Below are 144,179 nucleotides of genomic sequence, written 5' to 3' on the forward strand. Positions count from 1 at the left end.
GCATTGGAATTAAACGGCTTTGAAACAAATTAAATCGGGCAAATGTCCAGGCCCGGATGGCCTGTCCCTGCAGTATTATAAATCTTTTCTTGACCCTCTGTCTCCTAGACTCTTTGACATTTTTAATGCCCTTTCGGACCCCCACATCAAGCCAGATGGGATGCTAGCGGTGCATATTGTGGTGATTCCTAAAGAGGGCAAGGACCCCTCTTTGGTGGTTAATTATAGACCGATTTCCCTTTTTAAATGTGGACATCAAGATATACTCGAAGAGTTTAGCTAACAGGCTGCTTCCCCTGGAAGCTGGATGACATCTTTCAAACTACAGGGTTTTTTCCTTTCGCTCGATGCTGAGAAGGCGTTTGACAGAGTGGCCTGGGACTACATGCGTGAGGTTCTTTTGGCTATTGGCCTGGGAGCCACCATGATATCACATATTATGGCATTATACTCTGGCCCCTCTGCAGCAGTGAAAGTCAATGGCCACCTGTCGGACGCCTTCCCCATCAGTAATGGTACACGCCAGGGCTGCCCACTCTCACCCCTGATTTACATCCTGTCCCTGGAACCCTTTCTTAATAGGCTGAGAAGCAATCCAAACATACAGGGGGTCTCCGTGAAGGGGAGAGAATTTAAGGTTGCGGCGTTTGCGGACAACATTCTGCTTTCCTTAAAGTCGCCTCGTATTTCCCTGCCTAGTCTCCTCAAAGATATTGAATTCTTTGGCACCTTATCGAACCTCAAAATCAACCAATCAAAATCACAGGCACTGAATGTCTCCCTTCCTTCTCAGGATGTGACTCATTGCCAAAAGTCATTCCCGTTTCGTTGGGAAACGGTCTCACTGTCCTATCTGGGCATTCAAATTCCCACTCGCCTGTCGGACTTCTATCTGAAAAAACGTTCAGCCTGCCTTGCTTGGGGTTCACAAGACCCTCAGGGACTGGAGAGGTTTGAATGTTTCCTGGTTTGGCCACTCGGCCCTGATTAAAATGATGAATAATTTTGCCCCGCTTGCTTTATCTAATGCAATATATCCCTATTGCTTTACCACCAGGGTTCTTCACTTCTTATCGAAAGGCCTGTTCCGACTCTACCCCTTAAATTAAATATACCCGTCTTACATTACCTAAATCTAGAGGGGGAATCGGGCTACCGGACCTCCAAAAGTACCACAGTGCCTGTCCCCTTACAAGGATAGTAGACTGGAACATCCATGCCTTCCAAAAAACCTTGGTTTTCCTCGAGAAAGCCTTCTCGACTGGACCCTTACACCTCATCCTGTGTCTGCCTCCAAAACATTTGCCTCAGACCCTACTGTCCCACCCACTCATCGCCCCCTCTCTTCTGACATTTAGGAAGGCCTCTCTGCATGGGAAGATCACATCCCTCCCAAGCCCTCTAACTACCTTAAGAGGGAATCCTGATTTCCCTCCAGGGTAACTCTGAGGCCTTTTTGAGTCTGGGATGGCCTTTCGAGGATGTTCTGGCTCTTCAGTTCTACTCCAAAGAGAGACCCCTATCTTATGAACAACTGGGATCCATTTCCAAGACGTCCTCCCTATCTTTTTGGACCTATAGACCAATTAGGCATTTCCTTTCGACTCACGCCCAACAGTCATCCTGGACAAGGCATCTCACTCCCTTTGAATCACTGTGCTGATTCACATTTCATAGGACAGGATCCACAAATTTTCAAAAACGTGGGCCTGTCGGACCTATTTTATAACCACTGCCAGATATCTTCAGTTCGTCTCTTAGGGCTGTTGTTCGACTGTGGCATTGCTTTTGCTGCTGTGCTCGGTTTTGTGTTTTTTTTTCTCTTCCCTTGCCTTTACCCCCTCCCTAGGAACTTCCTTATTTCCCTCCCCCTTTTTTTTTTTATTTTTTATTTCTTCTCTTCTTTTCTCTTTTTCTTTCTCTTCTTCTTTCTACCCTTCTCGCTCTCTGAGGGTGCCCTTCCTCGGTTTCAGGTTTCATGCTATGTTATGATACGTTGCATATTGGATTCTGACCACAAGCGTTCTGATGCGGGACACGGGGAGGGCGGGGCGAATAGAGAGTGATCCCATGCCCTGTTATGCTACTTTTGTACCTCACATTCCGATTGTGGTCTCTTACTGTAAGGCCTAGTACACACGAGAGGATTTATCCGCGGAAACGGTCCTCCGGACCGTTTCCGCGGATAAATCCTCTGGCGGATTTTAATCTCATGGTTGTACTAACCATGAGATCAAAATCCCCGCGGAATTCCGTCCGCGGTGACGCGTCGCCGCGATGAAGACGCAGCGACGTGCGCGACTCTGTCATATAAGGACTTCCACGCATGCGTCGAATCATTACGACGCATGCGGGGGATGGATTCGGACGGATTGATCCAGTGAGTCTGTACAGACCAGCGGATCAATCCGTTGGAATGGATTCCAGCGGATCGATTTCTTGGCATGTTAAGAGATTTTGATCCGCTGGAAATCCATCCCCGGGGGAAAAAATCCGCGGAAAAATATCCGCTGGATTGTACACACCAGGGGATCTATCCGCTGAAACCGGTCGGCGGATCAATTTCAGCGGATCGATCCTCTCGTGTGTACGGGGCCTAAGTCTAAAATCTTATGTCGTATCCTAGTTTTGGTACCTGTCATGTTCCTTTATTTGTACACGATCTTATGTCGTTTCTTTGACATGTATGTTTTGCTGTTCTATTCTGAATAAAAAATGTATGAAAAAAAATAGAACATGTTTTAAATTTTTCCTATGGATAAACTTTTTTTCCTATGGAAAAATCCGATTGCTTTTGAACTCCATTGGCCAAAAATCCATTCATGCTCAGAATCAAGTCGACGCATGCTCGGAAGCATTGAACTTCATTATTTTCTGCTCATTGTAGTGTTGTACGTCACTGCATTTTGGCACAATCGGATTTTTGACTGATGGTGTGTAGGCAAGACTGATGAAAGTCAGCTTCATCGGATATCCAATGAAAAAATCCACCGTATTAGATTCCATCAGATATCCGATCGTGTGTACGCGGCTTTAGAGTTCTCAGCAATAATAAATATCCCCAAACATGTTTTTAAAAAACACATTTCTTCATCAATTTAGGCCAATATATGTATATATATATATATATATATATATATATATATATATATATATATATATAATACATACACAGTATGGCCCGGATTCACATACATTGGTGCATATTTATGCCGGCGTAGCGTATCGAATATACGCTACGCCGACGCAGCGCAGAGAGGCAAGCACAGTATTCAGGAAGCCAGTGCTCCCACTCGCTCTCAAATCTACTCTGGGTTTCCTCGGCGCAAGCCAGCGTAGGTGGAAGTGGGCGTGAGCCATGCTAATGAGGCGTGACCCCATGCAAATGATGGGCCAAGCGCCATAGAAGTACTTAAAACGAACGGCGCATGCGCCGTCCTATTGTCGCATCCCAGTGCGCATGCTCAGAATCACGTCGAAACATCAGCCGAAGATACGTCGAATCACTGCCTACGATGTGAACGTAACCTACGCCTAGCCACATTCATGTACTACGTAAACAACGTAAAATACGACGGCTCTGTTCCCTGGTCCATACCTTTGCATGAGTTGCGCCTCCTATATGGGGAATAACTTTACGCCGGACGTACGACTTACGCAAACCGCGTATATTATGCGCTGGGCGCAACTACGTTCGTGAATCGGCGTATCTCCCTCATTTGCATATGTGCATAGAAAATTAATGGGAGCGGAAAATGAGCCCATCGTAAATATGTGCCCACGATACGACGGCGTAGGCAAGTTACATCGGTCGTAGGAAGCCTATTTTACCAAATCTGCCTAGTAACAGCCAGATAGAAGTGAGTAAAACATTTTTTTTTTTTTATTCTTTTTTTTACATTAAAGGCAAGCTGTTAAGAGAAAGTTCATTTTTATTATAATGTAATAACAATACAATATAACTCATTGCTAATATAATTACTCATAATTAATAAGGCTTGTTTTGTAAAAGGAACTAGGAACAAATATCCAGCCAAGAATCTTTGGATTTTTCTGAAGAATTTTACTAAAGAAAGTTGGTGAGAATAACAGCCAGACAATTAGCATTTTAAATAACATATCTGTTCCAATAGAAAAAATTCCATTTCATAATTTTGTAAAGTTCTCAAAACTTTTTTTTAATTACTTAGGATATATGTATGCAGCACTTGCTGCATCGACTTTCATCTTCTATTATCTACCCTTTTTAAATGATTACCTAATTATTCACTCTCCTTAAGTATCAGCCGCCATAATTATACTGGGGCAGGTTGCCCCTCCTGGTAGAACTGCTGTAGGCGTACGTCGGGAGCTTTAAGAGCGATAGGGGGCACAAACGCGCCCGCAGCGCAACGCCGGACCCGATGCGCATGGCTGGTGGCCGTGTTTTCCACTGGCCACCCGCATTCGCGACTCAGTGAGCTAGAACGGGGATCTGTCAATGTAAACAGACAGATCCCTGTTCTGACAGGGGTGGAGAGACAGATCTGCTGTTCCTAGTAGGAACAGCGATCTCTCTCCTCCTCCAGTCAGTCCCATCTTGCCACAGTTGGAAACACCTCCCAGGGAAGACATTTAACCCTTTGATAGCCCCCTAGTGTTAACCCTTTCCCTGCCGGTGACATTTTCACAGTAATCAGTGCATTTTTATAAATGTCAATGGTCCCAAAAATGTGTCAAAAGTGTCCGATCTGTACGCCACAATGTCTGTCACGCTAAAAATCGCAGATCACTGCAATTACTAGTAAATAATAAAAATGCCATAAATCTATACCCTATTTTGTAGACGCTATAACTTTTGTGCAAACCAATCAATATACGCTTATTGTGATTTTTTTTTTTTTTCAAAATATATGTCGAAGAATACATATTGGCCTAAACTGATAAGGATTTTTTTTTTTTATTATTGGGATAATTATTATAACAAAGTAAAAAATATTGTTGTTTTTTTTTCAAAATTTTCGCTCTTTTTTTATAATCAAAAAACGCAGAGGTGATCAAATACCACCAAAAGAAAGCTCTATTTGTGGGGAAAAAAGGACATCAATTTTGTTTTAGTTACAATGTTGCATGACCACGCAATTGTCAGTTAAAGTGATGCAGTGCTGTATCTCAACAAATGGCCTAAGGGGGCAAATCCTTCCGGTCCTTAAATAGTTAAAAATACCTTACTGGACCTCATATAAATGTTTAGTAATATTACACCTTGTTTTACTGTTTCAACTATTTCATATACTCTCCACAAGATGTCGCCATTTCAACATACAGTTGAATTAAAAAAAAAATCTTTCCTTTATATGAATTTAGGATGAGCTCAGTGCCGACTTCCTAGCGGGCTCTGCACGTGGGATTTGCGAATACGCCTGAGCTCATCCTTAACAATGCATTCAATGTTGTGTGACTATATTTTATGCTTGTTTAGGAATAAACACCTAGGGGTTTATTTACTAAAGGCAAATCCACTTTGCACTACAACAGGGCTGTCTTAATGAGGGCACACCTGGGCACTGCCCAGGGGCCCAAGCTGCTTGGGGGGCCCCTGCACTTTCCTTAAAGCTACTGGTCCTTGAGCCCACACTGCCCGGAAATTGGGGGCCCCATGATGGCTCTGAGAGTGATAGATACACAGGGGAGGCAGTCTGCCTCCTACCTACTTGATGTCTGTTTACCTGCACTGTCATCATTGTAGGGGCCCCAGAGCATTACTTTGCCCAGGGGCCCATGATTCTATTAAGAAGGCCCTTCACTGCAAGTGTACTTGGAAGTGAAGTCCCTGTAGATATGAGGGGGACATGCAAGTTATATAAAAAAACAGCATTTTTGCTTGCACGTGATTGGATTATAGAAATCAGCAGAGCTTCCCCTCACTTTTTATTCCCCTCAGGTCTACAGCGACTGCACTTCCAAGTACTTCCACCTGTAAAGCACCTGAAAGAAGCCTCATCTGCAATCCCAATGTGAAAGCCTGAGTGCTTTCAGAGCCTTTCACACTGCCAGCGCCCGAAAAACACTGTAAAGCTCCGCTAAAACCCCTTTCACGCTGGGGCGTTTTTTTTAGGCGCTTTGGCATTAAAAAAGCGCATCATTGGGAAGGGACACTTTAGTAAATAAACCCATAATCTCTCAAATTGCATTGAGAAGGTGTGCATATCAGTCTAGACATTTCAAGCAAGATCTCTGCAGCAATATTCTAAATCTATATAATTCAACAAAATGTAATACTGATGTTTTTCTTTTTCTTTATATGATGTAATTGACCTATATATATATATATATATATATATATATATATATATATATATATATATATATATATATATATATATGTCATTCTCAAAAAATTAGCATATTGTGATAAAGTTCATTATTTTCTGTAATGTACTGATAAACATTAGACTTTCATATATTTTAGATTCATTACACACAACTGAAGTAGTTCAAGCCTTTTTATTGTTTTAATATTGATGATTTTGGCATACAGCTCATGAAAACCCAAAATTCCTATCTCAAAAAATTAGCATATCATGAAAAGGTTCTCTAAACGAGCTCTTAACCTAATCATCTGAATCAACTAATTAACTCTAAAACACCTGCAAAAGATTCCTGAGGCTTTTAAAAACTCCCAGCCTGGTTCATTACTCCAAACCGCAATCATGGGTAAGACTGCCGACCTGACTGCTGTCCAGAAGGCCATCATTGACACCCTCAAGCAAGAGGGTAAGACACAGAAAGAAATTTCTGAACGAATAGGCTGTTCCCAGAGTGTTGTATCAAGGCACCTCAGTGGGAAGTCTGTGGGAAGGAAAAAGTGTGGCAGAAAACGCTGCACAACGAGAAGAGGTGACCGGACCCTGAGGAAGATTGTGGAGAAGGACCGATTCCAGACCTTGGGGGACCTGCGGAAGCAGTGGACTGAGTCTGGAGTAGAAACATCCAGAGCCACCGTGTACAGGCGTGTGCAGGAAATGGGCTACAGGTGCCGCATTCACCAGGTCAAGCCACTTTTGAACCAGAAACAGCGGCAGAGAAGCAACCTGGGCTACAGAGAAGCAACACTGGACTGTTGCTCAGTGGTCCAAAGTACTTTTTTCGGATGAAAGCTAATTTTGCATGTCATTCGGTAATCAAGGTGCCAGAGTCTGGAGGGAAATGTCAAAATGCCTGAAGTCCAGTGTCAAGTACCCACAGTCAGTGATGGTCTGGGGTGCCATGTCAGCCGCTGGTGTTGGTCCACTGTGTTTTATCAAGGGCAGGGTGAATGCAGCTAGCTATCAGGAGATTTTGGAGCACTTCATGATTCCATCTGCTGAAAAGCTTTATGGAGATGATTTCATTTTTCAGCATGACCTGGTACCTGCTCACAGTGCCAAAACCACTGGTAAATGGTTTACTGACCATGGTATTACTGTGCTCAATTGGCCTGCCAACTCTCCTGACCTGAACCCCATAGAGAATCTGTGGGATATTGGGAAGAGAAAGTTGAGAGACGCAAGACCCAACACTCTGGATGAGCTTAAGGCCACTACCGAAGCATCCTGGGCCTCCATAACACCTCAGCAGTGCCACAGGCTGATTGCCTCCATGCCACTCCGCATTGAAGCAGTCATTTCTGCAAAAGGATTCCCGACCAAGTATTGAGTGCATAACTGAACATAATTATTTGAAGGTTGACTTTTTTTTATTAAAAACACTTTTCTTTTATTGGTCGGATGAAATATGCTAATTTTTTGAGATAGGAATTTGGGGTTTTCATGAGCTGTATGCCAAAATCATCAATATTAAAACAATAAAAAGGCTTGAACTACTTCAGTTGTGTGTAATGAATCTAAAATATATGAAAGTCTAATGTTTATCAGTACATTACAGAAAATAATGAACTTTATCACAATATGCTAATTTTTTGAGAATGACCTGTATATATATAATATTATTTATTTTTTACAAAGACAGGCACATACAGATTATAACATTTTGTACTGCTTCATAATTTTCCCTAAAATACAAAGTTTAAAGCCTTCCAAGCATGCCACCAGTGACGCCAATATTTTCCCCATTGATGTAGGAAGCATCTTCAGAGCATAAAAATGAGGCAATCCCTGCACACTCTTCTGGTTCTCCAAGCCTGAAAAACAAATTATGAAAACACATAATACAGATAACCAGTTAAAAGTAATCTGTCACCAAAAAAATATACCAGTTTTGAAAATTGCGATTTAATATAATTGTTGGGCTGTGCATAATTTGTAAGGCACTGACCCCTCTCACTTCCTTGTCCTGGAGCTTTGGGGTTCATGAATAGTAAATACTGGGGGGAATGCAATAAAGCGCGTGTAGCTATTTTCTTTGCTGGCCCTGCTTTAAATTTAGGGGTTAGTCAGAGGATTAGTTACCTATTTTGTTTTCAAATTTTGACCTCTATCCCAGCCGTGGCTGCACTGCAGGTGATCACTATTGTTGTCTGGGGTGTCGGTTCCACCCCAGGCCAAGGGTGGCAGCAGTCAGATCCAGGTGTGTTGGGTGTTCTTTCTCAGAAGCCAATTAGTGGGGGTTGATAGCCTCGCTGTGCATGCTAGGGAGGGGTATTTAAGGGACAGACGTCACAGGTTCTGGGTTGTCGTCGTCCGCCCTGGGCAGTTGTCCCACCACCCCTGTGTGTGGCCCTCCTGGCCGGGGGTGTGTGTTCAGAGTTTCCTGGTTTCGGGACCACGTTGGTTTGGAGTCATGCCCTGCTGAGCAGGCCCAGTAGTCAGACTGGGTCTGCATTGCTAAAGTGGTCCTGTGCTATCTGTCCTAGAGGGAGGAAGCCGTCGAATGAAGTACCTGTCTGGAAAGCACCCAGCACAAGGCTGGTACACTCAGGGGAGGCATGAACTTCATTGAAGGACCTATCGTTACTGAAAGGCTGAGCAGTGATCGCCCTTCAGTTGCCTGATTTCACAAGTTACTACTTTGAGAAGAGATCTGGGTGCGTAATCCTAATGTGAGAGGATTCTGGACCGATCGTATTTCCACCGTCGGGAAGGTCAGTGGCAGAGACTGTACCAAGGTTCTGTGTGACGCCCTGGCTGCTAGGACTAGTCATATGATTGAGCAATTGACCTTCAACCTGGTGCCATACCCCCTCGTGGCCGGATTTATCCTTTGTTAGTCTCAGAGGATAAGGCCATGGAGTAGTATGTTGCAGATGCACTTTCTCGAGGATTAATCCTTCAAATCCTCGTCTCCTGCTGGTGCTGGTTTCTTCTTTGTGAAGAAGAGTGGTGAACTGAGACCGTGTATTGATTATAGGGATCTCAATCGTTTCACCCTCAAGAATGCTTATCCAATTCCGTTGATTACAGAGTTATTTTTACAGCCTCAAGGGAGCAATGGTTTTAATAAATCTTGATATGAGAGGGGCAAATCTCATGGGGATTAAGGAGGGCGATGAATGAAAAACTGTGTTTAATACCACAACAGGCCATTATGAGTACCTCCCAATGCCATTTGCCCTTTGCCATGCCCCAGCAGTTTTCAAAGAATTTATCAATGATGTCCTCCGAGATTTGTTGCAGCTGCGTGTGGTGGTTTATCTCGACAATATCCTCATATTTTTCTAATCCCTAGAGAGCCACCACACAGACGTCTGACGTGTGCTTCAGAGTTCTGCAGTCCTCCAGTTGCCCTGACCAGTGGGTATACGTCCTCTGCAACGTTTTCTTGACTTTGCCAATTTTTATCTGAAGTTTATTGGTAAATTCTCATTCCTGGTAAAACCCCTGACTGATATGATCAGAAAGGATGGTTACTCACAGATAGGGATGAGCTACGAGTTTGAGTAGAACTCGGCGAACAACGAACAATTAGGGGTGTTCGCGGAAAATTCGAAAATCCGCGGAACACCCTGTTAAAGTCTATGGGAGAAATCTAAAGTGCTAATTTTAAAGGCTAATATGCAATTTATTGTCCTAAAAAGTGTTTGGGGACCTGGGTCCTGTCCCAGGGGACATGTATCAATGCAAATAAAAGCGGAAGTTTTTTTGGGAGCAGTGAATTTAAAGCGGAGGTTCACCCATAGAGAACACATTTTCCCCTTAGATGAATGCTTGTTTTGTCTAGGGGAATCGGCTAGTTGTTTTAAAATATGACCTGTACTTACCGTTTACGAGATGCATCTTCTCCGCCGCTTTCGGGTATGGGCTGCGGGACTGGGCGTTCCTTCTTGATTGACAGTCTTCCGAGAGGCTTCCGACGGTCGCATCCATCGTGTCACGATTTTCCAAAAGAAGCCGAACGTCGGTGCGCAGGCGCAGTATAGAGCAGCACCGACGTTCGGCTTCTTTCGGCTACGAGTGACGCGATGGATGCAACCGTCGGAAGCCTCTCGGAAGACTGTCAATCAAGAAGGAACGCCCGCTCCCGAAGACCCATACCCGGAAGCCGACGGAGAAGATGCATCTCGAAAATGGTAAGTACGGCTCATATTTTAAAACAAATAGCCGATTCCCCTAGACAAAACGAGCATGAAGCTAAGGGGAAAAGAGAAAACAAAACTAATTGGGTGAACTCCCGCTTTAATAATGCTAAAAGTGAAACAATAAAAGTGAAATATTACTTTAAATTTCGTACCTGGGGGGGGGGTGTAAAGTTGGCATGTCTAAAAGGAAAAAAAGTATTTTAAAACCGGACTTGCGGCTATATTGAATTGTCGGCTCTGGCAATTCAGAGAGAATTCATTCATAAAAAAAAAAAAAAAATAGTATGGGGGTACCCCCCCAAATTCCATTACCAGGCCCTTCAGGTCTGGAATGGATATTAAGGGGAACCCCGCCGTCAATTTAAAAAAAAATTACGTGGGGTTCCCCCCAAATATCCATTCCAGACCCTTCAGGTCTGGTGTGGATTTTAAGGGGAACTCCACCCCAATTTTTTAAAAAAATGGCGTGGAGTTCCCCCAAAAATTCACACCAGACCCCTTATCCGAGCACGTTAACCTGGCTGGCCGCAGAAAAGAGGGGGGGACAGAGTGCGCCCCCCCCTCTCCTGAACCATACCAGGCCACATGCCCTCATCATGGGGAGGATGTCCCCATGTTGATGAGGACAAGGACCTCATCCCCACAACCCTTGCCTGGTGGTTGTGGGGGTCTGCAGGCGGGGGGCTTATAAGAATCTGGAATACCCCTTTAACAAAGGGGACCCCCAGATCCTCCCCCCTATGTGAATTGGTAATGGGGTACATTGTACCCCTACCATTTCGCAAAGGAAGTGTAAATAGTTGGAAAAAACACACACACCATAGAAAAAAGTCCTTTATTAATAAAAAAAAAGAAAAAAATCCAGCGATGGTAACCTACTCGGTCCCAGCTCCCTGCTCCAACGTTGTCTGTATCCAGCGACGGGTGATCTCCGGTCCAGCGATGAAAGATCCATCCATCCAGAGCGCAGCCACGCCGACCTCCTCTCTCCGCTGGACACAGTCCAGCGAATGACGCGGCTGAAGCTGTAACATTTCTTATATAGGGGAGGCAGGGCCACCCGTCGCGTGACCCCGCCCCCTCTGACACAAGGGGGAAGACTGGGCTTCCCCAGTGACGTAGCAGAGGGTCCGTCAGAGGGGGGGGGTCACGTGACAGGTGGCCCCGCCTCCCCTGTATAAGAAATGTCACAGCTTCAGCCACGTCATTCGCTGGGCTGTGTCCAGCGGAGAGAGGTCGGCATGGCTGCACTCTGGATGGATGGATCTTATCGCTGGACCGGAGATCACCCGTCGCTGGATACAGACAACGTTGGAGCAGGGAGCTGGGACCGAGTAGATTACCACCGCTGGATTTTTTTTCTTTTTTTTTTTATTAATAAAGGACTTTTTTCCACGGTGTGTGTGTGTGTGTTTTTTCCAACTATTTACACTTCCTTCATGAAATGGTAGGGGTACAATTTACCCCATTACCAATTCACATAGGGGGGGGCAGAATCTGGGGTCCCCTTTGTTAAAGGGGTCTTCCAGATTCTGATAATCCCCCCGCCCGCAGACCCCCACAACCACCGGGCAAGGGTTGTGGGGATGAGGCCCTTGTCCCCATCAACATGGGGACATCCTCCCCATGTTGAGGGCATGTGGCCTGGTACGGTTCAGGAGAGGGGGGGGCCGCACTCTGTCCCCCCTCTTTTCTGCGGCCAGCCAGGTTAACGTGCTCGGATAAGGGGTCTGGTGTGAATTTTGGGGGGGAACTCCACGCCATTTTTTTTTTAAATTTGGGGTGAAGTTCCCCTTAAAATCCCCACCAGACCTGAAGGGTCTGGAATGGATATTTGGGGGGAACCCCCACGTCAATTTTTTTTTAAATTGGCGGCGGGGTTCCCCTTAATATCATTCCAGACCTGAAGGGCCTGGTAATGGAATTTGGGGGGACCCCCACGCTATTTATTTTTTTGGAATAAATTCTCTCTGAATTGCCAGAGCCGACAATTCATTATAGCCGCAAGTCCGGTTTTAAAATACTTTTTTTTCCTTTCAGAAATGACACTTTGTGCAGGGACAGTTCTATGTACTGGAAACATGCGCTATTTCACATGCTAACTTTACACCCCCCTAGGTACGAAATTTAAAGAAATGTTTCACTTTTATTGTTTCACTTTTAGCATTATTAAATTAACTGCTCCCGAAAAAACGGCCGTTTTTAAAACTTATTTTTGCATTGATACCCAGGTCCCCAAACACTTTTTAGGACAGTAAATTGCATATTGGCCTTCAAAATTAGCACTTTAGATTTCAAATGTTCGAGTCCCATAGACTTTAATAGGGTTCTAAAGTTCACACGAACATTTGGTGTGTTCGCAAGTTCTGGTGCGAACCGAACAGGGGGGTGTTCGGCTCATCCATACTCACAGAGTTGGTCAAATTTCATCCAGTATAAATGGAGTTAATTGTACATATGGATAATTCTAGTTTGGCTAGAGGAGTGTTACATGCAGGGCCGGACTTACCATTGGCCTTGACTGGGCTCAAGCCCAGGGGCCCCACCCAATAGGGGGCCCCCTTTAAAAAAAAAAAAAAAAAAAAAAAAATTTTATTTTTTTTTTTTTTTTTTTTTTAGGGGTCCGGAGGTCCCCAGGGCCCCGGACGGCAACCCCCCTTTTTTTTATTTATTTTTTGTAAAAAAATGTTTTTTTATATATATATATATATATATATATATATATATATATATATATATATATATATATATATATATATTATTATTATTATTATTAAAGGGCCCAGGGGTCTCCAGGGCCCCCGGATGGCAACCCACCTTTTTTATTTTTTTATAAAAAAAATTACATTTTTTATATATATATATATATATATATATATATATATATATATATATTTTTTTTTTTATTAAAGGGCTCAGAGGTCCCCAGGGCCCCATGTGGCAACCCCCCCCCCCTTTTTATTTTTTTTATAAATGTTTATTTTTTTATTTTTGTTTATTTTTTTATTAAAAGGCCCAGAGGTTCCCAGGGGCCCAGAGGTCCCCAGGGCCCCCGGGTTTGGCAACCTCCCTTTTTTTATGTATTTTTTATAAATGTTTTTTTTTTATTATTAAAGGGCCCAGAGGTTTATTTTTTCTTTTTATTAAAAGGCCCAGAGGTCCCCAGGGCCCCGGATGGCTACATATATTTATATATATTTGTTTTCTTCTTTATTTCTTCTTTTTTTTGTAAAGGCCCCCCCGCTTCTCAATTTGCGGCAGCCCCCACGCTTCTCAATTTCAGGCGGCAGCACCCCCACCCCCCCTAGGTTCTCTGCTTCAGGGGGCCCATGCCTTAAGCTGTGCAAGGGGCCCCAAAATTCCTGATGGCGGCCCTGCGCATACCTCCCAACACGCACGGATTCTGTGGGACTTTCCCGCACAGACAGTTTCTTCCCGCAGGGTTAATTTTCCCCGACTGCAAGAGGAGGCAGCACGGAAGCAGGAGGAACCGGAGTGGTATGTGGAGGACTGTGGCTGCTGAAGGGAAGAAAGCCGACAGCCGGGCTAATGACAGTCTGTGGCCCCGGCTGTTGGCACAGGTGAGAGGCACTCCCCCCCCTCAACAACTGCAAAATCCCCCCCCGCTCAACAACTTTAATGCGCTCCCCCCCGCTCAACAACTTCAATTCGCCCCCCCCCCCCCGCTCAACAACTTCGATCCCCCCCAATTCTCGGCTCCAGGGGGCCCCTTCAACACTCAAGCCCAGGGGCCCCCACCACCCTAAGTCCTGCCCTGGTTACATGCACACTAGGATATCTAAACTATTTGGTCCCATCACAGTGACTGTGGGTGTGGAGTGTATATGTTGATTGCCCTGAAGGGGGTGGAGCAGGATATTTAAGCTCAGTTGCTGTGCCATGCAGCTATCCCCTCTTATCAATTTGGAAGTAACTAAACAAGTTAAGGGCGTGGCTACACAGCAACTGAAATTAATCTAGACGCTGAGAGTGTTATCTGTGAGTGCGAGTGAGGAGGGGTTGGAGACGCAGCACACAGGCACCCGGCATGTAACTAACATATACCAAAGCCAATTTGTGTTATTTTGTGATGTAAGCGCATTACTTTTTAATAAAAATTGTTACCCAAGAGGTGTTTACACTATTGGAGGCTTTGTGTTGATTTTATCCCTACATGTGGAGAGAGCTGTCATCCATTTCACTCTGAGGAGATTGGGTTGATCATCTGCATAAAGCTTAAATTGATGTAATCACACATGCAACTGAAATCTACAATCTGGTGGGCCTCATTCTATAAGAGGTGTGGATTACCACTTGTGCACTTTGGTGAAGGATCTACGGTGTAAGATGGCACTATATTAGACAAGTGATTATAAAAGTTCCTAATTTGTTTGCTTTCTGGTAGCTGGAGGGTGGCTGGTTCCACCTCCGGTATCCGGACAACATTTAGTTTTTTTTATTTTAAAGGGGTTGTAAAGGTAATTTTTTTCCCCCCTAAATAGCTTCCTTTACCTTAGTGCAGTCCTCCTTCACTTACCTCATCCTTCGATTTTGCTTTTAAATGTCCTTATTTCTTCTGAGAAATCCTCACTTCCTGTTCTTCTGTCTGTAACTACACACAGTAATGCAAGGCTTTCTCCCTGGTGTGGAAAAAGCCTCTTGAGGGGGGAGGGGGCGAGCAGGAGTTTCAGGACACTCTCTACTTTGCAGATAGAGAAAGGAGTTGTGTGTTAGTGGGCGTCCTGACACTCCTGCTCGCCCCCTCCCCCCTCAAGTGAAGGAGGACTGCACTAAGCTAAAGGAAGCTATTTAGGGATTTTTTTTTACCTTTACAACCCCTTTAATACAGCTGTATATGTTCTGTTTGGCTTGGTCCTGGCTTGTTCAGCTTCTGGTTGTTGGAGCGCATCGGTTGTTATTACTGATGCCTCTTCCATTTTCAGTGTGTGGAATGCAGGCCAATATGCGGTTTCTCTAGTATTCATAGCATGCTACCATCCTTTTACCCCACCCCTGATGATGGCATCTTGTGATAAAAAGCGTTGGGCGGGACTTGTGACGTATAACGTCAGCATGCTGGATGCCGCTGCCATCTTGTGGGTTTGATACTAGCACTTTTTTAATTTGCTGTACATGCGAATGTTACTAAATAAAGTATGCATTTTTAAATAATTTTCTACACTGTAGGAGCTTTTCTACTTGAGCTTTCATGAGGAATAGTCTGATACACCTGCGTTAGTATTCTGATTGGTTGTGAGGATGATATATAGAGCCCATGGTGATTTAGTTTAAAGGCACAGCTTTCCTGACTCATGTCCATAATCACTGGAATCTGAGTTGTCAGAAAGTTTAATTGTCACAATCGGGGCTGGGGGTCAGGCTCAAAGGCCAGTTTTTATAGCAGTAGCTGGAGTACCACCAACCAGCCGGATCGGAACATAGGCTGTCACCCTGAGGGATTGCGCGGGCTCCCCTGAAATGCAAAGTCTAAGGTCGCGTACACACGATGGTCCGATGGGCCATTTCCATCGGTTCACCGCTGAAGTGGCCTGATGTGCGTACACACCATCGTTCCAAAAAACGATCGGGTCAGAACGTGGTGACGTCAAACACACGACGTGCTAAATAAAACTAAGTTCAATGCTTCCAAACATGCGTCGACTTGATTCTGAGCATGCGCGGGTATTGAACCGATGCTTTCTGTACTAACCATCGGTTTGGACTGATCGTTCAGCGGTCCATCGGTTCGATTTTGAAGCATGTTTTAAAATTTTGGACCAAAGGAAAACAGAACGATGGGCTATACACACGGTCGGTTTGGACCGATGAAACTGAACCTTGGTCCATTCTCATCGGTTTTGTCCAACCGGTGTTCACCAAAGCTCCTGATGGTGGAGATGAATTTACTGTGTTATTACCAGGTTGCGGTCCTCAGGATTGTCCCACCATTAGGTGAGAAAGCCGGGGTCCAGTAATGAATATAGCAGGTAAGAATCAAACAGAAGTGTAGTCAGTAACAACCAAGAGTCAGTCACAAGAAGTTTCAGATTGGGATCAGGCAGAAGCATTGTCAAAGCAAAGCCAAGGGTCGATAATGAGTGGTGGCAAATATGGATGGCAGCAGGGAAGACAAGAGTGAGATACTGGCTGAAGAGAGCACAAACATCTAGCAAACAGGAAGTGCAGAGACAATGCTTAAATTGGGAAGTTCATAAGAGGAGCAAAACATTCAAGGTTCAAGACAAACAAGGTTCAAGTCAGGATCATCCAAGGAATTGTTCAGAGACCTGTCTAGCATTCCAGGTGGCTCAACAAGAAGAGACATTGCCTGACACAGCTGAGATCCTGAGTTCAAATCCAGTCCCAAATTACTGGTGGAATGAATGGAAGTCAACTATAAGTCACCTTGTGACCACTCTATAATTTGAGGGTCTACCTTGTCTGGTAAGCTGACTGTATTCACTTTCACACTGAACCTGGTGTTAGGACTTCTTTTCTATTAGACATTATTTAATTATATACAAATTATACATACCTGTGAACACCAAGAGGAATCAGTTTTGACTTTAATTCTGGAGTCTTTAGTATCTGTAAATGTTAAGCAGCTGTTTAGTTAAAGTAACCCGTTCACGTGTTGCTTGTATAAAAGGTAACTATCATTAGATATTATTAACCACTTAAGGACCAGGCATTTTTCTGAAAGTAGTGAGTGTACAGCTTGTATATCAGTGTACATTTTCTGTCCCCTCAAAATAACACAACACGCAACCATTAATGTCTACACCACTGGCAACAAAAGTGAATACACCCCCTAGTGAAAATGTCCAAAGTGGGCTCAATTAGCCATTTTCCCTTCCCTGGTGTCAGGTGACTTGTTAGTGTTACAAGATCTCAGGTGTGACTGGGGAGCAGGTGTGTTAAATTTGGTGTTATCGCCTTCACTCTCACTCTGGAAGTTCAACACGGCACCTCATGGCAAAAAACTGAGGATCTGAAAAAAAGAATTGTTGCTCTACATAAAGATGGCCTAGGCTATAATAAGATTGCCAATACCCTGAAACTGAGCTGCAGCATGGTGACAGGGACAGGTTCCACTCAGAACAGGCCTCGCTATGGTCGACCAAAGAAGTTCAGTGCACGTGCTCAGCATCACATCCAATGGCTGCTGCAGCAGGGCTGAGCTATGTCTCACACCAGCGCTGACATCCCCTTCTCTCTCTGTACACACGAAAGGAGAGAGAGCTCCTCCTCCTTCTGAGTCTGCTCCGCTCACACTCCCTGGGCATGTGTGGGCACTGGTGCGCTACAAATAATGAGGCAAAAATTGCAAACAAAAAAGTTCATATATATATCCCAAACATATGTGCAAACAAAGAGTCCTATCAGGAAAAATCAAGGTGAGGATTCGTGTATGGTCTCCTTAGCACCGAAAAGAGGGATATCAATGTCAAGAAGCTGACAACATTCTGGTAAGCGGCCATTCATTTCCTTACATGAGTGAAGTGCTAATTGCTGATCAGCTTCTTGCCATTGATATCCCTCTTTTCGGTGCTAAGGAGACCATACACGAATCCTCACCTGGATTTTTCCTGATAGGACTCTGTGTTTGCACATATGTTTGGGATATATATATGAACTTTTTTGTTTGCAATTTTTGCCTCATTATTTGTAGAGCACCTGTTTCCAATTCTATGCATTTGTTTGGAGCTCTATATTAGCTTCTTTGTATTTGGGTGCAGCACTGTCATTATATTAAACATTTTTTATCACTTGTATATTTGTTCACCAACCTAGGGGGTAGCGCGGATTGACCTTGCCTTTCATGTGTGGGCACTAGGGTGACCACATCTCCAAACTGCCATTCAGGGACACCCCCCCCCCCAAAAAAAAAGGTGATTTTTGGAGAAAAAAATTACCCTTTTGGGGCAGGGGCGTATGAAATCAGTGGGCCCGTGTGGAAGATCAAAAGTGGGCCCTAGGCATCAAGAAGAACAATATGTTGCACAAAACGTGTTGTGGGGAACAGCGGACAGGTCTTAAATTGCGCTTAAAGGGGGTGTTATTAAAGAGAGTCTGGGATGACTTATATAGTGCAGAATGTGGTAATGTTAAATAGGGAATGCAGAGTGTATGGTGGGGGTAATATGTACATAGTGGGGTGGAAAGGGGAACAGTGTGACAGTGGGATGGATAAAGGGACAGTTAGTGTAGACGGAGGGACAGTGGGGTGGACGGAGGGACAGTGGGGTGGACGGAGGGACAGTGGGGTGGACGGAGGGACAGTGGGGTGGACGGAGGGATAGAAGCACAGTGGGGTGAACAGAGGGACAGTGGGGTGGACAGAGGGACAGTGGGGTGGACAGAGGGATAGAAGAACAGAGGGACAGTGGGGTGGACGGAGGGACAGTGGGGTGGACGGAGGGACAGTGGGGTGGACGGAGGGACAGTGGGGTGGATGGAGGGACAGTGGGGTGGATGTGGGGATAGAAGCACAGTGGGGTGGACAGAGGGACAGTGGGGTGGACAGAGGGATAGAAGGACAGTGGGGTGGACAGAGGGACATTGGGGTGGACAGAGGGACAGTGGGGTGAATAGAGGGACCGTGGGGTGAATGGAGGGACCGTGGAGTGAATGGAGGGACCGTGGGGTGGATGGAGGGACAGTGGGGTGGACGGAGGGACAGTGGGGTGGATGTAGGGATAGAAGCACAGTGGGGTGGACAGAGGGACAGTGGGGTGGACAGAGGGACAGTGGGGTGGACAGAGGGATAGAAGGACAGTGGGGTGGACAGAGGGACAGTGGGGTGGATGGAGGGACAGTGGGGTGGACGGAGGGACAGTGGGGTGGACGGAGGGACAGTGGAGTGGACGGAGGGACCGTGGGGTGGACGGAGGGACCGTGGGGTGGATGGAGGGATAGAAGGACAGTGGGGTGGATAGAGGGACAGTGGGGTGGATGGAGGGACAGGGGGACAGTGGGATGGAGGGACAGGGGGACAGTGGGATGGATAGAGAGACAGAGGGATAAAGGGACAGTGGGGTGGATGGAGGGACAGTGGGGTGGATGGAGGGACAGTGGGGTGAATGGAGGGACCGTGGGGTGGATGGAGGGACCGTGGGGTGGATAGAGGGACCGTGGGGTGGATAGAGGGACAGTGGGGTGGATAGAGGGACCGTGGGGTGGATAGAGGGACCGTGGGGTGGATAGAGGGACAGTGGGGTGGATAGAGGGACAGTGAGGTGGATAGAGGGACAGTGGGGTGGATAGAGGGACAGTGGGGTGGATAGAGGGACAGTGGGGTGGATGGGGGGCAGTGGGTTGGATGGAGGGACAGTGGGATGGATGGAGGGACAGTGGGTGGATAGAGAGACAGTGGGGTGGATGGAGGGACAGTGGGGTGGATGGAGGGACCGTGGGGTGGATGGAGGGACCGTGGGGTGGATGGAGGGACCGTGGGGTGGATGGAGGGGACAGTGGGGTGGATGGAGGGACAGTGGGGTGGATGGAGTTCATATATATATCCCAAACATATGTGCAAACAAAGAGTCCTATCAGGAAAAATCAAGGTGAGGATTCGTGTATGGTCTCCTTAGCACCGAAAAGAGGGATATCAATGTCAAGAAGCTGACAACATTCTGGTAAGCGGCCATTCATTTCCTTACATGAGTGAAGTGCTAATTGCTGATCAGCTTCTTGCCATTGATATCCCTCTTTTCGGTGCTAAGGAGACCATACACGAATCCTCACCTGGATTTTTCCTGATAGGACTCTGTGTTTGCACATATGTTTGGGATATATATATGAACTTTTTTGTTTGCAATTTTTGCCTCATTATTTGTAGAGCACCTGTTTCCAATTCTATGCATTTGTTTGGAGCTCTATATTAGCTTCTTTGTATTTGGGTGCAGCACTGTCATTATATTAAACATTTTTTATCACTTGTATATTTGTTCACCAACCTAGGGGGTAGCGCGGATTGACCTTGCCTTTCATGTGTGGGCACTAGGGTGACCACATCTCCAAACTGCCATTCAGGGACACCCCCCCCCCCCCAAAAAAAAAGGTGATTTTTGGAGAAAAAAATTACCCTTTTGGGGCAGGGGCGTATGAAATCAGTGGGCCCGTGTGGAAGATCAAAAGTGGGCCCTAGGCATCAAGAAGAACAATATGTTGCACAAAACGTGTTGTGGGGAACAGCGGACAGGTCTTAAATTGCGCTTAAAGGGGGTGTTATTAAAGAGAGTCTGGGATGACTTATATAGTGCAGAATGTGGTAATGTTAAATAGGGAATGCAGAGTGTATGGTGGGGGTAATATGTACATAGTGGGGTGGAAAGGGGAACAGTGTGACAGTGGGATGGATAAAGGGACAGTTAGTGTAGACGGAGGGACAGTGGGGTGGACGGAGGGACAGTGGGGTGGACGGAGGGACAGTGGGGTGGACGGAGGGACAGTGGGGTGGACGGAGGGATAGAAGCACAGTGGGGTGGACAGAGGGACAGTGGGGTGGACAGAGGGACAGTGGGGTGGACAGAGGGATAGAAGAACAGAGGGACAGTGGGGTGGACGGAGGGACAGTGGGGTGGACGGAGGGACAGTGGGGTGGACGGAGGGACAGTGGGGTGGATGGAGGGACAGTGGGGTGGATGTGGGGACAGAGGGACAGTGGGGTGGACAGAGGGACAGTGGGGTGGACAGAGGGATAGAAGGACAGTGGGGTGGACAGAGGGACATTGGGGTGGACAGAGGGACAGTGGGGTGAATAGAGGGACCGTGGGGTGAATGGAGGGACCGTGGAGTGAATGGAGGGACCGTGGGGTGGATGGAGGGACAGTGGGGTGGACGGAGGGACAGTGGGGTGGATGTAGGGATAGAAGCACAGTGGGGTGGACAGAGGGACAGTGGGGTGGACAGAGGGACAGTGGGGTGGACAGAGGGATAGAAGGACAGTGGGGTGGACAGAGGGACAGTGGGGTGGATGGAGGGACAGTGGGGTGGACGGAGGGACAGTGGGGTGGACGGAGGGACAGTGGAGTGGACGGAGGGACCGTGGGGTGGATGGAGGGATAGAAGGACAGTGGGGTGGATAGAGGGACAGTGGGGTGGATGGAGGGACAGGGGGACAGTGGGATGGAGGGACAGGGGGACAGTGGGATGGATAGAGAGACAGAGGGATAAAGGGACAGTGGGGTGGATGGAGGGACAGTGGGGTGGATGGAGGGACAGTGGGGTGAATGGAGGGACAGTGGGGTGAATGGAGGGACCGTGGGGTGGATAGAGGGACCGTGGGGTGGATAGAGGGACAGTGGGGTGGATAGAGGGACCGTGGGGTGAATAGAGGGACAGTGGGGTGGATAGAGGGACAGTGAGGTGGATAGAAGGACAGTGGGGTGGATAGAGGGACAGTGGGGTGGATAGAGGGACAGTGGGGTGGATGGGGGGCAGTGGGTTGGATGGAGGGACAGTGGGATGGATGGAGGGACAGTGGGTGGATAGAGAGACAGTGGGGTGGATGGAGGGACAGTGGGGTGGATGGAGGGACCGTGGGGTGGATGGAGGGACCGTGGGGTGGATGGAGGGACCGTGGGGTGGATGGAGGGGACAGTGGGGTGGATGGAGGGACAGTGGGGTGGATGGAGGGACCGTGGGGTGGATGGAGGGACAGTGGGGTGGATGGAGGGACCGTGGGGTGGATGGGTGGATGGAGGGACAGTGGGGTGGATGGAGGGACCGTGGGGTGGATGGAGGGACCGTGGGGTGGATCGAGGGACAGTGGGGTGGATCGAGGGACAGTGGGGTGGATCGAGGGACCGTGGGGTGGATCGAGGGACCGTGGGGTGGATCGAGGGACCGTGGGGTGGATCGAGGCACCGTGGGGTGGATCGAGGGACCGTGGGGTGGATCGAGGGACCGTGGGGTGGATGGAGGGACCGTGGGGTGGATCGAAGGACCGTGGGGTGGATCGAGGGACCGTGGGGTGGATGGAGGGACCGTGGGGTGGATGGAGGGACAGTGGGGTGGATGGAGGGACAGTGGGGTGGATGGAGGGACCGTGGGGTGGATCGAGGGACCGTGGGGTGGATCGAGGGACCGTGGGGTGGATCGAGGGACAGTGAGGTGGATCGAGGGACCGTGGGGTGGATCGAGGGACCGTGGGGTGGATCGAGGGACCGTGGGGTGGATCGAGGGACCGTGGGGTGGATCGAGGGACAGTGGTGCTCAGTGATAGGATGTACACATACCTCTCTCCTGCTGTGGGTTGTACTATAGCAGGAGTGGCAGTATAATAGGAGGGATGGCAGTGGAGGGCAGAGAGTATGTTGGGAGGGGGTAGTAGTGAAGGGCAGTATGATGGGAGGGGTAGTAGTGAAGGACAGTATGTTGGGAGGGGGTAGTAGTGAAGGACAGTATGATGGGAGGGAGGGCAGTATGATGGGAGGGGTAGTAGTGAAGGACAGTATGATGGGAGGGGTAGTAGTGAAGGACAGTATGTTGGGAGGGGGTAGTAGTGAAGGACAGTATGATGGGAGGGAGGGCAGTATGATGGGAGGGGTAGTAGTGAAGGACAGTATGATGGGAGGGGTAGTAGTGAAGGACAGTATGTTGGGAGGGGTAGTAGTGAAGGACAGTATGATGGGAGGGAGGGCAGTATGATGGGAGGGGTAGTAGTGAAGGACAGTATGATGGGAGGGGTAGTAGTGAAGGACAGTATGATGGGAGGGGTAGTAGTGAAGGACAGTATGTTGGGAGGGGGTAGTAGTGAAGGACAGTATGATGGGAGGGAGGGCAGTATGATGGGAGGGGTAGTAGTGAAGGACAGTATGATGGGAGGGAGGGCAGTATGATGGGAGGGGTAGTAGTGAAGGACAGTACAGCATGACTGGAGGGGTGCAGTGTATGGGACAGAGCAGAGTGACCATGAGTCAGTCAGGGCAGTGCAGGGAGCATTTCACTTACCTTTCTTCCAGCGCAGGAACAGCCATCAGGGAAGAGGCGGAGTCGGGGGCGGAGCTTAGGCGCGAGGCGGAATCCTCCACCGACTCGCTCGGAATGCTGGGGCTCCACCCTCCTCCTCATCGTGACGTCACTGGTTGTTAGACGCCAATCGGGCTATGCCTAGCAACCAGTTGTTTTGGCAGTGAGCCAGGTAGCGTCTGAGGGGAAAACCAAGTGGTCTCGCCGGACAGAACTAGCACAGCGGGCAGTGAGGGACAGCGGCAATTTTTAGGGGGCATCAGATGGCCAAGGGGGAAATTCCGGGACACTGTATTGTCCCGGAATGAAGGTGGCCGGGACCAGGGACAAATATATCAATTACGGGACAATCCCGGGCAGTCCGGGACACGTGGTCACCCTAGTGGGCACTGGGCAGGAAGTTTGAACCCAGAAAAGTGGCAGACAGCCTATGCCTTCAGCCTCCATCCTGGTAAGCTCACCCTCTCTCCTGTCTGCCTCTCCCAATGTATAAAAAGTGGTGCTGTGTGGACTCTGTTGTAAGAGGGGGGCCGCTGTGTGGACTCTGTTGTAAGAGGGGGGCCGCTGTGTGGACTCTGATGTAAGAGGGGGCCGCTGTGTGGACTCTGATGGTAAGGGGGGCCTCTGTTCGGACTCTGATGGAAGGGGGGGGGGGGTTGCAGACTCTGATATAAGGGGGGGCTCTGTGCAGACTCGGATGTAAAGGGGGGCTCTGTGCAGACTCTGATGTAAGGGCTCTGTGCAGGCTCTGATGTAAGGTGGACCTATGTGGACCTCTGGACTCTGATGCTTACATAATAATGTACAGGGTGCAGGGGTCAGGAGTGTGTAATGTACAGGGGTGAGGGTCATGGTACAAGAAGGGGGTCCCATGAGGACCAGAGTGAATGAAGGTGTTCACTGTACATTCTGTTAGAAAGAGCCCCCCTCCAGGTTCCATTATACTACATTGTAGTCTCTAATTAATCCTGGAGGAGAAGCTTTCTAACAGACTCTCTGTTGTACTTTGTACGGAATGTGGAGGAGAGGCCAGGGGTGGGTCATGGACAGGCATAGCTCCCAACTGTCCCTGATTTGGAGGGACTGTTCCTGATTTGTCCCTCTGTCCCTCATTCCTCCTCATTTGTTCCTCATTTTGGTCTGATCTCTATAGTTGTAAATAAAATGCACTTTTTATCGTTCAAAAAGTGTTTCGCAGTGCTAAACCTTTCATCTGATTTCTAAATTGCTGCATTTGTACATTTTTAATGCCAATATAAAGGAATAGTAGTGGTAAAAAAAAGCCCTTGTGAATTTAATTAACCTTTTTTTTGGTTAATTCTTCTTTAAGGGGGTGTGGCAGGGTGTGTGTCCTATGCCTACATACATTTGCTAGTAGGTGTCCCTCATTCCCATCTACAAATGTTGGGAGGTGTGCACAGGGCAGGGGTGGGTCCCGGGTGGGGCCTGACAGGGGGGCCCTTACTTTATTTGTTCCAGGGGCCCTGAGTGTTGTCAGTCTGCCACTGCCGGCAAGTGAACCATAATGCTCTCCCTGTCAGGGATCTCCACCCGACAGGATCATCCTAGTTCCTGCCCGGGTGCAAGCTCTACCCAGAAGCACTGATCACGCACCCAAAAAAGGCCACCGCATCACCACTTTACTCACTGACAGTACTTGTCCTGGCCGGCCGAGGCCCGTTTTACCTCCTTCCAATGCTGGCCCTGCAGTGATTGGACACAGGAGGCGGGATTTATGATTTCTCCAATCACAAGCAGGGGGCGGAGATTGTGCCTCTCCAGACATTCCCAGCCAGGACAAGTACTGCCAGTGAATAAAGTGGCAATGTGGTGGCCTGTTTTGGAGGGCATCAGATCGAGGAGGGTGGCTGTGTCAGTTTCATTCTGGGACATTATATTGTTCTGGAATGAAGGTGCCTGGGACCTGGGACAGACCTGCAAAATGCGAGACTGTCCCGGACAATCCTTTGGGATGCTAAGGAATGTCCTGTGCTCAGCCAGTCCCAGCAGGAGGGAGGGGCTGGACCTATTTCTCCACATCGTGGTGGACCTGGGCTATAAATACGGGGGGTTCTCATTTTATGATTACCACTGTTCATTCTCAGCCAAAGCGGCAGCCAGGCTCACACAGTTCCAAACAGGCACTGATTGGAGCCTCATGGATATAGAGTTGTTCTTCTGCCACTTTGCCGGTCTACGCTCACCACTCTGCGTCATCTGCCAATCCTCCCCCCCTACACCGATACCTGGTACGCCAATGTAGCAGTTTGACGCCCCCTCGATCTTTCCTCCACCTCCGGTACACTTCAGGGCTTGTCAGCCCCAGTTCAGACGCCCCAGCTGGACAAGATCGGACGTCCGTCTGGTCAGTAGGGGGAGCATCCATCTACAATAACTTTAATTTTGGATTGTGCAACTACAGCCAATGCAGGCTGCTCCATGTCTATCATATGACATAGAGTACATCCTAAAACCCTATGCCAGGTCAAGTAGCAGAAAACATCCTGACTAGGCTGAGTGGACATCCAATGGCTGGGGTTTTACCTCACCTCACACCCCACTCCCTCACTAGCCATCTTCCTTATCCAAGGATTTACAGTAGGATTCCATACCGGCCTCATCACACTGCCCCACACGACTCACGAGTGCAGGAACCTCCGTTCAGAGGCCACCGACGAACAGGCCATAGACCAGCTGTTTCAGGCTGAACTTGACTGAGGCTGGAAAATCGATCACAGATAGTGAAACTAGGTTCTTTCACTTCTGAAAAATGCACCGTGTCATGCGGAGTCCCTCAGGGGTCACCCTTGTCACTAGTACTATTCAATATCTATCTCTGCCCTCTCCTCGAAATCATCAGCAACCAGCATTTACTCTACCATTCTTACGCGGATGACACCCAACTCTACTTTCGCATCAACAATAAAAAGGATCATTATCTCGGACTAGAGAAATGCCTCACTTTGAAAGAAGATTGGATGACGGAGAGTAACCTTAAACTCATTGGCTCAAAAACAGAACTTCTTCTGCTTCACGACAACCGAAAGAGTCTTGCCATGACAACATGGACACCCCCGCCCATTTTGGGACAAACCATCACCCCTAGCAACAAAGTCAAAAGTCTCTGAGTCACTTTTGACTCCCACATAACAATGGATGCACAAATACGCTCAGTAGTCAGCGGATCCCACCATCTGCTGCGTCTGCTACGTAGACTCATTCCCTTCATCCCAAGAGAAGACACAGCAGTCATGGTGGGAACAATAATCAACTCCAGACTCGACTATGCAAACGCCCTTTACCTCGGACTACCAAAGTATCAAATTGCTTGTCTACAAGTCGTCCAGAATACGGCGGCACGACTGGTAACAGGAAAAAAAACCTGGGAATCAATTTCCCCCTCCCATAGATCCCTTTATTGGTTGCCCGTAAAAGGCAGAAGCACAAATGTGTTCAAGGAAGTGCGCCCCAATATCTATGTGAAAAATTAAAATGTCACAACCCCAATCGCGCTCTTCGTTCACCCAACCAAAATTTACTCCAGATACCCAAGGCCAGATACAAGTCCAAAGGAGAACGAAGATTTGCAGTCCAAGGACCTAGACTGTGGAACGCTTTACCAACCAGCATCCGAATGGAAGTGAATCACCAGGCCTTCAGAAAAAAACTCAAAACCCATCTATTGTGAAGGCAAAATATAATAGGAAACGGATACCAAGTGCCCTGAGGCGATTCAGTTTTGCATGTGTTGCTATCAGGGACTTACCCCTCGGTCCCGGCGTGCGCGCATGCGCACGCACACCATCACTCAGCAGAGACAGCAGCTTTTGCCTGTAATTGCGCACCGTCGCGCGTCTAATGCGCGCGCGCGCATGCGCCAACAGCACACGCGTATCGGGAGCGTGTACATGCATGTTAATTGGGGTTGGCGCCAAATCCCCTTTAAAAACCTGCTGGCTCCACCAGCACATTGCTGTCTGATCTGCAGCTTCTGTGTAGTATCCTGCACCTGAACCTGATGCCTGTTATCCTTACCGACCCGGCTTGTCTGACCATCCGAATCGCTCCGACCTCTGACCCTTGGCTTACTATTGACCCTGCTCCTCTGATTGCTCAACCGTTGCCAGGCCCTCCTGCCTGTACCTGTGACTACGTTCCAGCCTTCCGTATCTGCTACCCGATTACCCGGCTTGTCTGACTCCGCTATTACCTGTTGCCCTTTAACAAGCTTACCTCACCAGCTTGCTGCCGCAGTACCTGCATCACCAGCTAGGGTCACTGACCCTCTTCCTCCGCTTCAGTGGTCTCCAGTCCCACTGCTCCAGAAGGGATCAGCATCCAGCACCTACTACTACGCTACTCCGGCACTCCTACCTCACTGCGCTCCTGAGCCCGCTGTTCCCATCCCAGCGGCTCGCGAGCCAGGGCTGTAAGAGAGGCCTTCTCCTGCGTCTAGGCTCTGGCTACCAGTTACGTCGTACATAACAGTTGCGCTATACAAGTTTCTCACTCACTCGCTTCATCATCGGCCCCTTCGCTCAGCCCCCTTTCAACATCTGGAGAGTTAGCCCTATTGGGCTTGTCAAGGGCAAGTTTTCTAATAAAATTTGATTGGTGTACGATCTGTCTGCACCTCATTCTTCCCACATCCTGAGTTTGAATTCCCTAATTCCTTCAGAGGAATTCTCCCTGAAATATGCTTTAGTAGACATCACAATTCAGGCCATTATCAAAGTAGGCACGGGTGCCTGCCTCTCTAAAGACGACATATCAGGCGCTTTTAAGTCCGTGGCTCTTTGACACCTTTGCACAGTCCCTCACCTGGATCCTGTTGCACCAAGCCCAGTGCCAGAGGGTCATCCATTACCTTGATGATTTCTTGCTAATCAAACAGCCCAGCGTGCCCACTTACATTAGGGTGTGCACCCTAAAGCGAAAACACCTGAAGTTGGCTCCTGGGTGGAGGCGCCGGCATCTTCGGTAAGGTTCCCTACTGCGCATGCGTGAGTCGCACTGCGTGTCCTCACTGGTCCCTGCTGTCTTCTGGGACCTGTGTGTCTCCCAGAGGACAGCGGGGGGGACAGAGGAGGGGCCAGACATGGCGTAGATCGCTGGGGAATCTGCGGCGATCTATCGCCAGAAGTGGGAGCAAATACCTCTATTAGACAGGTATCTGCTCCCCCCTCCCCCCTGAAAGGTGCCAAATGTGACACCGGAGGGGGGGAGGAATCCGAAAAGCGAAAGTTCAATTTTTGGGTTGAGCTCCGCTTTAATAAACACTTATCAAAATAATAATAAAAAAATATATATATATATATATATATATATATATATAATTTTTTTTTTTTTTAAATGTATTAAAACATTTAATTGTTCACACTAGTGGTTGAGGTGCAGTAAAATCCTACTGTTGAGCTGTGTTTTTACTGCCCCTTAACCACTACCATTTTTTTAGCTTTAGAGGCAGCTGCTGGGCATGTTCACATGCCGCGGCTGCAATTATACCCCCTGTTGCTTTCAGCAGGTGTAGCACCCACTGACGGTGATCCATTCAAGTGAAAGACGGCACTCTGCAAGCAGCCCACAACTGCGTGCAGCATGGAGTTCAAGGGGTTAAAGCAAGTTGGGTGGAGCCGCTCCAGCCACTAATACAGCCAGAGCCCGCAAACCCGGAAGGAATGCCAGGGGAGGAGGAAAGCCCTGTTAGAGTGCCTCCTTCTAAGGCAAGCAGGCAGGACATTGTGCAATTGTCTTCCATGGGATTTTTTTTTTTTTTAACTGCTGTGGTTTACAACCGCTTTAAGTTGGTACATGTGCACATGTTTTTTTATTCAGTTTGCTAGCTGACAGGTTCTTGCATCTACACAAGCGATGTGGATGCAAAGACTGACAGCAGAGACTCTGCACCGTTAGTATCAGGGGAGGACTGGCAGGAGGGGCAGGGTGGAAATCTCCCCCCAGGCTGGTGACACTATGCACAGCCACCGGCCGCCACTACCAAATGCTGTTTTTGCAGAGCAGGAATATGCCTGCTGGAGCTCTGTTAACACAGGTCACGGCCGCTGCTCACCTCCCACTGTGCAGCTGTGCCTGTGTCAGCTCCGAGGTAGATGGCTGCAGAGCAGAGCTATGTCTCGTCTCACACATAGCTCAGCCTCAGCGCACACCAGCACTGACATCCCCTTCTCTCTCTGCACAGACACGAGGAGAGAAAGAGCTCATCTGCTCCTCCTCCTTCTGAGTCTGCCCTGCCCACACTCCCTGGGCATGTGTGGGCACTGGACAGGAAGTCTGAACCCAAAAAAGCATCAGACAGCCTGCCTGCGCCTCAGCCTCCATCCTGGTAAGCTCACCCTCTCTAGTCTCTCCTGTCTCCCAGTGTATAAAAAGGGGTGCTCTGTGGACTTGGTTAAAGGGGAGGGGGTGCAGGCTTTGGTGAGCAGAGATCCTCTTTACACAATAGTCCGCAGCATGCACCCTTAAATCAAGTTTCCAGAACACCCCTTACATCAGATCTGATGTATATGGGGTCTGCGCTGACTCTGATGTATATGGGGTCTGTGTGGACTCTGATGTAAGGGGGGCCTCTGATGTAAGGGGGGGCTCTGTGCGGACTCTGATGTAAGGGGGGCCTCTGTGCAGACTCTGATGTAAGGGGAGACTATGTGCGGACTCTGATGTAAGGGGGGGCCTCTGATGTAAGGGGAGACTCTGTGTGGATTCTTGTGATCATGAAAAATCTTAGACTGTTTTCCTCGATCCATCACTTTTCTACGCTCTATGGGCCACTTGACTGGACTTGCCCCTCAGGCCTAAGGCTGCCAGCCCTCCCCTGGTTAGTATACACTGATTAGTGCTACAGCTGATTTGTTGCAAGCTGCTGATTGAACAATGTTTCAAAGCCCCTTTCACACTGAGGCTGTTTTGAGGCACTTTAGCACTAGAAATAGCATCTATAAAGTGCCTGAAAACCTCCTCTCATTCATTTCAGTGTGACTTTTCACACTGGGCGGTGCTCTTGTGGGACTTTAGGAAAAGTCCTGCAAGCAGCATCTTAGAGGCTGTTTGGGAGTCCTGCTGTATACACCGCTCAAAAACGCCCTGCCCATTAAAATGAATGGGCAGCGCTTCGGAAGCATTTTTTAATAAGCATTTTTCAGGCGCCCATTCATTTCAATGGGCAGGGCATTTTGGGAGTGGTGTATACAGCAGCACTTCCAAACAGCCTCTAAGATGCTGCTTGCAGGACTTTTCCTAACACAGGGGCTTTTTATCTCCTTCTTAGGCCCCAAAAAAACACCAGCTGCAATTGTTGGGCTGTATTATAAAATCACATTCCTTGTGGTTCATGCTAACATTTTTTGATAGGTTAGGAATTACTTGGACTTCTGGAGGTGCTACATAGAGATGTATTCCATATATATACACTATGGGGCTGATTTACCAAGCCTTTACTCCATGACTCATGGAGTAAAAGCAGGAGTAGCAGCCGTTTTGACATTTACTAGAGAAATACGCTGCTAGTGCAGTGTATTTCCCTAGTTACTAATGTGCTCCGTGCGCCCAGGAGAGGGTGCATTGTGCACCAGTACAGACCTGGCGCACGGCACATTGAAATGTAAATTGCGGGGGTTTGGGCGGGAGTTTATTAGGGGGGAGGTGGGGGGATGCAGGGGAAGTGAAGTGACATGTGTTTGAATGTGTTTGGCGGGCCGAATTGAAAGGGAAAGTGTTTTTTGAAAACAGATCCCCGTACGCTTGCACAGTGCGCCTGAACCTCGGGAGGTTCATTTGCGTGACGCGGCGCACGGGAATCTCCAAGCTGTTTTCAGCCATGAAGGGGAACTCCGCGCCAAATTTCAAACTTGAAATCGGCGCGGGTCCCCCTCCAGGGCTACATTAGGCTCTTAGGCTTGGTCCGGAACGTGAGGGGTTAAACCCGCGCCGATTCGGCGCGGGGTTCCCCCCCCCCAGATCCAAACCAAGCCCTCATCCCAAGCACGCAGTCTGGCCCGGACAGGAATGGGGGTGGGGACGAGCGAGCGCCCCCCCCTCCTGAGCCGTACCAGACAGCATGCCCTCAACATGGGGGAGTGTGTGCTGTGGGGGAGGGGGGCACTGCCCCCCCACCCCACAGCACTCTTGTCCCCATGTCGATAGGGACAAGAGCCTCTTCCTGACAACCCTTGCCTTTGGTTGTCGGGGTATGCGGGCGGGGCTAATCAGAATCTGCAAGCTCCCTTTGATAAGGGGGCCCCCAGATGCCGACCCCCCACCCTATGTGAATGAGTATGGGGTACATCGTACCTCTACCCATTCACATGGGGGAAAGTGTAAAGTAAAATAAAACACCACACAATAAAATATTTTATTAATCTGCTCCGGAGCCCCCCCTTTCTTCTTTAGCTCTCTTACAAGGGGGGGTTTCTTCTCTCCCGATCTTCTGCCGGGACCCTGGGCTTCGGTGATTTCTGCCGGGGGAGGGCGCCATCCCTCGGTCTTCTCCGGAGCCTTCGGCTGGATGCCCCCACCCCATTTAAGCTCTTTTACATTAGGGGGGGGCATCCGGACTTCGGGGTCTTCTGCCGGGGGATGGCGCCTATCCCCCGGTCTTTCCGGTGCCTTCCGCCAGGGTTACGATCTTCCTGGTCTTCGGCCGGGGGTGTGCCAACTCCCAGGTCTTTTCTCTTCTGTCTTCTCTGCTCCCTCTTCTGCCTGGCTCCCCCGCGGAGCCAGGGCTTTCTTCCGTCATCTTTCTTCTCTCTTCCTTCTTCTGCCTGTCTCCTCCGGGAGCACAGGGCTTGTCTGCGCTGTCCTCTCCCTTCTCTTCCATTGGATGTTGACATGACGAGGTTCCGCGCTGACATGCCGTGTCAGCGGCGGGCATGGACTTAGGTCACATGGTGGCATTGCCCTATATAAGTCCATGCCCGCTGCTCAGACGGCATTCCAGCGCCGGACCTTGTTGTGTCAACATCGAATGGAAGAGAAGGGAGAAGACAGCGGAGACAAGCCCTGTGCTCCGCGGAGGAGACAGGCAGAAGCGGAAGGCATCGCAGAAGCCCGCGGGTGTCGCCCCCCGGCGGAAAACACCGTAGAAGCCCTGGTGAAGGGGGTCCCGGTGAATTACGGCGCTGAAGACGGGGGTGGGGTGCCAGTGCACCCCCCCCCCGCAGAAACCGTCGAAGACCAGGACCCTCCCCCAAAGGCAGGAGCCTCACTGGTGAAGGGGGTCCCGGTGAATTACGGCGCTGAAGACGGGGGTGGGGTGCCAGTGCACCCCCCCCCCCGCAGATACCGTCGAAGCCCAGGACCCTCCCCCAAAGGCAGGAGCCTCACTGGTGAAGGGGGTCCCGGTGAATTACGGCGCTGAAGACGGGGGTGGGGTGCAAGTGCACCCCCCCCCGCAGAAACCGTCGAAGCCCGGGACCCTCCCCCAAAGGCAAGGAGCCTCACTGGTGAAGGGGGTCCCGGTGAAAGACGGCGAAGCCCGGGGCCTAATGGGGTGGTGGTGGGGGGCCCCGGCAGAAGACCCCCGGCAGACTAATAAATTAATTTATTCATGTGTGGTGTTTTATTTCTTTACATTTTTTTTCCCCAGGTGAATGGGTAGGGGTACGATGTACCCCCATACTCCTTCACATAGGGTGGGGGGCCGGAATCTGGGGGCCACCTTATTAAAGGGGCCTCTCAGATTCTGATAAGCCCCCCGCCCGCATACCCCGACAACCAACGGCCAGGGTTGTCGGGAAGAGGCTCTTGTCCCTATCGACATGGGGACAAGAGTGCTTTGGGGTGGGGGGGCAGTGCCCCCCTCCCCCACAGCACACACTCCCCCATGTTGAGGGCATGCGGTCCGGTACGGCTCAGGAGGGGGGGGCGCTCGCTCGTCCCCGCCCCCATTCCTGTTCGGCCAGACTGCGTGCCTGGGATGAGGGCTTGGTTTGGATCTTGGGGGGGAACCCCACGCTGGTTTTCGGCGTGGGTTTAACCCCTTATGTTCCAGACCAAGCCTAAGAGCCTGGTATGCACCTGAAGGGGAACCCACATTTTTTTTTTTTTTGGTCTGGAGTTCCCCTTCATGAACAGCGATCTGTCATTTACCCATGTCAGTCCCCCCCCCCTTCAGTTAGAACACACCCAGGGAACATATTTAACCCCTCCCTCGCACCTAGTGTTAACCCCTTCCCTGCCAGTGGCATTTTTATAGTAAGCAATGCATTTTTAGAGCACTGATCGCTAGAAAAATGCCAATGGTTCCAAAAAAGTGTCCGATGTGTCCGCCATAATGTCGCAGTACCGATAAAAATCGCTGATCGCCGCAATAACTTGTTAAATAAAAAATACAACAAAAATGCCATATTTTGGAGACTTTTGCCAAAACCATAAAATAGAAAAAGTGCAGCGCAAAACTCAAATATATAAATGATACTGGTATACTCAAACACGAATACCATAAGTGTGAATATGAATATGCAGAAAAAAAAAAAATATTAAAAATTAAATACAATTCAAACAAACAGTCCAAACAAACAGTCCAAAAGTCCATAAGTGTCAGAAGATGAGTGAATTAAAACGAAAATAAATCTCCACCACGTGACAATCCACCAAAATTTTGAAGTGATCCCTCCACCGTTGTAGATGGCTACTCTCACCTTCATATATGGACCACTGAGTTAACAGATGGTCAATAAAGCAAATCAAATAGGCAGGTCATGAACAGGAACCAGGCTGATGTATTAGATCCTCATAAGACAACCAAACCGCAAAGGACAGGTGCATGTAAAGAGATAATCACGGAACGAGGGGCGTGATCGGATGTGGAAAGTGTGAGCGTGTGAGGAGCGAGATGCCGGTGTGATCGAACTGCCTCGCCCCAACCCCCCTTCCTCCCTGCCGGGGAATCCTCTCCTCAACGCCGAGCAGGATGGCACAGTGAGCGGCTCACTACCTCACCGCAGCTGACATCGTGGAGCTGTCTAGCTCCAACCCCCCTCCTTCCTGCCGGGGAACCTTTTTCTTTTTTCCTTAACGCCGTGCAGGACGGCAAAGTGTGAAGCTTACCCTACTTCAGCGCAGCTGACACCGTGGAGCCGTCGGGACCCGGCCGGGTTCCCTCCCCCATCTCGTGCGGGCGCGTGAGGGGATTGGATCGTGTCGCTTGCAGGGAGATCAGGTGACCCCCAGCTGTTTTGCTCCAGCCTCTCCCCCTCTGCATAGGGACAGGGATTCTCTCCCCTACACAGATTGAAGCAGTGCTCGTTCGCTGCACGGCTCAGCATGACTCAGCATGGCATGATCAGAGGGGGGAGTGAGTGAGAGAATGAAGCACTGGTGAGCACTGGCGAGCAGCTGCATATGTCCCTTCTTTGTACCCTGGCTCCCCAGTGTTGGTTTGCTGTACTGGCCGGGTGTTTTGGGTTCCCCTGACGGAGAAGGAAAAGGAAAGGGGGGTAAATAATAAATAAAAAAAATAAAAAAAGGCTGCTGCGGTTGTAGTTAAATGGACCTGATGCTCTGATGTCTGTTAGTCACAGCTTATAAAGGCAGTCAAAGCTCAGACCTCTTCTCTGCCCCGCTCTGTTACTACCAGTTTCACATTACCTGGTTACAGGAGGAGAAGTGGGCTGCAGCGCCATGCCAGATCCTCAGAAATACTGAAAGATGGCAAGGGATCAATTTATAAGTGAAATTTGGGGGCTTGCAGAGCAATTGAGGAGCTGGGCCAGTGAAATACAGTAGTAAAAGCAGGGTGCAGGGTGCATACGGATTTTGAGTGGATTACTGCATTGCTGTGCTTCTGTGACCAACAAATATTCCAGGACCTAAAGACCTCCACCTCCCTCTGGACAGGGCACGTGAGTAACGGACTGTAAATAAAGGTTAATTGGAATTGGAAGATTAATGGAATGAATATGGAAGTGCTGGTGCCATTGCTGAACTGTTGTTTTTTTTTTCTGCCTCTCTGGTGCTACCTTGCCTCTCTCCCTCTTCTCTCTCCTGCTTTTTCGTTGATGGCTTTTAAGGCCACATAAAGTAGCAGGTAACAGCAACATAGGATTTGAGGGAATGTGTGCAAATACAGGAGTAGTAGCAGAAACAATAGGCACACCATTAAAAAACGCTCCCTTTCTTTTTGTCTTATCTTTTTGAAGAATGGCAGCAGCTATTAAAAAAGGACAGTCCAATCAGGAGAGCGGGTGCCCCCAAATAACCCGAGCTGCAAAAGATAAAGAGAAGGCCGCGCAGGCAGCAGCAGCAGCGGTAGCAGCAGCTAAACTGGAACAGTTTTCACACACTTTAGCAAAATCACCTGGAAAAATGGCACAGCACTCACAAACGCAGGTTAAAAATCAATCAGGGGCAGCGATGGACAGGAAAAGCGGTGGACAAGGTTCATCAGCTCCCAAAGTAAAAAAAAACCCTGTGGTGGAGCCCCAAGGAGGGGGCGCAATGGCATTAGCAAAAAATACTGTAGAAGTTCCCTCTGTAAATATAGCCGATGACCCCAGGCGAGAGGAAGAGCCAACATTGAAGGAGATACTAAGTGCCGTAAACGCATGCAGGGGGTCATTGAACAATCTGACTAACCAGATAAAAAAATAAAGGAAGAATTAGTGATAGTGGGCCAGGAACTACAAAAGACCGTACAAAGGTTAACATCAGCAGAAGAGAGAGTGAGTCAAGTAGAGGATGAGGTGTACATTTTAAAACAACAGATGCAAGAATTAAAGGAACAAAATGGATGGCAGGCATCTAAACTTGATGAAATTGAAAACAGGCTACGCAGAAATAATATTCGGGTGGTAGGCCTCCCGGAACATAGTGAGGGTACGGACCCCATACATTTTTTTGAAAAAAGGTTCAGAGACATGTTTGGGGAAGATGCCTTTTCATCACTCTTTGCAATAGAAAGGGCCCATAGAATTCCGTACAGAGCGCACCTTAAGGATGGACACCCTCGGCCCCTGCTTCTGAAGTTTCTTAATTTTACTGATAAGGTAGCAGCACTGCAAAAAGCAAGAGAAAAAGGGGACATTTTTCATAATGGCTCAAGGATTTCACTATTTCCAGATTTTTCTCCAGAACTCAGTAAACGTAGGGCGGAGTTTACACCTATCAAACGTAACCTATTAAAGCACAAAATGAAATACGCACTACTATATCCAGCACGTCTAAGAATAATGACAGCAGAAGGGCCTCAATTTTTTGATACACCAGGAAAAGCAGCACAGTGGCTGGAACAGAACAAAGTACAGGAATAAACTATGAGCTGATTAACTGGACAAAACGGAGAAGATTGAATAAGGGTTATAAGTTGGGGAGGGGGGGTGGGGTTTTATTTTATTTATTTTTTTTTCATGTGGAATAATTGGGAATTAATTTTTTTTTTTTTTTTTTTTTTAAAAACTAGGGAAGAAAAGATTAGAAAAGTAAAATCACTTTAAACACATATTAAGAGGAAAGGGGGAAAAAGAGAAAGACAAATTAATATTAACAGATAGATGTAGAATGGGGTAGGGGGGTAGGGGGGAGGGGAAGAAAAGGAGTACACATTTATATACACACGTGAATACGTGTGCACACTGGATTGGGAATTTATCACTCCCCCGGCGGTGAGGGGGATTTTCTCCTCCCCCTGCTCTTCGTCCCCTTTTTTTTTTTTTTTGTATGTTTTTTTTTTTTTTTTTTTGGGGCGAGGGCAGGGGAAGGTTTCGCACGGGATCACGATAGAGATGGATGGTAATGTAAGGGAAGGATGGAAGCGTGAGGTCACATGTATAGCCCTAAGGGTAGGCCTAGATAGGCAAGGGGGGAGGGGGAGGTGGGAGGGGGGGAGGGGGGAGTAGACTTATATCATAGCACAAGTATCACGTTTCACTTGCCTAGCACAAGGGAAAGGATTGTATTTGAATATCAATTTAAATGCTTTCTTTTTCTTTCTTTTTCCTGGGTAAATGTAAAAATAGTATACAATTTAGTTTTTTTTTCTCCTTTTTTCTTTTTTTTTTTTATCTCTCTGATGTTAAGGGTTTGTTTTGGTTTGATACCTTTGGTCGGGTATGGGACCTAAAATGATAAATATAGGCTCCTGGAATGTCCGGGGGATGGGGGACCCAGTGAAAAAAGCTGCAGTCTTCACTACCCTGGAGTGGTATGGGGTGGAGGTGATCTGCATTCAAGAGACTCACTTGACTAAAGAAACAAAGTTAAAACTGGTTAATAAAAGAAAATATCAAAGCCAATACCATTCTGTCCACTCTTCTTATTCTAGAGGAGTGAGCATAATGGTAAAAGCTGGCGTATCATTTGCATGCATGGAGTCAAGAATAGATGAATTGGGCCGCTATATCTTTTTGCACTGTCTGATAGAAAATGTACCATATGTATTGGCTAATATTTATATACCCCCCCCTTCAAGATGGAGGTGTTGTATAAATTGATGGAATTTGTGGTAAACAAGGTAAATATTCCGGTATTAGTGGTTGGAGACCTGAATAACGTGCTAGATAGAACTATTGATAGATTTCCACCGGGGATACGGAGCTCAGGGGAAGGAGAGGGGCATCTAAGTCAATTTCTGAAAGAGGTTGGGTGGTGGGACATTTGGAGGGTGAAACACCCAGACCTGCGGCAGTATTCTTGTTTTTCAAGTACATATTCTACATTATCAAGAATAGACATGGCCCTGGGAAACGGCGTATGTTTACAAGCAGTTAGCAAAATATCCTACTACCCGAGAGGGGTTTCTGATCATTCCCCCCTGGTACTGACACTGAATACAGGGAAAAAATGCCCCCCAAATAATTGGAAAATAAGTCCTTTCTGGCTAGAAGTGATAGGGAAGCCAGAAGAAATTAGTATTAAATTAAGGGAATTCCTGGACTTTAACGCAGGGACAGCGCCAGAGGGAGTGGTGTGGGACGCCCTAAAGGCATTCCTCAGGGGTATATTGATCCAGCAGGTAGCTAAGATTAAGAGAAACTCAAGGGAATGGGAGGAGAAAATCAGGGAAGAGGTCCTAGAGGCTGAAAAGCAATATGTAGAAAATCCAACATTGCCTAAACAACAACTATGGCTGGAGAAGCAACAGGAATATAAGTTAGTGGTTAACAAGAAAGTTGAAAATAAGCGTCTATTTCAGGAGCAGAGCGCTTTTTCGGAGGGGGAAAGTGTGGGCCATACCTTGGCCCTCCTAGCGAAAACTAATATGGCACCCTCTAAAGTTCCAGCAATTAGGACGGCAGGGGGGGGGGGGGATATCATTCGAAACATCTGCAATAGTGGACACGTTTGCAGCTTACTATAAAGATTTATATAGATCAAAAAAGGGGGAAGCTAAAGTGCAGATGGAAGAATTTTTTAAAGGAATAGGAACTCCAGCTTTGTCAGAGGAAGATAGAAATGATATGGAATCCCCAATCACATTATTGGAATTACAACAGGCAGTCAAAGGACTCTCCAATCAAAAGTCCCCAGGGCCAGATGGCCTGCCAGCGGAGATTTACAAACAATATGGTGAGGTACTGCTCCCGGAATTACTGAAAACATTGAACTGGGCGATAGAAGGAGGAAGGCTACCCCCCTCAATGATGGAAGCAATTATTATAGTGCTTCAGAAGGAAGGGAAGGATCAACTAGATACATCATCTTATAGACCTATATCTTTGCTTTGCTCAGATGTAAAAATACTGTCTAAGGTATTGGCGACGAGAATAAACAAATATATTCAGAAATTAATACACCCAGATCAATCTGGATTTATTCCAAATCGGTCCACAAGTATAAATATAAGAAGGTTGTACCTAAACTTACAGACTCCGGCGGAGAATATGGGAGATCGGTCTATTCTATCATTGGATGCCACCAAGGCCTTTGATAGCCTGGAGTGGGACTATCTCTGGCATGCTCTGGAGAAGTTTGGGTTTGGTCCATCTCTTATTAACTGGATAAAGCTACTGTATAATTCCCCAAGGGCCAAAATATAAATAAACAACGAAGTTTCACAGTCATTTGAATTGGAAAGGGGAACGAGACAGGGATGTCCATTGTCCCCCCTCCTCTTCGCTCTGGCAATTGAACCTTTGGCGATTGCTATTAGAGCCAGACAGGAAATACAGGGGTTTCAGAGAGGAGCAGAGGAGGAAAAAGTCGCACTTTATGCAGACGATATCCTTCTTTTTTTGGGCAATTCTACAACCTCCCTTAAAACGGCAGTCCAAACAGTAGAAGCGTTCGGACGATTTTCGGGCCTAGTAATAAATTGGGAAAAGTCAACACTTTTATTAGTGGACCCGGTAAGCAATATGGATGGAATGGGAATCCCTCAATTAAAAATTGGGGAGAAGATGGAGTATCTAGGCATTGTGGTAACATGTAACCCAGAACAATTTATAAACAACAACCTAGTGCCACTTCTGGGTAAATTTAAACGCAAAGCGGAGATATGGGGACATTTGCCACTATCGGTGGCCGGCCGCAGCAATTTAATCAAAATGATATGGATGCCACAATTGCTCTATATACTCCACAACTCCCCAGTGTGGATTGATAATCGATGGTTTAAAAAAATAGAGACCCTTTTTAGGACCCTAATCTGGAAAAAGGGTAAAGCAAGGATCAGTCTCCGAACGTTGCAATTACCAACAAATAGAGGAGGATTAGCGGTCCCACACCCTTATAGTTATTTTTTGGCGGCACAGTTGCAGCATTTGGGGGGGTGTAGTATAGAGGGGGGTGGAAACGCAAGCGGGAAAATGATGTTAAGAGGATCTCCGCATAGATCTGTAATAGAGACCTTGGAGGCTAACTCCTTCTCGGTGAAAAATCCTACAGTAAAGATGGTGGTAAGAATATGGCAAGCAGCAAAATTAGCTTTGGGCTATAAAGGATTAACAGAATATTCCCCACTATGGGACAATAACAATCTAAAAGAAATTCTCGCCATGGGGAAACTAAAAGAATGGGATAAAAGGGGGATAACCAGAGTGGTACAATTGTACACAGGGTGCACATTAAAACCTTTCTCAGAGCTAAGTAGTAAATATAGCATCCCAAACTCCATGTTTTTTACTTATTTACAGGTGAGACACGCACTACAAGCCCAATTTAAATTACAGCCGATAAGATGGCAAAAGCTCACGCATCTCCAAAGACTAATCAATACGGGGGTTCTGAAAGGTCTTATCTCAGAATTATATGAACAGATCAGTGATCAGTTAATAGGAAAAGAGAAGCTGAGCAGGAACAAACAGAGATGGGAGGAGGATATTGGACCTTTAACGAACGACCAATGGGATAGGATACTGGAATTAGGGACAAGGGTCTCATTAGCCCCGTCACAACGGGTCTCCCATTTATTCCTCATACACAGGGTCTATTATACCCCAAAGAAACTATATGGATTTGGATGGAAGCTGGATGATAAATGTCCCAGATGTCAAAATACAGGGGACCTCATCCACATGATGTGGAAATGTCCAAAATTGCATAGATATTGGGTAAAAATCTTGGATATTATAAATGCAACCTTCAGTGTTACGCTGGAACCTGAAGCTAGGGTTTGCCTGTTAGGATGCATTGAGGAGAGAATGGGGCAGAGGGATACATTAGAAGCAGTTATAAGATGCCTGTTTCAGGCGAGGAAATTAATAGCATTAAAATGGCAAGCACAAAATCCACCCACAGTAGAGGAATGGGTCAATGTAATGAATAGCACAATTGGGAAGGAAAGGGGAACATGGATTAGAAGGGGTAACCTCAAAAAATTTAACGCAATATGGGAGCACTGGTTACGTAAAATAGGCCGCTCACTTTAAATCAGGGAAAATTGGCAAAGAAAAATCTAAGGAAAAGAATGGAATTAAAAACGTGTAAGCACTTTAAAAACAAGATAGGAGGGAGGGAGGGAGGTGAGGGGAGGGGTGGGAACGGGATGTATGGTTATTTTTTATTGTTGCAATAATTTTCTTATATGCACATAAAATGCACTAAGTATATAAAAAGAATTGATCTGTAAATTTTTATTTGTAACTGTATGGAAATAAAAAAAAGTATTGAAGTAAAAAAAAAAAAAGAGATAATCACAGACTAAGTGCTCACTGTTGCAATGTGTGGATTTATTCTTTAAAAGAAGCAAAAGTCAGGCTACTCACATTTGGCCAGACAAAAAACGGCATGAAGTAACAATCTTTAGGAATGAACAGCAGATGAGCGACGTGATGTTTCAGGCTCCTAAACCACCGGACGCGTTACGTTATATCAACTTCCTCATGATGTTACACCGAGTAAATAGATACCTTACATGTCACGCTTTACTATTGCAAACACGCCTGGAATGGGGCCAAAATTCATTACTTAAAAAAATCCCCATAGGCGACCTTTTTTTTTTTTTTTTTAGGTTACCAGTTTATAGCTACAGAGAAAGTCTAGTGCTAAAAGTATTACTCTCACTCTAACGCACGCGTCACTACCTCACATGTGTGGTTTGAACGGTGTTTACATATGTGGGCGGGACTTACGCAAGTCCCGCCCACATATATAAACATCGTTCAAACCACACATGTGAAGTATTGACGCGTGCGTTAGAACGAGAGCAAGACTTTTAGCACTAGACCTTCTTTGTAACTATAAACTGGTAACCTGAAAAAAAAAAAGGTCGCCTATGGGGAATTTCAAGTACTGAATTTTGGCCCCATTCCATGCGTGTTTGCAATAGTAAAGCGTGACATGTAAGGTATCTATTTACTCGGTGTAACATCATCTTTCACATTATCAACAAAAATTGGGCTAACTTTAGTGTTTTGTGAATTTTTAACCACTTGAGCCCGGACCATATTGCTGGTCAATGACCGGGCCAGTTTTTGTGATTCGGCACGGCGTCGCTTTAACTGACAATTGCGCAGTGGTGCGACGTGGCTCCCAAACTATTGGTGGACAAGCTTGACGTGCTGATTTACAGCACTGTGCTTAAATCTAGCGCAAGGCAATCCTATTCAAATTGTGGGTGTTTGAGGGAAGCCAAGTGAGTGTTAGAACCCCTGCTTTGTGTTTTTTTTTTTTTTTTGGGTTGAGCTTTGTGTCCCTTTTCTTAAAATTGGCTTCACTTCCTGTCACACAGCTGAACAGGAAGTGAGGTTAAAACCCTACCAGTGTCATTTCTTGGGGACACAGGTCAATCTAACTAGTGTCCCCATTAAGCAAATTGCACTCCAGCACTGCTGTGTACACCCCAAATCATGGGTCTTCAAACTACGGCCCTCCAGTTGTTCAGGAACTACAATTCCCATCATGCCTAGTCATGTCTGTGAATGTCAGTGCATTACAAGGCCTCATGGGATGTGTAGTTCTACAACAGCTGGAGGGCCGTAGTTTGAGGATCCCTGCCCCAAATGATTATTTAGTTTGGGGTTTAGTAAAGGCAAAGCCACTCTGCAGTACAAGCATAGTTGCTGAAAATCAGAGAGGAAGCACTGATGGTTTTAACATCCAATCCTGTAGAAGCAAAGTTGTTTTGTTTTCTTTCTTCCTTGCTTTGCACTTGTAGTGCAAAGTGGATTTGCCTTTAGTAAATGGACCCCAAAGTTCAAGATCCCTAATAATTTGGGGTGTACACAGCAAAATGCTAGAGTGCAATTTACATAATGGGAAACTATTTAGATTGATCTCTGTGTCCCCAAGAAAAGATATTAGTAAGGTTTTACCCTCACTTCCTGTTTGGCTATGTGACAGGAAGTGAAAGAATTAGAAAGGGTGAAGACACCTCACAAATGTTGTCACTATCAGGGGTGCAGACATCCCCAAAAAAATGAGCAGATAATACTTATTTGCAAATTAATAATTTTTTAGTTAACATTGGGTGGGGTGCTCTAACACACACATTCATACATATTAGCCACGCTGTATCCTGGCCTATTGGCATGGTTATATTTTCTTAGGCCTCTCAATAAAACTCTATGAAATTTGTGCTTAAACTAGAACCAGGGGCGGACTGACAACTCATGGGGCCCCCGGGCAATAGAAGATTATGGGGCCCCCCTGGCTTACAGATGGCCACCATGCCAGGAGGCAGTGCAGAGGCGGGGCAGTAACCCCCTCCCCCCCCAGTAACCCCCTCCCCCCAGAACTAGTGTGTGTGTGTGCCCTGAAAAGTCATGGGCGGGTGATACAAAAACAGGGTGTGGCTTTGACAGGAAGGGGTGGGTAATTTTTCTATTAGGAGGTGCAGATATGTAGTCAGGCCTAGGGCAGCACAAAACCTAAATATACTACTGCATATTAGGGCTTATTTAGACCGGATCCGATTTACAGCATGTTTTTATAGTGTGGGAGGAAACCCACGCAGGCACAGGGAGAACATGCAAACTCCATGCAGATGGTGTCACAGGCGGGATTCGAACCAGCGACCCTTTTGCTGCTAGGTCAAAGTGCTATACACTACACCACTGTGCTGAACGAACATGATTGCAGCTGAAAGCATGAGATCTTTTTTTTTCTCCAATACCATGCTTTCCAGCCTTATTGACCCCGCCTCTCTCCATAAAGAGGACCTGTCACACACTAGTCCTATTACAAGGGATGTTTACAAGTGGTTAAAGTGAAATAATAAAAGTGAAATATTCCTTTAAATTTCATACAGGGGGGGAGGGGGGGTACACGCATGTTTCCCGTGCTTAGAACTGTCCCTGTACAAGATGTCATTTCTGAAGTGAAAAAAAAGTAAGTTTAAAGTACTCATGGCTATAAAGATTACAGTCATTGCTCATTAAAAAAAAAAAAATGTATGGGGGTCCCCCCAAATTAAATTACCAGGCCCTTCAGGTCTGGAATGGATATTAAGGGGAACACCGCTGTAAAAAACCCCCAAAAAAATGGCGTGGGGTCCCCCCAAATATCCATACCAGGCCCTTCAGGTCTGGTGTGGATTTTAAGGGGAACTCCACCCCAAATAAAAAAAAAAATGGCGTGGAGTCCCCCTAAAAATCCACATCAGACCCTTATCCGAGCACGTTAACCTGGCCGGCCGCAGAAAAGAGGGGGGACAGAGTGCGGCCCCCCCTCTCCTGAACCACACCAGGCCACATGCCCTCAACATGGGGAGGATGTCCCCATGTTGATGGGGACAAGGGCCTCATCCCCACAACCCTTGCCTGGTGGTTGTGGGGGTCTGTGGGCGGGGGGCTTATCAGAATCTGGAAGACCCCTTTAACAAAGGGGACCCCCAGATCCTGGCCCCCCCCTGTGTGAAATGGTAATGGGGTACATTGTACCCCTACCATTTTACCAAAAAAAGTGACAAAAGTGTGAAAAATGACAGTAGCCGGTTTTTGACAATTCCTTTAATAAAATCTTCTTTCCGCGGTTCCTTCTTCTTCTTTCATTCGGGTTTCTTCCTCTGCTTCTTTCTTGGGTCTTCTCGTCCACATCTTGCCGTCTTGCCGTCTTCTCCCATCTTCTTCTCTGTCCGTCGACCTTCTCGTCCACATCTTCTTGATCTTCTGGGTGCTGCGCTTGAAATTGAAGATCCCGCCGTGTTCCCGCTCCTGGGACCCGCCCCCCTCTGACGCCACAGGTTAACTCATCTGAAAGTCCGCGTGTGGCATATGTGTGTCAGAGGGGGGCGGGTCACATGAGTGTGACACGGCGGGAACTTCAATTGGAAGCTGCGGCGGGTTTTTCTTCTCCGGACGTCGCGCTTCAAATCGAATTCCCCCGCCGTGTGACGCTCTGTGACCCCGCCCCCCTCTGACGCACATGACCTTCTAAGGAGTTTACTTGTGGCGTCAGAGGGGGGCGGGTCCCAGGAGCGGAACACGGCGGCCAATTCAAATTCAAGCGCTGGCGGACCGAGAAGAAGACAGGAGAACACACAAGATGCGGACAAGGAGGCCGACGGAAGGAGAAGAAGATAGGAGAAGACACCGGGCAGACGACAAGGCTGAAGGACGGAGAAGACAGGAGAAGACACCGGGCAGACGAGGAGGCTGAAGGAGAAGAAGATAGGAGAAGACACCGGGCAGACGAGGAGGCTGAAGGACGGACGGAGAAGATAGAAGAAGACGTCGGGCAAGATGTAGACGAGAAGACCCAAGAAAGAAGCAGCGGAAGAAACCCGAATGGAAGAAGAAAAGAAGATTTTATTAAAAGATTTGTCAAAAACCAGCTACTGTCATTTTTAACACTTTGACATTTTTTTGGGGGTGAAATGGTAGAGGTACAATGTACCCCATTACCATTTCACACAGGGGGGGCGGGATCTGGGGGACCCCTTTGTTAAAGGGGTCTTCCAGATTCTGATAAGCCCCCCGCCCGCAGACCCCCACAACAACCGGGCAAGGGTTGTGGGGATGAGGCCCTTGTCCCCATCAACATGGGGACAGCCTCCCCATGTTGAGGGCATGTGGCCTGGTGCGGTTCAGGAGAGGGGGGGCCGCACTCTGTCCCCCCCTCTTTTCTGCGGCCGGCCAGGTCAACGTGCTCGGATAAGGGTCTGGTGTGGATTTTTAGGGGGACTCCACGCCATTTTTTTTTAAAATTTGGGGTGGAGTTCCCCTTAAAATCCACACCAGACCTGAAGGGCCTGCAATGGATATTTGCCGGGAACCGCACGTCTTTTTTTTTTTTTTTTTTTTTTACGGCGGGGTTCCCCTTAATATCCATTCCATTCAAGGGCCTGGTAATTTAATTTGGGGGAACCCCTACACATTTTTTTGTTTGTTTTATGAATTAATCCTGTCAGAATTGTCAGAGCCGACAATTCATTATATCCGCGTGTGAATTTTAAATGGCTTTTTTTCCTTCTGAATGTCACTTTGTGCAGGGGCAGTTCTAAGTGCGGGAAAAATGCGCTATTTCACATGCTGACATTACACCCCCCCTAGGTACGAAATTTAAAGGAATATTTCACTTTTATTGTTTCACTTTAAGAATTATTAATTTCACTGCTCCCGAAAAAACGGCCGTTTAAAAAAAAAAAAAAAAACATTGATACATGTCCCCTGGGGCAGGACTGAGGTCCCCAAACACTTTTTAGGACAAAACTTGCAGATTAGCCTTTAATAATAACACTTTTGAATTCTCCCATAGACTTCTATAGGGAGATCGGCGCGGCTTTACATATTACTTTCAATGCGCCGGCTGCTACGCTGGTTCATGCGCCTAATTAAGCCTCCACCCGGCGCACTAATTAAGGCATGAACCAGCGCAGCGCACAGAGCATAGTAAATCAGCCCCTATATCTTATTAAAACAAAATATATATTTTAATAAGATATAATGTGTATGTTGAATACATCTATGTGTGACTTTGTGACAGAAGTCCTGGTAATTCTCATCCTATTCAAGAAAGTTACTTTCACTTTCTGTAAATGGTCCCTGCAAGGTGCAGAGCAGGTGTACAGCACATCATTGTATAGAAGGCAGAGCAGGTCAGGACTCACAATTGGAGAAGATTCAGGCTGCCATCATTCCTCTGAGGTCTTCACTCTGCCCCAGTGAGAGCTGTGCTGTGTGCTGGGCAGGAAGCAGTGGACGGAGCTGAACTGTGATGATCTCTTCCTGCTCCACCCACCTGTATTGCAGCTGTAAAAGCCCCGGCTTGTCCAGAAAAAATAGTACAGAGGAGAGACAATCTTCAAGCTTTTTGTAGTAACACACAGCATAGGATGGTGGGTTCTGGTAACCACTCTCTCCTGTGAAGACTGCAGCCACCAGCTGTGGAGTAAGCAGGCAGGAGTTATCTAATACTGCCTCTGTATGTCCTGCCTACTGCATCTCTGATAGCAGGCGGCGGAATGATATTCAGCTGTCAGTGATTCTGTAACCGAAACTACAGCCAGTGTCTTCAGTTCTCCCAGGAATTTGGCATCCTTCTGAAAGATAGTCCCACTGGCACCACTGCAAGTTAATAGGGGTGCCGAAAGGGAGTTATCACAAACATATTCTGACCCTGGGGTGTGTACCTGGGCATTAGGGTGTGCCCAGGCACATCCGGCACACCCCGTGCGCATGCCTATGCCTGCATAATTACACATGTTCACAAATTGCAAGCAAATCATGCTGCTGTTTCACAGATAAGCAATTTTTAAGTGCACCCTCACAAATCAGAAAATGTGGTGCATTTTCTTGTATGCAAAACCACATGGTGCCACATGTATGCGGTATGTGCTGCTGCCTGGAAGAAAATGCACAGATGCAAAACTACTGAATAAGGTCTGCCAGGGCAAGACAGGTCAGGACAAACATCTCACTCTTCTGTTTCTCTCCTGGCCTTCTTTTGCCTTGGGCCCCATAGGGATCACATGGAGCAGTAGTTGCCCTATTAATGCTCTTTGATTAAGCCCCAGTAAGAGGTGAAAGGAGGAGTCTGGGTGGAATGTCTGTGCTTGTGCTGAACAAAAAGTTATTTTTACCCTTTTGAGGAGGTGTGCAACTTCAGAGTTTTGACAATTTTTTATGAATTTTGTGTGGAAGAAACAGTCCCCGGAGAAATGAGCACATGTAAGCTGGAGCACAAACTTGCTTGATCTTTTCTGAGTAACATCCTTTAAACAAACTTGAATTGCTCTTTCCCTGTTAACCCAAATTGGCCCACCATCTCACTTCCGTAAAAAATAATGACACATCTCTGGACACCTGGGTGTATATATATATAAGGAATGAGTTGGGTGCAGGGGGGGGAAGCAGGTACAGACTATATGGAAGTACGTGGAAAAAAAACCTTTGTCCCTGCTCCCTCCTTTTCAATTTTTTAAATTTTTGTAAATGTTTAAATTTTTTCATTTTTTTCCGGTGTCCTGTGGGGCTCACTGGGGGAGAGGGGAATATACCCCTAGTTTAAAGGACATCACTATAGAGATAGTATTGTAAGGTTGGACCTAGCCCTGTACCCGCACAAATGTTTTTTTGTAATGTTGTAATATGTAGTTTGTATATGTCAATGTTATATGTATGAAGAACTTTTGAATTTTATAATGATCGGTGATTTTAAAAATGTCTTTATAGAAAGTATGTAAAGTTTTTCTATTTTATGTGAAAACAATAAAAATAATTTAAATACAATGAAATATGCTTGACTTACCACTTTGCTGAAATTTGTATTGATTACACCCAGTGCCAGGCTGTTTACTCTGATGTTCATGGAACGCAAAGCTTGTGCCAAAATATTGGTTAAACCAAATAATGTTGTCTTGGTTATTGCATATGGACCAATATACTGGAAAATAAATATTAAATATTACATATTCTTTATCAATATATATTTCTGTATGTATTGTATTTCTATAGAGAGAGACAGAGTAGAGTCTACACATTGTAATTAATTACAGTGTTTGGCCTTCAGACCTTAAAACTTTTAGCCCTCTTTCACACAGGTGGCCAGGCGGTGGTAAAAACAGGCAGCTGAGCCAGAGTTTTACCACACTCTGACCACCCATCTAAAATCTAAAGTGAAAACAGGGGGTACAGTGGTGGAAAAGATGAGAAGGGGGTTCAGCAGTGGGACAGAAGAGCAAGGGGCTTAACAGTGATGGGACAGATGAGCAGGGGGTTAAAGTGGTAGGACAAAGGAGCGGTGGGGTTCAGTAATGGGCCAGATGACAAGGGGGTTACAGTGGTGGTACAGAGGAGCAGGGGGTTACACTGGTGGGGCAGAAGAGCAGGGGGGTATGAAGATGGTACAGTCGTGCAGGGGGTACAGTGGCAGGGCAGAGGAGAAAGGAGGTACATTTGTGGGACAGATGAGCAGGGAGTAACAGTGGTGGGACAAAAGAGCAGGGGGGTACAGAGGTGGAGCAGAAGAGCAGAGAGGTACAGAGGTGAGACAGATGTACATGAGGTACACGTGGGAGTGATGAGAAGGGGGTTCAGCATTGGCACAAAATAACGGGGGTACATCGGTGGGGCAGATTTTCAGGGGGGTACAGTAATCGGGCAGAAGTGCAGGAGGTTCAGTGGTGGGAGAGATGAGAAGGGGGTTCAGCGGTGAAACAGAAGAGCACAGTACAGTTATAGGGCAGATGAGCGGGGTGGGAGTTCAGTGTTGTGCCAGATGAGAAGGGGGTTACAGTGGTGGAAAATATAAGCAGAGGGGGGTAAATATTGGTTAAACCAAATAACGTTGTCTTGGTTATTGCATATGGACCAATATACTGGAAAATAAATATTAAATATTACATATTCTTTATCAATATATATTTCTGTATGTATTGTATTTCTATAGAGAGAGACAGAGTAGAGTCTACACATTGTAATTAATTACAGTGTTTGGCCTTCAGACCTTAAAACTTTTAGCCCTCTTTCACACAGGTAGCCAGGCGGTGGTAAAAACAGGCAGCTGAGCCAGAGTTTTTCCACACTCTGACCACCCATCTAAAATCTAAAGTGAAAACAGGGGGTACAGTGGTGGAAAAGATGAGAAGGGGGTTCAGCAGTGGGACAGAAGAGCAAGGGGCTTAACAGTGATGGGACAGATGAGCAGGGGGTTAAAGTGGTAGGACAAAGGAGCGGTGGGGTTGAGTAATGGGCCAGATGACAAGGGGGTAACAGTGGTGGTACAGATGAGCAGGGGGTTACACTGGTGGGGCAGAAGAGCAGGGGGGTACGAAGGTGGTACAGTCGTGCAGGGGGTACAGTGGCAGGGCAGAGGAGAAAGGAGGTACATTTGTGGGACAGATGAGCAGGGAGTAACAGTGGTGGGACAAAAGAGCAGAGGGGTACAGAGGTGGAGCAGAAGAGCAGAGAGGTACAGAGGTGAGACAGATGTACAGGAGGTACACGTGGGAGTGATGAGAAGGGGGTTCAGCGTTGGCACAGAATAACGGGGGTACATCAGTGGGGCAGATTTTCAGGGGGGTACAGTAATTGAGCAGAAGTGCAGGAGGTTCAGTGGTGGGAGAGATGAGAAGGGGGTTCAGCGGTGAAACAGAAGAGTACAGTGATAGGGCAGATGAGCGGGGTGGGGGTTCAGTGTTGTGCCAGATGAGAAGGCGGTTACAGTGGTGGAAAATATAAGCAGAGGGGGGTTCAGTGTTGGGGCAGATGTGAAAGGGAGGTACATTAGTGGGACAGATGAGCAGGGGGTTACAGTGGTGGGGCAAAAGAGCAGGGGGGTACAGAGGTGGGGCAGAAGAGCAAAGGGTACAGAGGTTGGGCAGAAGAGCAGGGGGTACAGTTGCGAGAAAAGAGGAAAAAGGCGATACATTGGTGGAACAGATGTGCATGGGGTACAGTGGTGGGGCAGAAGGGCAGGGGGAACATTGGTGGATCAGTTGAGCAGGGGAAACAGTGGTGGGGCAGATTAGAAAAAGGGTTACAGTGGAGGGGCAGATGAGCAGATGTGTTCAGTGCTAGGACAGGTGGGAAGGTGGTTTAGCGGTGAGACAGAAGAGCATGGGGGTACAGCGGTGGAGCAGATGTGCAGGGGGATACAGTGGTGGGGCATATGAGAAAGGGGTTACATTGTTTGGGGCAGATAAGCAGGAGGGTTCAGTGGCGTATCTAAGGTATGCGCCATGGGGTGAGTGGGCGGCAAAAAAGCCGCCCTCCGCATGAAAAAAAAACTCACCCGTCCTCCCGGACTAATATAGCCCCTGTGCCGCGGCCAACCTGCTGGATCGCAGCGCCAGCGTTCTTTCAGATAGCTGGCTGTTGGGCTTGGCTTAGGCTGAGGGAGGCTGTGTCAGCAGGGAGGTGCGGGGCAGGGAGGTCCACTGACGCTCTGACCCTGCCCTGCCCCGCCCCATGTGCTTGAAGCACTGAGATCGCCTCTCCTGGACCATGAATATTCCCGCCCTGTATCACTATAAGCTCCGCCCCTACCACCACAGGCCCCACCCATATATCGGAAAGCGCTGCCTCTGGACCTCTGAGAGCGGGAGGTGAGCCCGGATGGCCAGGTAGGTCTTTCTGCCTAAAGACTCACTGTTACTAAACCCTCCCTGACAATGTTGTTTACCCACCCTGTATAGCTGTGCATTGTTGAAAGTTAACATTTTAAAACTGGCTACTTGGTTATCTCCTGTAGGGATGAGCCAAACCCCCCCATGTTCGGTTTGCACCAGAACCTGCGAACACACCAAATGTTCATGTGAACTTTAGAACCCTATTAAAGTCTATGGGACTCGAACGTTTGAAATCTAATATAATAATTTTAAAGGTTAATATGCAAGTTATTGTCCTAAAAAGTGTTTGGGGACCTGGGTCCTGCCCCAGAGGACATGTATCAATGCAAAAAAAAGTTTTAAAAATGGCAATGACGTCTGGGAACCCGCCTTCTGACCTTTGACCTCTGGGGGAGGTCCGTGTATCAATTCCTAAATCCTAGCCATATTCCTTAATGGAAAACCCTAAACCTAACCGAAGGGCAAACATACTTATAAGAGGCATGGAGGAGCTCAGCTATGAGGAAAGATTAGAAGAACTAAATGTATTCATTCTTGAGAAGAGGAGAATAAGGGGGGGATATGATCAACAAGTACAAATTTATAAGGGGTCCATATAGTGAACTTGGTGTTGAGCTGTGAAAATGTGGAACAGACTCCCTCCAGAGGTGGTTCTGGCCAGCTCAGTAGATTGCTTTAATCACTTGCTTACTGGGCACATATACCCCCTTCCTGCCCAGTAGGGATGAGCTTCGAGCATTGCCTGTTCGGTGAACAACAAACAATTTGGGGTGTTCGCGCCAAATTCGAAAAGCAGCGGAAACACCCTGTTAAAGTCTATGGGAGAAATCTAAAGTGCTAATTTTAAAGGCTAATTTGCAAGTTATTGTCCTAAAAAGTGTTTGGGGACCTGGGTCCTGCACCAGGGGACATGTATCAATGCAAAAAAAGTTTTAAAAACTGCAGTTTTTTCGGGGGTAGTGAATTTAATAATGCTTAAAGTGAAACAATAAAAGTGAAATATTCCTTTAAATTTCGTACCTAGGGGGGGTGTAAAGTATGCCTGTGAAATGTTTCCCGTACTTATAACTGTCTCTGCACAAAGTGTCATTTCTAAATTCACACCAGACATCCTCCCCATGTTGAGGGCATGTGGCCTGGTACGGTTCAAGAGGGGGGCAATTTCTCGTCCCCCCTCTTTTCTGCGGCCAGCCAGGTTATGTGCTCGGATAAGGGGTCTGGTGTGGATTTTTGGGGGAACTCCACGCCATTTTTTTTTATTTGGGGTGGAGTTCCCCTTAAAATCCACACCAGACCTGAAGGGTCTGGAATGGATATTTGGGGGGAACCCCACGTAATTTTTTTTTTAATTGACAGAGGGGTTTTCCTTAACATCCATACCAGACCTGAAGGACCTGGTAATTAAATTTGGGGGGACCCCACGCTTTTTTTTATGAATGAATTCTCTCTGAATTGCCGGAAGCCGACAATTCATTATAGCCGCATATCATTTTTAAATGAGTTTTTTCCCTTCAGAAATTACACTTTGTGCAGAGACAGTTCTAAGTACGGGAAACATGCGCTATTTCACAGGCATACTTTACACCCCCCCTAGGTACAAAATTTAAAGGAATATTTCACTTGTATTGTTTCACTTTAAGCCTTATTAAATTCACTGCTCCCGAAAAAAACGTACGTTTTTAAAACTTTTTTTTGCATTAATACATGTCCCCTGGGGCAGGACCCAGGTCCCCAAATACTTTTTAGAACAATAACTTGCATATTAGCCTTTAAAATTAGCACTTTAGATTTCTCCCATAGACTTTAACAGGGTTTTTCTGCGGCTTTTCGAATTTGCAGCGAACACCCCAAATTGTTCGTTGTTCGCCGCACAGCAAACAGGCAGTGTTCAAGTCAAACATGAGTTCGACTCGAACTCGAAGCTCATCCCTAATCTCTTGTAGTATGTCGCATTTGCAGTCTGATCATCTCCTGTAGTACAGTATGTCGCATTCGCAGTCTGAGCATCTCCTGTAGTATGTCAAATACGCAGTCTGATCATCTCCTCAAGAAATACCACAAAGAAATCTTTATGGCCAAAAAAAATCACATCTCCAACACCATCGCAAATGCCCTAAACCGCCCCCGCGAACTCTTCAAACTGGTCACTCAGACTATGAACCCTGTTTGTTTAGAGGCCCCCAATTCCAACTCGCAAGAATTTTGCAACAAATTATCAAATTATTTCATCAATAAAATTGAAAAAATCTGTGTAAGCATTCAGCAAAATAGAACCGTCAGCAACCCCTCCCCAAAGCCCAAACCAAACACCCGCATAAAACCATCCCAATCAACCAATTTCTCTCTAAAACCAATTTCCATCGAGGCCACTAAAAATATCATCGGTACTCTGCGAAATAGCTCAGCGCCAAATGATATCATCCCCACCAAACTGCTGAAAGAGTGTGCCGACATATTGGCACCATCTATCACCCAGCTCTTAAACCACTTATTTGAGGAGGGCACGGTGCCCACCTTGTTGAAACAAGGTATAATAAAACCAATCCTAAAAAAAAACACCCTCGACCCAAAAGATCCAAACAACCGTCGACTCATAACAGGCCTAAATGTCTTCTCCAAGGTAATGGAGAAAGAAGTTGTACAACAGCTACAACTCCATCTAGATACCCATAAATTACTTGATCCAATCGGGTTTCCGGCCTGGTCACGGTACGAACCAGCGCTGTTCAAAATATGGGATGACGCCCTCGAGGCAGCAGACGAAGGAGAATCTTCTCTTCTGGTACTGTTGGACCTAAGCGCTGCTTTTGACACGGTAGACCATGGAATACTACTGACTCGGCTAACTGAAGTAGCCAGAGTCATGGAAGGTGATTTAGCTTGGTTCTCCTCCTTCTTGGAAAACCGATCACAAATAGTGAAACTGGGGCCTTTCACTTCTGAAAAACGGACGGTATCATGTGGTGTCCCTCAGGGATCCCCTTTGTCACCTGTTCTGTTCAATATTTATCTCCACCCTCTTTTTGAAATCATCAGCAACCAGAAATTACTCTATCACTCTTATGCGGATGATACACAACTGTATTTTCGCATATGCAACAAAAAGGATCATTCTCTCGGACTTGAGAAATGCCTTTCTCTGATAGAAAATTGGATGACAAAGAATTATCTTAAACTCAACGGTTCAAAAACAGAACTTCTCCTGTTTCAAGCCAACCGGAAAAATCATCCAACGACAACATGTTCACCCCCGCCCATTCTGGGTAAAACTATCACCCCTAGCTCCAAAGTCAAAAGTCTCTGAGTCATCTTTGATACCAACAGGACAATGGATGCACAAATAGGGTCAGTAGCCAGCGGATCGCACTATCTGCTGCGCCTACTATGCAGACTCACCCCCTTTATCCCGAAAGAAGACATTGCAGTTGTGGTCGGAACAATTATCAATTCCAGACTTGACTATGCAAATGCCCTTTATCTCCGACTCCCCAAATTCCAAATCACTCGTCTGCAAGTCGTTCAAAATACGGCCGCTCGATTAGTGACCGGCAAAAAACTATGGGAATCAATCTCACCTTCACTGAGATCCCTTCATTGGTTGCTGGTAAAAGACATAATCTCCTTCAAGGCACTCTGCCTAATGCATAAGTGTATTCAAGGAAACGCCCCCCAATATCTATGCGAAAAAATAAAAGCTCATAACCCCAATCGTATTCTGCGATCCACCAATCAAAACCTTGTCCAGATACCCAAAGCCAGATACAAGTCCAAAGGAGATTGAAGGTTTGCAGTCCAGGGACCACGACTGTGGAATGCTCTACCAACCACCATCCATTTGGAGGTGGACCACTTGGCCTTCAGGAGAAGGATTAAAACCCATCTCTTCTGAGGTCAAAGGGTTTCACCCACGGAATGGATACAGCGCCCAGAGGCGATTCAGTTCGCATGTGTTGCGCTATATACGTTTTTCACTCACTATGTCGCGTTCGCAGTCTGAGCATCTCCTGTAGTGTGTCAAATACGCAGTCTGATCATCTCCTGTAGTATGTTGCATTCGCAGTCTCTGGTCATCTCCTTTAGGCCCCGTACACACGAGAGGATTATCCGCTGGAAACGGTCCTCCGGACCGTTCCCGCGGATAAATCCTCTGGCGGATTTTGATCTGATGGTTGTACTAACCATCAGATTGAAATCCGCGCGGAATCCATCCGCGGTGACGTGTCGCACCGTCGCCGCGATGATGACGCGGCGACGCTGGAAGGTAAAGACTTCCCACGCATGCGCAAGAGCAGTGTGGTACAGTGGTGGGACAGATGAGCAAGGGGTACAGAGGTGGGGCATATATGCAGGGTAGTACAGTGAGGGGACAGATGAGCAGTGAGGTACAGTGGGACAGATTTGCAGAGGGTACAGTGATCTGGTGTGTGAAGGTGCAGGAATAGGGGCTGATCTGAGGCATGAGAATGCAGGATGTTAATTAGTTTAAGTCGTTTACAGCATTTACTTTATAAAAAATAGTTTTTGTGATTTAGGAGTGTGAAGTTAACATTTTTTCGTTATAAAATCAGCATGTTCAATTTCTTCGAAAACATTTTTCGTCAGGCTATGCTCAAAATGTTGCCTACCCCTGGTCTACCCTGACATGGAAAGCCGATTTACCCTATCTAGAAAATTGCATTAATAAGTCTGCAGTGTATGGATGCCCTGCCTATCATCAATCATTAAGCTTCCATTATAGCAATACATTTTCATAGGTTTAATGAAGAAATGTATTTATTGTTTTTCATGTTATGTTTCTGTGGAGTGTCCATCATTTTTCTCAGCACCCGGTATACCTTTATCGCACATTGTGCAATTCCTTAACATATAAGCTCCTTCAAACCGGAGCAATGCTGGAGGCCATTTACAGAACACGCTAAATTTGGTAACATAATTATTAATGTGGATTGTACGTTCCTTGTTAAAGAACATTATGTTCTATCAAGTTGTTATGGGTAAAGTTCTGCTTTAAAGTTGATCATTCAGTCATATACAGTACAAGAAATAAATCCTATTTTTGTTTTTTTTCCTTGTGCATGCACTCCCTTGCATATGTTTGGGTATACAAAGTTCTAAATCATTCCCTTCTAAGTACAATTGCAGCGAAATATACAAATTGTTTTGCATATTAGTTAAATAACTTACTGGTTCAGGTATGTATCCAATGAATGAAGAACAGATTATTATTGATCCACGCCTAGTGGATATAAAACAGAGTATTAGGTGCAACGCTGCTTACAAATGTATGATCAATAAGAAATTAATAAATCTATTTTACTGGTTAAAAATATTTGCAAAATGTGTTAAATAAAATACTCATATTTAGGGATAAGCAAACGGTTCGGCCTGAGACAGCGTCTCCCCACAGGGATGTAGTCCCAAGGGAGGGGGCGAGCACTAGCTTAAAGGAACCTATTTAGAAAATAAAAAAACAACCTTTACAACCCCTTAAATGAAAAATAACAAGCTAATTTCTTTAACCACTTCTGCCTGGCAATTGCGCAGTTGTGCGACGTGGCTCCCAAACAAAATTGGTGTCCTTTTTTTCCCCACAAATAGAGCTTTCTTTTGGTGGTATTTGATCACCTCTGCGGGTTTTTTTTTTTGCACTATAAAAAATAATAGAGCGACAATTTTGAAAAAAATATATTTTTAACTTTTTGCTGTAATAAAAATCCCCCAAAAATGTATAGCCTCTACAAAATAGGGGATTATGGCATTTTTATTAATATTTTTTTTACTAGTAATGGCGGCGATCTGCATTTTTTATCGGTACTGCGACCTTATGGCGGATACTTCGGACACTTTTGACACATTTTTGGGACCATTGGCATTTTTATAGCGATTAGTGCTATAAAAATGAATTGATTGCTGTAAAAAATTCACTGGCAGGGAAGGGGTTATGTTACCTCATTGTGTTCTAACTGAAGGGGGGGTGGGACTGACTAGGGGAAATGACAGATCGCTGTTCATACATTGTATGAACAGACGATCAGTCATTTATCCCCCTGAAAGGACCGGGAGCTGTGTGTTTACACATACAGCTCCCGGTTCTTGCTCTGTAAGGAGCGATCATGGGTGCCTGGCGGTGATCGCGCCCGCCAGGCACGCGCGTCGGCACTGGGGGCGAGCAGGGGGCACGCGCGCCGCTGGAGGCTGAAATGCAAAATCAAGTATTACGTGATTTTGTGCAGCTGAGCCGACCTGCCGCCGTAAAACTACGGTGGGCGGTTGGCAAGCGGTTAAAACAGGTAATTTGTAAAAATATAGTTAACGTTATATAGGGAGAGGATGATAATACTGGAGAATTACAGTATAAGGATCATATGATAATCAGCTGTATTTAATAGCTACTATGTATTTTTTCTAATAATAAAACTAAGTATGTGAACCACTGGTTTTCATGTGAAAATATCAAAGAAAAGAAAATAATGAAAAATTGTTACCTTTGTTTCTGGATGTGAGGTACAACAAGTTTTATCAAAAGGAAAGTTGATATTACATTGACATGGAAAACCTAGCAAATGATAGAGAAATTATCAGTACATTTTGTTTCATGAATTATGTTTAAATTAAGCAATTTTTACCAATACTAATTATTTCTATAGCCCCAATATTAAAGTAGAAACCTAGAATTTACCTACCCCTGTAATTTAATTAAACCCCATTCACATTTTACAGGTCAAAACGCATGACAAGTTGCATCCTATTGCTGGAAATGGCAGTGTTCACATCAATTTGCCGCTGACTTTGCAGTGCTGCATCGGTTTGAAAAAGTAGTACCTGTAATACTTTTGGTGATATTGGGTGCAACTTCAATACAAAATTTGTGCATGAAGCCGCACAGATGTCTTCAAAGTCGCACCCAAAGTCTCACTGAGATGCAGCTTTTCAGGTGAAGTTGCACAAATTCAAACATGCAGTCAATGCCATTTTTGTGACCAGTTTTATTAAAAGGAACGTTGTTGGAGTGCGGCTGTCCTGGCTTTTCTCTTCAATTTTTGCATATCATTGCATTGCCGGCACCCATGGTTTGGGTCTAGTGAGAAGGCTCTCTGGTTCATCTGAGCGGTTACTTTTCTTTTCATTTTTATTTCTAAGTTAGAGTTGCAGATTTTCCCTTACTTTCTGTCTGTTCAAACCATTGTCACTGACCGTAAGACACAATTATCTCTAATGGATCTGAGATGGCAGTACAACTCAAAAGGGGTTTAAACCCTTTTCCACTCATACTTTGGGCAAAATACAAACACATAACTCTTGATTTTTTGTATGTTGGTCTTTCGAGGAGTGTTTAAATGATACAGTATCTCGCAAAAGTGAGTACACCCCTCACATTTTTTTAAATATTTTATTATATCTTTTCATGTGACAACACTGAAGAAATTACACTTTGCTACAATGTAAAGTAGTGAGTGTACAGCTTGTATAACAGTGTAAATTTGCTGTCCCCTCAAAATAACTCAACACACAGCCATTAATGTCTAAACCGCTGGCAACAAAAGTGAAAATGTCCTAATTGGGCCCAATTAGCCATTTTCCCTCCCTGGCATCATGTGACTAGTTAGTGTTATAATGTCTCAGGTATGAATGTGGAGTAGGTGTTGAAATTTGGTTTTATCACTCTCACTCTCTCACTGAAAGTTCAACATGGAACCTCATGGCAAAGAACTCTCTGAGGATCTGAAAAAAAAAGAATTGTTGCTCTACAAAAAGGTGGCCTAGGCTATAAGAAGATTGCCAAGCCCAAGACCCTGAAACTGAGCTGCAACATGGTGGCCAAGACCATACAGCGGTTTAACAAGACAGGTTCCACTCAGAACAGGCCTCGCCATGGTTGACCAAAGTTCGATGTTCTGTGGTCTGATGAGACCAAGATAAACTTAATGAGTTCAGATGGTGTCAAGCATGTGTGGCGGCAACCAGGTGAGGAGTACAAAGGCAAGTGTGTCTTGCCTACAGTCAAGCATGATGATTGGAGTGTCATGGTCTGGGGCTGCATGAGTGCTGCCCTCACTGGGGAGCTACAGTTCATTGAGGGAACCATGAATGCCAACATGTACTAGGACATACTGAAGCAGAGCAAGATCCCCTCCCTTTAGATACTGGGCAGCAGGGCAGTATTCCAACATAATGACCCCAAACACACCTCCAAGATGACCACTGCCTTGATAAAGAAGCTGAGGGTAAAGGTGATGGACTGGCCAAGCATGTCTTCAGACCTAAACCCTATTGAGCATCTGTGGAACATCCTCAAATGGAAGGTAGAGGAGTGCAAGGTCCCTAACATCAACCTGCTCCATTCACCTGTGAAGCTCTGGTGAACTCCATGCCCAAGAGGGTTAAAATGGTTAAGGCAGTGCTGGAAAATATTGGTGGCCACACAAAATATTGACACATTGGGCCAAATTTAGACATTTTCACTTTGTTGCCAGCAGTTTAGACATTAACCACTTTACTACTGGCCCATAGTCATTTGACGTCCACAGAGGGGATCTCCCATCCTGGGCTTTGTGCAGTGATAGAGGCATCATTCAGGAATCATTCTTTTGTGCCGGAAATTCTGTGCACGATAAGAATGATCATAGCGGCGGTTCCGCTTATAGGCGGCGACATCCCCCTCCCGCTGCCATCCGGTGCTTCTCCTGGCTCTCCCGTGCCATCGGAAACACGGAAAAAGAATCGTCCGGTGCAGGCTAGGAAGCATAGAGATGACTGGTGACCAGATGGTCACCAGTCATCTCTATGACACTAGGAGGCAGGGCGCAATGTGATGACGTCACGCCTGGGTACCCGGAAGTAAACAAAGCCGCGTTTGCGGCTAGTAAGCATGAGTTCTGTGACATTTTTTTCACAATCTCATGCTTTCCAGCCTGGATGAGAGATGCGGGGTCTTATTGACCCCACATCTCTCCATAAAGAGGACCTGTCACACACATTTCCTATTACAAGGGATGTTTACATTCCTTGTAATAGAAATAAAAGTGAAAAAAATTAAATAAAAATAAAAGTGTAAAAAATAAATAAGTAAAAAAAAAATAATAATAAAAAAATTTAAGTGCCCCTGTCCCCGGTAGCTCGCGTGCAGAAGCCCCGCCCACATATGTAAACGCCCTTCAAATCACATATGTGAGGTATCGCCGCGTACGTTAGAGTGCCAGCAACATTTCTTGTACTAGACCTCCTCTGTAAATCTAAACTGGTAACCTGTAAACATTTTCAAAGCGTCGCCTATGGAGATTTTTAGGTACCGAAGTTTGGCGCCATTCCATAAGTGTGCGCAATTTTAAAGCGTGACATGTTAGGTATCTATTTACTCGGCGTAACATAATCTTTCATATTTTACCAAAAAATTGGGCTAACTTTACTGTTTTGTTGTTTTTTAATTCATCCAAAAAAAGGCGTTTGAAAAATTTTTGCGCAAATACCGTGCAAGATAAAACGTTGCAATTTGAAGAAGCTTTGAAACAGTTGAGAGTAAGACATCCGGGGGCGTGGTTTGTGCATGGCCAGGTGAGGGAGTAGAGCTGTGAGCTCCCAGCATCTCTCTGATAGCTCCAGGCGAGACTGATAGGAGTGGCGGAGTGCGTGTCGAAACCCCGTCGAATTTCTGTCGAACCCCCGCTGAATCCCTGCTGAAGTGAACAGCAGAGAGATTGTAGGGAGAGCGCGGCCGTGCCTACGGAAGTACGTGCCAGTACAATGAGTGGGCTGTACAGCGGCATGCGCTTGTGGAGGCAGCGGAAGAGTCGTACCTCCCGCAAGGCAGCTCTGGCAGCACAGACACAAACATCCAGATCAGCTGAGCAGCCAGAGATCCAGCATTATTTCACGACCATACAGGGGGGAGGTCAGCGCTCTGAAGGTAAGAGCAAGCTGCTGGACGTAAAGAGACAGTCTGGTGGGGACTATCGTATGGTACCAACTCAGCCCCAAATGTCCGTGAGAGCAGATGTGGAGGCCCTTCAGATCACTCCTCAGAGCCCCAGAATGTCTGCTATTTTAGCTGGGTCTGTAGCCTCCCTCCCCCCACGAGAGACAGGAGAGTTGAAAAGTGAAAAGGAGGATCTGAAGGCCCTTATTCAAGCACTCCCTACCAGGACTGATATAAGCGCCCTTATTACAAAAGTGGAAGAGACACATTCCAGGGATCTGGAAATAATCCGAAGTGAATTACAGGGTCTAGAGGGTCGGGCAACAGAGGGGGAGAGCAGATTAAAGGTTCTGGAGCAACGAGTGGAGGTATTGGAAAGAGAGAGGTATGCTCAAGCGGATGTTATGGTGTCCTTACAGCTGCAGTTGGAGGACCTCCAGGACCAAAGCCGCCGCAACAATGTACATATACGAGGGGTCCCAGAGCCAGTAGAGCAAGAGGACCTTCAGGATACGTTAAAGTGCATTTTTCAAAAAGTGATGAAAGATGCCATGCCTTTAAATTAGGAGATTGACAGAGTACACAGGGCTCTGGGCCCCAAGCTGAAAGATTGTGGCTGTCCCCGAGATGTGATATGTCGTTTGCATTACTTTTCACATAGGGAGGCAATCCTACGGAAGGCATGGGAGGCCAGAACAATATAATTCAATGGGGTACAGCTGAAGATACTACCTGATTTATCAAGCGCCACTCTCCAGCATAGAGCACTACTCCGACCAATATTAGACCGGGTGAATGACTGGGGGGGGACATACAGGTGGAGATTTCCAATTTCAGTGCTTATTAGGAAAGGTCCGCATTCATTCTGGTTACGCTCCAGAGTGGACCTTCCAGATCTTATTTTATTCTTGGAAACTGAACCATTTGAGGTGCCGGACTGGATGCAATTAAATCCTAGAATACCTAGAGCATAGGAATGTTTGACTTGATTTTGTATAAGTGCGGGAGGGCGAATCAGTCATGATTGAAATACTGTAATGTACAGTAGGTGCACGCGATATTGTGTCAATCTCGCTCCCTTTCTCGGCGAGATTGAGCACCTACGAGCCCCATCGCGGGAGCCAGCGCCGAGCTGGCTTGCCGCGATAGAGACAAAGCCGTCATAGAAGCAACGGGAGATCCGACTTGGATTCCCGCCAATTCTACACGTGTGCGGCGTTTGTTATGAATCCTGAGGGGGAAGTCCCCGCCGGATTTTAAATAAAAATCCGGCATGGGTTCCCCCCTCAGGAGAATACCGGGCCCTTAGGTCTGTTATGGGTTGCAAGGAGAGCCCCCCCTACGCCGAAAAAACGGCGTAGGGGGTCCCCCTACAATCCATACCAGACCCGTATCCAAAGCACGCTACCTGGCCGGCCAGGAAAGGAGTGGGGACGAGCGAGCGTCCCCCCTCCTGAGCCGTACCAGGCTGCATGCCCTCAACATGGGGGGATTGGGTGCTCTGGGGCAAGGGGGCGCACTACGGGGCCCCCCCACCCCAGAGCACCCTGTCCCCATGTTGATGAGGACAGGGCCCCTTCCCGACAACCCTGGCCGTTGGTTGTCGGGGTATGCGGGCGGGAGGCTTATCGGAATCTGGGAGCCCCCTTTAATAAGTGGGCCCCCAGATACCGGCCCCCCACCCTAAGTGAATGGATATGGGGTACATCGTACCCCTACCCATTCACCTGGAGGAAAAATGTTAAAGTCAATAAACACAACACAAGAGTTTTTAAAATAATTTATTAGTCTGCTCCGGAGGCCGCCCCCTGTCTTCTTTAGCTCTGTTTACCAGGGGGGGCTTCTTCTTTGACGTCTTCGGGTGGGGGCCGCTCTTCTCCGCCGCCCGGTTCTCTTCCACCGCCGGGGGGGGTGTGGCTTTTATAAAAGCGTCCACTCCTCGGCGGGTTTCCTCCGACGTCTTCGGCGGGGGGTGGTGTGCTTCTTCCGCTATCCGGGGGGGTCTTCTTCGGCTATCCGGGGGGTCTTCTTCACTCTCCGGGGGTCTTCTGCTATGTTCGCCGCTCTCCGCTGTTGACTCGGCGCACCCCGGTTCTTCCTCCAGCTGTCCGGTGCCTTCTCCTTCAGCGCTGAACGTCTATCTTCTTCTTCCGTGCTGTGACGTATTCTTCTTCTTCCGGGCTGTGACGTCATCTTCTTCTCTTCTCCAGATGTTGACACGTCGGCTCTTCTTGCTAAAATGAGGGGTGCGCGGCTTGCATCGGACCTATATAGGCCTCACAGTCCCATCATGCTCTGTACCTACCCATGTGATACCTACCCACATGGGTAGGTATCACATGGGTAGGTACCAGAGCATGATGGGATTGTGAGGTCTATATAAATCCGATGCAAACCACTCATCCGTCATTGCAGCGAGGAAAGGCGACGTGTCAACATCGGGAGAAGAAGAGAAGTGAAGAACATGACGTCACAGCACGGAAGAAGAACTCACAGCACGGAAGGAGAAGAAGACGTACAGCACGGAAGAAGAAGGCACCGGACAGCGAGAGAAGAACCGGGGTGCGCCGAGTCAACAGCGGAGAGCGGCGAACATAGAAGGAGACCCCCGGAGAGTTGAGAAGACCCCCCGGATAGCGGAGAAGACCCGTCGGGATAGTGGAAGAAGAAGCCCCCCCCGCCGAAGACGCCGGAGGAAACTTTTTTAAAAGCGACCCCCCCCCGGCGGTGGAAGAGAACCAGACGGTGGCCCCCACCCACCCGAAGACGTCAAAGAAGAAGCTCCCCCTGGTAAAAGAGCTAATAAAGAAGACAGGGGGAGCCTCCGGAGCAGAAAAATAAATTATTTAAAAAACCCTTGTGTGGTGTGTTTATTAACTTTGACATTTTTCCTACAGGTGAATAGTTAGGGGTACGATGTACCCCATATCCATTCACTTAGGGTGGGGGGCCGGTATCTGGGGGCCCCCTTATTAAAGGGGGCTCCCAGATTCCGATAAGCCTCCCGCCCGCATACCCCGACAACCAACTGCCAGGGTTGTCGGGAAGGGGCCCTGTCCTCATCAACATGGGGACAGGGTGCTCTGAGGTGGGGGGGCCGCAGTGCGCCCCCCTGCCCCAGAGCACCCAACCCCCCCATGTTGAGGGCATGCAGCCTGGTACGGCTCAGGAGGGGGGGGGGGCGCTCGCTCGTCCCCACTCCCTTCCTGGCCGGCCGGGTAGCGTGCTTTGGATACGGGTCTGGTATGGATTGTAGGGGGACCTCCTACGCCGTTTTTTTCGGCGTAGGGGGGCTCTCCTTACAACCCATAACAGACCTAAGGGCCCGATATGCTCCTGAGGGGGGAACCCATGCCGGATTTTTATTTAAAATCCGGCGGGGACTTCCCCCTCAGGATTCATAACAAACGCCACACACGTGTAGAATTGGCGGGAATCCAAGTCGGATCTCCCGTCGCTTCTATGACGCGCTTGCTGGGATGTGCTGTCACTATTCCAGTGAGTGCGAGATGTCGGCGAGATCTCGGCACCATGTCGCCGAGAATCAGCGCGATGCTGTCATGCTAAAAACACAATATCACAAACACCTACTGTACTGTACTGGGTTTTTTGTCCGTTCTCTGGAATTGCAGGGGGAGGGGGAGGGAGAAGGATTTGGAGGAATAATTATTATTATTTATTTTGGGTATGTTTTTTTTTCTTCTCTCTCTCCTCCCATTATGCCCTGGTTCTGTTTTGCTCCCTGTGTTTTTTTTTTCTTTTTCTCCCAGGAGAGGTGAGAAAATCCGGCGTGATAAGGGGGGGGTTATGGTGGCTGGGGTGGTACTCCGGTCAAGGGGTTAATAGGTACATGGGGAGATGGGTTGGGGGTGGGGGGAGGGGGTGTAGGTGGTGAGGGGGGGGTGAAGGGAAATGGAGAGGGATGTCCGCTTTCATCTCAGCATACTGTGTGATAATTTTGTAATTGGGTGGGGTAGAGGGGGGGGGTAGGTCTTGGTGCATCGTAAGGGACGAGATATGGAGAAAGAGTTGGTTTACAGAATTTGAGCTTTTTTTTTTTTCTTTCTTTTTAAGTGGGGTGGGGGGGGGGCAAGGGGAAGGAGGCAGAACAAAACAGGACAATGGAGAGCTGAGGAATAGGGGGAAATTAGGAGGTGGGGGGGATTTGGGACCCCAGGGGGATTCTCCTTTCTCCCCTACTATCCTCCATTCTCTCCTCTCCATTTGAAGCGACTATGCGGGACATTTAATTACAGTATATCCTGGTATGGGGGCGGAGGGAGGAAGGAGAGAGGAAGGGGGGTATTCCAGGGGGGAGTTGTTAAAGTAAATAGAATAGGCACGATTTACACAAATAGTTGAAGGGGTAACCCTCTATGGGGGGAAATATATCTAGAAGAGGCACTATATACACAAGTAGGAGAAGGTGGAAAGGGATTTTTTTCCTCCCCTCCTCTCGGTGGGGGGAGTTAACACATTACACAATTCTAATTATATAATTAGAGACACGGAAATGTAGAGGGTTAGAGGGGGGGTAAGAATGATATGTATGATATGTAGGAAGGGATTGGATAGAGGGCAGGGGGCGGGGGGGTTTAATTAAAAAAAGGGGGGAACATTTTTTATTTTGTCTTTTTTGTTCTCTCTAATTTTTTCCTCTCTGCTCTGACACTGATAACTGGCATAGACCTGCCCAGGGGAGGTCTATGGAGATATGTTTAAAAGTGCTTCTATGTGGGGAAAAGGGATGTACTGTTTGTTATACTGTATCAATGGGCCAAAGAGTTGGGGCTCAAGTCACATGGTTGATTGTGAATTTGTATTTGAAGCTACTCAATTTGGTTGAGAAGTCGAGCGACATGAATCAAGGGTAGAAACTGACCGAATTCCTTAGGAGGGGGGCTATTTTGGGGAGAGGTGAGGGATGTTTAGGGTTTGTTTGTGTTAGGGAAATTAGTTTAGGGGAGGGGTGGGGGGTGGGGGGTACCACAATGCAACTCTGAAGAGAAAACATATCTTTTCCTTACCTGGCTTTGTTTTTTGTTTGTTTTGTTTTTAGATTAAATGAGGAGAAGGAAGACTGGGAAAAGAGCAAAAGAGGGGAAATAAAGAATAAATTATAATAAGGGGGAGGTAGGATGTCAGGGACTGGGCTGGGGTAAAATTAAAACAAGAAATATATTGGGCACGGAGGAGTAGATGGAAGGAGCTGGAGGAGGGATCGTGGAATCCCTTACTGGGGGCATGCGCAGGTAATTTCCACCCGTTAGGCCAACACTCATTGGGGTAGGGAGGTGGAGTGTTTAAAGCATTAGCTTTTGTATATCGCTGGGGAGGAGGGGAGGCTTATTATTTCTCCCATCTCCTCTCCAGGGACATCAGATTAGAGTAGGGGAGGGGGGTTTTGGTTGGGTTTTTTTTTTGGGGGGGGGCTGTTCCCTCTCTATCCGCACAGCTCACTGGGACCAGGTATCCCCCTAGTTGGTCGTATTTGGCCTTCCCGATCTCTGAGGTTTTGAACTGCGTTTTGTTGGACTACAAATGGAAGCCCTTTCAATAACATCAATTAATGCAAAAGGATTAAATATTCCAGAGAAGAGGCAAATACTATTACAGGAGTTGAAGAAAAGGGGGAGTGATATAGCATTTGTACAGGAGACACATTTTAGAAAAGGGCGGCTCTCCTTTCTTAGAAATATAGTTTTTCCGATGGCATATCACGCGATAAATCCGGTGGCAAAGAAGGGGGGGGTTTCAATCTTATTCTCAAATAAGACCCAGTGGTCATTTACAGACTCCCTGGTGGATTCCCGGGGGGAAGTATTTAGCATTGAAAGGGACAATAGGGGGATTACTAGTAACTCTGGCCACTTTTTACACTCCTAATACGCAACAGGATGTTTTTCTGGGGAAGTTTTTGGATAAATTAGCAGGTTTCCAGGAAGTACAGCTGATCCTGGGGGGAGATTTAAATATTTCCCTTGTCCCTAGTGTGGATACCTCATCTGGGGGTTCATCGTTTTGGTAGGTACCCGGAAACAGATATTGCAGCGGTTACAGAAAGGGAGATTAATAGATATATGGAGATTGACACATCCAGGAAAGTGAAATTATTCCTTTTATTCTATCCCTCGTGAGAAATATTCTCGTATAGATTATTATTTTATTCCACATAATCAGTTACATGCAGTTAAAGAGGTTGGAATAGGGGAAATTACATGGTCAGATCACGCACCAATTTTTCTGAAATATACACTAGGGGACTCTCGTCCTCCTGGATCCGGGACCTGGAGGTTGAATGAGAGTCTGTTACAGGATGCTGTTGTATTGGAAGATGTACAGAGGGAAGTACGGTGGTATTTCAAGACTAATGATACCCCAGATTGTGATTTAGGGGTGATCTGGGAGGCCCATAAGAGGTGATAAAGGGTGTCCTGATCAAACACGGGGCAAGGATAAAGAGGGAAAGGGAATTAAAGTTAACAACTCTTATGACAGATAGCTCACGTCTGGAAGTGATACATAAACAGAGTCCTAGCCCTGGGTTAGAAAGGGACCTCCTGGCGGCACGTAGACAAATCACTGAACTACTCTTATATAGAGCGAAAAGGGCAATACAGACAGGCAGAATGCAGAATTATGAATTTGGTAACAAATGTGGGAAGCAACTGGCTAGCTCGCTGAGGGAACAACAAACAAGGACTTATATTCCAACGATCTTAGGAGCAGGAGGGGAGAAATTCAGTTTACCTAAAGAGATAGCACAGAGATTTGGAGATTTCTATAGTACCTTGTATAATTTACGAACAAGCTCTGCAATGGAAAAGTATATTGCAACATCAGGTATTACGAGTTTGACGCCAGAGGTGAGGCAAGAGATGGAAAAGCCAATTACTATAGAAGAGATACAGGAGGCAGTGAAAAGGGGGAAGGGAGGTAAATCACCGGGCCCAGATGGGCTTACTATTCAATACTATAGACTTCTTCCGATTCTGGGGCCATTTCTGGTAAAAATGTTTAATGGGCTAGGAGATACAGGTTCCTTTCACACTGAATCTTTGAAAGCTGTGATAGCGGTTATACCTAAGGAAGGAAAGGACCCCTCTCAATGTGGGAGCTATAGACCGATATCACTATTGAATGTGGATCAGAAGCTCTTTTTTTTTTTTATTGTTTATTTAAAGATTTTTAAGTCGTACAAAGTAATAACAAAATCCAGACATTTGATTGGTCGAGAGTATAGGAAATAAACAATCACAATGTCAGCAGGTAACATACAGGTCTGGATGTATACATGTTTGTTATAACAATAAAGAAAGATTAGGAATTAAGTAGCGAGTTCAACAAGAACAGCTAATCATGGCTCTGCTGAGTAGAAACCTATATAGACAAACTATTACTTATACATAGGAGAAATAAAAAGCGAGAAAAGAAAGGAAGGGACATTATCCTATATGAAGCAGTGGGGGGATATGGGCAATGGGTAATCTGTTATGGTGGGGTGGGATGAGGCTCTGTGTTAAACTCAGAAGAGTCCCATCTCTCCCAAATAGCTTCAAATCTGGGTAAGGAATCATCTATGACAGCTGTAAGACGTTCCATCCTTCTAATATCAGCAATTGTTGATAAGAATTGTGCAAAGGTGGGAGGGGAGGTATCTCTCCAGCGTTGTGGGATAACACGTTTGGCTGCCAGTAAAAGAAAAGCTACCAATCTGTAAAGAGTTTTTGAGATTTTCGGGAAGGGTAGGCCTAGCAACATATGTAAAGGCTGAAAAGGTACGCTGATCCCCAGGACCTTCTCGAGGAGATCATGAACCTGTGACCAGAAGGGAGTAATTAATGGACAATCCCAAAAGATGTGGAGGTGGGTACCCACAGAGGAGCTACATCTCCAACATTGGCTATGTGGGGTCAATCCATGTGCTGCCAGAAATTCTGGGGTTCTGTACCAGAACATAAGTATTTTATATGCAGTTTCTTTCTGGCCCACACATCTAGAGACTCTAGAAGTAGCGTCCCAAATTCGTCTCCAATCTCCCAGTGAAATGGGTTTACCCAGTATGTGGGACCATTTCCTCATATATAAATGGGTGTTTTCAGAGAGGGGAGAGGCTGAGTGTAGGATTTTGTAGATGGTGGAGATCTGGTGAAGTTCGTGAGGACCTCTAGAACATAGTAATTCAAAATCAGTAGGAACGCTAAGGGTCAGTAGGGGGGACAGGGATGTAAAAAAATGTCTAATCTGGAGGAAGGAATAGAAAAGGGATTTTGGAATTTTATGCTTTGACTGTAGGTCTGTAAAAGATAGTAATGTACGTGTTATTGGATGTACTATATGTCGGAATTGGAATATGTTTGCTTGAGTCCAGGGCAGCATAGAGTCATAGGACAAACTGTCAGGAATTTCCGGGTTAAAGATAATATTTATCAGGGGTGGGCAAGGGGACGATAAGGAAAATTTACCAGAACAGCGCCTCCATATTAAAAGAGTGAATAGCATCGGGTTTAGACAGACTTTTTTAAGAGAGCAAACGATTTATCGTGCGAGGGCCATAGTAAGGAGCATGGGTGGGCAGGGACTGTAATTCCCATCTCTATTTCAGACCACCTGTTTGGGGCAAATCTAGACGTCCAGGAGGTTATGGCCTTCAAGTGAGTCGCATAATAGTATTTAATTATATCGGGAGCTCCTAGGCCACCCTGTGAGCGGGGGGCCATGAGAACTGAACTGGCTATTCTATGGGAGGCGCTATTCCAGATAAAGTTTAGAAAATTCCTATGTAATGTTTTCAGTTGGCTCATGGGTATCAATACCGGGAGAGTTTCAAATAAATACAGTAGTTTTAGGGAGTATAGACATTTTGAGGACATTTACCCTTCCAATGAGAGACAACGGGAGCTTCGTCCATGACTTCAACAATCTACCTATTTCTATAAATAAAGGAGGGAAATTAGCCTGGTATAGGGTCGAATAGAGGTTAGTCAGGCGTACCCCTAAATATTTCAGGGAGTGGGTGCACCAACGGTAATTGAAGTTACTCTGTAGGGAGGCAAGTGTATCTGCTGGGACATTTATAGGAAGAGCCTCCATCTTAGTTGGGTTAATCTTAAAACCAGATAGGCTACCAAATAAGTTTAGAGTGACATGGAGGGAAGGGAGGGAGATATGTGGGCGAGTGATTGTTAACAATATGTCATCTGCAAAAAGCGAAAGTTTGTATTCCTCACGCCGCAGCGTCACCCCCCGTATATCTGAGTGGGATCTAACAGCCGCAGCCAAAGGTTCGAGACTTAAGATGAATAGTAAAGGGGACAGGGGGCAACCCTGTCTGGTACCATTACTCAAGGGGAAGGGCGGTGAGAGACAAGAAGCCAGTCGAACCTGAGAGGTGGGTGTGGAGTATAGCGCTTTTAAAGCCTGCATAAATGGGCCCGAAAAACCGTATTTCGTCAAAGTGGCAAACATAAAAGACCAATTTAGACGGTCGAAAGCTTTCTGCGCATCTAGGCTCAATACAATAGCAGGTCTCCCGGTCTTGGTCAGAAGGTCAATGAGATCAATGGTTCGTCTTGTGTTGTCCCCTGCATGTCTAGTGGGAACAAAGCCTACTTGATCCCTATGTATCAGAGATGGAAGGAAAAGAGAAAGTCTGTTCGCCAATATTTTAGTGAATATTTTATAATCGGAATTCAGGAGGGCTATGGGGCGATAGTTATCGGGAATTGATGGGTCTTTGTCTGGTTTCGGAATAACCGTTATATAAGCATGTAGGAATTGAGAGGATGGTACAGTCCCTTTCATCAGTGATGCAAATAAAGATACCATATGGGGAAGAAACTCTGGGAGAAACTTCTTATAATAGGAGTAAGGGAGTCCGTCAGGGCCTGGGGATTTATGGGATGGGAGCTCTTTAATGACCGAAGAAATTTCTTCAGCGGTGATCTGTGTGTTAAGTCGCGAACGGTCACCTGGGGATAGTTTGGGTAATTTAAGGGAGTCAACAAAGGCATCGAATTTCTCCTGGGAAAACTGGGACTCTGAATCTTTAGATAAACAGTTGTATAGGTCTTGGTAGAAATGTCCAAAAACTTTAGTCATACCTTGAGGGCAGTAAGTAGGAACCCCATCCGACTGGAGAATGAAATCAGGTAAAGAGGTATGGGGGCGAGGTTTTAATCTATTGACCAACATTCTGTGAGGTTTGTTGGCAAATTCATAACATTTTTGCTTTGACCAGAGCATAGATTTAGTAATTTTGTTCAAATCAAGTGATTTGATACGATTTCTCAGGGAAGTCACGATGCGAAGGCGGTCCACCGTGGGAGAACTAAGAAGATTCCTCTCAGCTTTTGTTAAGTCAGCTAGTAGAGTCGTGCGTTGGAGAGCACGATCTCTCTTAAGGCGAGATCCAGCGGCAATGCATTCACCCCTGAAAAAAGCCTTATGAGCCTCCCACAGGGTAGAGACCTCAGACACCGAGCCTTCATTGAGTTGAAAAAATTCGGATAATTGGTGTTGTAAGTGCAGATGAACATCAGGAGTGTTGAGAAGGGACTCATTAAGACGCCAGTGACACGTTCTAGGAGTAGGCGCAGACATGAGGAGCTCAAGTGAGATGGGCGCATGGTCTGACCATGTAATCGGATGGACATTAGAGTCGGTTAAATAGGACAGCAGTGGAGCGGTAATGAAAAAATGATCTAGTCTCGTGTATAGTTTGCATGAGGGTGAGAAAAAGGTAAATTGTCTAGCGATTGGATGTTTTACTCTCCAAGCGTCAAACAAGTTATGAGCCCTGACTATCTTTCGAAATGAGGTAGAAGACCGTTGTGCTTGACCAGGGGGGGTTTTGTGTAGTAAGGAAAATCTATCTTTAGAGGAAGACATACATAAGTTAAAATCCCCCCCAATAATCATGAAGGGTTGGGAAAAGGCAGTACGTTTTTCAAAAAAATCTTCTAGAAACCCAATCTGACCCGAATTGGGAGCATAGACATTCGCCAAGGTGAATGATGTGTTCATGTGATCACAGTTCAAGAGAATGAAGCGGCCATTAGGATCTAAAAATGAGGATTTGACACGTATGGCAGAGGAGCGTCTGAAAAGAATAGCCACTCCGGCTTTACCAGAGGGATCAGAAGCAATAAATGTGGTAGGGAAGTGTTTAGATGCAAATTTAAATGAACCATCAGCCTTAAAGTGTGTTTCTTGAACCATGATCACGTCAGCATTGAAGGACCTGAACTCTTTCAACGCCAACCAGCGCTTACGGATGGAGCCCAGGCCCTTAACATTATAAGAAAGTAAACTAATAGCCATTGCTAAGCATTGTAAGCATATCTCGCATTACATACAAAAAAAACATATATTCAGCAGAGACCATGATGTGCAAAAAAAACTGGTGATTATAGTAACAAGTGTGAACAAGAAAAATTGGTACAGGGTAGTGGAAACACAGCCGTGTTTCTGAAACGGGTCAAAAAAGGACCCTAAAAAAATTGAAAAAAGGAACGAAAAAATAAATAAAAAAACCATGAGCAGTATACGGTGGTCTCGAGGGTGTCTGAAAAGGAAGTCAAAGGTTAAGACGGACCCTAGGGTCCCCCGTATCTGCAAAAAAAGGGTTGTAAAGCATAATAAGAAAAAAGACATCAGGAACGACACCAAAAAAAAAGAAAAATACCTTACAGGTATGGAGCCTGAGAGGAATGGACCTCTCAGGGGGACACGGTCACATATCAGGACCATGTCAGTGACAGAGGGGCGGCATGTCAGCCCGCAGGATCGTGTGTTTTAGCCTCAGACTATTCCAAGAAAACTGCAAGAAAGAAAACAATCAAAAAACTTTTAACAAGCAATTGTTCAGGGAGTGAAAACCCAGTTGCATAAAGCATATAAAAAAGCAAAATTAAATCTGAGAGTCAGAACAATCAGGCTCAGAGGTGGGGATCAGGGCCACCCTATGAAGAGCACCAAAAAGGTAAAAAATAAAAATAGAAAGGGGTCAGATCAGGTGTAACCCTTGGATGATGCAGCCCGTTGAGGGGTGAAGACAGCATTTCGAGATTTATGGCGCACCGGAGTCCATATCTTGCCTGGAGTTGAAAGAGGTCTAGATGCTGGAGGTTGCGCCTGCAAGTCTTCATCCAGGATGGGAGGGAGACCTAGGTTTCTGATGAAAGAGTCACATTCCTGAAGATCCCTTATGGAATGCTGAACTCCGTCTTTGGTTACTGATAAACGAAACGGGAAGCCCCAACGGTACAGTGTTTGATGCCGCTGTAGGTGCATCGTGACAGGCTTCAGAGTGCGACGTTTGGCTAAGGTGATGGGAGATAGATCGCTAAAAAGTTGAATCTTTGCACCTTTATATTCAATTCTTGATCTGTTGCGTGTGATAATGGTCAAAGCTTCTTTGCTTTCATAGAAGTGGAAGCGAACAATGATATCTCTAGGGTTGGCTCCCTGAGGGGGTTTGGGAGCCAATGATCTGTGTGCCCGGTCAAGGCGCCAGTCTATATCCGGGACATCGGGCGCGAGATAGATGAAGAGAGCTAGCAGGTAGGGCCGAATTTCCTTATCGGGAATTGATTCAGGGACCCCACGGATCCGTAGGTTTTGTCGGCGCTCCCTATTCTCGAGATCTTCTTGCTGTATCTGAAGCTGTGTCACAGCGTTTTTAAGGGTAGCATTTTCCTCTTCTAAAGCGTGGACATATTGGACCATATCATCAAACTTAGTCTCAAGATTATCTGTGCGCTCTCCCAATTGATCTATCTCCCCTCTAAGTTCGTGTGCTAATTTGTTTACCTCTTTAGCAATGTTGTTGGTGAGGTTCTGCAGCAGAGCCTGCAATTTTTGGTCAAGCACATTTTCCGTCACTGGCGCTGACATTGCTGGTGGGGTAGAGGCTGATGGCTGGGATGTAGGCTGTTCAGTAAAAAGAGAAGGATCAACCACCGAAGGCACGTCAGGTGGGTCTGTGGTGCCAGTTATAGAGCTTGGGGCCGGGGAATGAGGCCTAAGCACAAAGCGGTCCATGAGAGGGGAGGGCTGAAATACGGTCTGCGGCATGGATTTTTTGTAAATGCGCCGCTGATCCCCGAATTTCCCCATACAAATTGTCTGTTAGGCAATTGGGCAGTTTTTGGAGCTAGTGGGACGGCTCCCGGGGCTGAAGAAGCTGGCTAAGCGGAGCGGGAGCCACGAAAAAACAAAGTTAGGCCAGGGTTCTGATTTTAAGCATATTCACAGGCTTTACATGCGCACCCCCCCCCCCGATACTTTAGGCTTTTGTTAGTTGCATCATTCAGTTAAGAGGACAACTTCCCCAGAGGCTGCATAAAATCAATGGTTAATGTGCTGATCAAGGACCAGGCAGCAGCAGTTTGGGGAGTATTCAATGTTTAGTGTTGGGGGGGGGGATTCAGGTGTCTAGGTCAGCAAGCACAGATTTAGGTGAAAAGCCTGGGTGCACCAAGATGGCCGCCGACTTCCAGGACTAGGCCGAAGCCGCGGTCTCGCCTAAATCCGCCGTCCGGCGGGGGTGAATACGATCGCGGAATCCCCAAACTGAGCCTCTGTGATAAGCTGGGGGGCTTGAGCCAGACCCGGAGGGGGCGAGGAAGCCAACGGGGGGACCAGGAGGCGGCCGGTGTGAGGCCTCTCACCTGGATTCGTGCGGTGTCTCCTGCTGTGGGTGTGCTCCGGGCCTCGGGATCGCTCCGTTCTGCTCTCCCCCAGGTCCGGGAGAGCCGCTGTGGGTGGATCCGAGGTCAATCGCCGATATCCCGGCGTCCGCGATACTCGAGCACGGTGGGTTGCGAGGCTCCACAGGCCTCAAGATGGCGGCTGAGCACCCGTGAATGGCGCCGTCCTCGGCTCAGTTCCCTCGGCGATCCTCCGCTCCACGGATCCAACACAGGCAGGGATCTGCACAGGGGAGTCCCAGGAACAAGGGCAGGGGGATCAGCAGCCGCAAAACCGAGGCGTCGTGCGAGGATGGCTCTGGATTTGTTTAGCCAGAAGCTCTTTTCTAAGATCTTGGCAATGCGGTTACAGCAGCATATACCCGGCATGATCCATAAAGATCAGGTAGGATTTGTGCAGATGCGTGAAGCACGGGACAATACGATTAAGACTTTGAACTTGATCCATCTGGTTGGCATGTCCCGAACCCCATGTGTCTTTTTAGGGACAGATGCGGAAAAAGCTTTTGGTCGGATAAATTGGCAGTTCATGTTCATGGTGTTGAGACACATGGGGTTCGGTAATAAGATGCTACAATGGATTTCATGTAATTATACCCATTCGACGGCCCAGGTTAGAGTGAATGGAATATTGTCCCCATCTTTTAAGCTATCAAATGGGACAAGACAGGGGTGTCCAGTATCCCCACTTCTATTTGCTTTATCAGTGGAGCCCTCATTGAGTAGGATTGAATCCAGACATTAAGGGGGTGTCTCTGGGAGGTATAGAATATACGATCTCAGCATATGCGGACGATATGATGTATAATCTGACCAACCCGATGGTATCCCTTCCTAACCTGCTACAAGAACTGGAGACATATGGAGATCTATCAAATTTTAATATCAATTATGATAAGTCCGAAACAATGGGAGTGGCAATTTCTGAGAAAGAACTAAAGATTTTAAAATCTAATTATAAATTTAAATGGTCTGACATAGCGTTGACATATTTGGGGACCTCCGTCCCGGCTGATCTAACACAAGTTTATAAGCTTAATTTTCTACCATTATTAGCGAAAGTGGGGATCCTCCTGGATGGATGGCAGAAGGGGTCCCATTCGTGGTTTTGGGATGTCTAACATTATTAAAATGAAAATTTTACCGAAATTTCTGTACCTCTTTCAGACACTCCCTATTGCAATACCAAAACTTGTTTTTTAAGCAGACACAATCCCTGTTCAGTAGGTTTATATGAGCAAACAAACGTCCAAGAATTAAGGGACAATATATTATCATTAGCTAAATGAGATGGAGGAGTGTCGGCCCCAGATATTTATAGATACTATCAGGTGGCTCTACTGAACTGGCTGATTAATTGGAGCAAACATACTGGAGAGAAAATATGGCCGGGTTTAGAGCAAGCCCAATGTAGCAGTATGCTTCAGCGGGCGGCATGGTGTTACAGGGAGGTGTCGACAGATATTAAAAGGACCCGCTGATAGGCCCTACCCTTCGGATAGGATATAGGTTATTTGTGAAAGGGAAATTATCAACAATAGATTCACCTCTTTTTCCAATTCTGGGAAACCCACAGTTCGAACCAGGATTGATGAAGGGACCATTTAGTAGATTAATAGAACAGGGGCTGTTTCAAGCCTCTCATTTTTTGAAGGCGGGAGTATGGCCCACGATTCAGGAGATGATAACAGGATCGACACCCTATCAATTGAAGGGCACTACAACTGCGACATTTCTTGGACACTTTGAATTTACAGAGTCAATATGAGTGTAGGTTGACAAAGTTTGAGGAGTACTGTAGCGGGAGTGGGATACCCTCTCTAAAATTTGTGAATTGCTGAATACACCCGCGGAGAATTTTCAACTACCTTTCTTTAATAAGTGGGAGGTGGAGCTGGGCAGGACTTTTACAGAGGAGCAAAAGAATAAGATACTACGGAACGTATTTGAATCCTCAGTGTCTGTAAAGGTACAATAGATGAATTTTAAGATTTTATCACAGTGGTATCGTACCCCGGTCGTTTTAAATAGGTGTTATCCAGATATGCCAGATAGATGTTGGCACTGTGGGAGAAAAGGAGGAACGCTAATACACATCTTCTGGGCTTGTCCCAAAATACAGAGTTTTTGGGTAAAGGTGCGGGAAATAGTGCAAAACTTTAGGGTGGAGGAGCTACCAGGGGAGTGGACCTTTTACCTGCTACAGGATTCGGAGATATCGGTCAGACGGTATGGAAAGTCGTAGTTTGTCATTTTTTAAAAGCAGCAAAAGCCTGCATTCCAGCGATGTGGAAGCAGACTCAGCCACCATCAATAGGGATGTGGCTTAAATGAGTGGAAGACTTTGAATAGAATAGAGGACCTGGTATGGACCTCGCGGCAGAAACAGGGGGTATATTTGAAGACATGGGCGGAATGGAATTGCTTTAAGTACTCGGAGGAGGGGAAGACCTTTATAAATGTAAACTGACTGATGGAGATGGAGTTGGAGATGGAGAGTGCGGAGGAGAGGGAGGTGCTGTTTGATGTTTGGGGGGGGGGGCAGAGGGAAAGAGGGGGATTTTTTTTTTTGCAGGTTTTTTTTTTTGGGAGGGGGAGGGAAAAGCATAGGGAGATAGAATAAGAGAGAGATAGAAAGTTTCCCCATCGTCTCAAGGACAAGAGGTTGCCTGGAGGTGTGGGGGCTTACATGCCCAATGGCAGGCATTAGAGGAACTTAAGGATTAAGAGAGGGTGCAACATGACTAGGTTTGGGTTATTGACGGCTAATAATATGAATAGTTATGAGTTTATAGGGGGTAGGAGAGGTCACAGGATGTGAGAAGTATATAAACTGAATTCCTGGAGCTGGTATTGGGAAATATTTGCAATGTTTGTTTCCCTTTTTTTTCCTTTTGTTATGTGTTTGCTCTAAAATCAAAATGTGTGCTTCTCTTGTTTCTGTTACTTGTCTGCTTTAAAAATCAAATAAAAGAAAATTGAAAAAGCAAACGTTGCAATGACCGTCGTTTTATTCCCTAAGGTGTCTGCTAAAAAAACATATATAATGTTTGGGGGTTCTGCGTCATTTTCTAGCAAAAGAATGATGATTTGTACATGTAGGAGAGAAGTGCCAGAATAGGCCCGGTATTGAGGTGGGTATAAAAGCCCGGCATTGAAGGGGTTATTGGCTGTGTGTTGAGTTATTTTAATGAGACTTCTGTTTAGACATTTCTTCAGTGTTGTCACATGAAAAGATATAATAAAATATTTACAAAAATGTGAGAGGTGTACTCACTTTTGTGAGATACTGTATAGGCCAATGGACTCTGGCAACTAGAGCGCTTTGTGTGCGCCGATGCCCTGCGTGCGCGAAGATTCACAATTGCGTGGTGTTCGCTAATGTGTGTGCGCGCATTAGTGCAGCCATATTGGATATTGGCATACTTGCCAGTTCTTCTCTGAATTCTTCCCTAATCGCTACTGTCAGCAATGACAGGGAAGCTTACGTTTTCCTTGTCACTATCCTTACAGCTGCTGGCAGCTCTGCTTCATCTGTCTTTATCATACCCTCAGGAGATGCATAACTCCTAGTGGCTAAGGAGTTGAGGACACTATCACAGTTTTGTGCCTGCTTGTACACCAATATGGTTCTGCAAGGCACACTGATTTGTTGCACCCTCTGTGACAGTGATGCCCTGTTGATCCCTCCTCCTGGCTTCCAGATAGTGGATCTTTTTTTTACTGGGGTATGCTGATATCTAGTGTTGCTCACGAATATTCGAATTGCGAATATTCGACTCGAATATAGCATATTCGAGAAATCGCGCTATATTTTGAATTTCGCGGTGAATATTCGCAATTCCGAATATTCGCATTTTTTCAATTTGATTTTTAAAACAGATCACATCCTATCGACGTCTAAAAGCATTGCTGGTATGATTAGAGACCCTGGGCCGAGTAGCTAAGCTGAGGCGATCCTTTTATGTTGCCAAATTGAAAAAAAAAAATTGCGATTTTTCGCTATTGCGAATGCGAAAATGATTGCGAATTTTCGATAACTGTGGTAGGAGAACTCTGATTGTCTCTGATGCAAAAGGGGGGGGCTTTGTGTATGTGTATGTTATGAATATTTGTATGTTTGATATTATTATTTTTTGTAAGAAGGAAAAAATTGCGCATACCTTAAAAAAGGGGAGAATACAGCAGCAACTCAAAAATGTTATACAACATAAATTAATACAAGACAGAAAATGGAGTCGCTCTACAAGAATAAAAAATATGTCTAGTGACAAGACATGTGGGCAAATTATAAAATAAGCAAGCGCAAATAACTTGTGAAATACACAGTGAAACAAATATATAAAGAAATATAGTCCCAATAATAGAAAAATAATCTTTCATAAAAATGTCTTTGATATGTGAAGTGAAAAAAAGTCCAAAGCATGCAGCATGAACGTGTTCAATCTTTAAGGTGTTTGATTGACAAACGGCTGTGACAGATGGATAGAGTAAAGAATCACCACCAATGCAAAACACTTTTTATTTTCTATTGTAAAATATCAAGAATATTCTGAGCCAATCAGAGTGCTCCTTCCGCATTTGCCGAATATTCGCAATTATTTTGTATTGTAAAATATCAAGAATATTCTGAGCCAATCAGAGTGCTCCTTCTGCATTTGCCGAATATTCGCAATTATTTTGTATTGTAAAATATCAAGAATATTCTGAGCCAATCAGAGTGCTCCTTCCGCATTTGCCGAATATTCGCAATTATTTTGTATTGTAAAATATCACGAATATTCTGAGCCAATCAGAGTGCTCCTACAGCATTTGTCGAAATTGCGCAATAAATATCGCATTCGCATGTTGCGATATTTCGATAGAATATCACGAATATTCTGAGCCAATCAGAGCGCTCCTCCAGCATTTCTCGAAATTGCGCAATAAATATCGCATTCGCATGTTGCGATATTTCGATAGAATATCACGAATATTCTGAGCCAATCAGAGTGCTCCTACCGCAGTTATTAAAAAATCGCAATTATTTTCGCATTCGCAATAGCGAAAAATCGCAATCATTTACTTTCGATAAAATATCACGAATATTCGAATTTAGCGAATATATCTCGAATATTCGAATATATATTCGAGATATATCGCGAAATCGAATATGGCATATTCTGCTCAACACTACTGATATCACTGGGGATTTAGATAAGGTTATATCAGCTCAGGAACAAGGAAAATGAATATAGTATGAAATGAGTAGCCCGGAGTTCAGCTTTACGTCCAAGCTAGAGAATTTTCTCAAATTAAGATGCGTGTTAGAAGGCCAAATTGGATGTAATACCAATAAGACATTTAAACTAAAATATGTAAGAACTACTTTTCATGTTAGCATTATAGCCCCAGTCCTTTTTTCTTGTCACTCACCTTTTTCCACATTTCCTCAGTAGTTTCAAAAAGTGGACCAACAAAGGGATTCACAGCAGCATTACAGATAAGGATGTCAATTTTCCCATAAGTCTCAAGAGCCTTAAACAAAGAAGTATATTATCTTGTAAAACATTTCTGTTCACTAATAATGAGCAAAGTCATTACAAAAAATGCAAAATTTAAATTTTTAGAAGGTTCATACAAAAAAATGTTATGCAAGTAAAAAAACAATGGTTGGATAGCTGGAAACTTCCATGGGGGACTTGTACCAAAGCAACAAACAACAAAATAATCAAATATATTTTTGCAGTTCAGAAAACAGGCAAACAAATTTATCGAATTTAGCCAGTTCACCTGCCTGTTCGAAAATCCGGTTGAGGCAGCATGAAGTCTGTCATTTAGCATCAGTATCACTACTGCCTCTAAATGACAGATGCCCACCAGCTTCAGATTGAGATTGTGATGTCACTCGAGCATTTAGGGTTCCAGATGCTATTGTTTCATAGTTTGTGGGTTGTCGGTCAATACTCATCGTTATTGATGCTGGATCTACATGGCTTGACATTGGGGAGGGAGGATATTGGCAGGGGGGGGGGGTTGGGTTGGGCACTCGCTGCATGCCTGAAAAAGGGTCTTTTATGAATTTTTATATTATCGCAAGTTTACTGTGATATATTGAACAGAGTTAATACACGTTTGCTGCAGTATAGTTAAGTGTGTTTGGGCAGTATAGTGCAGTGCGTTAGTGCACATTTACCATAGTATAATAATTATTTAAGATGAGTGCAGCACTGCTAATCTCTCACATGAATAAATATTGTTATCAAAAATGGAAAAATATTTTAAGCCAATTATATTAAATAATTAATGAATACACATACATATAATACATCTCCTATTAAATATAGTTCATATATAAATTAGTGGAAATACAATTATGTGAATCCTTGATTGTTGTGAGCTCTAATTCATGTAGTATCATAGTATCAAGCGATTTTTCATTGAATATCCTGTAAGTGATTTTTTATTGGGACATTTTAATAAATATTGCAATCGGAGAGCACTATGTATCCTTAATTTATTTTTGCATCAATTTGGAGGAAATATCAAGCGGTATTGTTGGCGTGGAGGAAGCAGAGAAGTAGCTGGGATTTGAATATGAGAGATAATTATCACAAGCCATGTGATTCTCCTGGGAGGCTGCCTAGTTGAAAGTGGACACAGAGTAGCAGGTCGAATGTGGAGAAGTGAGACCATAGCGGAGCGCGAGAAAATAAATTGTTTCTGAGTTTACCTGACTCATTGTTGAGTTGAGCAGGTATAAGGGCTGGTGATGGTGTGCACATTTTGACACTCTCTGTATAGAATGTGAGGAGAACAGTGGTGGATGACACATGAATTAGAACTCACAACAATCAAGGATTCACAGAATTGTATTTCCACTCATTTATATATGAACTATATTTAATAGGAGATGTATTAATTGTAATTGTATTCATTAATTAATATGATTGGCTTATAATATTTTGCATTTTTGATAATATTTATACGTGTGAAAGATTAGCAGTGCTGCACTTATCTTAAATAATTATCACACTGTATGGTGAGGTGGATTCACTAGAAGTGTACAGCAGCTGCGGTTAATTGGTTGTATTTTTGCACAGGTACAGTATGTATAATTTGCAATTAGCACTTTGGTAGAGTGGCGCTGATTGCTTTCTGTACATGATAATTTGGTTTACCATAGTATATTGCAGTGCGCTAGTGCACATTTACTTTGGTATTTTGCAGAGCGTTTGTGCACATTTACTGCAGGATATTGCAGTGCATTAGTGCACAGTTACTGTGTGTAGTGAAGTGTGTTAGTGCACAATTACTACTGTATAATGCAGTACGTTCGTGCATGTTTACTACATTATATTGCAGTGCCATAGTGCCCGTTAACCGCAGTATATTGCAGTGCATTAGTGCACGTTTACTGCAGGATATTGCACTGCGTAAGTGGACATTTACTGCAGTATAGTGAAGTGTGTTACTGCACGTTTACTATGGTATATTGCAGTGTGTTAGTGCACATTTACTGCAGTATAATGAAGTTAGTTAGTGCATGTTTACTGCGGTGTATTTCAGTGCATTAGTGCACGTTTACTGCAGTATAGTCAAGTGTGTTAACACACATTTACTGCAGTATAGTGCAGTACATTAGTGCACGTTTACTGTCGTATAGTGGAGTGCGTTAGTGAACGCTTCGCACAGTATATTGTAGTGCATTAGTGCACACTTACTGCAGTATATTGCAATACATTAGTGCACGTTTGGTGCAGTATATTGCAATGTGTTATTGCACGTTTATGCAGTATATTGAAGTGTGTTAGTGCACATTTGCTGCGGTAACTATAGTTATGTGCGTTGAGGTAATTTAATATTTCTTGGATATACTATACAGCACTGAGAGCACTTTACAGCACCCCCATTGAATGCAACATATTAATTGATTTTGACCATTGATAGATTTAATGTTTAGGCACAACGCCTTTATTCACTTGATTGCTCCAATTTTTACTTTTTAAATTTGATCATAGTCGTGCACAGCCTATTGCATTAGGGAAGGGGTGGCCAACCAGTGGCCCGTGGCCACATGGGGCCTGCGGAGCACTCTGATGTGGCCCACAACCTCCTGCTCTGGAATAGCGGGTTGGCAAGCCCAGATCGCAGGTTACCGACCTGCCATACCACAGCATCAGTGTTGTGAATGAAGCTTGTGGTAGAGGAAAAACATTTGCTGCAGACCAGAACCCCATAAGCTGATGTTTCTGCTACAGCGCCGGCATTGCCACAGGGGGAGTCTATGGCAAAGTTCAGCTAACCCGCAGGATAGACACAGGTGCACTACACTGCACCCACAGTGTGGGTAAACCGCAGCACATCAGTGTGAAAGCAGTCTTAGACCCTTTTGACACGATCAGCCCGACCAAATGGGACCCTCAATTCACCAATACAGAGCGACAGATGTCCATTTACGCTGGCCTACCTCCAATCCAAAAAACAGAAGGGAATTTGTCCCCTTCCATCTGGGCAGATCAGAGGGCCTATAGAGTATCCGTGACCTGTCATCCACCCGCTCTGCTCATTGTGGTACACTACTGGTTACCAAGTTGCTTAAGTGGCCCTTGCTATTCAAAAGGTTGGGCACCCCTGCATTAGGGTGTGCACCACAAAGCTTAAACACACATGCATGTGTATATATACACATATATTGTCAAAAGTATTGGAACACCTGCCTTTACACGCACATGGACTTTAATGGCATCCCAGTCTCAGTTAGTATGGTTCAATATTGAGTTGGCCCACCCTTTGCAGCTAGAACAGTTTCAACTCTTCTGGGAAGGCTATCCACAAAGTTTAGAAGTGTGTCTATGGGAATGTTTGACCATTCTTCCAGAAGCGTGGGAACAGTATGAGGATAGCCCCTTCCTGTTCCAACATGACTGCACACCAGTGGGAAAGGTCCATAAAGACATGGACTTAGCAGGGGCAGTGGAAAATGTACTTTAAGTGCATAATGCCCTGTACACACGATCGGTTCGTCTGATATAAACGGACTGATGGACCGTTTTCATCGGATGAACCGATCGTGTGTGGGCCCCATCAGTTTTTTTTTTCCATCGGTGAAAAGAAAAAAGAACCTGTTTTAAAATTTTCGTATGGTGAAAAAAACGATAGAAAAAAACTATCGTCTGTGGGGAAATCCATCGGTCAAAAATCCATGCATGCTCAGAATCAAGTCGACGCATGCTCGGAAGCATTGAACTTCATTTTTCTCTGCACGTCGTCGTGTTTTTTTCGTCACCGTGTTGGACAGGATCGGATTTTTAACCGATGGTGTGTAGGCAAGACTGATGAAAGTCAGCTTCATCGGATATCTGATGAAAAAATCCATCGGGTGTAAAGAAGGTTCTTCTTCTTGTATTTACCTATATGGTGACAATCTTTGGAACTCTGTATTTTAATTTAATATTTAAACATTTTTTGATGAATATGTACAATTGTGAATAAAACCTTTTTTACTCTCAATATCCTGTATATTTTGAAATATTATTAGTGCCTTAAAAGTCCACCCAGGGGAACCCCCCTTTTTCTTTTCTCATGAAAAAATTCATTGGTTCGTTTTCATCAGACGAACCGATCGTGTGTACAGGGCATTAGAGGTTTCCACCCTTTTGTGGTGTGGAACACATGTAACAGTGCTTAGCAGCAGGCCTTTTACTGACACTTTTTTACTTTACTTCCAGTAGTCTATTGTAAATAGTAATGTGGTGATTACCTATTATACTAAAGATTGGCATGTGGCATTAATAAACATTAACAGATTTCAGCTGTGCCCCACCAGCCCCAGGACTTCAGAGTTCATCTCCACATCCCTGCCCTCAGTGCGCTAATGGGCACTGATAAGCAGCACTGATGGGCCCTGATTGGCTCCACTGATTGGCAGAACTGATGGACACTGATTGGCAGCACTGATGGGCACTGATTGGCCTTGATTTGTGGCACTGTTAGGCATCAATGATTTGGCAGCACTGATTGTAACTGATAGGCAGCAATAATGGGCACTGATGGGCACTGATTAGCAGCATTGATGGGCAGTAATTGGCAGCACTGATAAGCACTGATAGGTGGCATTAATAGGCAGCACTTATTGGCACTGATAGGCAGCACTGTCTGGCACTGATAGGCAGCACTGGTGGGCATTGATAGGCAGCACTGATCAGCAGCATGCATGGGCACTGATTGGCACCAATAGGAAGCACTAATGGGCACTGATAGGCAGCACTGATGAGCACTAATTGGTACTGATAGGCAGCACTGATAGGCAGAACTGGTGGGCACTGATTGTCAGCACTTATCGGCACTGATAGGCTGCACTGCTGGGCACTGATAGACACTGATTGCCATTAAGAGGCAGCACTGATGGGCACTGATAGGCAGCACTGATGGACACTAATTGGCACTGATAGACAGCACTGATGGGCACTCATAAGCAACACTGGTGGGCACTGGTAGGCAGCACTAATTGGCACTGATGGGCACTAATTGGCAGCATTGACACTGATAGTCATCACTGATAAGCACTGATAGGCTGTACTGTTGGGCACTGATTAGCAGCATTAATTGTCACTAATATGCATCACTGATGGGCACTGATGCCCCAAAATGTTTATCCCAATGTCAAATATATCATCCAGCAAAGTGTAAAGTGGATCCAGAGCCAATCATGATGGCCAATCATGATAACAATGCCTGAAGACCTGGCGCCACGAGGACACACTGCTATGACAAAGCTGCCCAGCCTCTACTTATGCTGTAGATGACTGGTCGCTGTTGCTGTTGGAATGTAAATAATGGCCCCGTGAAATCTGGGTGATATTAATAATCAAATATGGTTCTGACCATATTTGATCCACCCGAGATCCCTCCTGGCTTGTTTACAATGTGAAATATTCTAGTGGGAAGTCCCTTACTAATACCACAAATAAATGACAGACTTCCGGCTGCATCAGCCGGAGGTTCAGGCAGGTGGGAGAACTGACCAAATCTGGACTGACTGTTCACCTATTTGAGAAATTGCAGGCTGGGTTTGGGTAGAATTCATGTTCAAGCCAAACCCAAAGATCATCTCTACTTTTCACACAAAAAATATTAGTGAATAATTTGTTGGTGTGGGAAGATATTTATAGAATATGGGGCAGATCCACAAAGATCTGCCCCGGCGCATCGTATCCGTGATACGCTACGCCGCCGTACCTTACCTGGCTTTAAATCGAATCCATAAAGAATTTGCGCCGTAAGTTATGGCGGCGTAGTGTATCTCAAGTGGTGTAACGGCGCGGAATTCAAATCGGCGATTAGGGGGCGTGTTTCATTTAAATGAAGCGCGTCCCCGCGCCGAATGAACGGCGCATGCGCCGTCCCTAGATTTCCCGCCGTGCATTGCGCTCAGTAGATACGCCGGCGTTCTCGCTCGGTGGATCTGCCCCTATGCAGTTATCATTTGTTATTGCATGTGGGTTACACAAAGTAAAAAATAGAATTTTTGCCATTTTAATCAGCTTTTTATATGAAGTGGAAACAAATGTACATTTTGAAATACAAGTACATTTTGAAAATATTTTATACAGGTGTTATAAATGTAGATTTTCTGAGATGACTCCCTAATCCATGCATATAATTGTTCAGGATACCACTTTTATATTCTGTGTAGCTTTCTTACAATTAATTATAGTAAGCTACATTGTGTGTGTATTGTGTGTGTATATATATATATATATATATATATATATATATATATATATATATATATATATATTATTTTTATTTATTTATTTTTGTTTACTGATAACATGCTATACTCAAAAACAGGTTTATTCAACACAGAATACAACTCATTTAGTAAATCCCTCCTTATTAATTTTTCTATCTTGCATTTCTCTTACCGTTGCCACTAGTTTCTCACGATCTTTTTCATTGCCCACATGACATGGAACTCCAGAAATGCTGAGTCCTTCTTCTTTCAGCTGTTTGACAGCTTTATCCACATTTTCTGTTTTACGACTACATAAAAGCACGTACGCCCCATCTTGTGCCAAACGTCTTGCTATAGCAAAGCCGATCCTAAATGTGAATAAATAAGCATAGTGAAGGTGACATTGCAGGTGAATCCACCACCCTTTCTGTTAATTCGTTTGTTTTTTTTTTGTTCTTTTTTGTTTGTCAGGTCATTTGTTATGATTGAAATTTGTTATTTTGAATAAACATGTAAATTCAGAAATTCCGAAATATGAAAATGCAAAAAATCTGATATTTGAAAATATGAAAATAAGTAAGAAAATTTGAAAATGCAAAATAAGAACTAACTGCTAATAAATAAATTCTAAATGATAGGTATTTAAATTTTCATTTCAAATTTGGCTGGTAATGAACGTAACAAATACAAATGTATCCAAAGTTCCAATCAGAAATAACAAATGCTGCATCTAAACAAATAGAACGTAATGAATTAATAATAATAATACATTTTTTTATTATTATTTATTATTATTAATTCATTACATTCAATTCATTTAGATGCCGCATTCGTTGTTTCGGATCACTCACAACTTCAGAAAATTCATATTCTTTACGATCACTATCAGCCAAATTTGAAAGGAAATTCCAATACCTATAATTTAATAGTTAGTAATATTTATTATTAGTTAGTTATAATTTTTGTATTTTAGTTCTTTTGAATTTTCGTTCTTATTTTCGAATTTTTGTACTTTTGAATTTTCAGATGTATGTGAGGACATCAGAGAGCTGTGACTTGTCAGGTTGCAAAGTGAAGCAGCATTGGGGGGACTGCTCACATGAAGAGGAGACCCCCCCCTATAATAATAACCAATTGATTGAATATTTTTTGAATTTCTTTAACATACCCATATGTTGACCCAGCCACAATGGCCACTTTATCTTGCAGGGGTCTTAGATTTTTCACACTTGCATTTGATTTGATCAGGTTGTTTTCTGAAGACATTTTCTAACAGCTGTTACAAAATATCTGTAAAAAAAATAAAAAAAGTTTTGTTTAAGATATAGCTATAATTTAGGAACAAATGTTCTTGGTTTGGTAACCCTGTGGTCTTTTGTAAAACAGTCACACTTAAAAATTATAAGACTATAGGTTATTTTAATTTTTTAACATCACCACACTGTCCTTTATTGTCTTTTTAGCAAAAAAAATATACATCACTCTTGTAGGTAGAAATAACCATGAATAAAAGTAAAATCAAACAATAAAACAAGCAATGCATGCTAAAACAACATTATCATGAATAACCATAAATACTAATAATTTAACAGGTAGAATACCTTTTATGTGTGCATATATTTAGCTCCAGATGTAGGTCTTTATTGTTCACAAAGTAAATGAGAAAATCCCCAGCTGTTTACTTAAGGAGTAAAAAAGGAGCTGAATAAAAAAAATTTTATTTGCATCTGCCAAGACGAAAAAAGCCCACACCCTAACTGGTAACCACTTTGCATCTGGGCCAATTCTGACATTTCGCTCCTACATGAAAAAAAATCTACTTTCTTTTTCTAGAAAATTACTTAGAACCACCTAACATTATATATATATATATATATATATATATATATATATATATATATATATATATATATATATATATATATATATATATATATATATATATATATATAATTTCGCAGAGGCTCTATAGAATAAAATGGTGGGGGTTGCAAAAATGTTTTTGTCCCACGGTATTTGAGCAGCGTTTTTTTAAGCACATTTTTTTAGGGAAAAAAACTACTTTTATGAATTAAGAAAACAAAACACTAAAGTTAATTCAATTATGTTGAGCAGAGTAAACAGATTCCTAATATGTCACACTTTAAAATTGCATCTCCTGTGGAATGGTGGCAAACTGTGGTGCTTACATTTCTCCATAGGTAACGTTTTAAACGCCTTTACAGGTTAATAGTTTGCGAAAATACCTCACATGTGTGGTGCGATCACCTTTTACTTACTGTATGCATTCGGGAGTAATGTATGTGTTTGCATTTGCGTGTAAGCATGGTGGGATGGGGACGCTTTACCTTTTGCTTTTTTTACACTTTGTTTTTTTTATTAATTTTATTGCTATTACAAGGGATGAACAACATATATGGAGAGATCTGGGGTCTAATTAGACCATAAGGCTCTCCTCTAGCCTCCCATGCAGCCAGACAGATTGCTGGCGTCTAGGTAACCAAAGAGGCAGAACTAGAAGTGATGAACTATTTGTCGTTTTTGGTTTCTGGGTTTAGATGGATCGTGTTTGGTATTAAGGAGTTGTGTTGTTTAGACATTTTGCATTACATAGGCTTTGTTAAGGAGACCCACCCTAATAAGACAGGAAGGATACTAACTGCCTCTACTACTTTATAATTAATGCCCCAGTTGAAGTACCTCTTGTACGAAACATGTCAGGTACATAGCCTGCTAAGCTCTGTTCACCACGCTTTTTATTGATTATTTTTTTTTGTGATCACGCTGTTCATACATCTTATGTGATGATTGTAAGTTTTTATACTATTTTGTTTTTATCTAAACATTTATTTTTAAATATCCTGGATTTATCTGCATGTGGAGGCCTTCTTTTTTTCCTATGTTCACTGTCGTCTTTCGGATGTAAAGTGAATCACCCATGAACTCCGCCATTGGAATTGATACCTCTGAGTTACTAGTGTCTTTACCAATGCCAGAGTAACCAACTCCTCTGCAATAATTCTGGTCTAGAAGCAGATCCCTGACAATATTTTGTGCCTGTCTGACCACCCGCCGCTGGCGTGTGTGTCCACGAATTGGGGTAAGAGTACCCATCCCCCTTCCCTGGTGTGGGATGCACATCTCTGGGTGTTATGTGTGAAAATCACCCTGAATGTTGCAGTTCTGCCACTGCATTCTATATACATCAGCACTCCATGATAACAACTAATTGGGATTGAATATGACACAGTGAATGCTTCCATGGACTTATGAATGTTTATTTTAACCATCCTGCCTTGTAGTAGATTTTGACCACAAACCACTCTAGGTGTAATTGATGTTTGGACCATACATATATCTTTTCATAGTATCCCACTTTGAATTTTTTTATTGTATTTACAAAAGTATATACATAGTTATCTATGCACAAAGCACTTTACTTAGTATTTTTCACAACTTTTTGGCACTTTTTTTTAATGTTTATTCATTCAATCACTTAATATCTCACATTTGAATATTAACCCCTTTTTTACTTTATAATACACCTAGCTTCCAATAACAAGAAAACAACAGGATTAGCCATTACTTGGTGGTCTTTATGACCACGATTACTATCACCACTGTCATTTTCTGACATGCATTGAATACAGCTATACTTTTCACATTCACTGCATCATTGCATATACTTTGACACTTCCCATGGTCTTTATGGTTTACACACATCACTGTTCATCACCTTTACTTCTGTTTATTTTACTTTACTTTATTTCTATGCAGGTGTACCATATTTTGACTTTTTATCTAATATGCAACCTCACTTGTAGGGTTTATTAATAGGTTGTCGGCCTTCTTGTGGTTTTGTGTGTTCATATTTACTTTTATGTCCTTCATCTATATATATAATCCTTTTTTATATATTTTACATATATTGTATCTTGTTTGTTTATGAGCTTTACATCTTGCACATATGTTTTGGACATTGGGTTTTTCTTTTCTTTCCCCCCCCCCCCTGCATGTGGTTTGCATCCAGCTAATTACTGGAGCTAATCAGAGGCTGGGTGGGACCTGGAAAGTTTACACCCTCATATGTATATATTGAGAATTTTGTATTTCATTTGTAGCTATGACTAAGCATTAGTTGTTAATGCAAAACGCGTCAGTTGTCTATCCCACTGTATGCTGTTGTGTGCTGTGCATTTTTTCCTTTTTACAATAAAGAGCACGTCTTTTTTTCAACAAGACTTTTTGGAGTGCGGCTGTCCATCCATTCTCCCACCTGCTATAGTCATGCATTCCCCCCACAAACTGGTTCCTCCAGTAGGGGATTTGAGGCAGATATATCGGCACAGCAATGTATATCCTTGTATAGATATTTCCTGAGATTCTGGAGTGCTACCACAAAGTGTGTGAGGCCTTCGTGCTCCTGCTTCTTCCAGACAAAATGAACATCTGTCTCTATTCTGGAACGATCACATTCTCTCAAAACATGTCCTCCATGCATGCTACAATCTGATCTAGGCTGGCCTTGTCATCTTCTGATAGCACCATCACCACTCGGCGTCATTCTCCAGGGAGTTGATAGCCTGCCCTGCAATCATCCAGGGGGAAATCTGATACAGGCACGCAGCACTCTCCAGTCTCTCCTCTCACTCAGCAAGGGAAATGTTGGAGCCATTAAACTTAGGCGTCAGGGCCAAGGTGGATCCTAATGGTACCATGATGGTTTCCAGCCCTCCTTCTGCACCCGCTGCAAGTAGGGACATATCCTGCAGACTGCCGCCAAGTGTGGGTAGGTGCACTGTGGTAAACATCCAGTCCAGTCCAGTCTCAAAAAACAGAACTGTATTGAAATTGAAGTTCAGTGATGCACAATAATCCCAGACTTTTTGGAGTGCGGCTGTCCATCCATTCTCCCACCTGCTTAATTCTATGCATTGCCAGCACCCGTGTGATTCCTGAGTGGACATTAATAACCTGCCTGTGCTCACCTGGAGCGGCGGTCTCCCTACCTATCGAATGCATGACTATAGTATAACAGATGTCCTTATACAGATAACCTCTTATTACTATTACCTTACCCAGCCCCCCATCCTCTAACCCATTAAACTGAGACCACACCAGTTGTTGGGGAAATAATAGGCCGTAGCAGCCTAATTTATTAAAACATAATAAATTAACATTAACATAAACAAAACATCTGCTATAAAACTGAACTACCTGAAGTTGGTCTCCGCAGGCAAAGCCTCTATCCTTCCATAAACACTATATATATATATATATAAACATATATATATGACCCTCTGTTGCACTGCGGTCTTTAGTATTCCTTTAGTATTCCTCTGACAGGCCTCAAGCCGACAAGCTGGCTCAAAGACAACTCACGACCACAGTGCTCTATAATCTGTTCCTCCAGCTAACCTCCGTTATCTGAACTCACCATCATCAGCCCCTGTCACCGACAGGTCATTAATTCAGCTTTTAAATCGACCTGACCCCCAGATTGTTGCCGCCCACGTGCAAAAGTAAAACGTTGGGCGGCCGTTCCAGGCGCGCAAAGCGATGCACCTCCGGGACTGTCCTACTCCAGAGCATCCCCGGTACACCTAACCTCCTCCCTGGGGAAACCCAACTGCCGGCCATTCGGCCTAGCCTCTGCCCGTTTTGCCCCCCAGAAGACATAGGAATGGCCCAGTATCCACACTAAGGCCGGCGTCGCACCTGAAAGAAAAAGATAAATACACCAGGTAACCACTGCAGACCACGCAACAGACACCCATAACACACACCTAATGACCCACCCCTAAAACGACTGCATTACATGTCCAACAGATGAGGGCGAACATAACTTTGAAACCTCCGCGATTCCCACCTACCAATACACTTCACCGCCTCCGTACCCAAACCCCACTGAGCCGCCTCCGTGGCCGCCCCGATCCTGAAAGCGTGTGAAGAAAAAGCCTTTTCGTCCAACCCCAAGGATCGCAAACCCCTTTTGAAAACAGCACAGAACTGAAATTTTGACAACGGCAACCCATCCCCCGTGTACCAGAAAGGACCCCGCACCTCTGGGGCGCTTATCCAAGAAAGCCCGTACCGCCCCAACTGGACATAAAGGCGACCCCGGAAGAGCAAAAACCTGGATAGCCTTGCCTCTACCCACTTGGTCCGTCTTTGACTTGCGCAACCAAACTGATACCCTGTCCTCCCGGCAGACTACTTTGTGAAAACCCAAACCCCCTTGAACTTTTTTGGAAGGGCTGACCAGAGCTGATCCTAAATGCCCCAAAGATTGCTAACACAAACGCCACCCTGAAAAGCGAAACCTCATAGTCCGAAGAACAAATCTCCGGCAACTTATCCAGGACCCCCTGCAGAACTGAGAATGACACAGGATGCCTGGCGTCCTTAGTCGATCTAGCTTTCCTATAACCCTTGAGTGCTTTTCGCACCCAAAAGTCCTTTGTGAAAACCTGGCAACCCTGCAACTTAAAAAGGAACGTAAGCCCCACCATCTTCTTGTTCAGCGCAGCAACCAACGCCCCCTCCTCCATATTTTTGGAAACAAAGTAAAGAACTAACCACTGTACCTCAGAACCAAACGGGTCCACTGCCACCATTCTCGCCAAAGCCTCCCATTCCTGCCATACCTTGCTGTAAGCCCCCCACGTGGCCTCACTCATCGACCTCTTGAGCCATTTAGAGATCACGCCAACGCAATCCTCCACAGCCAATCCGGACAAGGCTCTCCGTGTCGTTCCGCCGCCGGCGCCAACTCTCAGAACCTGTCCCACTGAAAGCGAGATAAAGCGTCAGCAATGACGTTCTCCGCCCCAGGAAGGTGAAATGCATCGATAAAAACATTCAATTGCAAGCACCTTAAGACTAGATGCTGCAGCACGCGAACCACCGGCGGAGACGAGGCCGACACCCGATTGATGACCTGTACCACCCCCAGGTTATCCCCATGGAATCTAACCTTCCGATCCCTGAATGCCGATCCCCACAACTCCACCGCCAGTACCACTGGAAACAATTCCAGCAGAACCAGGTTCTTCGGGAAACCTGCTTCCACCCAGCACTGCGGCCACGGGCCCGCACTCCACCTGCCCTTGAAGAAGGCCCCAAAGCCGGCGGTACCCGCGGTGTCCGTATACAGCTCCAAGTCAAAGTTACTGACCGGGCCCGCCATCCACAACGCCCTGCCATTGAATGATTCCAAAAAGGAGTGCCACACCCGTAAGTCCTCCCTGAGCACCTTGCCCAGGCTGACAAAGTGGTTCGGGGAACTCACACCCGCGGTAGCCGCCGACAACCTAAACACCCGGCCCATGGGTAAGATTCGGCACGCAAAATTAAGCTTGCCGAGCAACGACTGAAGCGCCCGCAGCCACACTTTGCGCACCCCCAGCATGCCCCTGATTTCCGCCTTTAGTGCCTCCAGCTTGTCTTCCGGCAAACGGCATTCCATTGCCTCAGAATCCAAGGTGATGCCCAGGAAAGTCATAACCGTGCTCGGCCCCTCCGTCTTTTCGGGGTGCCAGAGGCACCCCAAAGCGTTCCGCGATGTGTTCCAACGTTGCCAGAAGCACCGCGGAAATCCTCGGACGCTGGGCTCACGCACAAGAAATCGTCCAGGTAATGGATGATCGAATTCACACCCGACACGTCCCGCACCACCCATTCCACGAATGAGCTGAACATTTCGAACAGTGCGCAAGAAATGGAGCACCCCATGGGAAGACACTGGTCCACATAAAACTCCCCTTTCCAATGACACCCCAACAGCCGGAAACTGTCAGGGTGCACCGGCAGTAAACGGAACGCCGCCTCGATATCCGACTTTGCCATCAGGGCACCTGGCCCGTAGTACGGCACCCAGTGAATCGCCGCATCAAATGAGGTATAGCTCACTGTGCAGGCCTCCGGGTCAATGGCGTCATTCACCGACCCCCCTTTTGGGAATGAAAGGTGGTGGATCAACCGAAACTTATTGGGCTCCTTCTTAGGGACCACCCCCAGCGGAGAAACAACTAGATCCCCCCAGGGTGCTGCCAAAAACAGACCCCCCATGCGACCCAGCGCCACCTCCTTCCGCAGCTTCTCAGTCACCACTTCCAGGTGCAAAAGCGCGGATCGCAAATTGCGAGACACCAGAGGAACCTCCTTCATCTCACACGGAATCTGAAAACCCACCGAAAACCCCCTCTCCAACATGCACGCCGCCCCCTTGTCCGGATACCTACCGAGAAACGGACGCATCCTTTCCACCATCACCGGCGTCCTCCCTCTTGTTAGTAGACTCAGCGGAACGACCCTTGCCCTGTTTAAAGCACTTGGACAAAGGGTGGGAGCCTCCGCATCCTGAACACTCGTGCTTGTACCGACAGGTGCCACCGAACCTGCAGGTAGATAAAAAGCACCGAACAGTACTCTGGCTTCTTCTCACCCACTACGCATGCTAGAATGCTAAAGGCCTGTAACCAATTGGCGAACGTTCGTGGAATTAATCGATACCTACGCCTCTCCTCCTCTTCCTTTTTGGATTCGTCCGGCTTGCCCCTATCCAAATTAAATTTCTCTAATGGGAGAAGTGAAAAGATCTCCACATACTCACCTTTCCATATTTTGTCCTTAACCTCCGACTTCAAATGGGAACCCAGCGGTGCCTCAAAACATACGTAAACCTCACATTTTGCCGCGTCGGCAAGCCGTATTATCTCCTGCCTGACCGCCGACTCCCCTGCTCCAGCCACTTTTCCGTCCGTCACCGCCGTAGCGGCAGCAACCGTAGTGCCCGATGCTGTTGGGGCCAAATTTGCCCCCGTCGGCGTGACCGCGGGCACCACCGTAACATTGACCCTGCGGGGGGGACCCATGCCGCAGCTGGACCGGCACCTGCCCCACCCGGGTTTTCAAACCTGCCCACCAGCTCCTTCATTCGTGCCAAAAACCCAGCGAAACCGCCCTGTCCCGGGCCTGCCCCCAGGCCAACGCTGCTGCCAAGCGCGGCCCCTAGCATCCCACTTGCACCCCCAGCCTCAATATTAACATTCCCAACCCCACCAGTAACGGGCCCTGAAGCTAAACGTTCTGTAATAGGTAACTGTAAACTGGACTTACCGGGCTGCCTAGGCGCGGACCCACCAGCCGACCGTCCCGTCTCCACCGCCGCCCTCCTGGGGGGTAGTTCGTCCTCGGATGCAGTCAGTTCCCCTTCCGACTGCAACACCGCTGGTTCCTCCTCTGCCGACGAGTGCCCACCAGGTGAAGGATCCCTGGCTGCAGCGGGTCTGGCGTCCGACTGTCCCCTCTCCCGACCACCAGACCCGTTCACGGACTTCTGCGATGCTTTACGTGGGCCTGGGGGGCTTCCCCCAGCCCTGTTGCCTCTCGCGCTGCCCCTGCTCTCCCGTCCGTCCTCTCCCCCTGACATGACAAGGCCGCAGGCTGTGGAGGTAGAAGGGCCAGCCACCGCGCCTCTAGTTCTCCAACGCAGAGGCGCCGCGCCCCGTGCAGTACGGGGGGGCGGGGCCTGCTGCTGCCAACTCCATTCATTGAGCGGGTACCTGGCCCGCCGAGCCCGTCCACGTTGGGGATTCCTCCCGGTCCCCCCCTTCGCGGGCATAGCAGTGCACTTTGCGGGGGGGCCCGGAGGGGCCCGCGAATGGGGACTCCCGAGATGACGCTGGGCCCTGGGGGAGGAGTCGGGAGAGAAGCGCTCCGGCGGGCGAGACCGCCGAGCTCGCCCCGTTTCTCTCTCCCCCCGTTTCTCTCTCCCCCCGTTTCTCTCTCCCCCCGTTTCAGAAGCTGCCGACCTACCTAAGATAGGCCGCAGATGCTCCCGCAGCCACTCAAGGCCGTGCGCCGCCGCCTCAGCTTGCAGTTGTGCAAGCATCCTCTCCACCTCGGACATGCTGGCACTCCTGAACTTTCCTCCGCGCTGTGCTTGCCGGGGGCGGGAACCATTCCCTTAAATAAACTCCGCTCTTCGCCCCCTCTGCTGGCTAACCAATAGCATTAATTACACGTACCCTGTTACGTCAGTCATGCCAGCCCTCCGCACAGTGCATTGCATTCCCCTGCTCTGGGCTTTTCTGGCTAGCCCATCTAGGTAAACCCTACAGGAGCGAATCAAATCGCAACCCGCAATCTCCTTTCAAGACACTGTTGTGGACAAGTTTGCGCAGGAGCAACACAAGATGTGGAAGCAACTGCAGCTTTGACAAAAAGCTATGATATACCTGAAAGGGGTGGCCCCTTCACCTCTGTCGTCCATACAGGGAACTCGCTCCTTGAAACAATAAAATGTCCACATTAAAACAGGGTTCTCCTCTAAGGGCGAGAATCCGTTACCTAGGGATCAGGACTAGGACAGGAAGTGTGGCTGCTTTGGACATGTAACCAAGAACTGTGGCCAGCCTGAATTCACAAGTAAACGCAGGCCGACATTAAACAAAGTTTCCAGGGCAGAGGGGTGACCCAGAGACAGTCAGCACAAAGTCCCAGCAAACCAGAGTCCATGGTCACACCAAGTCTAGTGGTGATTGTCTTTGTTAAAGGACAAGAGGTCCCATGACTAAATAACACGTGATCTAGAATCACTCTCGTCGAGTATGACCTCTATGCACAACAGTTAGGGGTTGTGGTGACTCATGACAAACTGCAGTTTGTTCGGGAGCAGTGATTTTAATAATGCTTAAAGTAAAACAATAAAAGTGAAATATTCCTTTAAATTTCGTACCGGGGGGGGGGTGTATAGTATGCCTGTAAAGTAGCGCTTGTTTCCCGTGCTTAGAACTGTCTCTGCACAAAGTTTCATTTCTGAAGGAAAAAAAGTCATTTAAAATCACTCGCGGCTATAATGAATTGTCGGCTCCCGGCAATACAGAGAAAAGTCATTCATAAACAAAAATGCGTGGGGTTCCCCCCAAATTCAATTACCAGGCCCTTCAGGTCTGGTATGGATGTTAAGGGGAACCTTGCATCAAATAAAAAAAATGATGTGGGGTTCCCCCCAAATATCCATTCCAGACCCTTCAGGTCTGGTTTGGATTTTAAGGGGAACTCCACCCCAAATAAAAAAAAATGGCATGGAGTTCCCCCCAAAAATTCACACCAGACCCTTTATCCATGCACGCAACCTGGCAGGCCGCAGGAAAAGAGGGGAGGACGAGAGAGCGCCACCCCCTCCTGAACCGTACCAGGCCACATGCCCTTAACATTGGGAGGATGCTTTGGGGGTCCGAGACCTCTCAAAGCACCATGTCCCCATGTTGATGGGGACAAGGGCCTCATCCCCACAACCCTTGCCCGGTGGTTGTGGGGTCTGCAGGCAGGGGGATTATCGGAATCTGGAAGACCCCTTTAACAAAGGGGACCCCCAGATCCCAGCCCCCTATGTTAATTGGTAATGGGGTACATTGTACTTCTACCATTTCACAAAGAAAGTGTAACAAAATTGTAAAAAAATAAAAAAATGTTGGGAAAGTCCTTTATTAAAAAAATAATAATAATTCCAGGGGTGGTAATCCACTCTCGGTCTCCACTCCAACTAGTGAGGGTATCCTGCGATGGTTGATCTCCTCTCCTGGGTCCAGCGATGAGAAGATCTTCTCTTCATCCAGGTCAAGGATCCATTGATGAGATGTCCATCCAGCGCACGCATCACCTGTCTCCAACGGAGACAGCCTGGGAATGACACGGCTTCAGCTAGTGACAGCTCTTATGTAGGTGAGGGCGGGGCCACCTGTCACGTGACCCCATCCCCCTCTGATGCAAGGGAAAGCCCAGGCTTTCCCAGTGATGTGCGAGTGACCCCGCCCCCCTCTGATGTAACGCAGGTACATAAGAGCTGTCACTGGCTAAAGCCGCGTCCTTCCTGGGCTGTCTCCGGTGGAGACAGGTGATGCGCTGCGCTGGATGGACATCTCATCGCTGGATCGATGGACCCCGGAGAGGAGATCACCCAACGAAGAATACCGACAGCGTTGGAGCGGAGACCGAGAGTGGATTACCACCTCTGGGATCTTTTTTTTTTTTTTTTTTAAAGGACTTTCCCAACGGTGTCTGTGTTTTTTTTTACAATTGTTACACTTTCTTTGCTAAATGGTAGAGGTACCATGTACCCCATTACCAATTCACATAGGGGGGGTGGGATCTGGGGGTCCCCTTTGTTAAAGGGGTCTTCCAGATTCCGATAAGCGCCCCACCCACAGACCCCCACAACCACCGGGCAAGGGTTGTGGGGATGAGGCCCTTTTCCCCCATCAACAATGTTAAGGGCATGTGGCCTGGTACGGTTCAGGAGGGGGGCGCTCTCTCGCCCCCTCTTTTCCTGCGGCCTGCCAGGTTGTGTGCTCAGATAAAGGGTCTGGTGTGGATTTTTGGGGGGAACTCCACGCCATTTTTTTTTATTTGACGTGGGGTTCCCCTTAATATCCATACCAGACCTGAAGGGCCTGGTAATTGAATTCGGGGGGACCCCCACGCATTATTTTTTTATGAATGACTTTTCTCTGTATTGCTGGGAGCTGACAATTCATTATAGCCACGAGTGATTTTAAATTACTTTTTTCCTTCAGAAATTACATTTTGTGCAGGGACAGTTCTAAGCACAATTTTATTGTTTCATGTTAAGCATTATTAAAATCACTGCTCCCGAAAAAACTGCAGTTTTTAAAACTTTTTTTGCATTGATACATGTCCCCTGGGGCAGGACCCGGGTCCCCAAACACTTTTTAGGACAATAACTTGCATATTGACCTTTAAAATTAGCACTTTAGATTTCAAACGTTCGAGTCCCATAGACTTTAACAGGGTTCTAAAGTTCACACAAACTTTTGGTCTGTTCGCAGGTTCTGGTGCGAACCGAACGGGGGGGGTGTTCGGCTCATCTCTATGTGGGGGATATTTTCTTGGCACACTTTGAGCCCCTTTGTACCAATTTAGACATGTGCAGAATGAAAACATGTGTTTTGTTTGGTTTTGATTCGTTATTTACATAAATGTGTTTAGTTAAATTTGTTAAGCCTTTTAATTTCTTTTGTTTATATGTATTTAAAATTTCGGAATTCAAATTTGAATCGATACGAATATAAGAGAAAATAAAATAATAGAATATAATAGAGTAAAACAGAACAAAATAGAATAGAAAAAAAGAACAGAATAGAATGGAATAGAATAAAACAAATAGAATAAAATAGAATATAACCATCTTCTGAAATTCAAAAAGAAAAGAATAGAATAGAAAATAATATATTAAAAACAAACAATAGAATATAATAGAAATTTGAATAGAATAGAAAATAAAATAATAGAATAGAATAGAAAATAACAGAATAGTATAGAAAAAAACTGAAAAGAACCATCTTTTTATTCTATTAAAATTTAAATCAATTCTATTATAAATTTGGGAAATGTTTTTTCTGGGTATTGCGCGCTCCGGCGTATAGCGCGCACCCCTAATGTGGACCCGCATTCCTGTAAAAAAAAAACATTTTAGTACTTACAGTTTTGGTGTCTTGCGCGGCATCCATCGGCGGCCTCGTCGGGTCCGGTGTCCGTCTGCGGCTTCGGTGGTGTCCTCCTCGTCAGGTCCGGCGTCCTTCTGCGGCCATTGTGGTGTCCTCCCCGCTCGATCCCCGCTTCCTGCGCCGAGTTTGAACCACTGCGCCGGCATATATCGAGCGCAGTACATTCGGGTATAGTCGGGCAGGCTTGGCTCCTCTCGCGGTCATGTCCTGTGCGTCCTGTACGTCCAGGACGTGACCGCGAGAGGAGCCGAGCCTGCCCGACTATACCCGAGTGTACTGCGCTCGGTATATGCTGGCGCAGTGGTTCATACTCGGCGCGGGAAGCGGGTATCGGCGTATATTGCGCACCCATGATTTTGCCCTGATTTTCAGGGCAAAAAAGTGCGCGGTATATGCCGATAAATACGGTATATTCTTTCGATTCTATTGTTTTTTTAATTCTATTTCTATTTGTTAATTCTATTCTTTTGTATTCTATGTTCTATTATTTTCCATTATATCCTATTCAAATTCAAATGTATTATATTTGAAATTCAAATTTTGGAAGATGTATTGGTTACATTCTTTCCTTTCTATTCTGTTCTGTTTTTTCTATTCTATTCTAATTCAAATTGATTCTATTTGAATTTTGGGAAATTTATTATATTCTTTCTATTAAATTCTATTCTATTGTTTATTTTTTATTCTATTATTTTCTATTCTATATTCTATTTGATTCTTTATTTTTTTCTATTTTGTTCTGTTTCACTCTATTTGGAAACTATTTGAAATTTATTCAGAAACAATTTGAATTCGAGTTCCGTCCAAATTTTTTTTTTTTTCGTAAAATTTTGGATTCCTTTTAATTTGGTACTATTGTAATTCGTCTGAATTTTTATTTGGAATGAAACAAACTGCACATGTCTAAATTGAGCATCGTTTAACCTTTTTGCTGCCAGCGCAGGGCTCCACGTTTAAACTAAGCTGGCCATTTTTGCCATTTTTCCTTAGGCCCCGTACGCACGAGAGGATTCGGACCGTTCCTGCGGATAAATCCTCTGGCGGATTTTGATCTGATGGTTGTACTAACCATCAGATCGAAATCCGCGCGGAATCCATCCGCAGTGAAGTGTCGCGCCGTCGCCGCGATGATGACGCGGCGACGTGCGCGATGCTGGAAGATAAAGACTTCCACGCATGCGTCGAATCATTACAACGCATGCGAGGGAGAGGAGCGGATGGATTGATCCAGTGAGTCTGTACAGACCACCGGATCAATCCGAGGGACAGGAATCCAGCGGATAGATTTCTTAACATGCTAAGAAATTTTTATCCGCTGGAAATCCGTCGGCTGGAATTTTTTCCCCCGATAAATGTCCGCTCGGACGTACACACCACCGGATCTATCCGCTGGAACTGATCCGTGGATCAATTCCAGCGGATAGATCCAGTGGTGTGTACGAGGCCTAAGTCTTTTTATTATTCCCTTACAGCTTTCAGAGTTTCTAAAAGACCCCCCCAACCATATATTTTCTGAAAACATATGACCAGTAGAATAAAAAAAAAGGTGATACTGTTTTTAACCTCTTCAGCCCCGGAAGAATTGGCTGCCCAATGACAGGGCTATTTTTTGCGATTCGGCACTGCGTTGTTTTAACTGACAACTGCATGGTCGTGCGATGCTGTACCCAAACAAAATTGATGTCCCTTTTTCCCACAAATAGAGCTTTCTTCTGCGATTTTTATTTTTTGCGCTATAAACAAAAAAAGAGTGTACATTTCGGAAATAAACACAATATTTTGTACTTTTTGCTGTAATAAATATCCCCAATTTTTTTTAAAAAAAGCAATTTTTTTCTCAGTTTAGGTCGATATGTGTTCTTCTACATATTTTTTTGTAATACAAAATCACAATAAGCGTATATAGATTGGTTTGCGCAAAAGTTATAGCGTCTACAAAATAGAGGATAGATTTATAGCATTTTTATTATAATTTTTTTTACTAGTAATGGCAGCGATCTGTGATTTTTATCTGGACTGCGATATTATGGCGGAAACATTGGACACTTTGACACATTTTTGGGACCATTGGCATTTATACAGCGATCAGTGCTATTAAAATGCACTGATTACTGTAACAATGTCACTGGCAGGGAAGGGGTTAACACTAGGGGGCGATCAAGGGGTTAATTGTGTTCCCTAGTGTGTTTCTAATGTAGGGGGATGGGACTGATCTAGAGAAAATGACAGATTGTGGTTCCTAGCTATTATGAACTCACGATCTGTCTTTCCTCACAGAACAGGGATTTGTATGTTTACACACACACGTGCCTGTTCTGCCTCTTGTGTCCCTGCTCGGGACCGGCGGTCATTGCGACTGTCGGTCATGAGCATCGGCACCCCTGCGATGCATCGGGCCATGCGCCTCCTATCCCGCTTAAAGGGACTGACGTACACCTATGGCGGTTTGTGGGATCATGCCGACCTGCCACTGTATAACGAGTGGTTAAGGCACCGCGATATTTGCAAAAAAATGCATTAAAATCATTATTAGTAGATAAAAAAAAACTATTTGTACATTTTACATTGCATCTTTTTGTGAAAATGTAAATATCCAAATTTCTCTAAGACCCCTTTCACACTGAGGAGTTTTTCAGGCGGTTAAGCACTAAAAATAGCACCTAAATACCACCTGAAAAAATTCCTGCCCTGCAGTCTCAGTGGGAAAGCCTGAGTGCTTTTACACTGAGGTGATGTGCTGGCGGGGCCACTCCAAAAGTCCTGCTAGCAGCATCTTTGGAGCGGTGAAGGAGCGGTGTGTTTACCGCTCCTCCACTGCTCCTTCCCATTGAAAACAATGGGACACCGCGGCTATACCGCCGGCAATGCGCCTCTGCAGAGGCGCATTGCCAGTGGTATTAACCCTTTTTAGGCCACTAGCAGGGGTTAAAACCGCACCGCTAGCAGCCGAATACCGCCGCAATTCCGCGGCCATTCCGACGGTATAGCGCCGCTAAAAATAGCGCCGCTATACTGCCACCACACTTCCAGCCCCGATGTGAAAGGGGCCTAAAAATTTGGAGGTTTTCATTTTTAAGACCCTGCAATATTTGCGAAAATGTTTATCAAAACAATATTTTTGCTACAATTACACTAAAATCATTATTAGCAGATAAAAACACAGCGGCCCAGATTCTCAAAGGCGTTACGACGGCGCAACACCATTAGCGCCGTCGTAACACCTCATCTGGCCCCGGGTATCTATGCAACTGATTCTCAGAATCAGTTGCGCATAGGTACCCATTAGATCTGACAAGCGTAAGGCTGTTACGCTGTCAGATCTTAAAAGTATTTTTTTTTCCCGCCGCTAGGTGTCGCATCGTCACTTTTCCCCGTCGTCTATGCAAATGAGGTAAGTACGGCGATTCCCGAACATACGCGAGGTCGACGCAGCGAATTAACGTCGTTTGCGTAGCGTACCCGACGCGTAAGGTTGCCCCTGCTAATTAGCAGGCGCAACCAATGTTAACGATGGCCGTCGTTCCCACGTCGAATTCAATAAAAATTACGTCGTTTGCGTAAGAAGTCCGTGAATGGCGCTGGACGCCATTTACGTATACATCTAGGCAAATGACGTCGGGGCGACGTCATTTAGCGCAATGCGCGTCGGGTAATTTACCCGACGGAGCATGCGCAGTACGCTCGGCGCGGGAGCGCGCCTAATTTAAATGGTGCCCGCCCCATTTGAATTGGGCGGGCTTGCGACGAGCAATCTAACGCTACACCGCCGCAAGTTTACAGGTAAGTGTTCTGAGAATCAGGATGTAAACCTGTAGACCTGCGGCGGTGTAACGTAGATCTCATATATTACGCTGCCCAGGAGCAGCGCGAATGTATGAGAATCTGGGCCAGCAAGTTTTACAAAATGCCTGCTAAATTCCTACTAAATATAAAAGCTTAACCTGTGTTGAGTTAATAAATAACAAATATTTGTAAATTTTAAACCTTTTTGTGAAATGTTGAAAAACAAACGTATGCAAAAATTAAAATTTAAATACATTTAATTTTTCTCTTACAGCTTTCATAGTTTGTAAAATACCCCCACCCAACCATATATTTGCTAAAAGCATGACCTGTTGAATAAAAATAAGGTGCTACTGTTTTTTAAGGCACCGCAATATTTGTGCAAATGTTTATAAAAACAATATATATCCAAATCAGGTGTGGTAAACAGCGCCGTGGTCTTCTTTCAGTGCAAAGCAATCATGTCGCCCCATGGGCCTTATATAGAAAAAGTCCAGAGGGATTGCTGCACATCGAGGGCCAGATTCTCAAAAGAGATACGACGGCGTATCTCCAGATACGCCGTCGTATCTCTGAGTCTGGCCGGTCGTATCTATGCGCCTGATTCTTAGAATCAGTTACGCATAGATTTCCCTTAGATCCGACTGGCGTAAGTCTATTACGCAGTCGGATCGTAACTGGTAATTTACGCTGGCCGCTAGGGGCGTGTATACTGATTTACGCGTCAAAATATGTAAATCAGCTAGATACGCGAATTCACGAACGTACGCCCAGCCGACGCAGTACAGATACGCCATTTACGTTAGGCTTTTCCCGGCGTAAATTTACCCCTGCTATATGGTGGCATAAGTACGGCGTACCAATGTTAAGTATGGCCGTCGTTCCCGCGTCGAATTTTGAATTTTTTACGTTGTTTGCGTAACTCGTCTGTGAATGGGGCTGGACGTAATTTACGTTCACGTCAAAACCAATACGTCCTTGCGACGTATTAGGAGCAATGCGAATGTGAAAAACATCTATCATGTCGGTTCACAAGTTATTAACATAAAACACGCCCCCTGTTCCAAATCTGAATTAGGCGGGCTTACGCCGGCCTTTTTACGCTACGCCGCTGCAACTTACAGAGCAAGTGCTTTGAAAATACAGCACTTGCGCTGCTAAGTTGCGGAGGCGTAACGTAAATCAGATACATTAAGCCCGCGCGAAGATACGCGGATGTACGAGAATCTGGCCCAAAATGTATTAGATAAATCAATGTTATACAAACATATCCAGAGTATTCCAGATGATAGTTTTAAGCTTACATGATTAAGCCCTTCTTCAGAAAGGAACACATTGAAATATTACTACATGTAACCAATTAAATACGGTACATTTTGCATACGTTTGGAACAAATTAATCAATCATCAAGTAAGATAGTGTCAATATGTTGAATTCATTATGTATAAGACAAGGAAGTGGGTTAGCGTAACAGGTCCATTCCCCAACACTTTGTTAGAAGCATCCAAGTATTAACCTATTGTTGGAAAAATAATACAAAAAGTTTTTTTCCCCCTTTCAAATGTTTTTATTAAGAGGTTTTACAAAAACAAAGAGTAATGTATGCAAAAAAAAAAACAGTTATACATTTTTCATACAAAGAGAGCATATAATGAGCATGTTATTTTTAAAGTGGTAAGTGGAACTCATGCGCTGTCTAGGATAAGTGACTTAAAAAATAGGGGGGGGAGGGGCGTTGATAGTAAATGGGGTGTGTACACTGCAGCAAACAAAAGAAGGTCTATCCTATTATAGACAAAATGGTAATGCAGAAAATATATATGATGTCTGCGCTGTGAGGAACTGCTAATGGAACAAACAATAGTAGCAGGAGGAGGGACTAGTGAAGTGGGGGGAGTGTGGTGAAAAGGGGAAAGGGAGGGGGGCACAGATGGGCCAGAGGGGCAAAGGGATGGGAAAGTGTAATGTACAAACACAGTGGGAAATAAAACCTACACACTTGTGACTAAGTGAGTGAATACATAAATGGTACAAATTCATAAGCAAAAAACAAAATGGATATACAATTCAATGAATGTTAAGTGTCAGTCCCAATTTCACATCAAAAAGGAAAACCAGGAATCCAGGTGAAACAAGTAAGTAGGTAGGTAGGTGAATAGTCTAAAGTGAGGGTTCCAGAGCAAGGTCAGTGAAAATACGCAGCGCAGTGAATCCAAAACACGTGCAGCCCACACCGTTTGTGATCCTGGGACTAGAGCACTGATTGGTTGCAGCATCCGACGGACGGCAGACGAGCGCGGCACTCGTGGATGTTTTGACCGTTCCAAGTCTGCTCCATGTGAGTTTTTAAATGTTTTTTATGTATTTTAAATAAACCACCTGTACGGTATCACGCGATGTGCCTCCCTCCTTCTCTTGCCCCTGTCTCCACCATCTCCGAGTGAGCGGTTGGTGTCACTGACACTGAAGGGAGGAATTTCTGTGGCAGAGAGAAGCTAGGACTGGAACGAGTCCGGCGCCCGTGGAGATAGGTACCCTGTCTTATCACACTGCATCTGAGGGAGGATTTTCTGTGGCAGAGAGAAGCTAGGACTGTAACGAGTTTGGCGCTCGTGGAGATAGGCACCCTGTCCTATTGCACTGTGTAAGTTTACATCCACTTACCTAGATAGAGGCTCCCTGGTGGTGACAGGACTATACCATAGTGTATTTGCTTGTATTTCCCACATGCACGGCCCAAGATTGAGACCCACCAGACTCATCCATTCACATCCCAGGAAAACATCCATCCACTGAGAGGTTGAATCAACATTTACTGTTTTGGCTTTATGTGAAAGATCTGAGGTAAGCTGCTAGGATCACAAACGGTGTGGGCTGCACGTGTTTTGGATTCGCTGCGCTGCGTATTTTCACTGACCTGGCTCTGGAACCCTCACTTTAGACTATTCACCTACCTACCTACTTACTTGTTTCACCTGGATTCCTGGTTTTCCTTTTTGATGTGAAATTGGGACGGACACTTAACATTCATTGAATTGTATATCCATTTTGTTTTTTGCTTATGAATTTGTACCTTTTATGTATTCACTCACTTAGTCACAAGTGTGTAGGTTTTATTTCCCACTGTGTTTGTACATTACACTTTCCCATCCCTTTGCCCCTCAGGCCCATCTGTGCCCCCCTCCCTTTCCCCTTTTCACCACACTCCCCCCACTTCACTAGTCCCTCCTCCTGCTACCATTGTTTGTTCCAGTAGCAGTTCCTCACAGCGCAGACATCATATATATTTTCTGCATGTTATTTTTAAAGGTACATAAGACCTGTACAGGTGAAAACAGATATAAACCTTTTTAAACATTGCGCAATACTGGTAGTCATGAGGAAGGTCAAGGATGCAGTCCGGTACCCTCTAGATACCCCAATTGAGCTCAAACTTTGTCGAGAATATAGACTACCCCCACACTCCTCTACTTCTCTTATGGTTAAAAACTGTAATGGATCAGAAAAATTCATATCCACTAAACAACAAATGTGAATCTGAACATCTTGTATGGTCTTCATTTTGGGTGTAAGTGGGGAAGAAAAGCTAAAGAAATGAAAGGGGAGGGGGTTTAGGGACTCCATTTTCCTCTGTTGTTAGGAAGTATTGGGTTATTCTATTTTTTAGGCCGATAGTCAAGCAAATTCGTCTGATGTTACAAAGAGGTGCCAACAGCACCAAACCGTGTTGAATTTGGATTGCATCTCTTTTGCTTGGTGTACTAGCTCCCCCATCTCTGCGTTTTTTTGCATCAAAGCCATTCTGCTATTGTGGGAGGGTTGGGGTTACATTAAGGGGAATGTTGTAATCTGGTTGGTATGGCCGTGGACTTCTTTACAAAATGGTTGGATTAGTGGACAAGTCCACCATATGTGTAATGGTGATTCTTAACATCACCAACAACTGGTTGAAAGCTTAGGGTAAATCCTATGTAATAGCGAGGAGGTCCTATACCACCTTGAGAGAATTTTAAATCAGTTTTCCTGGGTAGAAACATTAACGATTCCTTTGTGTATGCATGTGTATATATTTTTCCAATCCTCCTCTGTTAAGCCTAGGGAGAGTTTCTGTTCCCATTTGTTACTCACTTTATTTGACTTGGGGTTGTGATTGGAGAACAGCATGTATTTGTTGGAGATTAAACATCTTTGTGGCTCCTGTTTGCTGCAGATCCTTTTGCATGGTGTTTTTTGGCGAGACCAGAGAGGGATAAGTATAGCGTTGGTTAAGAAATGTCGGACTTGGACCACAATGGAAATGTATGTGTTGTCATTCATGAGCATAGTGAGTGAAGGGTTATGAACTGCCCTTTGTCTAAGAAATGTTCCGCACGGATGTCAGTGTGTGGCCAAACATCAGTCAGAAATGTATCAGATACACCGGGGGAAATTGAGGATTATGGCGTATGGGGGTCATAGGTCCTGGTATGGAGGAGATCTTATGCGTTAAACATACTTCTTTAAAGATGTTACTTATTAAGGGGTGTGATTTTCATGGTGTTGGTATGTGTTCCTGGGCCATCAAAGGAAGCTGGTGTAGGGAGGAGAAAGAGTGCTCCAACTGAACCCATTCTTTAAATTCAGAGTGTATATTCCAGTCTGTAACCCACCATTACAGAGCAGGAGGTCGCGGGCCACATCAGAGGGCTCCGTGGGCCACATGTGGCCCCCGGGCCACTGGTTGGCCACCCCTGGTCTAGGTCATATTTTACCCCATAGGAAGGTGGTACATGCTTTTTTAAATGAGAAGAAGAATTTAAGTGGGAGTTTAATTGGCAAGGTTTGCATTAGGTACAGTAGTTTGGCGAGGATAGTCATTTTAACGATTGCTACAAGTCCAAACCAAAAGAGCCCTTTTGACAATTATGCTGCGTACACACAATAGGTTAGTCTGATGAAAACGGTCTGATGGACCGTTTTCATCAGACCAAACCGATCGTGTGTGGGCCCCATCGGTTATTTATCCATAGGTTAAAAAAATAGGAACTTGTTTTAAAATTATCTGATGGATAAAAAACCTATAGAAAAAAATGATCGTCTTCACCCACATAAAGCAGGCCACAAGGGCATTTAATCATATAAATAACAGATGTGAACTGGAGCGTAAATTAGCTTTTAGTAGTAATATTGTGTCCTCTGTGGACATTTTCCCTTGATCATGAAATTATATTGTGTACAACTTAAACAGGGATATGAGCATAGTGCACAGGGGGTGTGTCAGGTGTGCCTGGGCACACCCTAATCACCCCCATGCTGCATAGATTCCCCCTACTGCCCAGGCCCATGTGATTTACAGACCAATTTATTTTCTGAATGAGCACAGTGAGTGATTGGTGTATATCACTCACTATGTTTATTCCTTACTGATGCCTGGTAAACTGTGTTTACTGGGCTTCAGTTTGTAAATGAACAGGAAGCTACCCAGTGCAGAGCACTTCCCATTCATTCACTGGCTAGTCCAGCAGAGGCTGCAGAGAAAGGAGCTGGGAATCTCTGTCCTAAACCCCTTTCTCTGTCTCAAAAGTGAGGCATCGGGGGTCTGTTTACATCCTTGATATTTTATCTTTTAGAAGTGGAGTTCCTAAAAGAATTGTAAATGATGGATACCCACCAGCTTCAGTTTCAAATTGTAATGTCACTAAAGCATTCAGGTTTCCCGATGCTATTGCATCATAGTTCTGGTGGGTTGTCTGTCAGCACTCATCATTATTGATGTTATATATTTGCTTTACATTGGGGAGGAAGGATATGGGGGGAGGGAGGGTTGCACATTTGCTGCATGCCTGGAAAAATGTATTTTATGAGTTTTTTAAGAGGAACACCTCATAAAAAATTGTTAACCTTAACATTGGAAAGGGGAGTGGTAAATATTCTGCTCTTGCGTGGTCCCTTTTCCCTATATTGATGGGGACAAAAGCCTCATACCCACATCATATCTCCCAAAAGATGTGAATTATCAGAATCGGAAAGCCCCCTTAAAAGGAAGGATATCTTCCCACCATGTAAAAGAGTACATAATACCCTTTTTTATTCATTTGCAAATAAAACATAGGCACTTAAAATAATAGCCTCCAATAAAAGAAATGCCCCCACAATATAAATCCAATTTCAATCATTTCATCCAGCGAAGTGGATCCAGAGTCAATCATGATGGCAATGCGTGAAGACCTGCCGCCACAAAAACACACTGCTATGACAAAGCTGCCCAGCCTTTACTTCTGCTGCAGATGACAAGTCCTTGTTGCTGCTGGAATGTAAACAACAGATGTTAATAATCAAATATGGTTCTGACCATATTTGGTCAATTACGTGATCTGAGATCCCTCCTCGCTTGTTTACAATGTGAAATAATCTAGTGGGAGGTCCCTTACTAATACCACAAATACATTTCAGACTTCCAGCTACATCAGCCAGAGGTTCAGGCAAATGGGAGAACTGACCAAATCTGGACAGATTGTTCACCTTTTTTAACAAATAGCGAACAGGCTGGGTTTGGGTCGAACTCATGTTTAAGCCAAACCCAAAGATCATTCCTATATTTCACATTAGAGAATAATTTGTGAGTGTGGGAAGATATACATTATATACAGTAGAATATGCAGTTATTTGTTATCGCATGTTGGTTACACAAGGCAAAAAAATTAATATTGCCATAAATAATAAGCTTCTTATATCAAGTGGAATAAAATGTAAATACATATACATTTTGGCATACAAGTAATTGTATAAAAAAAAAATTATACAGTGTTACAAATGTAGATTTTTCTGAGATGACTCCCTAATCCATGCATATAATTGTTCAGAATACCACCTTTATATTCCTGGGTTGCTTTCTTAAAATTAATTATAGTAAGCCACATTACGTATATTTTTTCTGATAACATGCTATACTCAAGCACAGGTTTATGCAACACAGAACACATGACTCCTTTGGTAAATCACTCCTTATTCATTTTTTCCTTCTTGCATTTCTCTTACAATTGCCACTAGTTTCTCCCAATCGTTTTCATTGCCCACATGACATTAAATTGCAGAAATGCTGAGTCTACTGCACTTGCACTTGCTACTACTTTTCTGATGTTGTACACAGTATACAATACAGTGCACCCCTAGTGCAGTTGCTACTACTTTTCTGTTGGTGTACACAGTACACAATACAGTGCACCCATAGTTGTTATTACACTTCTGTTGGTGTACACAGTATCGTGCGCCCATAGTGCAGGTGCTACTACGTTTCTGGTGGTGCACACAGTACACAATACATACAGTGCACCCATAGTTGATATTAGACTTCTGTTGGTGTACACAGTACCATGCATCCCTAGTGCAGTTGCTACTACTTTTCTGGTGGTTTACACAGTACACAATACAGTGCACCCAGTGTTGTTATTACACTTTTGTTGGTGTACACAGTACCGTGCACCCCTAGTGCTGTTGCTACTACTTTTCTGGTGGTATACAAAGTACACAATACAGTGCACCCTAAGTGGTTATTACACTTCTGTTGGTGTACACAGTACTGTGCACCCATAGTGCAGTTGCTACTACTTTTCTGGTGGTGTACACAGTACACAATACAGTGTAGTGTGGTTTTGCTAAACAAAATTTACAGCATGTCCTGAAGGCCACCAAGGAGAGGTAGACGCTCACAGGCCACTAAAAGAGGGCAAGCAGGCTCTGTGTCAACAGTGCTGGGCGTCAACACGGACCATCCTCAGCACGTGGCTGTGGGGCACGCTTGTCCTTGCTGTTTGCAACATATGTCTGAAGCGTATCAAGCTTGGCCAAAACAGCAGCCACTTGGGCACCACATGCTTGACCAGACCTCCCATGCAGTCGGTTGGCAACAGCACTTAAAAGACCCACATCGAAGAACAAGGCGGACCTCTCCTTACTCCTCATCAGCTGGAATCTCCAACCCCACTATACCTCCAGTCCTCTCAGAAACCTGCACTGAAGGTATAGAAATAGGTTTCCCAAGAACTTGCGGATAATCTGCTAGCGGTACACCAACATCTGATTTTAGCAGGCAAATTTCCCTACCCCAGTTGCTAAACCGTCTAAAGAAATTTGATCCCAGTCATCCACATGCTCAACGTCTGAATGCTAGCTTGGCCAAATTGCTAGCACTGCAACTGCTGCCTTTTCAGCTGGTAGACTCTGCCCCCTTTCGTGAATTTGTGGATTGTGCAGTACCTCAGTGGCAGGTTCCCAAACACCATTTATTTTAACGGAAGGCCATTTCAGCCAATTCTGTCAGCTCTGCATGGGCAGGCTTAGAGGTGGTTGATGCCATGCCAGCTTCAGCCAGGAATGGTTGTATGCGACGATAGCACCAACCTCCTCTCCGCCCTCTGACAGGGACACTTGACCCATGTTCCCTGTTTGGCTCACGTCCTGAATTTGGTGGTGCAGCTGTTCTTGAACAGGTACCCAGGCTTACAGAATCTCCTGAGGCAGGCCTGTAAAGTCTGTGGTAATTTCCGCTGGTCATATAATGCCAGTGCTCGGCTGGCTGACCTTCAAAGGGGTTGCAACCTGCCCAAGAACTGCCTCATTTGTGACATCCCCACCAGGTGGAACTCAACATTGGCAATGCTGCAGCGGCTGCACACACAGCACAGGGCCATTAATGAGTAACTGTGTGAGTATGGCACTAGGACAGGGTCAGGGATTACAATTTTTGCTCGAATATTTTACAGCAGGGCTCGTTCCTGCACTCAACAAGAAAATCTGTGAGGGATTACAGTGTTGTGGCACCACCACCACTGCCTAAGGCCCAATTTTTCTGCCCCGTGCCATGTAATTACAATTTTTGCTTGAATATTTCACAGCAGTGCTTGTTTCTTCGCTCAACAAGAGAATCTGTGAGGGGTTACAGTGTTGTGGCACCAGTTGAACAGTTGAAGCAGCACATTGAGGGAGGTACCTCCCAAGAGGATCTGTTAGATACCATCCCAGTACTGTTGAAGGCAGTGGTATATTTAGCGGAAGCCTCAGCGGAATCAATCAGAATTTCCACTAGGACTTCGGCCCTGGTAAATTCAGTGCGAAGGGCGCTCTGGTTAAAAACCTGTTATGGAGACTCCGCTTCTAAAGTGAAGCTCTGTGGCCTCCCCTGGGGATCTATTTTTTGGCCCTGACTTAGAGGCCATTTTAGATAGGACCGCAGACAAAAAAAAAAAGCTTTTCCGGTAAAGACGCCTTTAATGAAAAAATTATTTTCATCTTCTTTAGCAAACCCAGGCCCCCAAGGAAGCAGGTTATAAGAAGCCTTGGGGTACACAGAGGTGAATAGATAGGACGGCTGTTCTGTGGGAGAGAGACTTCTAGCCTTCCTTCCTCAGTGGCGGGCAGTAACCTCCAGTCCGTTTGTCCTGAATGTCATCTCCCAGGGATATGGGCTGGAGTTTTCGGAGAGACCTCCAAACCCCTTCTTTGTGACCCAGATCCCCAGAGCACAGGACAAGGCCCTAGCCAAAATATTCCTTTTAGCAGACCTGAGGCATCAGGGTGTAATTATTCCAGTACCTCAGGAGGAGAAAGGTCTAAGTTTTTATTCTCACATTTTTCTAATAAAAAAACCTCTCTGGAAAATGTTGCTTTATTTTGAACTTAAAACTCCTGAATCGGTCCATTTGTTACAAAAGGTTCCGCATGAATACAATCTACTCTGTAAGGAAACTACTTACGGGGGGGGGGGGGGGGTTATGGCTTCCATCCACCTTAAGGAAAGCTTATCTGCACATTCCAATAGAGGTAGCATCTCAGAAATTCTTGCGTCTGGCAATCAGCTCAGAGGGCAGGATAGCCCATCTGTAGTACAGAGCCCTGCCTTTTGGTCTATCTTCGGCTCTGAGGATCTTCACCAAGGTCATGGAAGAAGCCTTGGTGCCTCTGAGGATCCAGGGAATCATGAAAGTTCCATATCTGGACGATTCTCTTTTATTCGCCAGGTCAAAAGATCAGAACAAAACACCATTTGCAAGTCCTAGGTTTGTTCCTGAACGAGGAGAAATCAAACTTTGTCCTTTCCCAGATGATGTGGATGGTAATGTAGTGTAATGGGCACATCTTCACTCAAGGAATCTGCAGCAAGCGATTCTCCAAAATTGCAGGCAAGTGATGAGAAAGTTATGGTGGTGGAGGAACCAGTTAAACCTAAGCGAGAGCCTACTTTGGGTATTCCCTGCCCCAAAAAAGTTAACGACAGAAGCAAGCTCCTGGGGGTGGGGGGCTCATCTGGAAGATCATTTTGCCCATTGAATCTGGACAAGTTCAGATGCAAAAAGATCATCCAATTGGAGGGAACTCAAAGCATTTGGATGGGGCTTCTCCTGGTTCAGGAAGAGATCAGGACCCATGATCAGGCCTTGTGCGTTCAGGTCTTGTGTGACAATGCCACAGCAGTCGCCTACATAGCAAATCAAGGAGGTACCAAGAGCAGGGTTCTCCTGTCCTTGGCTCAGAAGATCTTAATCTGGGCAGAGAAGAATCTGGGGTCCCTGTCAGCCATACACCTGAAGGGAAGCTTAAATCTGATGGCTGACTTTGTGAGCAGGAGAATAATTTCAGAATCAGAGTGGAGTCTAAACTCTGAAGTTTTCCAGATGGTGAAAAGCAGGTGGGGCAGTCCTCAGATCAATCTGTTTGCAACCCACTCAAATGCAAAACTCCCAATTTACTTTTCCACGAGCAGACGGGATCAGGCAAGAGGTTTGGATGCTCTGGCTCAACCGTGGGGCTTCCATCTGTGCTATGCTTTCCCCCCTTCACGTTATTAACGTTAGTCCTCACAAAATTCCAGGAAGATCTCACGAATCTAATACTGGTGGCTCCCTATTGGCCCAAGAGGATTTGGTTCTCAACCCTCCTGAACCTAGCGACTGAACTCCATTGGATGTTACCCCCAGGGGGATGATCTTCTGAGCCAGGGACCAATCTGGCATCCAGACGTAAGCCAGCTCAAATTTGCAGCTTGGTTTCCAAAGGAGCAGATCCTAAAGAAAAGGGGTCTGTCAGACAAAATAGTTTCTATGTTGTTAAACAGCAGGAAAATAGTCACAAGAGCTATTTATTTCAAGGTTTGGAAATGCTACAACTCCTTGTGCGGGACAAAGAGCTATTTGACTCAGGAGACAATTTCCATCCTGGAATTTCTTTGTGATGGAATGGAGAAGGGGTTAGCGGTTAGTTAGCACCTTGAAGACACAGTTTTTCTGGAAGTACAAATATCAAGAGATCCATTAGTTATTAGGTTCTTTAAAGCAATGGCTAGGTCAAGACCAGCACCTATAAAAAAAATCCAAGTTGGGACTTTTCAGTGGTCCTGCAGGGGCTAATGGGGAATCCTTTTGAACCTCTAGAGAAGGTAACAGTTAAAAACTGGACTCTGAAAACTGCCTTATTAGTAGCAGTAACCTCTGCCAGGAGATTCAGTGAGCTGCAAGCGTTTTCCATAATAGAACCTTTCCTAACAGTATTTACAGATAGGATAATCCTGAAGGTGGACTTGGGCTGTCTTCCTGAAGTCTCCTCTGCCTTTCATCGTTCTCAAAAGGTGATTCTACCAACATTCTGCACATCCCCAACCAATTCTAAAGAGGAAACGTCCCATACGCTGGATGTGAAGAGATGCCTAATGCATTATCTGAAATTGTCCAAACAATTTAGGAAGTCAAATTCCCTTTTTGTGCTGTTCTCAGGGGCATGTAAGGGACAGCAGGTTTCCATGAGCTCAATAGGAAGATGGCTCAGAACAGCCATTGAGGAAGCCTACAAAGTCTAAGGGCAGATACCGCCAGAGGGTATCCGAGCCCACTCAATGAGGGCAGTGGCAATATCTTGGGCTGAGAGGGCTGGCGCCTCTCCCGACCAAATCTGTAAAGCCACAACAAGGACAAGTTTCACTATGTTCATCTGGCATTATAGAGTAGATCTATTGCCTTGGGCCGGAAGGTCCTAGAGGCAGTGGTCCCACCCTAGAGTAAGTTTCTCGCTCATCCTTTCCAGGTGCTGTACTGAAAGACGCTTTGAGAAAACCTTAGTTAGACATACCGGTGACAGTATTTCTAGAAGTCTTTCACGACAGCAGCTATTAACCTCACTAGCGGTTTCCAATATTATTTGCACTGTTATATTATATGTGTATATTTTGTTGTTTTGTTTTAAAATTCTGTTTTTCAGCATGGCTGGAGGTTTCTCATTTACGACTGAGGCTATGGTGGAAGGGGGCTGCCTTAAAAGGAATTATTTGCAGTGTTTCCTGGGAAGTTGGATGGAGCTATGCTGTCCTGAAAGACTTCTAGAAATACTGTCACCGGTAAGTCTAACTAAGGTGATTTTTTTGTTTGTTTTTTAGATATATATGATTTAAGCATGTCACATAGTTAAGAGTTTTTGGTCTGCCGTTACTCAATTTCTGGAGGAAAACTTGGCGTTCCCTAATATCTGCACAACTAGGTGCCTGTGAGGCGACTTTGCAGAAGATGAGATGTGTGGTTTACAGAAAATACTGGCAATTGAGGGGTTAATGTTTTTTTTTTTTTTTTTTTCAGTTTAGTTCAACAAAAGCAGAAATTAAAGAACAGTACACAATAATTATACATACAATGGATGTGATAGCAATGGAAGCTTAGACATACTACCTACTGTTGCAAATAATTCTATATTTAAGATTTAATATCTCACATATATGATATATGGTTTAATTAACCAGTTGCCGACCACCTCAAGTACATATACGTCAGCAGAATGGCACGGACAGGCACATGTACGTACCGGTACGTCCTCTGCTTGACGTGGGTCCGATCGGGACCCCCCCTGGTACATACGGCGGTCGGTAAGCTTTGGGGAGCGATCCGGGACGACGGCGCGGCTATTCGTTTATAGCCGCCCCGTCGCGATCGCTCCCCGGAGCTGAAGAACGGGGAGAGCCGTATGTAAACACGGCTTCTCCGTGCTTCACTATGGCGGCGCATCGATCGAGTGATCCCTTTTATTAGGGAGACTCGATCGATGATGTCAGTCCTACAGCCACACCCCTCTACAGTTGTTAACACACACAAAGTGAACCCTAAATGTTACAGCGCCTCCTGTGTTTAACTCCCAAACTGCAACTGTCATTTTCACAATAAAGAATGCAATTTAAATGCATTTTTTGCTGTGAAAATGACAATGGTCCCAAAAATGTGTCAAAATTGTCCGAAGTGTCCGCCATAATGTCGCAGTCATGAAAAAAATCGCTGATCGCCGCCATTAGTAGTAAAAAAAATAAAAAAAATAAAAATGCAATAAAACTATCCCTTATTTTGTAAACACTATAAATTTTGCGCAAACCAACCGATAAACGATTATTGCGATTTTTTTTTACCAAAAATAGGTAGAAGAATACGTATCGGCCTAAACTGAGGAAAAAAAAAAGTTATATATGTTTTTGGGGGATATTTATTATAGCAAAAAGTAAAAAATATAGATTTTTTTTCAAAATTGTCACACTATTTTTGTTTATAGCGCAAAAAATAAAAACCGCAGAGGTGATCAAATACCACCAAAAGAAAGCTCTATTTGTGGGGAAAAAAGGACGCCAATTTTGTTTGGGAGCCACGTCGCACGACCGCGCAATTGTCTGTTAAAGCGACGCAGTCCCGAACTGTAAAAACCCCTTGGGTCTTTAGGCAGCATATTGGTCCGGTCCTTAAGTGGTTAAGAGTTCTTTTGACCAGTGAAAGCTTTAAAATAATAAGCATTTATTAGAGAAAAAGATATTAGTCTATCTAATATACTGCATACATTTACAGTCTTTAACCACTTAAGCCCCGGACCAATATGCAGCTAAAGGACCAAAGGGGTTTTTACAATTTGGCACTGCGCTGCTTTAACTGGTAATTGAGCGGTCATGCAATGTTGTACCGAAACAAAATTTGCATCCTTTTCTTCCCACAAATAGCGCTTTCTTTTGAAGGTATTTGATTGCCTCTGCGATTTTTATTTTTTGCGATATAAACGGAAAAAGACCGAAAATTTTGAAAAAAAATATTTTCAACTTTTTGTTATAAGAAAAATCGAATAAACAAAATTTTAGTCAAACATTTAGGCCAAAATGTATTCAGCCACATGTCTTTAGTAACAAAAAATGCAATAAGCATATATTTATTGGTTTTCGCAAAAGTTATAGCGTCTACAAACTAGGGTACATTTTCTGGAATTTACACAGCTTTTAATTTATGACTGCCTATCTCAATTCTTGAGGTGCTAAAATGGCAGGGCAATACAAAACCCCCACAAATGACCCCATTTTGGAAAGTAGACACCCCAAGGAAACTGCTGAGAGGCATGTTGAGTCCATTGAATTTTTTTTTTTTTGTCCCAAGTGATTGAATAATGACAAAAAAAATAAAAAAATGTTTTACAAAAAGTTGTCACTATATTATATATTGCTCACACATGCCATGGTTATATGTGAAATTGCACCCCAAAATACATTCTGCTGCTTCTCCTGAGTACGGGGATACCACATGTGTGGGACTTTTTGGGAGCCTAGCCACGTATGGTGCCCCAAAAACCAAGCACTGCCTTCAGCATTTCTAAGGGCGCAAATTTTTGATTTCACTCCTCACTACCTATAATGTTCTCAGGTATCGATCCGTTCAGATACTATACCACTAAGGGGGGTGTATGCTTTGCGCGTGGGTGTTACTGGCACTAACCTGGGGCGACACAGGACGACGCAGACCCTAACTGACGCTAAAATGTAATTGATATCACCCGCCGGGCGATCAGGGGGTTAAACTTTTATTGGGTTATATACGGCGGGTGCCCTGATGCTATAAACAGCAAACTAACTAACCAGCGTCAACCGTAACACTTATACGGTGATCACTGGTGAAAGGGTTAACTAGGGGGCAATCAGGGGGTTAAAACCTTTATTAGGTAATATATGGGGGTACCTGACGCTTTATAAAAACCTGGCGGCGAACCTAAATAACAAAATAACTAACTGGCTAACCAGAGTCACCAGTAACACTTGTACGGTGATCACTGGTGAAAGGGTTAACTCTATGGGCAATCAGGGGTTAAAACCTTTTATTTAGAAAATTTATGGGGGTACCTAACGCTATAAAAACCTGGCGGCGAACCTCAAAAAATAACTAGCTACCTAGCGGCACCAGCGACACTAATACATCGATCAGAAAAACGATTGCTTAGTGACGCTGGCAATAGGGGGTGAAAGGGTTAACTCTAGGGGCAATTAGGGGTTAAAACCTTTATTTAAAACATTTATGGGGGTACCTAACGCTATAAAAACCTGGCGGTGAACCTCAAAAAAAAACTAGCTACCTAGCGGCACCAGTGACACTAATATAGCGATCAGAAAACCGATTGCTTAGTGACGCTGGCAATAGGGGGTGAAAGGGTTAACTAGGGCAGTGATCAATGGGTTAAAACTTTTTATTAGGGGGGTAGGGGGCTACACTGGACCTAAAGGGGCCTAAGACTAACTGCCCTGCAACTTTTAACTGTCACACTGACACTAAATGCAGTGATCAGTAAATAAATGATCACTGCAATCAGTGACACTGTGACAGGGGGCTGGGGGGGGGGGTGATCGGGGGGTGACTGGGGGGGGGGTTAAGTGTGCTGTGTGTTACTGTGTATGTGTGCTGTTTGTGCAACTCACTTTGTGATGTCTTCTCTCCTCTCGCCGAACGAAAATACCGCCGAGAGGAGAGATGACATCACTTCCTCCTGCCTGTCTTTACATTACACAGGCAGAGGAAGTCCTTTGGCGGAAGGATATTGTCTGGGAGCGATCACGAGGGGGTGGCCAGAAACTAACAGCCGCCCCCTCATCCCGGATCGCTCCCAGAGGCTTACCGACCGCCGCATGTACCGGTAGGGGGTCCCAATCGGACCCCCAACCCGCAGGAAGGCAGGCACGTACAGGTACATACATCTGCCTGTCCGTGCCATTCTGCCGACGTAAATGTACATGCGGCGGTCGTTAAGTGGTTAAGCAAGGGAGTAAATATTAGTTTCAAATACAAAGTAAAAATATCAAACATAACAACTTATGACAAAGTATATGGTAAGTGCTTGGGAGATGGTTTCTAATAATTTACCTTGAATACTGATGTCCTGGGCCCAGGATCCTCATCACCTCTCTCCAATCTTATTGATTGAGACCCCTTATTTTATAGCCCACGTGTTACCTATGACTGGCTACGGTTAGCTCTCCCAAATATGGGCAACTTTCTCCTAAAAGTAAATATGGGCCATATCCTCCTACCTTTTTTAGGGATGAATAACTTTGAAGATAAATTAATTAAATCTTAGTTCGTTAACTTCCCCTCAATGGCTATTCATTGAAGAGTACAGCCAATCAAGTTGGCTCCGTATAGTCTACCGTCCAGCTGTGATTTCTTCCTGGCTTGTTTGTATCTGAAAAAGGTATAGGAGACTGGCCATCTCCGTGCCACCTTTTCCACCAGCGTTCATGCATATCAAACAGAGGGTGTTGCATAGATATTTTCAAGCTCTAACTGTCAGCCCAGTTAACCCTTCAAGAAACTATTTCCTACACACTACACATCTACCATTATCGTATATTATGTATATATATAAATTATTCCCAGTTGCTAATGGCGAGTTGAGACAGATGAGAAGAGGCCACACTTAAGTGAGTAATTGTTTATGTCTAATCTCCATTAGAACGTTAAGTTTCTCCCTCTGCCATCTTAGAAGTCGGTCAAGATATAGCACCATGCCCGTCATGTAAATCAATACCCCACATTGCAATATGAGAAGACCTTTTATTCACATTTCTATCCAGGTCCTAGTGGTGACTAAGCTAAAATCCCCATTATGTAAAAGTTCATTCAACCTTTCCTCTGTATTCACCATATCATTACTAATGTGAATTATATGGGTATCCTTCCTTGCAAGCAGATTGTGAAGGTTTACTGACAAAGTATACATTTTTACATCAAAATGGGGTATGTATGTGCTAGGATTTGGGACATCAGGGGTACTCTCAATGATATAGTCTTCTGTTAACACTGGTATGGGGGTTACTATAGTTTCCCCAATAGTAGTGTACTCATGTGGAATGAAGCAAAAATTTGAATAGGGTATTGGACACGACTGACCCCCATAGAGAAATGTCTGGTGATTGGTGACGACACAGTACAGTCCATCCATGTGGTAGGTGACCCTTGTGCTTGGTGTTCTCCATTTTGACAACTTCACTGAGCAGTTAGCCTCCATTTCACTTGGAATGGTTTTTTGAGGTGGTTGGCGTGGACTTTCCAGTTGGGGGTCTCTTGCTACGTTGGCTGTGGGATCCAGGTCATTGTTTAGACCACAGACTGGAGTGTCAATTTCAAACACATCACAACGGCATAAGTATCTATTGTCTTTGACAGTGCAGCAGGCAGTGTGTGGTGCTTTCCATCGCCCTTGAACTTGAATGAGCATTTCGGGGAGGTGCAACCTTTCCTTGTACACGTTATTTTCGAGGTATCCGAGGGAGTGTATGGACGCCATTGTGTTAAAGTAGTCCTCTTGTTGATGGAACACGGGCAGCGACATTGTGAAGGATATGTACATTAGGTCACGGTAGGTGCACAGTGACTGGCTTTTCTTGCAAGCAAATGGCTCTCTATTTGGGTGTGGTGTCACTATCCCTATACTTCGAATTGTGGAAACTGGCAAAGGTTTGCAATTGTCTCCAAAATGTACATTCATTCCACCACTAGTATTAGTGTGAGTACAATACCATTGGGTAAGGTCTGTATCTTTTAATATATCAGGGATTTTACCGGCTTGAATATCTCAGATGACATTAGTGACCTTTGTTAAAATAAAATTTCCATACGCAGTGCATATTACTTCTTTGCCCATACCCTCCTCTCTAGCTTTGTTATAAACTGTAAAAACCTTTCCTCCCCTGCAAGCCCCTCGACACCCTGCAGAACTGGTTTCAGCACTTGCCGACCCTCTTCCTTTTCACAATTTCCGATATGCCTGCGAATCACTGACCAATCGGCTTGGTTCCAAATTGACATGTCAGATCCAAAAAGTCCTGGGATGGCTGCAAGTATGCTGTCCACACCCTTTAACTTTCTGGATCTGAAAATGTCCCTGTGGGGAGGAAGGTTTGGTTCTGCAAATTGATCCTGAGTTCGGCTTGCATGGGAGGCAATCAAATCTACTAGCAAGAAATCGTAAAACAAAGATACATTTGTCCGGGCACATGAGCCGAATTCAGCCATGTTCCACTGGGACAAATTAAGCACCACCTACACATGAATGAACTTGACGTTATTAAACAATATTCCAGGGATTGAGGTTTCCGTTAGGTGGTCCCTCTTGCAGTGATGGGCATTCTAAGGATGTTGGTTTGTAATAGGGGGTTGCAGCTGTATATTTGGGCAATGTTGTAAGAGTAGGGGTGTTAGTCTTTGGGGACACCTGCAAGGTAATTGTCCCTGGGACGTACTGAAGCGTGGATGCCTGAGTGTTGGACAAGGGGATGGAGATACCAAAATAATATTTCCACTCTCCAGCATCCCTCAACCGTGTCGCTTGAATCAATAAGGATCCGTTCTGAAAACTCATGACTCTTTTCTGGTAGTCCGTGATATTCCCAGCAACGCCATTAATCCAGACTAGATGGTTATCAATGGGACTCCACCAATAAACTTGCTTCCCTACAGTCCCTACAATGGCCACAGGCAATAAGACGGATTCCCCCTCTAGACAGTAGACCGGATTCTGGTCAATGATCACGCTGATGAGCGGTCCAGTCTCCTCTCCCTTGGTATGTCCGATCAAATGGAGCAGGATTACAATCCACATCGACTTCATGGCTCTAAAAGGGAAGAAAGCAAAACATTTTTTTTTCCCTAACCCACTTCAGACTTCAGACTTCGCCAGACTACCCCGGCAGAGGACAGGGAGACCTGCTCACGGTATAACCGCCCATAGCGTCTCATTTAAGGCTTTGCATCATATGTGGTTATTTCTTCATAAAGGTTTTTTTTTTTTTATTATATTTTTCCTCTTTTTGATATTTTTATATATTCTTTTCTGGTGCAAATGCAACATTTATATTTTTTTCCACGGACATATTATGATCATGCACTCCTTCCCCTCGGGGAAAAATAGGCTTAATATAGTTAGCCTCTTTTTTTTTTTCCTCCTTTTTATCCCGTATCGCCTGTGGTAAAGTGCTCACAAAAGGGCCAGATTCAGGTACAAATGAGCCCGTGTAACGTAAGCCGTTTACGTTACACCGCCGCAAGTTTTCAGTTTTAGTGCCCGATCCACAAAGCACTTACCTGGAAACTTGCGGCGGTGTATCGTAAACACGTCCGGCTCAAGGCGGTCCAAATCGAATGGGGCGGATACCATTTAAATTAGGCACGCTCCCGCGCCGGACCTACTGCGCATGCTCCATTTCGAAATTCCCGCCGTGCTTTGCGCGAACTGACGTCAGTTTTTCAATCGGCGACGTGTGTAGCGTACTTCTGTATTCCCGGACGTCTTACGCAAACGACGTGAAATTTAAAATTTAGACGCGGGAACGACGGCCATACTTTATACAGCAATACGTTTGCTGTGTAAAGTTAAGGCACCCAAAACGACAACTAACTTTGCGACGGGAAACTAGACTAGCGGCGACGTAGCGAACGCGAAAAACCGGTGTGGATCGCCGTAACTCCTAGTTTGCATACCCGACGCTGGTTTACGACGCGAACTCCCCCCAGCGGCGGCCGCGGTACTGCATCCTAAGATCCGACAGTGTAAAACAATTACACCTGTTGGATCTTAGGGATATCTATGTGTAACTGGTTCTATGAATCAGTCGCATAGATACTCTGAGAGATACGACGGAGTATCTGAGATACTCCGTCGTATCTCCGCTGTGAATCTGGCCCAAAGTGTTTCAACTGAAAATACTCCCACTCACTCAAGTGTTGAACTCCTTCTACCGTTTTTTTGTCCTGTCTTGCTTTTATTTTTCCACGTGTGATAATATCTTTTAATTTTATCCCGCCTGATTGCTTTCCCAACCGTGTCCTATTGCCTGGTGAAAAAAAATCTGTGCCTGCTAATGGGATCAATGGGGAGTTATACTCCAATTTTTCCCGTCTAAATACTATGTCCCATATTTTAAATACGGTTTTTGTTATGCTGTGTATGTCCGTGTCCAATTTCCTAATTTTCGGTGGTGTCCATACATTCTTATTTAATTGTGTCAAACTTAGTGAATCTTCCATCTGTACCCACTTCTTTTTAGTGTGTGTATTTGTCCATTCTACTAACCTTGCTAATATTATGGCATAATAATATCTTTTTATGTCCGGGAGCGCCAACCCACCACTTTTTTTTTTTCATACTCAACAGTGTATAGCTTACTCTAGCCTTTTTGCCTGCCCAAATATATTTCAGGATTATGGTTTTAATTATTTTAAAAAAACTTTGTGGTATTCTTATAGGGAGCATTTGGAATTTATAAGTTATTTTCGGTAGTATCATCATTTTAAAAGCGTTGATCCTACCGATCCAGGAGATAGGTTTCCTTGCCAGTCTTTTCAGATCTTGTTTAATTTCATTAATTAAGGGAACAAAATTGGCTAGATAAAGTTTTTCCACTGCCGGTGTGATCTTAATTCCTAGGTATGTTATAGATTCTTTTCCCCACGTAAATGGAAATTCTTTCTGCAATTCTTCCGCTTCTTTTTTGTCTATGCCTAAATTTAGGATTACCGGGCCAGATTCAGAGAGAATTACGTTACGCTGCGGCGGCGTAACGTATCCCATTTACGTTACACCGCCGCAGGTTTACAGCGTAAGTGCCTGATTTACAAAGCTCTTACCTGTAAACTTGCGGCGGTGTAACGTAAATCCTCTCGGCGCAAGCCCACCTAATTCAAATGGGGCGGGCACCATTTAAATTAGGCGCGTTCCCGCGCCGAACGTTCTGCGCATGCTCCGTTAGGAAATTTCCCGATGTGCTTTGCGTGAAATTACGGCGCCCGACGTTTTTTTTGAACGGAGACATGCGTTACAGCGTTTCGTATTCCCGGACATCTTACACAAAAAAAAAAATTGAAATTTGACGCGGGAACGACGGCCATACTTTAACATGGCTGTTCTAAAGATAAGACATGTTAAAGCAGGCCTAACTTTGCGACGGGAAAAAACAACTAGCGACGACGTAAGAGATTGCGACGAATGCGCGTATCTTCGTGGATCGCCGTAAGTAGTCATTTGTATTATCTATGCCAACCGCAATGGAATCGCCACCTAGCGGCCGGTCTAGAATTGCATCCTAAGATCCGACGGTGTAAGTCAATTACACCTGTCGGATCTTAGGGCTATCTATGCGTAACTGATTCTATGAATCAGCCGCATAGTTAGGACGGACGGATCACAGAGATACGACGGCGTATCAGGAGATACGCCGTCGTATCTCTTTTGTGAATCTGGCCCACCATTTTTATCGGGTTTATTTTAAAATTAGAAAGTTCACCGTATCTTTTTATTTCCTTTATAACATTGGGCAGTGCAACTCTAAGTTTGGTCAAATATAGGAGTATGTCGTCTGCGTACGCCGCCACCTTGTGTTCGTCGTCGCCCACTCTCACCCCCCTATACCCGGGTTTTCCCGGATTTTTACTAGTAGTGGTTGCAGCGTTATTACACACAGGAGGGGCGAGAGCGGGCAACCCTGTCTGGTTCCATTTTTCATTTCAAACACCGACGACACACTCCCATTGACCTTCACCCTACCTGTCGGATGGCAATACAGATTCCTTACCCACTTCATAAATCTTGGTCCCAGACCTATGCTTCGTAAGGTATCCATCATAAACCCCCAGTCGACTCGGTCAAATGCTTTTTCAGCATCTATTGACATGAGTACGACTGGGGGTTTCTTTTTTTTCTTGCTGTAGTAGGAGTATTGTTCTAATGCTATTATCTCTCCCTTCCCTGCCTTTTACAAAACCAGCCTGATCAGTATTTATCAGTTTAGGCATTAAACTTTTTATCCTTGTTGCCAGTATTTTTGCATATACCTTTAAATCGGCATTCAACAATGCTATTGGTCGGTAGTTGGAGCACAAAGTTCCATCTTTTCCTGGTTTGGGAATAATAGAAATATTGGCAAGAAGCAATTCTTTTCTTATTTCTTCTTCCTCTCCTATTTTATTAAAATAATTGCACATCTCTGGGACCAACAATTCTTTAGATTTTTTATAATACTTAATCGGTATACCATCCGGGCCTGGGCTTTTGCCCCCTGGTGTTTCCTGGAAGGCTTTATAAATCTCCTCCTGAATAATCGGATCCTCTAGGGATTCAATATCATTTTGAGATATTTTTGGCAAATTGACTTCTTCTAGGTACTCTTTGATTTTTCTTTTTCTGATGTCTTCTTGCTCTTGAGTCTCATTGGTTCGGATAGAGTATAATGTGCTGTAAAAATTCTGAAATGCCTCTGCAATTTCAGGAGTCTTATATTTCATCTGCCCTTCCTGATTTTTGATTTTTTCAATGTAGTTTGTGTTTTTTTTTTCCTTGGATACTTTGGCTAAATATTTCCCTGGTTTATTCCCCCACTTATATCTTTCTTTTACGACATTTTTAAATATGTTTCTGGTTTCAAGTTTCATCAAGTCTCTGAGCTGGGCCCTCTTTATCACTATTTTCTGATGTACTTCACTTTCTCCTCGTTCTTTATGCGATTGCTCCAGTTCATAGAGCTGCGTTGTTAATTTTTTCATATTTAATTCTCTTGCCTTTTTTTTCCCTGCTCCTATAGCAATTAATATCCCTCTTATATATGACTTATGGGCTTCCCATACTGTAGCCACGCTTACGTCCGATGTGTTGTTTATCATAAAATATTGTTCCAGGTCTTTTTTCACCATCTTATTTACTTCTATGTCCTCTATGAGTTCTTCATTTAAATTCCATGTTCCTTTTCTTTGTTCTATCTCTTTGAATCTTATTTTCACTATTACCGGTGCATGATCTGAAATTGTTATTACACCTATTGAGGTTTTAACTATATCTTCCAATAACTCGTGGTCTACCATCATATAGTCCAATCTTGAGTATGTACCATGCACATACGAGTGATATGTGTAGTCTTTTTTATTTGGGTGTGTGATCCTCCCTGGATCTATTAATTGCTGATTAAACATTTTTTTTTAATATTCAGAGTTGTTAAGTATCTCGTATCTGTGCACCAGGTGGTGTTCCATTGAGAATTTGAAATCACCTGCTAGGATTACGTTGCCCTGTTTAAAATCCATTAGAGCGTTCAGAGTCCCACTAAGGTATTTTTGCGGATGTCTGTTAGGGCAGTATATATTTGCGAGCGTATATTTTTTCCCCTGGAGGACCCCTCTCAGAAACAAATAGCGACCCTCAGGGTCGACTTTCCTCTCTTCTACCTTAAAAGAAATGTTTTTCCCTACCCCTTTAGCAACCCCCTTAGCTCTCTTCTTTGGGGAGTCACCATAATACCAGGTTGGCACTGCCCGAGAATAATGTCTAAGGCCCCGTACACACAACCGAGTTTCTCGACAAAAATCAGCCAGAAACTCGATGGGAGCCGTATTCTGTGGAGAAACTCGGTCGTGTGTACACTTTTCGCCGAGGAACCCGTTGAGGAACTCGTCGAGCCAAAAAGAGAGCAGGTTCTCTATTTTCTCGACGGGAGTCGAATTTGGATGGACGAGTTCCTCGTCGGGCTGTTTTCTCAACGAGAAACTCAGTCGTGTGTATGCTAAGAAACCCGTGCAAAAGTAGGAGACTGGATAACACCCTCGGTAAAAGTAGCATTTGGAATGGAGATAGCACATTCGTCACGCTTCCAACATTATTGCATCGTTTATTTGCAGCACTTTAAAAAATAAATTCTAATGGCACAAAACAGCACTATTCTTTTTTTCTTTTGTTACTGATATTCACACAGAGTTCTGACAAAGTTTGTGAAACCTTTTTCTTACTGATCTCATAATTATATTAAAAAAAAAAATTGGCCTCTTATTTTGGTCCTGTATTTTAAATCCTGCTCTTAATTTTCCCCTTTAATTTTTACACAAAAAATTCTAATCGTCTTTTTTTTTTTGGATGTCAAGTTCCCCCCATTGAAACCTTATTGCTTTGTCTTATCTCATCTGTCCCTTTCTAATTACACCTTATACAAATTTTTGAAAAACATAACCTGCCTTCTCACAAGCTACATTATTTTTTTTAAGAAAAACACGGACAAGTATGAACTGTAAACTCAAAAACTACCATTTATTTTGGTTACAAATCTAAAGTAAATAGGCACAAGGCAGCACTGGATAGCTTGCTGCCATTTGTGCACAGACAGGTGTGGCCTGATGTGACTGGTGAGCAGTTGGAGGCCAAAATTGGGACTTGAAAGGTTCATTCAGGAAGTAACGCATCAAGGTCTTGGACTCCCAGAGGTCACAAACTGTAGCAGGGTAGGCAGATGTCACCAGGTTGTGGTACTACAGCAGACTGACCTCTGGTACACCACATGGAAGTAAGGGAGTCACTTTTTGGATTTTTTCAAGGCCTTCCTTGGTGGCTTCCCTCCAGCCTGCTCTTTCACCTTCCCTGCAGCCTTCTCAGCAGCCTTCCTCTTCTGCCTGGCTGGAGGCGGTGCCACAGGGGTAGTACTCCTGCCAGGAGGAGGAGTAGATGAAGGTGGTGGAGGAGGAGGAGCAGTAGAAGAAGGTGGTGGTGGAGGAGGAGGAGGAGGAGCAGTAGAAGAAGGTGGTGGTGGAGGAGGAGGAGCAGTAGAAGAAGGTGTTGGTGGAGGAGGAGCAGTAGAAGAAGGTGGTGGTGGTGGAGGAGGAGGAGGAGGAGCAGTAGAAGAAGGAGGAGGAGGAGTAGTAGAAGAAGAAGAGGAAGAAGAATGTTGAGTAGGAGCATGAGAAGAAGAGGAAGAAGAATGTTGAGTAGGAGCATGAGAAGAAGAGGAAGAAGAATGTTGAGTAGGAGCATGAGAAGAAGAGGAAGAAGAATGTTGAGTAGGAGCATGAGAAGAAGAGGAAGAAGAATGTTGAGTAGGAGCATGAGAAGAAGAGGCAGAAGAATGTTGAGTAGGAGCAGGAGAAGAAGAGGAAGAAGAATGTTGAGTAGGAGCAGGAGAAGAAGAGGAAGAAGAATGTTGAGTAGGAGCAGGAGGGGAGAAGAAGAAGGTGGAGGAGGTTGTGAGGTAGCTGGTGGCTGAGGATGGCCATGAGTGCAAATGACAGTATCCTCAGTGAGAAGACCCCTCACCGCCTTATTGGCTAGGCTGATGAGGAGTCCCTCAAAGAGGAGGCGCTGGTCCTCCGTCATTTGGTCCATTTTGGCCAAATGACCTTCGCAAAGCCCTCCTGAGCGGTGGCAGGCTGCTGAAGGCAGGCATGTGCGTCCCGAATGAAGGCCAGTGATGCGTCACGTACCCTTGTATCCCTCATCTGCCTTCTTGGTTGAAGGCGAAGTGGAGGCACCTGACACCTGGTACTCCTACTGGGCCCAGCCACCTCCTCCAAGCGACTTGGGCCTGCCACCTCCTCCAAGCCACTTGGGCCTGCCACATCCTCCAAGCCACTTGGGCCTGCAACCTCCTCTGTGCCACTCACCCTGCCCTCCTCCTGCCTGGCATTTTCCTGAACCTCCTGCTGGCTGGTATCCTCCTGTGTAGTTAAAAAAGGTACATTTTTACTTTTGTGTTCAAAAATAACACACAATTTTCAGCTCATGACTGTCGCAAACTTTTTTTCACGAAATTGCTAAGCCAATCATTCTGACCCCTGTTTTTTTTGTAATCTGCAAAAAAACATTACTGGCCAATACTGACCAATGATATGTAAAACACATTTATCTCGACCTTTTTTTTAGCTATCTATTTTAACAACATTTACACACCACACATTTGCACATTGAAAGTACTATACCTGGCTCCAGCCTGGCAAATCTGGATCTTCATCCAGGATGGAAGGCTGCTGAGAGGGCTCATCTGCAGACGGAGCAGCAGGTTGGCTGGAGGGAAGGCTGGAGGGAAGCCTGGACCTTCTGTTTCTTCTGGGAGGAAGGCTTGAAAGTGACTCCCTTACCTCCAGGTGTTCATCCAGGAAGCTCAGTCTGCTATAGTACCACAAGGTGGGTACATATACATGCCCTGCTCCAGCTCCAGACCTCATAGAATTCAAGACCTTATTGCGTGCCTTCCTGTAGGTGCCTCTCAATGTCCAAATTTTGACCTCCAACTGCTCAGTCGTCACATCACGCCCCACCTGTCTGCGCACAAGTGGGAGCAGGCTCTCCAGTGCTGTTTTCCGCAACTCCCTATTCCGGGATATCGGGTCTTTGGTGGCCCACAGAACTGGCAGGTCTCTCCACCTGTCTATGAATATTTCCAAAAATTCGGGTTTGTTAAATTGGTTCATATTTTCCTGTCCAAAAACAAGGAGAAATAAATAATGTCAATCCACAGTCTATAAAGTCAAGTACTCTTTATCACCATCTAGCCCTTAAATGTCTGTCTTTCCTGAATAGGCCACTGCTGTCCCAAGTTCAAAGCATACCTACACGCTTGTCGTTCAAACGTCTTTCTTCCGCACCCCGGTCGGACGGACGCCACGTGTGTTGGAGCTTTATATACACTCCGCACACGTCGTCCGCCCATGCTTAAAGAATTCGATGTTTCCCCCCGCCCCTTATCTTTTGTTGCGCAAACCACAAGAAGGAATTATCTGAGCAGGTGTTTGATACTCGGTCATGTTCATCAGGAAACTAAGCCCTGTTGTGTGTAACGAGGCGTAGATCATCATTTTGGGGCGAAACCTTAGAAAAGCACTACACTCAAGTTTTGTCATGAATTCATCATGCATAAAACGACGAGATTCATGCATAAAACGACATGTCAGATCTTGGCTGACTAAAATCTAAAGTTATGTTTTTTGTTGCTTTCTGCTAGGTTACCCCCATATCTAGCCGCCAAACTCAAACGTTAATAAAAAACGTTACGTACCGTCGTCTGACACGGTCATTAGTTCCGTCTTCTTCTACAGATTGTGAACGCCGCCTTCACTCACGTGGTATGCCTTTATACACACTCATGCGTGACGCTCCGCCCGTTTCCACACCCCTGACGTTCTTTCTATTCTTTTCCCTGCCCCTTCTCTCTCCTTTCACCCACATGGACAAGATGGCAGCATCACCCCAGCTCCCCAACATGCCATCCCCAGCACAGGAGAGAGCCCAGAGATCCGCTGGCCCATCCAGAAGGACCTATAAAGCAAGCAATATGAGCTTTCTAGAGATGGTGGAGATGGTGCAGATCCTCCTGGAAGAGAATTATGATGGGAAAAAAGGACCATATGAACACCCTAACAAATTGAAGGCTCTGATTATGAGCAAGGTGGAAAGGCGGATCTTCAGGAAGTTTGGAATCAGAAGGTCTCGGGAGCAGCTCAGAAAGCTCTGGTCGGACCTGAAGCTGCGGGAACAAGAGACCATGCAAAGAATACGAAGAGAAATTAGAAAAAGTAAGTAATTTTTATGTGTAATCCTGTCTTGTATTTGCTATTTGCACCATGTGCTTTTTCTTTAAGGTTGTACTGTATGTATTTCATGTTTGTGGGCCCAACTATTTGTCGTGAAAGTCGTCGTTCATTCAGAACGACGACTCGTATGACCAAAGATTGTGCCCACAAACATGAAATTTGTGACATCTTATTTTTTGGGGTGAGATCCATTGTGGAATTAATGAAGATGTGTTTTTAATACTCCAAATTAAGAGAATATACAGGAAAAGGATAGTCTGCTCAGCAGTTGGGGACACATGCGGACTGAGTAGCACAATTGTTGGCCACAAAAACGTAACTATTTAGGGGTTAACACAGAGGTGAGGTCATCCAGTGGATACTTGGTTGGCTTTCATGTAGAAAAATAAACCAAAGGTACAACAATTATATTCATCTTTGGCAATGCCTACAATCCTGTGTCCTGCTTAGAGGGGTTGTAAAAACCAACAATAGTCCCAGAAATTATTTTAACAATGATTCATATTCCTCTTTCAGGCCTACAATCTTTTTAAATAATGTTTGAAACACCTTTTCTTCATTCTTGTAGGGCGACATGAAGCAGAGAGACAGGATGCTATCCAAGGACCACCCCCGCAGGATCAGGATGAGGCTGCCACCACATCCGGTAAGGTATCATCTAACTCAGCTTCAGGTAATCTAGATGTAGACCTGCCTAATTTTAATAAATGGTTTTGTCCCACATTTCAGGAGCAGGTGGTGGCTTGGACAGGCAGACTGCCCAGATGGTGATGTCAGAAATATGGGCCTGCAGAGAAGAAGTGGAGGAAATAAATCTGGCCAGCCGAGAAATCATAAAAAGAACAAGGAGGGTTGAAAATAAAATGAACAATTTAATTGATGTTTTGGGGAGAGTCTAAATGGCAAAAAATAAATAAAAAATAATTTAAAACCAGATTTTGATAGTTCTTAATAAAAAAAATATATATATTTAAAAACCTGATTTTGGTAGTTCTTAATAAAAAAAAAAAAAATTAAAAACCTGATTTTGGTAGTTCTTAATCAAAAAATAAACAAAAAAATAAAAAATAGTGATTGGTTTATTTTTGATTAAAAAAAAAAAAAGACAAAAAAAGAGATTGTTTTATTTTTGATAAAAAAAAAAAAAAAGACAAAAAAAATGATTGTTTTATTTTTGATTAAAAATCCAAAATAAAATATATATATTTTTGTGTATTTTGGAATCCAAAAATATATATATATATATATATATATATATATATATATATATATATATATATATATATATATACCAGATTTATGTGTATTTTGGAATAAAAAAAATAAATAAAATTATATATACCAGATTTATGTGTATTTTGGAATAAAAAAAAATATATATATATACCAGATTTTTGTATTTTGGAATCCAAAAAAAAAAAATATATATATATATTTTTAGATTAAAAAAAACACAAAAAAACAAGATTGTGTGAAAAAATAAAGAGATTTGAAAAAAGTGTGTGGGGTTTTTCTTAAAATACGTATAAGTTTATATGTGTTTTGTTTTGGGGTCACCTGGGAAATGTTTGATAGTTGATAAGGTAAATACACTTGACACTACATGTAGATAGTAGTTACAATAGTTACAATTCGTAAACACCTACAAGCAACACAAGCGAGACATAACAAGTTTTTCAAACAAATTGTTATTTATTTTTTCAGAAAAAAAAATTACGGCAATTTGCCTTGGGATGGTATGGCCCCCCTACCCATGAAATAGTCCATATAGTTGTCCCTGACTTCACGGGCACTCTGGGGGGGCAATCCTGTGTGGCCAGGTTCAAGGCCCGGCAAAGTTTCTGCAGGGGTCAAAAGTTGTGCCTCGGGCCCACCCGGGGCAAGATATGTGGGAGATTGTCTCCGTAAAAAGTTATGCAGTATGCAGCATGAGAATATTATCACATTCCACTTATATTCCGCCATTTGGAGAGAAGTGAGAAAAAGGCGGAACCGGCTGGCCATGATGCCAAAAGTGTTCTCCACCACTCTCCGGGCTCGGCCCAGCCGGAAATTAAACACCCTCCTCTCTGGGGTGAGGGTGCGCTGAGGAAATGGCCTCATAAGATGGGGTCCCAGGGCGAACGTTTCATCTGCCAAAAAGACAAACGGCAGGCCTTCTACATTCTGGTTATCCGGTGGCAATGACAGATCCTCATCTTGAAGGCGAAGCGCAAACTCCGTCTGCCTGAAGGCTCCCCCATCCGATATCCGTCCGTTCATCCCGACATCCACAAAAAGGAATTCATACTGTGCTGACACCACCGCCATCAGCACAATACTGTTGAACCCCTTATAATTATAGAACTGGGAACCAGAACGGGGTGGAGGCACGATGCAGACGTGCTTCCTGTCGATGGCTCCCCCGCAGTTGGGGAAGTTCCAACGGGTCTGGAAGTCCAATGCCACAGACTGCCACTCCTGTGGTGTGGACGGAAGCTGTGGAAGAAAAAATAAAAAATATATTAGCCACATAACCTTGCAAGCAGATTATACAAAGACATTATAAGTATTCTAACATTTCTTGGAACTAGCATATTATACCTAAATATATTTAGACAATTAGCACATTAAACACCCCCTCTGATGGGCCAGTGCCCAAGTTTGGGGGAGGGCTAGATGAGTTGGTGAGTAAAAAAACAAAAAGTTTTAAAAAGTTATATTGGTGAACATGCATAGACTTTACAACACATTTTGGAGGGGAGGGCTAGATGAGTTTGGGAGTACATTAAAAAAAAATATTATATTGGTGAACATAGACTTTACAACACATTTTGGAGGGGAGGGGGGGAGCATTACAATGGATATAACACAATACATTGGGAAGTGACTAGGCTAGGTAGGTTGGGGCCCAGGATAGCATGCTGGGGAGGCAAGTGAAGGGAAATAGGCATGTAGGCCAAAAAAGGGGCATCAATAAAGTTTACAGCATGCATGGGGGCAAAGGGGACATTCACAGCATATTGCAGACGTGGTAATTAGGGAAGGAGGAGATAACTACAAGACATTAGCATACATTATAGACATAAAATGGGATATTAAAGGAGAAAACTTACCCTCATATATTCCTCCTGCAGAACCTGGATGATGGCAGAGCAGGTGTCAGGAATGATGAAGCCCAGAGCCTGGGGGGAGATGCCCGTCGAGAACTTTAAGTCCTGAAGGCTTCTCCCAGTTGCCAGATAACAGAGGGTGGCAACTAGCCTCTGCTCAGCACTGATTGACTCCCGCATAACGGTGTCCTGCCTGGTAATATAGGGGGACACCAAAGCCAACAGGTGCTGAAAGACGGGATCAGACATCCTCAGGAAATTCCTATAATCAACAGGATTATTTTCCTGAAGCTCCCGCAGCAAAGGCATGTGAGAGAATTGGTTCCTACGGAGCAACCAATTCTTGGTCCATGAACGCGTCCTCCTCCTGTTCATGAACTCATCCTCATCGTCTAGGTCATAAAAAAAAACAGACCTACACACATAAGATGCTGACGGCGAGGTGCCTGCAACATGGCTACAAGGCCAGGAACGAACGACAAATCAGAATTGCACTAAACAGACCGCAGTGAAGAACAGCAAGACCTATGAAGAACGACCTGAAAATCAAAAACGTGGGAACAAGACAACCTGACCGCACGTCCCGATAGACTAGATACGATCCCACAAGTACAAACTGAACGGCAGAGATCAATCTGAAAGCACAAAGACTGAAAAGCACTAATCGTCACTCACCAAACTTTTACTAACACGCGTAAACATGAAATCAGCAAAAGGAGCCCCAAGGGTGGCGCCAAAGAATTCAAACCTCCCCTTTATAGTGACGTCGTACGTGGTGAGCGTCACCGCGCTGGAGAACGAGGAAATTGTTGTCTGTTACGTCTGTACGCAAAGCAAGCCTGTCGAGTTTCTGGACAAGTCTGACTAGGAACTCGAGGAGGAACTCGATGTGTTTGGCACGTCGAGTTCCTCGGTCGTGTGTACGGGGCCTGACATTGGAATCCAATGTTATATGTGTCTCCTGTAAGAAGACGATTTCTGCAGAATACCTTTCCACCTCTCTTAACACCATATGCCTTTTTCCCGGGGGGCTGAGGCCTCTTACATTATATGTTATAAAGTTTAAATTAGTCATATCTTTCTTTTTTTTTTTCCCATTTCAAGCACATACATATTTTTTATTATAAGGCACACAGATCTGAGTCCCCATCTCCCCCAGTCCCTCCCTCCCCTCACCCTTCCCGTGATGGAACCTAGACCCTATGGTCTTGTTATGGAGCTTCTCCTCTTGCTCCCCCTTTGGCGCTCTTATGCTCCACTCTATCCTCTAAGGTGGTGTTCTATTTGGCACGATCTCCTTGCCCCCAATCCTAGGGCAATGGTGGCGGAGCACTCCCAGGATCTCTTCTCCCCCCATCCCGCTCATTAGCTTACTATACTAGTCCTCTATAACACCCCAATTCCCCCCATCCCCCCCGACCCCCCCCGCCCCCCCCCCCCCCCTCCCTCCGGCCGGCAAACTCAATCAATAAATGTTTGGCATTGGGATATCCAATTTTTGACAGAATTCTGGTATTTCTTCAATAAACCTCAATCTTGCCGTGACCCCATTTTTCCTTCCAATCAGGCTTGCTGGGAACCCCCAGTTGTACTGGATTCCATGTTCCTGAAGGAGTCCTAGTAGTGGTTTTAAACTTCTCCTTCTTTTAAGTGTCTCTTGAGATAGATCTTGATATATTTGAATACTGTGCTCTTCAAATTTTATTGGCGACTTGGCTCTCAGGTTCCTCCATAATTGATTTTTCTCCTCCCAGGTCTCAAATCGCACAACGATATCTCTTGGACTCTCCTGCGACATTCCTCTTGGTCTTCTTATCCTATGTGCTCGTTCTATTCTTAATGGGGAGGTTATTTCTCTCTCTAATATTGGATTACAGATTTTCGTTATTATTTCTGAGAGGTTTTCCGCCTGCGCTGTATCTGGTACTCTGCGTATTCTGATGTTTTTCCTTCTGTCTCTGTTTTCCTGATCCTCTAATTTGTACGCTTGTTCTCGTTGATTAATTTTTAACAGTTTGATTTCTTCCTCTAATTTTTTAACCACAGTTACATTAAGATCTATTTTTTTCTTTACTTCTACTCTTTCCAACATATGGCCCATATTTTTCTCCATTCTTTCCATTTGTGCTTTGAGTGATTTTTCTAAGGCAGCAAACATTCCTTCTATTTCAATTTTTGTTGGTAGCAGTGACCTATCTTTTTGCTCCTCCTCCATTCTCTGTTCAAAAACCGTTTCGGCCTCCTGTTCTGTAGATATTTTGGTAACTGCTTTTTTCTTATCTTTTATATTTTTGACCCTTTGCAGGTTTTCCGCTGGCTGTTTGTCGCCGTTACCCCCGTATGACACAAATTTACTCATAGGCCCCGGGCTTTGAGTTAACTGGGGGGATTTTGGAGTTACCCCACCTCTTGCTCCTTTTCCCCTTGTGCTCATCTTTCACCCACCTAACCTCCTCTTATCCCCCTGGTAGTCCTGGCTATGACCAGAACTTAACACTGCCCCTAATGGGGGGCTGCTGGGGGTTTTTTAGATTCTGAGCTCTTTGAATGGAGGGGGGTGGTAACTGAGCCAAACTTGTACCGGGCCTGTGGATGAGACTCTAAAAAGTCCACAAAAAAAAAAATCAATAAACCTGATTTAATTTATCTTTGTTGTAAGTTCCTTTACCACTCTATGGAGAAGTATGAACCTGGCATTATTATCGTTTTCCATGCTAAGACGCTCTTGAGTCATAGTTTGTGATTTCATCAGATATCATTTACATTTTCACCACTACATGATTTCATTTCACTTCAGGAAGTCGCATGCACAATTAGATGTATAGATAGGATCTCTACTCCATTCTCTCCCTAAGCATTTATTTTCAATCCAACCCTGGTGTTTGTTTTACATTTGCATATCATAGTGTTTGTTTAATAAGGGAAGTGCAGAAAATACAAGAAAAGAATCATCCGCACTTTCTGTAACAGCACAGCTATGAAAATTCGTTGTGTGTTATTAGGATCTAGATCTATTTTTAAAAAACATCTACAGTAGCAAACAGCGGTGTTCCGTATTGAAATTCAATGTATCCATATTATATAATGCAAACTGCAAATGAGAAATGTCAAAGCAGATCATACCTGAATCTGATTATCTATAGGTTTGCATTTCTTCAGAAAATAGACTTTATGTCCCCGCAGATTTTTCCTTTAGTTTATGAGATACCATTTACTCACCGGTTAGATGTTTCAAGAGGGAGCAAGAGAGAGAAAAAGGACTGAAACCAACTGACCGACATATATGTGGGTTAGGGTTAGAAGAAGTGAGTGAGTGAGTGAGGGGCTCCGGCTCTTCTTACTCTCTTCGAGCAGGTTTACTACTGTCAATGCACTGAGCTCCCTGCTCGCATCTCTCCTCACCTGCCCTGCAAACACATCATCTCAATGTCTCGCTCCTCGCAGTGCTCACCGGGACCCCTCCGTACGCCATCCACGGGCAGCTCCAACCCCCCCGGCCACACTGCACACGCCATACCGCACCGCCACGCCGCTTGTCCGGGCGCCTCGTGCAAGTTTGTTTGGACGGCTTTGTCCACGGACCGATGGAGCGATCAGTTGTCCGGGTCACAGACCTCGTGTTCCACCGGGGGGAGGGGGAGGACGGAGGTTCAATACCGCGCAGAGGGGGGGTCCGAAGTGGTGAGGGAGAGAGAGAGATCCTTCGGAGGAACATTTCCCGGAGCTAAGCAAGGCTGGGGAGAGAGAGCTCCATCTAGCTGCTCCCACCAACAGACCGCGCCATCCTAGACTCTAAATTGCAGAATTTTGTGAGGGCACAAACGATGGGGCACAAGGCTGAGTCCAGTATATTCAAAGGAATTTTGCAGATCTCCCCCACTTGTGCTCCTTGTTTGGCCAAGCAATCTGCTACGTCATTTTGTTCCCAGTATGGGGCAGTGTCTGTATGGCCTTTTACTTTGTACCCCCATGTTTTGACTGGCAACTTTTGCACCAATGTTACAATATATTTCACCAGGGATACGTGTTTAAGTGGAGACCCATCTGAGGACATGTACTGGTGGGTGTGCCAGAAGGGCAGAAATTCTGTAAGAGCATTACAGACCTACGCAGAATCTGAGTATAAAACAATTTATTGATCCCCTTTCATCAGTTCTAGGGCATGAGCAATCGCAGCCATCTCAGTGAATTGTGCTGATTTGACTTGACATGACCGAAAGATTGATGTTTGGGTTTTTGCATGTGGATTGATAATGTATATTCCAAATCCTGCATGTGGGGAACCCTCCACGTAAAAACATGATCCATCTGTGAAAATTGGGACTGCATTTTCCGGGACCTTTTCATTTGCTGACAAAGGTCTAAAGACATGTTGTGCCGCTGATTGTGGGGTGATAGCACATTCATGTGGTATTCCTTGGTAAAGGATGCCATGGGCCCTAGTGGAAGGATTATTTGTTTGTTTGACTTTAATGTCATGATCTTGGAGCAACAGAGCCCAATGGGCCTGTCTGGCATTTAATACATTGCCCTCCTTCACTCTGTCTGTGAGTAAAAACTTAGTGGGAGTTGTGTGCAGGATGACTGGGTTAAGTCCTATGATGTATGTGAAGTATTTCACTGCCCACAACGTGACCAGAAGGTGTTTTTCACATAGAGAGTACTGCATTTCCACAGGAGATAATGCTTTATAAGCATATACTATGGGTCTCTGTTGCCCATGGATTTCTTGTGACAGAACAGCTGACATGGCTGTCTCTGATATGGCAGTCTCAATGTGAAAGGGCAGTTGGTACTCTGGGTTGGCTAATACTGGCGCTTGCGCTAAAGCTTCTTTAACCACTACAGATCCACGCTATCGTCAAAAGACGTCTGCAGCGCGGACCTGAAGTGCCGGGAGGACGTCTTTGGACGTCCTATTGTTTACATTACCCGCGTTCGCCGCTTGGCGGTGCGCAGCGGGTAAACACTGTGCTGTTGCATCGCTGGGAAGCCGATGCGTGTGCCCGGCGGCCGCGATGTCCGCCGGGTACACGCGATTGGCAGTGACAGCAGGTGACAGCAGGGACGTGGAGCTCTGTGTGTAAACACAGAGCTCCACATGCTGTCAGGGAGAGAGGAGACCGATCTGTGTCTGTGTACATAGGGACACAGCATCGGTCACCTCCCCCAGTCATCCCCCTCCCCCCACACAGAACACACCCAGGGAATACATTTAACCCTTTCCTCACCCCCCTAGTGTTAACCCCTTCCCTGCCAGTCACATTTATACAGTAATTGGTGAATTTTTATAGCATTGATCGCTGTATAAATGTGAATGGTCCCAAAATTGTGTCAAAAGTGTCCGATATGTCCGCCACAATATCGCAGGCCTGACAAAAAAAAATCGCAGATCGCCGCCATTACTAGTAAAAAAATAAAAAACAAATCATAAATCTATCCCCTATTTTGTAGGCGCTATAACTTTTGCGCAAACCAATCAATAAACGCTTATTGCGATTTTTTTAACAAAAATATGTAGAAGAATACGTATCAGCTTAAACTGAGGGAAAAATATATATATTTTTTTTAAAAAATTGGGATATTATTATAACAAAAAGCAAAACATATTGGGCCAGATTCAGGTAGATCCGCGCAATATTTGCGTGGGCAAAGGGCAACGATTTTTGCTCTGCGCCCACGCAAATATTTTGATATGCCCGCGATTCACGGAGCAGTAGCTCCGTAAATTGCGCGGGCGCTATGCTAAATAGCCCGGCGTAAGGGCACCTAATGTAAATGATCCCGCCGGGGGTGGGAATCATTTAAATTAGGCGCGCTCCCGCGCCGAGCGAACAGCGCATGCTCCGTCGGGAAACTTTCCCGACGTGCATTGCGGCAAATGACGTCACAAGGACGTCATTTGCTTCTAAGTGAATGTGAATGGCGTCCAGCGCCATTCACGAATCACTTACGTAAACGACGTGAAATTTTAATTTCACGAGCGGGAAGGGCGGCTATACTTTAGCATTGGCTGCCCCTGCTATAGCAGGAGCAACCTTGCGCTAAAGTCGCCGTACGGAAACTCCGTACCTTGCGTGCGCAGGGCCCGCGCAACTTTTGTGAATCGGTGGTAGTATGCAATTTGCATACTATACGCCGATCACAATGGCCGCGCCCCCTAGCGGACAACGCAAGAATGCAGCCTGAGATATGAAGGCATAAGGAGGCTTATGCCTGTCATATCCTAGGCTGCAGTCCGCGTAGCGATGTTCCTGAATCAGGGGCATTCGCTACGCGGGAGCAAAACGGCTATTGCGCCGCACAACCTATGGTTGCGCGGGCGCAATAGCTTCTTGAATCTGGGCCATTGTGTTTTTTTTCAAAAAATTTCTGTCTTTTTCTGTTTATAGCGCAAAAAATAAAAATCGCAGAGATGATCAAATACCACCAAAAGAAAGCTCTATTTGTGGGGAAAAAAATTATAAAAATATAATTTGGGTACAGTGTTGTATGACCGCGCAATTGTCATTCAAAATGCGTCAGCGCTGAAAGCTGAAAATTGGTCTGGGCACGAAGGGGGTTTAAGTGCCCAATGAAGTGGTTAAGCTCCTGCACTGGATTGGTGTGTTGCTCAGTCCCGTGCCATCGGGTAGCCTTTTTCCCCAATCATACAGTGGTGCGGACTTATGCGCACCATCAGGGATGAAATCCTGCAAATAATTTACCACTCCTAGGAAAGATCTGAGAGTGGGCATACTCACTGTTAGAGGGAATTGTAGAATGTTTTTTACCTTCTCTGTTGCTATCCTACTACCGTTTGCTGCCACTGTAATCCCCAGAAAAGACACAGATTCCTGCGACAATTGTGCCTTAATGGGATTACACTTCGGTCCCTTTTTTTTAGGATCCGTCAGAGTTCCTCCATTAGCCGCAAATGCTTTTCTTTGTTGCATGTGGCTATAAGCAAATTGTCAATGCATTGAAAAAGATTCTTAGTAGAAGAACAATCTGTTAAAATATCTCTCATGGTTGTATGTGAAGTACTGTGTTCACTAGATTTAATTTTGCCAATGAAATCAGCCACACTCATAAGGATTTTTACCGGTTAAATTGGATATACATTGGACATCATCTCATTCTCTTCACTCTCAAACTCTAAAAATGTTTGACTTCCTTCCTTAGGAGAGAAGATCTGGGTCCTACCCATGATGGGGAACTTGTCATGCTCCTCATTTCTGGATAGCTGGTCCCCATTGTCTGGTCGGTCTATGACAATGGGGTCTTCTCGATTTTCCTGTGGCTTTGCGATTTCTCCCATCGCCACAGGAAAAGTAGAATTCATATCTTCCTCTCCCCAATACTCTTCATATTCCTCAGTGTCCCCAATTTCAAAGGCACAGGTAGGTGCCGTAGCATTACTATGTTCGCGTATGCTAGCCACAGCCTGTCCTTTAAATTGTCCTTTCTTAGATTCATGTAACTGATCTTGGAGCACTTTGTATGCAATAGTTACATGGTCCAGTTCAGTCTCAACTTTAGTTAGCATGCTTTTTTATTGTACCACGTCTTTTTGGGCCAATTTGTAATTTTTTTTAATTTTCCTCCTGTGAGGCATTAACTATTTGATTAAGGGTATTTAAGGTTTGTACTTGGCTTTGTAAAGCTGTATTCTCCTTTTCCCTCTCAGAAATTGTAATATTTTTATTATAAACTATACCTTCCAATTTCTGTATTTTAGCCATGCAAGCAGCAAACATGCCTGCTAAGGCTAGATTTTTAAGTTTTCTGTTATTTTTGGTTGCTTTTGCTTGTTCTTCCAATACTTTAGTATCACAGGCAAAAACATTTAGCTAGATTCAGGTACAATGGACTAAAGTTACGGCGGCGGCGCTTAGCGTGTTTAGGCTACGCCGCCGTAAGTTTGCTAGGCAAGTAATGATTCTCAATGTATTTGCCTGCTAATATAGGGCGGCGTAGCCTAAAGCGGGCGGGCGTAAGGGCGCCAAATTCAAATGTGTGTTAGGGGGGCGTGTTTAATGGTAATGAGGCTTGAACTTACGTTTTTTACGTTTTTTGTTACTGCGCATGCGCCGGGCGCCTACATTTCCCAGTGTGCATTGTGGCTAAGTACGCTGCACGGGCCTATTGATTTCGACGTGGACGTGAACGACGTAAATCCCGATTTGCGGGCGACTTACGCAAACAACATAAAAATTTCGAATTTCGCGGCGGGAACGGCGGCCATACTTGACATTACTATTCCAACTAGGGCCCAGCTCTAACTTTATGCGGCCGATCTTACGTAAATGGCGTAAAAGTACTGCGTCGGCCGGGCGTACGTTCGTGAATCGGCGTATCTCCTCATTTACATATTTTACGCCGACCGCAATGGAAGCGCCACTTAGCGGCCATCCGAAAAAATTGCAATCTAAGATAGGACGGCGCAAGCCGTCCTATCTTAGATATGTCTAAGCGTATCTCTGTTTGAGCATGCGCTTAAACATAGGTCGGCGTAGATTCTGAGTTAGGTCGACTTATCTACTGATCAGTCGGCCTAACTCTTACTGAATCTACCTAATTGTTCTTATGTTTAAGAGTAAAAGTTGCTACAAAACTTTCTAGCCAGGCATCCATTACGAACAGCTAGTATGCACAATTTGTGAGCTGAATTAAATGAATTGTTCCCCTCTACTATAAAGTCACTTACAGTAAAGGAGAAAGAGAACCAGAAAAAACAACCAAACAATAACTCAAATAAAATAAAATGCCCAAAAATACAGTTAAAAAAAAAACAATATTTTCAGCTGTCCCTAAAACAATCTTTTTAGATTAGTGGGGAAAACTAATTACTCTTAACAAAGCATTGTGTCTACCTTGTCTGAATTTACACAATAGACCAAGGGAACAATAGAAGCCCCCAAGGATCAATTAGGATGAACACCTCTAAGCTTTCAATACCACTATGTGTAACACTCAATTCAGTAAAAACTGAACTAACAAAAAAAAATATTCAAGGTATACTGGGCCTGATTCTCAAAAGAGATACGCAGACTTAACTGCTGTTCAGCCTGCGTATCCCTGTGCCTAACTTTGGAAACGATTTTCAAAAGGCTTTTTCCAAAGTTAGGCAGAAAATCTGACATGTGTAAGACACTTACACGGTCAGATTTTAGGATGCAGTACCGCATCCGCCACTGGGGGCATTTCTCATTGAAATGCAGCTTTGCGTATGCAAATGAGGACTTAAGCAGATTTTCAAAGCATTTCATCACTGTGATTTCTGCCTAAGTTCCGAATTTGCCTGCGCAAAACTAGGGCTGGTTTTTTAATGTGGAAAGTTAGTCACACATTGTAAAGGCCCATTCCAGCGACGGCATTTGGTATGCATTCCCGAGGGAGAACTCCACGGCAATTTTTAAATTCAAAACCGGCATGGGTTCCCCCCCCA

The 144,179-nt window shown here is 45.2% G+C and overlaps 1 protein-coding gene across 1 annotated transcript; it reads right to left on the reverse strand.

The window, feature by feature from the left end:
• Window positions 1-8,030: 8,030 nt before the first annotated feature.
• Window positions 8,031-87,978, reverse strand: LOC120943586 (dehydrogenase/reductase SDR family member 4-like). Its single transcript, XM_040356998.1, has 11 exons — window positions 87,881-87,978; window positions 86,903-87,080; window positions 80,409-80,510; window positions 57,854-57,924; window positions 56,553-56,604; window positions 48,548-48,682; window positions 47,039-47,181; window positions 37,663-37,666; window positions 36,415-36,480; window positions 17,031-17,083; window positions 8,031-8,161 (listed from the first exon to the last, which is right to left on the reverse strand). Exons 1-11 carry the CDS (start codon window positions 87,976-87,978, stop codon window positions 8,047-8,049), a joined length of 1,017 nt encoding a protein of 338 aa, XP_040212932.1. The 3' UTR covers window positions 8,031-8,046.
• Window positions 87,979-144,179: the final 56,201 nt, after the last annotated feature.

The sequence above is a fragment of the Rana temporaria genome, chromosome 1 (genome assembly GCF_905171775.1).
Source record: "Rana temporaria chromosome 1, aRanTem1.1, whole genome shotgun sequence".
NCBI classification, from domain to species: domain Eukaryota; kingdom Metazoa; phylum Chordata; class Amphibia; order Anura; family Ranidae; genus Rana; species Rana temporaria.

Coding starts and splice junctions, on each gene's coding strand:
- LOC120943586 (XM_040356998.1), bottom strand. CDS start 87,978: ATGTCTTCAGAAAACAACCTGATCAAATCAAATGCAAGTGTGAAAAAT. Junction 87,081..87,880: donor GTGGCTGGGTCAACATATGG/GTATGTTAAAGA, acceptor ATTCACATTTAG/GATCGGCTTTGCTATAGCAA. Junction 8,162..17,030: donor ATTCCTCTTGGTGTTCACAG/GTATGTATAATT, acceptor TTTGTTTTTCAG/GCTTGGAGAACCAGAAGAGT.